The 144179-nt window shown below is 32.1% G+C and overlaps 11 protein-coding genes across 15 annotated transcripts; 3 read left to right on the forward strand and 8 right to left on the reverse strand.

Annotated features, from left to right (window-relative positions):
- Positions 1-8072: 8072 nt before the first annotated feature.
- Positions 8073-9567, reverse strand: LOC105764500 (transcription factor MYB106). Its single transcript, XM_012583092.2, has 3 exons — positions 9192-9567; positions 8927-9056; positions 8073-8835 (listed from the first exon to the last, which is right to left on the reverse strand). The coding sequence occupies exons 1-3, from the start codon at positions 9340-9342 to the stop codon at positions 8175-8177; spliced, it is 942 nt and encodes a 313-aa protein (XP_012438546.1). The 5' UTR covers positions 9343-9567; the 3' UTR covers positions 8073-8174.
- Positions 9568-47962: 38395 nt separating this feature from the next.
- LOC105764501 (NAC transcription factor 29) lies at positions 47963-49288 on the forward strand. Its single transcript, XM_012583094.2, has 3 exons — positions 47963-48283; positions 48385-48665; positions 48776-49288. The coding sequence occupies exons 1-3, from the start codon at positions 48112-48114 to the stop codon at positions 49166-49168; spliced, it is 846 nt and encodes a 281-aa protein (XP_012438548.1). The 5' UTR covers positions 47963-48111; the 3' UTR covers positions 49169-49288.
- A 2761-nt stretch (positions 49289-52049) lies between these two features.
- Positions 52050-54604, forward strand: LOC105764502 (cytochrome P450 704B1). The gene is made up of 6 exons (XM_012583095.2): positions 52050-52505; positions 52617-52832; positions 52907-53203; positions 53302-53688; positions 53863-54063; positions 54266-54604. Exons 1-6 carry the CDS (start codon positions 52185-52187, stop codon positions 54446-54448), a joined length of 1605 nt encoding a protein of 534 aa, XP_012438549.1. The 5' UTR covers positions 52050-52184; the 3' UTR covers positions 54449-54604.
- Positions 52192-56765, reverse strand: LOC105764503 (2-hydroxy-palmitic acid dioxygenase MPO1). 2 transcript variants are annotated; one of them, XM_052624688.1, is made up of 5 exons: positions 56189-56765; positions 55360-55422; positions 55169-55240; positions 54915-55060; positions 52192-54052 (listed from the first exon to the last, which is right to left on the reverse strand). In XM_052624688.1, exons 1-4 carry the CDS (start codon positions 56546-56548, stop codon positions 54944-54946), a joined length of 612 nt encoding a protein of 203 aa, XP_052480648.1. In that variant the 5' UTR covers positions 56549-56765; the 3' UTR covers positions 52192-54052; positions 54915-54943. The 2 variants fall into 2 exon arrangements, with proteins under 2 accessions (XP_052480648.1, XP_012438551.1); XM_012583097.2 differs by lacking the exon at positions 52192-54052 and having other exon boundaries at positions 54757-55060.
- Positions 56766-72082: 15317 nt separating this feature from the next.
- Positions 72083-72965, reverse strand: LOC105764504 (casparian strip membrane protein 2). Its single transcript, XM_012583098.2, has 3 exons — positions 72716-72965; positions 72512-72635; positions 72083-72413 (listed from the first exon to the last, which is right to left on the reverse strand). The coding sequence occupies exons 1-3, from the start codon at positions 72934-72936 to the stop codon at positions 72198-72200; spliced, it is 561 nt and encodes a 186-aa protein (XP_012438552.1). The 5' UTR covers positions 72937-72965; the 3' UTR covers positions 72083-72197.
- Positions 72966-75737: 2772 nt separating this feature from the next.
- Positions 75738-78172, reverse strand: LOC105764507 (cyclic dof factor 1). Of its 2 annotated transcripts, XM_052625707.1 has the most exons (3): positions 77807-77908; positions 77239-77348; positions 75738-76852 (listed from the first exon to the last, which is right to left on the reverse strand). In XM_052625707.1, the coding sequence occupies exons 2-3, from the start codon at positions 77254-77256 to the stop codon at positions 75950-75952; spliced, it is 921 nt and encodes a 306-aa protein (XP_052481667.1). In that variant the 5' UTR covers positions 77257-77348; positions 77807-77908; the 3' UTR covers positions 75738-75949. The 2 variants fall into 2 exon arrangements, with proteins under 2 accessions (XP_052481667.1, XP_012438553.1); XM_012583099.2 differs by lacking the exon at positions 77239-77348 and having other exon boundaries at positions 77807-78172.
- Positions 78173-79208: 1036 nt separating this feature from the next.
- Positions 79209-79646, reverse strand: LOC105762224 (uncharacterized). Its single transcript, XM_012580116.1, has one exon. It carries the CDS (start codon positions 79644-79646, stop codon positions 79209-79211), a length of 438 nt encoding a protein of 145 aa, XP_012435570.1.
- A 27675-nt stretch (positions 79647-107321) lies between these two features.
- LOC105764509 (uncharacterized) lies at positions 107322-109931 on the forward strand. Of its 2 annotated transcripts, none has more exons than XM_012583105.2 (5): positions 107322-107604; positions 108128-108300; positions 108459-108547; positions 108854-109006; positions 109578-109931. In XM_012583105.2, exons 2-5 carry the CDS (start codon positions 108204-108206, stop codon positions 109731-109733), a joined length of 495 nt encoding a protein of 164 aa, XP_012438559.1. In that variant the 5' UTR covers positions 107322-107604; positions 108128-108203; the 3' UTR covers positions 109734-109931. The 2 variants fall into 2 exon arrangements, with proteins under 2 accessions (XP_012438559.1, XP_012438557.1); XM_012583103.2 differs by lacking the exon at positions 107322-107604 and adding an exon at positions 107645-107839.
- Positions 109932-110157: 226 nt separating this feature from the next.
- LOC105764508 (beta-1,3-galactosyltransferase GALT1) lies at positions 110158-116201 on the reverse strand. Of its 2 annotated transcripts, none has more exons than XM_012583101.2 (9): positions 115995-116201; positions 114548-114657; positions 113609-114369; positions 112909-113138; positions 112541-112822; positions 111838-111966; positions 111586-111765; positions 110997-111104; positions 110158-110822 (listed from the first exon to the last, which is right to left on the reverse strand). In XM_012583101.2, exons 2-9 carry the CDS (start codon positions 114574-114576, stop codon positions 110610-110612), a joined length of 1932 nt encoding a protein of 643 aa, XP_012438555.1. In that variant the 5' UTR covers positions 114577-114657; positions 115995-116201; the 3' UTR covers positions 110158-110609. The 2 variants fall into 2 exon arrangements, with proteins under 2 accessions (XP_012438555.1, XP_012438556.1); XM_012583102.2 differs by having other exon boundaries at positions 114548-114720.
- Positions 116202-124212: 8011 nt separating this feature from the next.
- LOC105764511 (ribonuclease 3) lies at positions 124213-126426 on the reverse strand. Its single transcript, XM_012583106.2, has 4 exons — positions 126257-126426; positions 125983-126138; positions 124655-124853; positions 124213-124574 (listed from the first exon to the last, which is right to left on the reverse strand). Exons 1-4 carry the CDS (start codon positions 126362-126364, stop codon positions 124351-124353), a joined length of 687 nt encoding a protein of 228 aa, XP_012438560.1. The 5' UTR covers positions 126365-126426; the 3' UTR covers positions 124213-124350.
- Positions 126427-128949: 2523 nt separating this feature from the next.
- LOC105764512 (ribonuclease 1) lies at positions 128950-130542 on the reverse strand. The gene is made up of 4 exons (XM_012583107.2): positions 130334-130542; positions 130081-130239; positions 129402-129600; positions 128950-129310 (listed from the first exon to the last, which is right to left on the reverse strand). Exons 1-4 carry the CDS (start codon positions 130433-130435, stop codon positions 129084-129086), a joined length of 687 nt encoding a protein of 228 aa, XP_012438561.1. The 5' UTR covers positions 130436-130542; the 3' UTR covers positions 128950-129083.
- Between the last annotated feature and the right edge of the window lie 13637 nt (positions 130543-144179).

Genomic DNA, 144179 nt, shown 5'->3' on the forward strand with positions numbered 1-144179 from the left:
TTTTCTTTGCGATATATTGTCATTACCGACATTATATTTTTCTCAGCCTCCATTGATGCGTAGTTGATACAACATAAGAGGCCCACTGTACACACATGTGAAGCTCATGCCACATGATAGGACTTTTGCCTCTACATGTAAAGTTAAGAATTAAGGTGAAGATAAAGTAGATTCCACATCCGTTAAATGGCGGATGGCACCTCCCTACTGAAATTGCACAAGTAGTTAAAAGACAATAGGAACAAGGAGCTAAGATGATTAATAGAGTCCATCAGAAAACAAGGTTGAAAACAAATAGGAACCATTAACCATAATCAAATAAGAAACTTAGGCAAACTAGTAACTAAATTGGCAATATAATAAAATAGGTATGGAGTTACTGCTGGGAGATTGTGACATACCGCAGCGACAACATCATAAAGCGGAGTGATAACTTGATCGAGGAATGATACCGCACCATCTTTAGAACAACAAAACCCTAATTAAATCTAAGGGAATCAGACCAACTTCTTACCTTGGGGGAACCATAAAACCCTAATTAAATATAAAGGAATCAGACCAACTTCTTACTTTAAAAAACCCTTGGAATCGATGTGAGAGGATGTATTTAACAGAAAATAACAAAGTTTTGAGATCAAAGGACAAAACCCAGAAAGGAAAAAACAACAACAAAAGAAATTTTTATATGCCAAAAAATTGAATATAATATTTCATCAAGTAAAAAGAATAAAACAACATAGAGTAGAGAATATAGAGAAAATTTAAATTAAAAAGAAAAAAGAAAAAGGAAAGAAACCCCACGAGCAAGAAGAAAAGACAGACAAAGGAGAAAGAGAATCGCAGGAAATTTATAATTGGGAAACGAAAAAATTAATAAGAAATAAATAAGAAAAAGGGATTTAACTAAGGCTGTCAAAACGACGCCATTTTAATAAAAGTAAAAAAAATATTTGCGGCGTTTATGGGAAAAATGCCGCTATTGCTTTACCTTTAGCGCCGTTTATGAAAAAACGCAGCTATTGCTTTACCTTTTGCGGCGTTTATGAGAAAAACGCCGCTACTGCTTTACCTTTTACGGTGTTTATGAGAAAAAACGCCACTATTGCTTTACCTTTATGAGAAAAACGCCACTATTGCTTTACCTTTTGCAGCATTTATGAGAAAAACGCCACTATTACTTTACCTTTTGCGGCGTTTATGCAAAAACGGCGCTAATGCTTTACCTATTGCGGCATTTTCGATCCAAACGCCACTAAAAACGCCGCTAAAAACCTATTTTGCTGTAGTGTATCGAGGTTGAAATAAAAAAGATATCAAATTATGAATTCATGAGGTTAAAATGTTTTTTTATTGTTTTTAAATATATAAATAGCAAAATATTTAAACGTTCTCAAAGAGAATACAAAGAAAAAGGAGTCCCTCCTCTTTACATTTCTATTTAAGAAATTTTAAGTAGAATTATTTAAAGGTTAGGTTATTGTTCAAAATTAAAGATCCACCTAAAATTTGAAAGGCCGTGAATAAAACTATTAAGCCCGAGAAATAAGCCTAAGTATAAAAAAAATTAATCTTATTTAAAATATAATATGGACTCAATTTCAATATTTAACACCCAAGTCTAACGGTCACCTAGCCTTGTTTTAAATTTATAATATGTATTTTATTTATTCTAAACATAACGTAAATTATATCATAAGAAAAATTAAATATACTAAAATGTAAATATAAAAAATATAGTAATTTATTTATGTTTAAAAATTTAATGAAAGAAAAATATATAATGATAGTAAAAATATATAATTTTAAAAATTAAAGTAGGTAAGGTAAGCCTAAACAAGTTTAAGTTAACCATTTACAAATATAAGTAAATTTAGAAAAATAAATAAATTCATATAATAAAAAATTTAAATCAATTTATTCAAAAATCATAAATATTTAACAAAAAAAATTACACAAATTTCAACGTGAATCGAGGTGATTCCCGCTAAGGCTAAGAAGCGGAACAGAAATTGGCGGAGTGAGGATGACACCATCCCCTTCAACTATCGTATCCCTTCCCGTTATTGTTTGAAACGTTGAATGATCCACTCCTACCCAAAAAGCTTCATTTTCTTTTCATCATAAAATTTACAACAGTGCAGCTATAATTTTGTTTCCAAAATGATTTGATTTTTATTTAACAGTGTTCTCTTTATCTAGCATATACCAAAAGTAGGAAAATATTATAATTAGTAAATAAAATAAATACAGCAATGCAGCCTTAATGATGGAGACGTGGACGGTCCAAGTTAAACGTCTGGTATTTATTTGATCGGAAGCTTTTGTGAGATGTTACGATAGAAAATATGAGTACAGCGTGGGGACAGTGTCAATCAATGATCCCAACCTTTGCTTTGCAACAAACTTCCCAAGCCATGCACGACCCTAGAATGTTAGATTCATTGCGGTTTGGTCCATATGGATTCTTCTCACTATAAAACATCTCTGATTAAGCTTGTAAGCCTCGGAAATACCAAAAATTATTATTAAAATTGCTAATAAATGTTAAATTATATGGATTAAGATTATATAATAACAAAACTTTTTTCATTTAATTTTTGACGAATTATTTTAATTGCATATAAATAATTGAATTGTTCATTTTCATGTATGCAATTTAATGATAAGGTTTAACAATATTATTTAATGGTATAAAGATAAATTTAGCTTTTAACGTTCACTCGTTTTTATCATTTTAGCTCTTGCTCTTTTTTGAGTCATTTTGACATTCCATATTTAAAATTTAGTCAAAATACTTGCTTTTGGATAGAAAATTTAATTGAATTGTTAAAATTTTAATGGCATTAACATGATATCTCGTGTGACATTTTTGCATATACTTCATTGCTAACATGGATAAATTTCCTAAAAGTTTCTATGAACTTTTTGAAATTTTTTGAATTATACGTGGAATGTCATTCGAGTGACCATATCAATGTCGTTAAAATTTTAACATTCTAGACAGTTGTTCATCCGAAAGCAAGTAATTTGATTAAAATTTAAAAAGTAACCGTCAAAATTACCCAAAAAAAGAACAATGATGAAAATGAGTAAATATTAGGAACTAAATTTATCTTTATGCCATTATTTAAGAGATTAACTTGTTAATTTTCATGAGTATAAAGACCAAATAATAACAAATTAAAGTAAATAACTTAAAAAGTTGGTTAGTTTTTATAAAATAAAAGGATAAAAATTATATATATTCAAAGTGGATGGTTTGCATAAATGAGTTGATTCTGCTACCACCTCCAATTATCAAACGTGCAAAAAAAGAAAAATAGATCTCATGATTTGATCATCACAATCTCATTTTTGTAATGATTTCTAATTTTGTACTTTCATTAATTCAATTTGGAAGACAGTTGATAATGATGTTCCACTCTTTTTTACCCACCACCCATCAAGTACACAAAAAGTGAAAAACTTCTGCCTTATGATTAAAGACACTAAAACTATTTCCCTCATTAGAATTAAAACATAATTAATTATATTCAATTAAAATAAGATATAGGCTATTTCTAGATTCACATGTTTCAACATAGTAAAAAAATAAAATAGAGAGTTAATCCATTTCCGACATGTTGGAGAACCATGAAACTATCATGTCATAAATAACATTAACCACATTAATGTTGTTACCTAATTGCTCCAAAAATGGTTGTTAAATTCATTAAAACTCCTATGAGTTTGGATCGGATCTAAGCATGATATTAACATATTTTATATTTGTCCAAGTCCAGCATGAAATATGAGCCTAAAATTTTGTTCAAACCCGCTCATATTTGCAAAAGACTAATCCAAGCCCATTTTAGGCCACCTATATTACTTTTAATTTTTTTTAAAAATATTTATTTTATTTCATTTTTATATTTAATAATTTTATAGATTTTTTATTTATTGAAATTTTTTATATAGTCGTCTTAATATTATTTTAGTATTTACATTAGAGTAGTATTATATATTTAGTATAAGTTTAAATTTTTTAATTTGTTCTAAATTAGATAATATATAAAAAAATAATATAATATAATGTATTATAAACTTCAAATGGGTCGGGTTGAGCCGAGCTTGGGCCTTGAATGTTCAAACCCAAGCCTAACTTATATTTTAAAATGGACCTAATTTTTTTGCTTAGACCCATTTTTGGATTTAATATTTTTGTCTAAACCCTCTCAAATTTTAAATAGGTTTTCGAGTCTGAACAGATAATCTAGCACATGAACAGGTTTAGTTATAATGAAAAATACTAAAACTGTTTCCCTAATTAGAATTAAAACATAATTAATTATATTTAATTAAAATAAGATATAGGCCGTTTCTACGTTCACATGCTTCAAATAGTAAAAAAGAGAGAGAGAGAGAGTTAATCCACTACCGACATGTTGGAGATCCATTAAACTTTCATGTCATAAATGAAATGAAGGACATTAATGTTGTTACCTAATTTCTCAAAAAATGAGTATTACCTAAATCCGTTTTAATAAAATGTAGAATAGTTAATTTCATTAAAATTAGAGTAATCATTAATTAAAACAACATAAATGAGAAAGTAAAAAAACACACACACACACATACACAACAAAATCAGACTTTAACCTACCAATTCATTTAATATTTTTGGAGGATTTTTTTTTAATTTTATATAGTTAAGATGATGATAAGGCAATCTCTCTCATAGATATAAAATATATATATTTTATTTATTTCTTTTTGTACGAGTGTAACATTACGATTTTTAATTTTGTTTTTATACAATCTCTAGAATCATCTAACGTCCCTCATTAACCATTAAATAGGAGGATAATGTGTTTCAGCGCACTTTAACTTATATTCTCCTACACTAACAACAATATCAATGCCAACTAACCGACTGTTGTAGACATGTTTGATTTTAATCTACCATTGCTTACATTTTAACTCGTGAATACTTCTAGCCAAAGAGACAATAACTGACATCTTTGCTCCGTTCAGTATATGAACCACTGAGCACACGATTTTCTTGCAACCCTTTTCCAACAACATAACAAGCCCACAACTTAGCTTGATGATTGTACAGATTCCTAAATTCCTATTGAACCAACAATCCAACCACCATTTGAGTCTCAAAGAACACCTTTTAAAGACTTAATTTCCCTTTGATTGCTCCAACGGTGTTGAACTTTGTTGGAATTTTGACTGGTTCTTTTGTTCCACTTCATGTTGATAGAACAATAGTTTTGATGTTATCGAAGTTTTTCAGTTGACATGTTTAACTTTTTAATGACATGGTTTATGATTTAAACTTATTGAGCAACAAATGATGAAGTAATTTCGTGCTAATACAGGTTATGATCATCATCTTTCAATCGACTAACTTAGAGAAGAAGGGAGAAGTTTAAAATGTTGAAAATTCTTATCCTTATCCCTTGAGAGAATTTTGAAGCTGTTGAAAGACTTATTTATGAAGGCTTTTATGCAATAAATACTCAAGAAAATTAAGAGCATAATTCCAGTAAAAATTGACAGTTTAAAGCTTATTAAAACACTGTTAGATGATCACTTGAAGTGCAATACTCAAGAAAATTAAGAGAATAATTTTAGTAAAAACCGATAGTTTAAAGCAATTTTGGGGTGTCTTTTTATGTATTTCTTGTAGAGTTTTATTGATTGTATTGTGAGGTAATTTGGGGAAAATGATTGTATCATAAAAGTAGTTTAAGCTTTAGCCAATAGTTGATTCAAACAAATTATGGAATAATTCTGAGTAAAGTTCCGTAAAGTAAGATTGGTAAATCTAAACTGCGTTATCAAATATTGTGTGTTCATTTATCTCCTTACGTTGCTACTTGTTTTTACCTTATTACAAAGTTTCTTGTCACATTCTCTAGTCTAACAGAAGTTAGAACAAAATTGCCTTATAAAACTTTTATATGGTTCTAATTAGAGGTGCTCATGGGCCGGGCGGCCCGGCCCAGCCCGACGGCCCACCTAAAATATGGGAGGGTTTGGGTAAAAGTATAGGCCCGAAATATGGGCTTGGGTAAAAAAATAAGGCCCGTTTAGAAAACGGGTCGGGCCTCGGGCACCACTTTTTGGCCCAGGTCTGGCCCGGCCCGATATAATAAATATATTTATTTTTAAAATTTTTTAATTTTAAAATATTTTTAAAATACTTTTTTATTATTTTTTAATTTTAAAATACTTTTTAAAATACTTTTAAAAAAAATTAATTTTAAAATATTTTTAAAATAAATTTTTGGTATTTATTAAAAAAATTGGCCGGGCCGGGCCCGGGCTTACGATTTTTTTCTTAGGCCAGGCCTGGGCAAAATTTCAGGCTCATATTTCGGGTCAGGCCGAAAATTTTTTATGGGCCCGGCCCGGCCCATGAGCACCTCTAGTTCTAATTCTTTGTTCTAATAAAAGTTAAAACGAAATTGTTTTGAACAGTCTGCAAATCAAAGCTTTTTCAATTTTTTCCCATTCAGGATTAAATAGTGTCATACTTGAATACTCTGCTATTTCCCACCTTGATACAAGCTGGTATCGATAGAAATGTATTGGAATAGTTAAAATACATGAAAATCTTAACCATATCGAAACTTAGATTACTTGGTATTGATTGAGGAATATGGTATCGACTACCATGATCTTTATTAAATATGTAATTTATGTTTTTATAAGGCAAATTTTGAATTGTGTTACCAAATATAAAATTAAAATGAATTATTACATTCAAAATTAAATTATTTATAACTCAGAAAATTCAAAATTTTTTGAATCAGTCCGAGTCTGTTCAACTCGAACTGATTTGAATCCGAAACCGATAAATCTTAGAGACCAAGAAAACTCAAATTCGAAAATATCAAAGTCCAAAGAAAATCTTAACCCAAGATGATCCAAACCCAAAAAAATCTAAATCCAAAAAAAAACCAATCCGAGCTGGTACTTTTACCACCTCTAGTTAAATGGATACCCGTTTACTTGCGTAATAACAGATGGGGTTCTAATCGCATAGAGAAACAGTTGGATAAAGGCCTGATAAATGATGCCTGGTTACAATTCTTCCCTCGGTTATTGAGAATGGTTCGAATGATCCTATTGCACATTGCAGGAACTAGACCACCAATTTTGTACAAAAGACACGATCGGGGCATTTGGAGATGGTCCAAAGATATGGTCTATTTTGTTCTGATGCCTGCAAGTATTTTTTTTTCTCTTTTTTGGTAACAATGCCTGCAACTATTTGAAACAAGGAAGATAGGGGCAAGTAGAGAAGCAATGAACTCTAATTCGGAAGCATAAAGGGCCACAACGAGTAAGACATTTTCTCTACCTAGTGTTGCATGATAAGCTTTTAGTGAATGCTCAAAGGTGTACACAAGGCATCGGGAAGGATCCTTTATATCACATTTGCGATGGTGGCACAGAAACAAGCTTGTACGTTTTAAGAGGTTGCCAATCGGCCACCTCAATTTGGAGCAAAATAGTGCATCAACATGATCATGACAGATACTTCAATCTTCCACTCAAGGATTGGTTATCAAATTGGAGCACAGAACTCAATTCGATGGAGCGATTTGGAGCTCACTGTTTGCTTTGATTTGTTAGAGGATATGGGAAGCAAAGAAATCTTGTTTTCTTTAATAACGAAAACTTTAGGACTGAGGATATAATTAATCAATGTATTGCATGGTCAAGGTGTAATTTGGTTGCCTTTATGAATGGAGTTCATACACACAGTAGGGTACTGAAGCAGATTGTTAGATTCCTCTAGAAGATTGGGTTAAATTAAACACGGAAGAAAGCTGCAGTAGAGGAATTATTGGAAATAGCTATGGTTATGTCAGGTAGGCTATGCCTATAATCAAATGCAGGGACGTATACAATCACATAGGCAGAACTCTGAGCTATTTTTTATGACTTGCGGATAGCACGGTTACTGCAAAGTTTTAGTGGAACGTGATAATAATTCAGTTGCTGGGTTGTTAAATGTAGAGGACACTCAAGGAAGCAACTTCCAACTTTGTACTAGGCAATGGGAGATAAGGTGAGGTCGAACTCTGATCAACATAGAAACCGGGTTGATTGATACTAATAATATTTAAGAATCAAACCTTAACATAATTTACGACCCTTTTGTCTCTCGGATATTATCCCAACACAGGCGAACCACATGGTGAAGAATTCAAGAAGTTGAGTACGCTATCCCAGCAATTACCATTCTCCATTACAGTGTTTTCATCTGTTGATTTGTCGACACCCATCCATGAATTCAAAATAAAAGCATCCGACAAACCTTCCATTATATTTGCAATAGGTAGACTGTGTAGTATGACTGAGTCCTCCTCAAACCATGCATCATCAGCATCGCTGGAACCCTTCTTTCCCTGGCCCCGCCATTCCTCAGCTTCTACCCATCCAGGGAAACGAAGAGTTGAGGTTGTTAGGGACCTGGGATCCTGGGTGGAGAAAACAAACATGCCGGCAACTATACCTTGCCAGGCTTTGAGTACGTCAAGGCACCTGGGACTGCTTCTGGTGAGTTGACTCCTCCTAGTGGGGCGGGTGGTAAGATTTGGGACAACCTGTTTTGACTCACGGACCAACCTGGCTTCAGCCTGGAGACGTGCACTCTCCCACTGGGTCATGTGGCTTAGATTTGAACCATTTTTCGGTGATGGGGAGGTTGAGGGCTTGTGAGTCATGGGATCAATACCCATTTTGATTAACCTTTTCTTTAGATGTGTGTTCCAGTGATTCTTGATCTCATTGTCTGTTCTCTTAGGCAAGTGTGCCGCTATTGCCGACCACCTAAAATAAAATATGATCCATTCATCAACTAAATTTCACCTTTGCTAATGTAAGCAGTAGAACAATTAATGAAGTGTGAGTGTGTAGCTACCTGTTTCCAAGAAAGGCATGGAGTTGAATGATGGTCTGTTCTTCCTCTAAACTAAACTTTCCTCTTTTGATATCAGGTCTTAAGTAGTTAATCCATCTCAGTCGGCAGCTCTTCCCACATCGTTCAAGTCCTATACTTACATTTATATAAAACCAAAAAAACCAATGCAAAATTTTCAAATTTGTTAACTAAATATATAAAAATATACAAAAGGAAGATATTTGATTATGATATATGAATAATATGGGAAATAATAAGCGCAGACCAGCTTTGTGAGGCAAGGAACCCCAGCTACCATAGCCATGTTTTTGAATGTAAGCCGTCAGTAATTTGTCTTCTTCAGCTGTCCATGGCCCTCTCTTCAATCTCACCTCTTTCTTTCTGTTCGGAGACGGTGGCCGCATTTTACTTAGCATGAATTCAGGGTAAAATCAACTGATTTTTTTGTTTTAAACTTACTTATTTTCAGAAAAGGGGTTGATTGAGAAAAACAAAACGCCAATGTGATTTATAGTGAAAGAGTATAGTGATGAGTAAAATTGAAAGCTTTGATTGTAAATATATAGAGACGAATATTAACTAAAAAGTGAAAACTTATCAAAGCACAAATAAATTACTCCAACTACTTGATGTATGATAACACCACGTGAAATATGCTTCTCATTACTATCATTCCAATGCTTTTAAAAAAAACCTTTATTAAAAATGTATTTATAGTTTCAATAATTTTATATTTTTTAATTAAATAGCACAAACTACCTCCCTTTTTTTATCTTAAAATGAATGAATATTTAAGTTTGGAGATAATTTAAGTTGGAATTTAATCCTTCGGGGTGATTTTATATATTTTTCTAAATATGATAGAGGGTTGCACTCGGACCAAGATCGTGTTGTCAAGTCACGGGAAACTCCTACGAAAACTCTAAACGTTTGGATCTGAAATGAAACAGCAAAACTTAATTAGAATCAATTAGATCTGGAAACTAAAAATCCCCAAATCAATAAAGAACAGCCAAGAATCAAAACACTTATGAATAGATGTTCTTGGAAGCCAAGAACACGAAATTAAGCCCCAAGATTAACTTCCAATCAGCCAAAACTATTAAAGAACACAAAACAACAACTAAATTAAAAATAGATTGCGAAATCAATGGACATTAGTTCTAGGGATTGGACGGCAAGAAAAGGGGGATTCTTGTGAATCAAAAACGTTTCTTTATGTCCAAGGAAGCGCCGAATCAGATCTTGAAGTTTGGAATGGCTGAAACGAAACAAGAACAATTAATCCCAAATTATTCAACAAAACGGCACAAGCAGAATTTAATAAAGAAGAATGAACAGCAAAAGAATAAAGAAAAGTCCTAAGAAGCCTTGAAATCGATAAAGATTTTACAACTCCCTTCAAATGGCTCTAACCTCCCCTCCAATGAAGAACAATGTCAAGAAGAAGGCTGAATATGGCTCCCACAATTAAAGAAAACTCAAGAGAAAATTCTTGAAGAACTCAAAGAGAATTTTCACTCAAAGCAAATCTGAAATTTTCAATGTAATTGTAATGTGTTCAATAAGGTGGCCGGCCATGCCTATTAATAGGCCTTCTATCTATTTCCTAATCTCATTAGGAAAACTTTTAAAAAAAAACCTAATTAATAAATTAAAAGGGAAATTCGGCCAAGGCATTTTAATGGGCTACTTTAACAATTTGGCCTGATTTTGACATATAATAATCCTAAAGTCTAAAAATTAAACTAGATATTTAAACAATTAATATCTTTTACAAATTGGGCTACTTTAACAATTTGGCCTGATTTTCAACTAAGTATGGTTTGTCTTCTTGGTTGGGCTTAAAATCATCTTATTGGGCCTTGCCTTCAAGAACTTGTGCTTGTAGTCCATCTCCTACCTAAATTGGCTCGTTGATGCTCGTAACGGAGATTCAATGCGTTTTGGCTGCAAGATTCGGTTTCTTGGACCAAGATTTCCAAGATTTGAAATCTTGATTTTCTTGATTCTTGAAATCGCTCCAAACAGCAAAATTGGGCCAAGATTCGGTTTCTTGATTTTCTTGAAAACAAGAAAGTGAATCTTGATTTTCTCTTTCTTTCGTGTACGCATCTATGGTCTTGCTAACAAATTCCTGAATGGTCCCATTTAGTTTGGAACGCATTTGTCTGGCCTTTGACCTCGTTATTGGGCCTTGTGGTAATTTGAGCCCATCACGTTCTTGAGCTTGGGTTGGGCCTTTGTGACTCGTATCAAAATATTTTTTTAATCACACGGGAGTCATATAATTTAGTGTACGCATATACTATTATTTAATTATATGATTAAATTGATATCACGAGTCAATTCGATAACAATTCAACCAATAAAATTATTAAAATAACTTTATATATTTTAAATAATTTATACTATTATTGTAACACCCTAAATTTTGGGCCTAGGAGAAATGGGCTTCGAGAATCGAAGCAATTGGATTTTAGTTGTGCGAGGAAATTTCACTAATTGCATGTTTAGTCTAGTGGCTAAGTGATTTGGGAAGAGTTAGGAGTGTTGGAGAAGTCTTGGGTTCAAACCAGAACTTTAGCAAAAATTTTAGTTTTTTCCTTAAAGGGGAGTAGGCATTAGCTGGAAAGCCTTATAAATTTGTTTGGTTAGTAGCAAGACGTCATTAAGGTTACAAGAGAGCATAGGTTCAAGTTTTGGCACTTGCAATTCATTTTGATTTTCTTTTAAATGAACTTAGACTTTAGCCTATAGGCTTATATTTAGTTGTGCTTGTTTTGTTACACAAGGAGCTAGTTGGTAAGGTGGTTAGTGGTGTGGATTAAGTTTCAGGGGAGCTTGAGTTCAAAACCCCTTACATGTGGAATGTGACTATTTTGCTAATTTAGGACGGTTTTGGAGGATTGATGGAGGGATCCCACATTGGGAAGCTAGCATGAGAGTAGGCGAGAAGCTGGCTTTAAATAGAGGGTTTGCAAAATTACTGAAATACCCTCAGTTTGAAAATTTACTGAAATACCCTTATAGGGTAAAATAACTGTTTTGCCCTTGTGGGTAGACGACTGGCTTGGTCTTCGAATTTGACTGACTTGACTGTGGTTGAATGACTGGTATGTTTTTAATATGTGTGTAAATGACTGTTACTTTGCATGACCATATTGCATACACGTGTGATGGTTGAGCATGACATTCACGACATATTGCATGGGGTTGGGATTCTGTTATGGAGGAAGTGTTGTTACTGGTGGCTTTGCCACATATACTATTCCGGTAGCTTTGTTGCGTTATTATTACTGGCAGCTTTGCTGCAATATTGGTGTATAGGGCTGGGTGGGTCGACTTTGTCCCCACATGGTGTGTAGGGTTGGTTCGGGTGGTGTGTTGGGCTGGATTGGGGTGGGTTGCATACTTGCATCACATTGATACTATTTTGGGCTTAGGCCCACATTGATTTTATATAAGGCTAAGACTGCACTGTACCAATATGGTATTGGGCTAAGGCCCACCTTGTTCTGTATTGGGCTAAAGCCTACATTGTTCTGTTCTGTTACTGATCTGGGTTAGGCCTAGCTATTAATGATGTTGAGAATGGGCTAGGCCCAATTGATTCTGTTATGGGCTGTGACCCAAATGATATTGTAGTGAGTTTTGGCCCACGTATGCTCTGAATTGGACAGTACCCTTATTGATAAAAGGACATTGGCCCTGGTTGTTTCTATTTCTTTTTATGTTTCTGTATACTGATTGTTTTTTTTTAGTAAGGGGATTACACACTGAGTTTTCATAAACTTGCCCCCTTTATTAACTGTGTAGGTAATCTCCAGCCTTAGACGGATCGGAGCTGCGAGGGACTCGGAGGTGGCCACACGACCACAGCTGTTATGTTTTGGGACTTTATATATGTTTTAAACTCCGTTTTGAGTTTTAATTTCTGTAATAAGGCCTCTCTGGATTTTGTTTTAGTATGGGATTTTATTACGTCTTATATCTGTTAGACGTAGACGAGCTTTTGAACCAACTTCTGTTTTCAAAAACATACGTTTAGACTTCTTTACTTTAAACTAGCTTCCGCAAGTACAAGAGATTTTCAACGAGATTAATAAAGTTTTTTTAAAAGGTGATCAACATTTCAATGTACCTTGTTTTGAAATTCAACGAACACAAGCTAAGTTTTACTCAAGTTTCAAATAAGAAGGGTTTTCAATGGAAACATGATTTTCGAAAAACACTTCAATGTGACACGCCAGATTCGGGCCAAACTTCCAGACCGAGTTTGGGGTGTTACAATTATAATGGTACTTTTGTCCTTCCCTTATTCAAAAAGACTAATAAAGAAGTTCTAAATGTTAAGATTTGAACCTATGCTACCAATATATATATACCACTCCAACCAAAGTTTATTTAAATATTTCTTTACATTTCAATTTTATTACACAAATTGTTTTGCCCACATTGTTTGTATATCTATACTATTATTTAAGTGTGTGATTAAGTCGGTGTCACGAGTACTCAATTAATGAAATTGCTAAAATAGTCTTACATATTTTAAATAAGTTATATTATTATGAGGGTACTTTTACCTTTTTATACTTTGGTCTTTTGTATCATTATCGGTATATCTTTATAATTTTAAAAGATTAAATTAATTTTTATTATTTTGAGGAGTCAAAATGTAATTTTAATATTACTATTTTAAAATTTTATAAATTATAAAAGATAAAAAAATTAGAAGGACTGAGGCGACTACTAACCCTTCTAGTTCTGCCCCATGTTTCCATTATGTGATAGAATTATTATGTTATTATTATAAAATGGGTAGATGAGTTTAGTGACCAAATTGACTAAAAATATTGGTACGGTATAAATTATGTAGATTGTCAAGTTGTGTAGTCTTCAAGTTCCAAAATTAATTAAAGGTTTAGCTTATTATAATGTTCAGAATTTATTAAAAAGTGTGAGATTTATTTGAATAAAGAAATAAAAATTTAAGAATTTTTTATTAATCTAATCAATAAATTTATGTAATAAATGATATACATATTAATTTTCTTGCTTATTTGTTTTATCAACAATTTTGTGGCAATGTCTTAAGAACGAAAAGATAACAAATTTGGCAAAAAGAGCAGGTGAAAATGGTGGCACGAAGTTGTAATTATGACCCGTACAAGATCTATTTTTTTTTTGTCTAAGCCTATTTTTGGAGTTTATATTTTTGTCCAAACCTTTCACTTTTTGAGCGGGCCTTCTCAGCTCGACCCATGGACAAGTCTATTTTTTGCCCACTTTGGATTCAAGAATGATAAACTGAAATATGTTTCTTTCACCCCCGATGTTATCGACAAATAACGTGTCCCATTCAATACGAAATTTATGCATTCCACTAGGTTCATTGCCATATGTCCTTATCATAGACCTCCATCTATGATTGAGTGACCAGTGGCGAACCCAAAAATACGACTTAGGGAGGCAAGGGCAAAGTTTAAAAAAAAATTGGGGGGCGGAACTAAATTATATATTTTTATGATAGTAAAAATGCAATTTCATCATTTTAATAGCCTATATTTTTATAATTTTGAGAGGATTAAATCAAATTTTTTATCATTTTGGGGGCAGAGGGGCAAAGTGCAATTTGACCATTACTAATTTAAAATTTTATAAAATGCCTAAATGGAAAATTTTCCATTTTAGGGGGATCGGGAACCCTACCAACCCCCTAGATCCACCCCTAATTGTATCCACTATTCCATACGTGTGTTGAGAAGTGTGCTCATATTGTAGTAAACATGCAACTGTTTTATATTTACTTGAACGATGAATAAATAAATACAGTTAATTTCACATTTCACTGTTACATCTTTTGTGTTTCTCTCTTTCATATTTTGCATATATAACAAACTTGTGACAAGCAAATATTAGCTAATTGATTGTCTAAGTTAAAAATGATGATAAATGAACGTTTACATTGCGAAGAAGACAACTTACTTTAATAGATAATCTAAACGAGTCCGTAATCCCACAAAAAAAATCAAAGTGAACATTTGATTCAAATACTTAGAAGGATTATTCTGTTATCCACAATTCCAATTAAGGAGATAGCTAGTCTTGGCTATAGGAGCACTTGACTCCACGGGTAGAGATATAGATGTACTCATTGGAAGAATAATACATTGGGCTGGACCCAAGTTTAAGTAATTCTAAATCAGATTATGAATTAATTCACTTGTGACGTTCATGGTGTGATTTACCTAAACCCTGAGTTAGTCACTCACCATTCGTATGTAACTCATGTGCTTTGATATAAGTCTAGCCCATAGTCGGTATGTTGGGTACATGAATTGTGTATGGCATAGCTTTACTAGTAACAATGAAACTCATAGCTCGATTAAAAAGTTAACGGTATCCTCTCATTGCATTCTAAGGATTAATAAATATGGAATGTAGCCACGGGTTGCTTGTTTTCAAACAAACAATTTATCACAGTCATTTGTTGATAGTGGTCATATTAATCATTAAGAAGACACAATGGTAACAATGAGATAAAATAGGATTGTATTGAGTGAACGGATTTAATTCAAAAGAATCAAGGATATCGTATACGGGTAACACTATAACACCCCGATTTTTGGGGTTAAAAGTTTGAGATTCAAAGTAGAGGTCAGTGAGTAGGCCGCGCACTTAGGATAGTTTTTGTGTCCTGATGTCAGAATGGGTCTGTTGGTCTGGTGGTTGGTTGTGTGCTAATGTATCTTTGGGTCGTGGGTTCAAATCCTTGTGTGTGCATTTTGGTGAAATATTTTTATTTTTGTTAAATATTAGGTTTGTTTTAAGTTTAAAATTGATTATTTATTTTCTTTTAGTTTTTCTCTTATTATTTTTAGTTTTATTTTAAGTTTTTTTCCTTTTTCACGTTCTCCTCTCTCACTATCGTTTTTCTTTTCTCTCTCTTTCTTTTTGCTTTCTTACGACCTTTGAAAAGAAAAAAAAAGAGAAGAACAGTTCTATTTATGATTTTCGAAAAGATTTGATTTCCTAGAACAGTTCTATTTATGATTTTCGAAAAGATTTGATTTCATTGTCATCAAGTTGGTATTTAGTCGTTTTGATCTCGAATCAGGTGTGGGTTTTGAAACCTTACATTTTCTTTAGCGGATTGTTGATCCAATTTAGTGAAATTTGGTAATTTATGTGTGTGTTCAAAAATCGGTTATTTACGATATTGTACTGTTGTTCTTATGCATAGAAACTTGTTTGATTTGGTATGATTTTGAGTTATTGACGACTGGGAGGCGCTTCAGGAGCAAAAGCACATAATCCTGGGTCTTTTCTTGGTGGTTTCGTAACCACACGGGTGTATGTCCCCACACGGGTAGTCCACACGGCCATATGCAATTGGAAACTAGGGTTTTCGGGTGAATTTTGGTGCCACACGGCCATGTAGCTAATTTGGATATTTTAGTTGACATCCACATGGTCGTGTCCCGTGGGCACGCAAGCGTGTGCACTTAGGGAATAGGGTTTAGGGATTTAGAGATTTGTTCTTAGCTCACACGGCGTGTGTTTTGGACACACGGCGTGTGTTTTGGACACACGGTCATGTCTGGTGGGCATACGGGTGTGTGAGACCCTCACACGGTCATGTTTGCCCCGTACCTTAATTTTAGCTATTTTGGACAGAAAGTTACACTGTCGGATCACACGGCTATGTCATTAGGTCACACGGGCATGTGCCTTAATCACACGGCCGTGTGCCTCCTTTCGCTCAAACATGTGCCTCATTCACATAGGCATGAGGGCTTCCACACGGCCTAGGCTCTTTCACTTAGTCGTATGGTTCTGATTTATAGATTTTAGTTCTGTGACAGATTTTGACTTGTTGGTGTTTCTGAGTGTTCCAACTCTTAGTTATGTCTTAGTAAAGTTGACAAAGACTTTGATGAGCTCGGATTCGTATGCATGTGTGCAATTAGAGTGTGAATTTATCAATTCGATCATGTGTTATGCGATGTTACTAGTAAATAGCTACCAACATACTTGATTCTGAATCTGATCGAATGAATATGTGCACCTCTGATTCTATTTGACTGATGTGTGTCTGTCTGTGAGTTATTTACATTATTGCTGTGAGTCTATTAGTGATTTATTTGCATACGTACATTTGCATAAAACTGTAGATTTGGTTGCGAAGAGAAGAAAGTTTGTTCTGTTTTGGCAATTTTAACTGCAACACGTTTGTATAGCGGTTTACCACATAGTACGATACTTCTGACAACTCAACTGCGTATTGCTATTTACGTGGCTTAGTTCTACATACATGGTGTGTAGGGTTGGATGGGCTTTGTGAGGTCATATATGGTGTGCATAGTTGGTTAAGCTTCTTATAGCTTATTCGTGATGTGAATGAGGGACGGACAGGTGTTTGGCTGGATGGGTGGGATTGTTCTTCTGTTTGTGCATACATATCGTATTTGATATGTCTATAGGATTGCGTGATTAATTCTCCAACATTTCATGGAATCAATGTTGGATTAAATTGTACCATGTCAAAGAAAATAAAGAATATATACATAAATGCATACAATGTTTATGTTAAAGAATAATATAGAAAATAATATTTACTATGTAACCATGTTAATATCATATTTTCGTTTCTCATCTTTTTGGAATTGACACATTTATGTTGTCCCGATATGACGTATACAATACCTATGGTGTGCTAAATCACAAAGGCTTCCACGTCGATCAATCTCAATATGTATTCTGAGTGCCCTATCAAAAATGATGCATATATCAGGTTGCGACACAACATACCTCCTCAAGTTAGTCAAAAAGCCTTAGGCATCCGTTGTTTCTTGTTAAACAATTGCAAAAACTATTGGCAAGATTTTCCGATTACTGTCCTATGCAATGACCAACAACGAGCGATGCTCAAATCTCTCATATATGAATTTACCGTCAATTTGGACATGTGGCTTATAGTACCTAAATTCTTCAAAGCATGGCTTGAATGTCCAAAAAAGACGATGGCAAATTCTTTTTCCTTGAAGCATTCGATTTTCATAATACACAGATTTTGTTTGCAAATCGATGACAGTACCTTGGACATACTGATTCAGTACCTTCAACCACTGCCACAAATCATTATATGATTAATCCCACCCATTATGCATTTTTTTCATTGACCTCTGTTTTACAACATGTCTTGTAGTACAAAATGGTGTAATCGTACTCACTACAAATATTAACAATCAAAATCAGCATGAGAATCCTAGGATTCACTTTCACCATGAGATAAGGTCAAAATCTAGCTTTGGATTATCATGTGGCATACCCATAACGACACAAGTACATGGAGCATAATATTTCTTTATTGTCTAGAATCTCATTTTTTTCTCATCGATGCCATGATTTTCCAAGGATATCTATTGCCACGCATTGCACACTTTGCCTTATATTTTTCCGCTCGCGATTTCAAAACATAGAAATTGACCTCATGTTTTATGTTATACCACTTCACTACAGCAGCAACAACATTTTTGGAGGAAAACTCCATTCCAACTTGTAAATTATCAAAATTTGTAAAAAAAACTCGCATGGCCCAGTCTTCTATGTGGAAGTTTTGGAAATTTTAACCCATCTTGAGCATAAATGTCAGTATTAAGCATGTGAGGTGGAGGTTCATACACTGTAAAATCTGGTTGGGTTCCTCCAACATTGTCCGAACTTTCACTGTCAGAATCACTCCCCTCTGGTTCAGCAGGAACAACCTTTGGTTTAGAAAATAATGCAATTTCTAAACTATCGGGCTTGGACTCCTGAATTGGATCATCATCAATTTCAACTTCCTCTTCGTTATCAACCCCAGTTATGATTCCATGTACAGGATAAGATGTCCCTTCTTTGGTGCAGGTTGTAGGGAGAACATCATTCGTTCTTATTAGCTTTACATTAAAACCAATATTACTTATGGATTGCCCACACATGTAACTTGATGACATACCCGCAAAGTATTTCCAACATAGGTCAAAATTCTCCAACTCAATCAACATAGATTATATCTATACTATTAAGCTATACTATTATTTAAGCTTTTGATTGAGTTGATGTCACCCTCAACCATGTCACCTACTCGATTAGAGAAATTACAGAAATACTCTTCCGTAATTAAAATAAATTATATTATCCGAGGATACTTTTATCTTTTATTTAAAAAACAAATAAAATATACATATGGTGATGCTTGAACCCAAAAGCAGTTGCATTAGTAAATCTTTAATTTACCACCCAATTAAAGCTTTATTTTGATATTTTTATACATTTTAATTTTATTATATTATGCACGCTTTATTACTTTCATTAATTGTGGTATATATAAACTTATTTACTAATGACGTATTTGATTGAGTTTGTATCACAAGTTAACTTGGCATTGATTCGATATTAATGACAATATAAAGATAAACAATTTAATTTAATTTTTAAAATTTTAGTATCGTATATATTTCATGTGTTATTATTAATTAATTTTAAGTCATACATTCTATTATTTATTATATATTATTTTTAAACATATATTTATATTTTATATTTGTAACTTCTATATATAAACGCATGTAATAAATTTTCTAATAATATTTAAATATTAATTTAAGAAAACTGTAGCCACCTAATTCATGGCCATCAAAATTAAAATTGAATCCTAACATTAATTTCCTTTTTCAAAAATCAAACCAAATTTCTTTGATGAGTAGCGAAAGGAAAATATTTGGTACATTATTAATAAAATTTTAAATTTTATAAGTTAGAGGATTGATAAATATTTTATAGAGTATAGTAAAAGTTTTAAAAATATTTTTTTAAAACACTTCACTAAATGTATGTATATATAGATTCTATAAGTAAAATAAATAAAAATTCATTGTCATTACACTATCTCTATATATAAATGTATGTATATATATTCAATCTGTATACTATTTGAAAACCAAGATATTTCGAATATGGATCGGAATTTTAAATTATGTAGTAATTAATTCTACGAGATCTAATCAATTAATGAGTAATTTTAAAAATAAATATGATTATATATTTACTAAACTACGTTAAAGGTTACTAAATTATTATTAAGTTTACATTTTAGTCATTTAATTTCAAAAAGTTACAAAATTAGTCATTGAATTATTCGAAAGTCTTTTTTTTATTTAAGTCTCTAGGTTGTGAAGGTTTTTTTTAAAGTCCGACCAACGAACTCCAATCAATGATTTGACAATCGGTACAATGGATCACTACCTATCAATAGGTAGAATAATATATCTTAGATCCAAGTCAATCTGTAGATCACTTCCAAAGATCGGAGAAGAAAGTTGTTTGAACTTTAGGGTCTATTTGATTGACGGAATTGATTTTCCGGAAAATATTTCCAACTTTTTCAGCGTTTGATTGGCGGAAAACATTTTCCATTTGGAAAATGAACTACAAAACAAGGGAAAATGGGTTACATTTTAGGGAAAATGTCTTACCCTTTCAATTTCCGTAAGACATTTTCCGTGCTCTCCTCTCTATCGCCTCCTTCATTCCTTCCTTCATTTCCGGTAGAAAACTGCTTTTGTTTATTGATTTTCCAGTAACTTATTTTTTTAATTATTCAATACTTGTTTTTTTAACAATTACAAATAATTTATTTGATATTAGTTTTTTCAATTTATAACGATTAATATTGTAGCTTAATAATTGAGTATTATTATAAATAAATCATTGCAATATATGTAAAAATAATTTAAAATATAAAAATTTATTAATATATATTAATATATGTAAAAACAACTTTTCCGGAAAATATTTTCAGGAAATCTGCCAAACAACAGAAAACATTTTCTAGTAAATCATTTTACAGAAAAGTAAAACATTTTTCATAAATCATTTTACTGCCAATCAAACAGACTCTTAGTTCACAAATTCGTGACATTTAAAGTTGTTTCGTGAAAAAAAAAACTAAATTGCAGAAGAGAATGGGAAGAAGAGCTTTTGGTTGGTCATGCAGAATGAACAGAGAAGGCCATAAAATAGCAATTTTAACAGTTTAGTAACTTAAATGAAAATTTTCGTATAATTCAATGACCATTTTGTTAACTTTTTAAAGTTGAGTGACCAAAATATAACTTATTAATAGTTTAATGACTTTGAGTATAGTTTAATCTTATATTTTCTAACAAGCGACACTAGGGTTCATTGATATTAGTGCATCAAATATAAATACAAATATATAGAGAGAGTTTGATATAAAATAAATCATTCTTTTGTATATATAGAGAGTTTGATATAAAATAAATCATTCTTTTTGTTGGGAGGGGAGTTGAAGGATCAATGTTATCTTCTTCTTTTTTATTTAAAAAGCAATTTTTAACATACAAGATTAAAAAGTAAAATTAGGAATGGCAAAATTTAATATGCTTGATAGATTTCGTATCGATCCCCTTCGAATGGAAAGGATTTTTTCTTTTGAAAGATGGATGCAAGGCGGGGTGGATTTTTTCTCTTGGATAGTGAGTATAGAGTGATTATGGTAATTGCTTGCCCCACCCTAACCCACTCAACTATATAAAATTACCATTTTATCGTTATATATGTAAACTATTAAAAGGGTAAAAATGTAAAAATGTAATATAGAAAAAAATTCATATATTTTATGTTTAAACATTTTTTGAATAATTATATTTAAATTTTTACTTGGGGTTAATTAGGAAAAAATGCCATTTTTAAAAGTTAATTAGTAAATTAGGTTGATTTTCCCAAAATTTAGGGAAGTTGGCCCATTTTGGAGAGAGAAATCGAAAACGTTTTCTACAAAAACACATTTTCTTTTAACACATCAGCTCATCTGGTTAAATGGTTAAATAACAATGATTTTATTATTGTATCCCAAGTTTGGTTCTTATTCACATTTGTATTTTTCATTTCGTGTTGTTTTAAGCTTCTTCTTTTTTAATTAATAACTATTTTATTTATATAAATAAAAGGGTTGGGTTTTTTACAAAAATATTATAAAAAAAATAAAAATTTATCAAAATATTACAACTTTTTTTTATTTACCAAAATATTACAACTTTTTTTTTATTTATCAAAATATATCAAAAAAAACCAAAAAACAAAAAAAAATCTGACACCAGCCAATTAAATTGGCGGCACCAAAGGTGCCAAATAAATTGGTGGCACCATTGGTGCCAAAGTCATTGGCGGCACCATGGTGCCAAAGGAAAAAAAATGTGTAATTGCTTGCTAAGTCCTCCTTATTTATTATTTTCTTTTTATTCCCCTTCAACTCATTTTTTTATTTAATAACTCTATTTTAATTTAATAAACTATTCTCATTTAATAACTCTATTTTAATTTAATAAACTATTAAGTAATACTTAATTTTTTAAAATTAAAATAGAGTTATTAAATGAGAGAATTCTAATTAAGTGACCATCTGCAGTTTCAAGGACCTGACATGGAAATTTACCATTTTGAATTTTGAAAGTGAATTGCTGCTGCTTGCGCACTAAAATTGAAATATGGCTAATTGCCTTCTAAGCCCTCCTTATTTATTATTTTCTTTTTATTCTCCTTCAACTCAATTTTTTATTTAATAATTCTATTTTAATTTAATAAACTATTAAGTAATTAGAGTTATTATATAAAAAAATGAGTTGAAGGGGAATAAAAAGAAAATAATAAATAAGGAGGACTTAACAAGCAATTACACATTTTTTTTCTTTGGCACCATGGTGCCGCCAATGACTTTGGCACCAATGGGCCACCAATTTATTTGGCACCTTTGGTGCCGCCAATTTAATTAGCTGGTGTCAGGTTTTTTTTTTAGTTTTTTTTATATATTTTGGTAAATAAAAAAAGTTTATATATTTTGTAAATAAAAAAAGTTGTAATATTTTGGTAAATAAAAAAAGTTGTAATATTTTGGTAAATTTTTATTTTTTTATAATATTTTTGTAAAAAACCCTAAAAGGGTTATAAATTAAAATATGAATTAAAATTTTAAAAACTTGAAAATAATATATTTATTAATTAAAAATAAAAAGCTTGAAACAATAAAAAATACAAATATGCTTAAAAGAGAATTGAACCTGTGTCTTAAGGATGAAATTACTATTATTAAAACGTCTAATATATCAAAAGAAAAATGTTTTGTAGAAATCAGTTTTCCCAAAATGCATTTTCTGTTTACCTCTCTAAAATCGGCCCATTTTTTAAATTTGGAAAAATGAGTTTAATTTGTTAATTAACTCATTTATTTAATTTTAAAAAGATTGAAAATATTAAGGAGAAGTAATAAAAATTAAAATAAAGCGGAGTAGAGTAAAGTAAGGAGGGATAGATATATTGAATAATATTGACGTAATTTTAGTAAAAGTCAAAGAAGCCAACTTCACGGATCAATAGTTAAAAGGAGAAAGTGGGGTTGTGAATGTATTTACTTTTGGATATAAGAATGGGCCCTAAACACATTAATATTACAGTCACAGAGATGCTGGCAGACAAATTAATTCCTATTATTAATTTCTGTAGTTATAGTCTACCTGAAATTTTGTCCTCTCTTTGTGTTTTGTAACTAATAAATAAATCACTAAAAACAATCTATTTAAATCTTTTCAATTGTTTGTATTATTTTTATATTATTTCTTTTCTATATATCACAAGCTCATCATAATCTAATCATATATATAATAGCTTTTAAATTTGCCTTTCCTATATTTTCTTTTTCTTTTTTACAAAACAGCAATCCTCGTATTTTATAGAAAGAATTTCCACTCTCTTAACCTCTACAACAATAATATAAGGAGATATTATTTAATAAATTGAAAAATTAAGTGTTAAAATTTAAAATTTAAATTATTCTTTTGCATATTATGAAATATAATTAAAAAATATAAAAGTAAAATATTTAAAGGATAATGTTAAACAAATAAAAATGAAATAAAATTCCACATCGTCATAAGTAGATGAAAAATCTATCATTTTTTTATTAAAATCATTAAATATGTTTGAAAATATTAATTTTAGTTGATTTAACTTTTTCATGAATTAACAAACAAGCCCTCAATTTTTAAGAATGTTGATATAATATATATTTTTTAATTTTAAACTTGTACAAAATAAATTTAAGATAAAAATACTATGGAGGTCCTTATAGTAGTAATCAATTTGTATTTTATCCCTTTTTATTAAAAAATGAGTAAATTATCTCTTATATATTAGATCAAAGAGCAAAAATCCTTTTTATTAAAAATTTTATCCATTTCTACAATTGAAATTAGTGCGTCTAAAAGAATAATTAGAAAGTTACTTATGGTGTATCGCGTGCACCTCATTTTCATAGACATAGACCAACTTTTAACAGTAGAAGCAGATGAAATTTTTAACAAAATTGTGTAGAGTTTAACTCCCTTAGGACTCTCATCTTGTAGATAGGCTTTAATCTCGACTATCGATATAATTTAAATTGTACCGTTGGATTTGGGGAGCTCAACTATAAATAGAGAATTTCTCCATCATTTGTAATCACTCGATTGTATTCTTTCAAAGTAATAGAAACACTTTGTAACAGCCCAATTTTCAGTAGTGTCAGAACAATGATTTGAGATCACTAAATTCGATGAAAAAGTTAGAAATATTTTTGAATCAGTGAATTTTGTGATTTAAAAGAAATTATTAGGTAAATTGGGTCAAAAATGAGGTATCGAGACCTCGATATCATAAACTGAGCCGTAAATATTTTTATAAATATTTACAGAGTGTCAATAGGATAATATTAAAGTTTAGTTAAGAAATTTTAACGTTTCGATAGTTAATTATGAAAAGGATTAAATTGCAATAGGGATAAAAGTTTAATTATAGATTAAAGAAAAGTTAAAAGGACCAAATAGGTAATTATGCCTTTTTCCATAGTTGAGGCGGCATAAGTATAAAAATCTGAGATTTTATGTGTTAAAAAATATTATTATATTATAGTAATGATTATGTTTTTATATTATATTATTATTAATATATTATATTATATTATATATATACATAAAACAAAAGAAAGAATAGAAAAGAAAGAAAAGAAACAGAATAGAAGAGACGAAACAGAGAAAGAAACAGAGAGCAAAACGGGCAGAGAAGGAAGGAAAGAAAGAAAGAAAGAAAGAAAAGAAAAGGAAATTTAAGGTTTTAAGGTTCCAAGCTCAATTGGTAAGTCAAATTAAGTCTTTTCTTATAATTTTGAGTTTTGGAATCCTAGAGATAAATACTACTTGATTTATGTTGATATTTTGAAAGTTAGTAGATTGTTAGACATGAGTTATGTTGAATTAATTGATGAACTAGAGGTTAAAATGATTGAATTTTAAGTTAGAAGTTAGTAAAAGATTGATTTGTAAAATAAAATATAAGTTTTGAACTGATAGGGATTAAATTGAAAGAATCCCGAAATTAGGGATTTATGGGGAAATTGAAGAATTAAACTGAGTTTATAGTAAGAATTAAGAGAGAATATAGAGTTAGAATGGAAAAATAAAATTAGTATTGATAAGGGATTAAATTAGAATTTGGGTAAAGTTTAGGTATACGGAAATGTTTTAATGAAATTGTGTATTAATGATTTTAATTGTTTAATTACGTAGCTAATGTCGTACGAGTCATTGTCCGAGAAAGGAAAGGGAATGTGGACAAGAAGTGACTCGAGAGAAATTCGGTTAGTATTACCATAATTCAATTTAATTATTAATCGTTAAAATTTAAATTAATATACATGATAAGAAAATTGAGGTGAGTATCATGATTGAATCGAATGAAATATATATATATATATATACGTATTGATATTGAATTTATTGATAGTAATTGTTGAATTTTGAATAATATGTTTAGTAAATAAAAATAAGGAGAATATCGATATTTAATTGAATGAATTAAAATATGAATTGAATAAAAGTGAATTAAATTATGAATAAGTGTGAATACGTGAATTGAGTATTGACTGAAAAGTGGTTTGATTCGAATCGAAGTATGATTTGTGAAATATGTATTGGTACTGAACTGTACATTGATTTGAAAGTGGGAAGTGAATTTGAAATAGAAAAATGTATTGAATCAAATGGTGATTAAATTGGAATGATTTGAATTGAAAGTATGAGAAAGTGATTGAATTGAAATGTGATTCGGAAACCCTATTAACTAGTCGGGCTGAGTCGGATATAGTTGGCATGCCATAGGATTGGAAGTGTTCAGGGATACTTCGACCTTGAGTCGATGAGACACTGGGTGTCATACTGTTACTTCGGATAGATTCGATGAGGTACTGGGTACCAACTTACTTCGGCTTTGCCAATGAGACACTGGGTGCCAACTATTGCTTGAACTATCCGATGAGGCATTGGGTGCCATTCGGTGTGTTTGGTTGGATCCGTATCCGCCAAGGTCCGAGTCTTGTTAATAGGGTAAATAATTGAAATGAGAAAATTTGAATAAGTGTGACTGATTGGGATATGGAAAGAAATGAGAAAGTGAAATTGTGAATTGATATGTGAATTGGAAATCGAGATATGAGATTTAAATATATGAACCCAAAGTTCATAATATGATAAAGAGTAAATTTTGTTATATGATATTAGTGAGTAAAATTGCAATAAAATTGATATTGAATATAAATTAAATTAAATGAATTGTATATGAATTGAAATGAACTATAAGAAAAAATCCCACGGAATTGAGATAGTGAAATAAGGTATGAATACAATTAAATATAAGATTTGAATTATTGCTTATTGTTATTAATTATCAAGTTGATTTAATGTATGAGATAATTAATGAATAATTGTAGACATAAATAAAATATATATAATTTATCGATTAATGTTATTAATTTGAATTATGGTAATACCATTGAGTATACCCATACTCAATGTGACGGTTGTTTCGTATGCAGTTAGTAAAAAACCGGTGTTCGATCTAGCATCCAAAGTAATCCCGACCTCAGAGACATTTTAGTGATGTACCTTTCTATTGATAATGTGGCATGTACCTAGGTAATGTATAAACCTAAGTGATGTATAGGGATTAGTCATTTTGAATGTTGTATCTGTGAGATTGCTAAAGAAAGATGTGTGAGTATGTGATAATGTTTGGCTTTTAAAATGGTTAAGTATGAAAATCAAGAAAGGGTAAACTTTGCAAAGAAACAGAATTCAGGCAGCAACAGTGACGTAACTCTGAAAAATCACCTAGGATAATATAAAATGAATTAGAGGGTGAATGATATATTAAATTAAAGCTTGTTAAGTCTATTTTCATAAAAAAAATAACGGTTTAGCAAAAAGAATTTTATATTTTAAGATATGTGAATTTTAGTGAGACAGGGTCAGAACTGTTTTTGGAGTCCCCTGTTCTAAGTTTAGAAAATCACTAAAATGGTACAAAATAATTATGAGTTGTAGTTTATATGTATAGAATCCTTATTGAGTATATTTTCTGTAGAAACAAGTAATAACTTCATATGACAATCCTACAATGAGAAATTTTATTTTTAGTGACAAGAGGTCAGGGCAGTCAATTGGTGAAACAGGGCTTACTTTAACTAATAAACTGTACTAATTGGCTGGACCAAAAATTATGAAATTTTTATGGTAGGAAGATATACGAGTCTAGTTTCAGGGAAAATTTATGGAATTAAATTTTGAGTTCCGTAGCTAAAATTATAAGTAATTTAGTAACTGCTGGGCGATTGGGCAGATTTGTTGTAAACTGTTTGATACTTTCGGTAATGCCTCGTAACCCTATTCCGACGACGGTTCGGGGTTAAGGGGTGTTACACACTTTGAGAGCATTTACTCAAACACTTGGTCTGTGTAGTTTTCTTGTGATTTTTTGTTCACTTTTTGCTTCTTCATTTTGAGTTTACTTCCACTTTATCTTGGTACCTTAGAGAATTTCCTTTGTGAATTCTTATATTTTAAGAGTTAGGCTGACTTAGGCGGATTTAAAACAAATGTATCGCCTAAGGTTACACATTTTGCAAAACTAAAGTTCTGCCCTTGTAACACTTCAACGCACTCGAACCCACGTCCTTTTGCACTAAAAACAATGTCGTTGCTAATCAAACTAAAACTCAGTCAACCACATAATCAATTTAAATCAAAATGGAAGAAAACTAACATATGATCTACCCTTAAAATGCGATAACTTAAAACTTCATTGACAATTATAGTCCAGTGTTAAAATTCCAAAAAACTTCATTGACAATTATAGTTAAGGGAGGGATCCACTTACACCAATGTAAAACTTAAGTTATTTTACACAATTTCGTAGCTTTTTATACAATCAATTTTAATGATCCAACCATTGAATTTATTATGATAATTTTACTTGTCATTCATGTAAACTTTTGAATCGATCCTATATTTCTATCATATTGATAAAAAAATATTGTCTATATTAATATATATTTAATGATTTTTTTACATAGAACGAATAGTTATAATTTTTTTAATTTATGCCAAACTTGACATGCATGATCTATATGAATAGAGCATAAAATATGATGGTTGGATAGTTAAAATATTAATTATATAAAAAAATTACAAAATGTGTAAGTGGATCCTTTCCCTCATAGTCAAGTGTTAAATTCCAAATGTATTTTTAGTAGTTCCCTTTTCCTAGGATTCCACCACAATTTTAATGTTTACGAGTATGGTATCAACCCACGTTCCGCATTGGGTTAATTAGTCTTGGATTAAATAGTTAAAATTAAATGTTATAATTTGCTTCAAGTTTTTGTACTCTTTATATATTTAGAATTTAATCCCCATTTTTTGAATTTCAAAATCTAGTTCGGTTGTTATCATTGTTAAAATTATTCATTAAATTTGTTGGCATGGCATTTTAAAATTTTTAAAAGATACTCACTATATAATCATGAGAAAATTGACATTGTAATGAACTCAAATTAAACAAATATTTTGACGATGTTAATAATCCTTTAATTATACATCAAATTTTAACTAGAATCAAATTTGAGCATAGCATAGGGATTGAAATTGAAATATGATAAGTTTTATACAATCCAAAAGTAGAGACACCATAATTTTGATTTAACCATTATTGTTAATAATGTAAAAGAAAAAGAAAGAATATGTGTAAAAAATAGAGGGACTGAAATTTAACCATTATTGTTGATAACGTAAAAAAAAGGGGGGGGGGGGGGATAGGTGTCTAAGAAAGGAGGGCATTAGGGCCTTCCTTTTAATAATATAGATTATACCAAAATCATGGTCCAACAAAATGAAAAAGTAAAAATAAAGAGATATGATAATTAGGTGATAACAGTTTTGTCAATCATAATCATATTTAAAATATTATTTATTAATAATTGCATTTTTATTATATTTTATATGACACTTGTTAATTACTGATTTTTCTTAAGAAAATGTTTTTCCTTTCCTTTTATTTTATGTTAGCATTTTATAATCGTTTATACAATTATGACATCTAAAAATAATTGTCTGGAAAGGTAAAGTGAAGCGATAAATTATTTATTACTGACAAACAAACACAATTTTAATAAGTGGGGAAGGTAGCTAACCTAATTAAGATGGTTGGATTTGATTCCTTCAAAGTTAGATCTGTGAAGTCCCACATTGTTTCCAGAGTTTTCAGTTGGCGTATGACAATAAAAGCCATTTGGTAAATTTTAATGGCGGGATTTAATAAAAATGTGATTTAAAAGGAATAAGTGGATTTTAAAAAGATAACATGACGCTCAATAAAAATATGTCCTATTAGCTCTTTTGGTTAAATTGTCAAATATTAATGGTTTTATTTTTTGTTTTAAGCTTTACTTTTATTTTTAATTACCGCCTTTAACACATTAGCTTCTCGGTTAAATGATTAATTAATAGTGATTTTAGTTCAATTTCTCTTCTAAGCATTTTTGTATTTTTATTTCATGTTGTCTGAAGTTTTTATTTTTAATTAATAAATATATTATTTTCAAGTTTTTATTTATTTTTAATTCATCTTTTAATTAATAACTCTTTTATTCATAAAACCAAATAATTGTTGTCAATTATATAAAATATATATTTTATAAAATTGATATTTATTATTATGTTAAATATATTTTATTTTTCAAAACATCAACTAAATTTTTTGATATATTTTTTATGTATAATATTTATATATCAAATATTTATTTTCTTCACCTATATTGTGGGTATGGTGATTTTAATATTATAAAATCCAATAATTATTTCAAATATCATTGTTTTTCATTTTACATTGTGGGTATGATATTTCAAATATTTTATATGTGAAATATTTCAATTAATTATTTCAAATATCATTATGTTTATATGTGAAATATTTCAAATAATTATTTCAAATATCATAATGTTTATATGTGAAATATAATTTTGTTTATATGTGAAATATTTCAAATACACTATAAAAATATATAATACTAAAATTTACTACACTCATCATGATATGGATTGAAAATAAATATTACACATATAAAAATTATATTTGCTAAAAATAATTATATTTGCAATAATTATTTGATTTTTTAAATAAAATAGTTATTAATTTAAAAGATGAATTAAAAATAAAAAACTTGAAAACAATGTATTCATTAATTAAAAAAGCTTGAAACAACATGAATATATATATATATATATATATATATATATGTGTGTGCTTAGTTGAGGAATCAAACCTAAGATTTATGAATAAAATCACCATTATTTAACCATTTAACCAAAAGAACTAATGTGTTAAATTAAAATTAAAATAAAGCTTAAAACAACATGAAATAAAAATAGAAATGTGAATTGTAGAGAAATCAAACTCTATACTCAAAGACAAACTATTAACATTTAACCATCGACTCAAATAGTTAATATATTAAAAAGTCAAAAACACTCCCTATAAAAATTCAAATTATTTTTAAAAATCGATCTATTTCTCGAAATCAATTCAAAAACCTAAATGTTTTTTTTAAATCTTCTTCTTTTTCAAATTTCAACCAACTTTTAAATGTAAATATATACATATGATGATTGATGTGATAAAATATAGAGAAAATATATATAGACATAGACAGGGTTTTTACAAAATTATTATAAAAAATAAAATAAAATAACCAAAATATTATAATTTTTTTTATTTACCAAAATATTATAATTTTTTTATTTACCAAAATATATCAAAAAAACCTGCAAAAAGTCTGCACCGATTTGACAGCACCTTGGTCAAGCCAAAGCCATTGGGGGCACCAAAGGTGCCAAAGCCATTGGCGTCACCAAAGGTGCCAAAGCCATTGGCGTCACCAAAGGTGCCAAAGCCATTGGCGGCACCAATGGTGTCATACTGATTGGCGGCACTACTCTTGTTATAAACACGAGCTCTGTCCAGCTGAAGGGAGAAAAATCAGAAGAAAAAGAAGAAGAAGAGGTGCTGCAGAAAAGGAGAGAAAAAGAGAGAAAGAGAAGAGAAAAAGAAGATATTTTTTTAAAAATAATTGATTATATTGTTGTTTTTGTTTTGTATATTTTGTAATATTTTTGTTTTAGTTTAGTTATTAAGATTAATAAAACTCAAATTGATAGTTTTAGTTAGTATTATTATTGTTGTTGTTGTTGTTGTTGTTGTTGTTGTTAGTATTAAGATGTTATTAATATATTAAGATGTAACTTAGTAGTATTATTGTTAGTAAAAAACTAGTATTATTATTATGGTTGGTTATTATTTTATTTACCAAAATAAACTAGTTAGTAAAAAACTAGTATTATTATTATAGTTAGTTAGTTATTATTTTAGTAAAACCCTAATTAATAATTTTAGTGTGTATTATTTTGAGTATAAAAGTATTAATATTATTATTGTGTTAGTTATTAGGATTAGTGGTTAAACGGTTTTCAAGTACAAAATTGCATATTGAAATATTAAATTTTTTTTAAGTAATTTATTTACCGTTCGAGAATTTTTATGAGATTTTTTTTTGACAGATTAAATATTGAAGATGGATGTTAAGTTTCTTGTATGCGTTTATTTCGATGGAGTCATCTTGACAACAAGTGTTGGATGTGTATTTGAATGTCGACAACAAATAGCAATGAGATTTAATAGAAATGTATCGTTCGATGAAATGAAAGCAAGGATTAATGCAAAAATTCTTAGACATTGTGGGAGAAGGATATCAAAAATTTTCTACAAGTTTCCAGTTTCGACAAATCCGGTCAAATTCGTCGAAATGGAACTTGTAGACGACGAAGACGTGGAGACAATGGTCGATCTCTACTGTGGGAATGGGAGTGAGAAGAATGCACCGATTCACTTATTTGCTAAGTTAGTAAGTATGGAGCGAAATGAAGATGTTAATGCATCTGATGAAGAAGACGGGGCTGAAGAACCATGGATGATGGCTCCAATATCATACGTTGATAGTGAATCAACTATGGGTGGGATCGGTATCGACCTGAATATTACACCCGATGTTGATATGGTTGGTGGTGAAGAAGAAGGTGCTGGCGAAGAAGAAGGTGGTGGCGATCATTAGGATGAAGAGGTCGATAGTGACGGTGATCCCGATGTGGACGATGTACCTGATGATATTGACGATGAAGATGTCAACAACGATGAAGGCATTAACGCTTCTTCGGTCGGGGAACAGATGTAGCGTATTTTGATACACAATAATCCTAGGCCACATATGTCACTCATAGACCCCGACGTAGTGTATGTAGCTGAGTTTTCGAAGTACCCTGAAATAGTTCATTCTCACGGGTTGGCCGTAACATCTGATGATAAAGAGTTATTCATAGGCCAGAGATTCAGGTGTAAAGAAGAGTGCATATATGCCATTAAACGGTACATCATGAAGATATTCGGTGGATTATAAAGTCTCCATGTCTACTCCGACAATATATGTTGGGGAGTGTTGGAAGGCGTGGAAGGTCGCAATTTGGTACGTTGCATTCATTAGAAGTTCTCAGATGTGGGAGATACGAAAATTTGTTGGTCCTCATACATGCACATCAACACGTATGATGAAGATCATGGAAAACTTGATTCGAAAACTATTTGTACGTGTATCATGCCAATGGTGAATGACGTGCCGACCATTAAAGTTTCAAGATCTTGATTCTTTGAAATGCAAGCACGATTCTAGTATCGAGTCTCATATCGAAGGCATGGATGCCTAAGCAGATGGCGATGGAGCAAAGTATGGGGATTACAATTCGTCGATAACGAGCTTCAAGGTTGGATAGTTGCTATGCGGAGATGCGTCTGAGGGGCGTGATTGAGTTGCAGACAAGGCCATTTACAGCCCGGATGACTAGTTACAGCCGGCAAAAAAGATTTTCCATCAGATGTTCTGGACGTTCGATCCATGTGTCGGGCATTTCCCCACTGCAAGCCACTTGTGCAGGTGGATGGAACCTGGCTGTATGAAAAATATACACAGATCCTACTTCTTGCAGTTGCTCAAGACGGTAATAGAAACGTGCTCCCGATAGCATTTGCTATCGTAGATAAAGAGAACATGGAGTCTTGGGAATTCTTCTTCACAAATCTGCGGAGGTATGTTATTAGGAGCAATAACATTTGCATCATCTCCGATAGAGGGAAGGGTTTAATTGCAGCTATTAGGCGTTCCGGTGTGCCGTGGAGATCCGTTTACTGCATTCGTCACATTGCGTCTAACTTCCATAAATATTATAAGAATGCAGATTGGAAGAGATAAGTTGTGGCAATGAGTAAATGATAACCTTATCTTTTCAATATAAGTTGTAATGTTTGATGTTATCGACTTACTAAAACTTATTTTTCCTTAATACGTATGCAGCGTACGAGTTAGAGCCACATATTTTCCGGCAAAGAATGATCCGACTTGAGAGTGACATGGAGGGGCAGACAAATACATCTTTCCGACAATGGTTGGGCACAATGGAGCCGTAGCAGTGGGCTCAAAGTTTTGACGAGGGCTTTTATTATGGCCAAATGACCACAAACTTAGTCGAGGGGATCAACGCTGTCTTGTTGAAAACACGTCATCTTCCGATTGCATCGGTATTTTCTGCTAATTTCTACAGGCTGGCTACTTTGATGCCAAGAATGGGTCAGCAGCAAGTCGACCAGATTCAGGTGGGACATGTGTTTGTCGAACATGTCAGGGATGCAATGGTCGTAAACCGTCGGTTGGCGAGGTCAATAAACGTGGAAATATATTCACGACAACTGGAAACGTTCCGAGTTACTGAGACCATCAGTCGTCGACCTGTTATACCAACTAGGTCCTACGGAGTTGATCTCCAGAACAAACGGTGAGAGTGCAGGAGGTTCGAAACACTTCATTATCCCTGTGCGCATGTCGTGCCAGCGTGTGCTAAAGTCAACCTTGATGCTAAACAATATGTCGATGATGTGTACACGCTGGAGCGCACATTGCGTGTCTAGGAGAATGAGTTCCTCGTCCTGCCTGACCTATCTACGTAGGAGGTGCCGCCGATGACTTTCGAGATTCTCCCAGACAGAGGGCTACGGAGGAATCCAATGGGTCGTCCGCAGTCAAGCAGAATCCGTAATGAGATGGACATTAGGGAGAAATCTGACGGAAAGCGTTGTGGAATATGCAGGTTAAGTGGTCATAGTCAGAATAAATGCCCTAATCGAAACTTTCATGTTGGACAGTCGTCCGGATCGGGTCAGAATTGACCTAATGTTGTAAAATTTTTATGTATATTGTTATAAAAAGTATAATTCATTTGAAATAATTTTTATTATTCGGCTTATGCTTACGCTTAAATTGTATCCAAATTGTATCCAAATTAAGTTATAAAATACCATGTGCGCATTTGGAATTTTTAAAATTATATCGAAAATAGAGGCATTCATAATTGGATTCGGCTTTAATATAATGAAAAAATAGAATAATTTCTATTTATACAAAAAAATTCAGAAGTAAGCAAAAATTAAATTAGAAATATTAAATTTATACAAAAAGTGCATTAAACCCCTAAAATTGATGGTTCGATGGTGTTTTCCTGGGGGTATACCTATGCGGAGGTCGACGATCATGTCCTGGGCGACGACCAACATCATCATTCGGCGCAGGTGGTGGTGTGGCAAACATAGAGGAAAAGTCCTGTGGCTCGTTCGCCGCCAACGAACTTGAACCTGAATGAGTCACATGATGCTGCGGATACGGGTCGGACGGGCTGGGCATGTCATACTGCGATGGTTAGGATCTAAACAGTTCAAACTCGTAGGCGTATTCGCTCTCTGTGAAGCTCAGAAATGGTCACTGCCCGCCAAATCTAGACGATAGCCATGTGAATCCACATTTGACTGTGATTGTTCGGGATCTGGCTGGGGCTCCTGGTCGGGATCTGCTGGTTGCGGAGGATAATATGCCATCGGATCCGAATCCATCGGGCTCGCTACGTCCAATCCCCCAAGTTGCTGCACGTGCGGGGGGATTACAATCGATTGGCCTCTAAGTATATATGGCTTCCCGCAACCATAATACCATTGTATATACTCTAATGATGGTTGCGGGTCGGTAACCATAACCATCTGAGGTATTCGATGCAATCGATCGTTTCACAATGCCACAAATTTTCGGTGCTTAATTCCCCAATCTAATTGAAATCTTCCTCTCTTAGTCATGCCGTGAACTTCCCCCACCTGGCACGGCGAATCCTGGATAGGTTGGATGCAGCCAAACTGCCGTAGCACCCGGTCTCCGTGATACCACTCGACTATGTTGAAATTGATAATTGGTGCATTAGTGCACCATATGTGGGAATCAACGTATGCAGACGAGAGTACAACATTTGTAATTTTCGGCCTCCGGTATGGCATCCATATAAACTGCATGATTAATAACATTGTAACAAGTTAGAGCCATAACATGTAAGTAAGATATAGAAATAGAATAGATGCCATGAATATTAGAATAGCAGCTTACCCCTTCTCGGGCATGCTGTTCAATCATGAGGCGGTATATCGAGACATCATACGACTTCTCGATGCCTGAACGAACAGTCCACCTACAAAAAATAATATAGGGTTTAAGGTTGGTAACATTAGTCAATATATTATGACTACAAATAATGACAATTTATATTTTATCACCTGAGTGGCAGTGGATACAGATACGGTTGGTGACTAACGGATGCTAAAAATGGCAGCAAATAAAGCGCCCAGGACTGCAGCAGTATGAGGCATCCGCCGATGTCGGAAACATTCGGGTTTGTCGCCCGACAAAGCTCCCGGTACAACATTGTTAGAACGGCGGCACCTCAACTATACGACCTAGCATTGGACAAATCAGCTAACAGGGGCAAGTACATCAAATGCACATTGTCGCCGTTTGCATCAGGCATGAGTACTGCCCCTACCATATGCATGATGTACGCTCGAGCAACGCACATCAACTCACCTTCAGTGGCATTCGCTGATAATTGTCCAATTTTGGCTTTCAACCATGTAAATTTTATGCTGGAAAAATATGACTCACCGTCATCTGGCGAGTCTCCTAGGAGCTGATAAAAAAGTGCAGCCGAATCGATAAATGAAGATACTCCCGTTACGGGACTCCCGTCAATTGGGAGCCCAAGCTGCAATGCAACATCCTCCAAGGTCACCGTGCACTCCCCGCATGGAAAATGAAAAGTGTGGATCTCCAGGCGCCACCGCTCCACTAGTGTAGATAATAAATCAAAGCGCAAGTGAGAGGATCGGATCAATGCAACTGTCCCAAATCCGGCTAGCTCTAAGTACGGCATCAATCGTGCATCCGAATCTTTCTTTAAAACACTCACACGGCCCCTTAATACTCGGAACGAGTCCTGATAGTATTAAATTACAGAAAAAATATTACAATAACATAATTTATTTGTATATACTGCGTATATCCTTTTTAAATAAATAGAACTCGTGATTAACAAATAATAAATCATACTACGTTATTAGCCGCATCAGATATGTGTTCACCGTTTCCAATTAATGGAGCCATTGCAATGCCTACAAGTTGAAAAAAAGTTAGTAAAAAAATCTTACTTCGGCCATTTATTCGTATTTTTTTCTCCGCATTTTATTCCTTTAAAAAATATCATAATTTCTAATTTTATAATTTTACATTATTTCAGTGCATAATGTTTGAAATTTATTAATTTAGTGTGTTATTTAAATTAATTTGGTGTAAGAAAATAACCCTTACCCCCGCCCTTTCCTCGTATTATTTTCTCGATTTTATTACTTTCAATAAAAATATATTATTTTCGTATTTTATTATTTTATATTATTTCAGTACATTTTCTTTGAAATATTTTGTATTAATTATTTCTGAATTTTAAAAAAAGTTAGTAATGCACTCTTACTTCCGCCATTTGTTCGTATTTTTTCTCTGCATTTTATTATTTTAAAAAGTATTATAAACTTAGTCTTTTATAATTTTACAATATTTCAGTGCATAATGTTTGAAATTTATTAATTTAGTGTGTTGAAGGGGAATAAAAGAAAATAATAAATAAGGAGGGCTTAAAAGGCAATTAGCCACATATTGGTGCCGCCTTTTTATTCCTCTCCATTGGTGCCGCCTTTTTATTCCCCTCCACCACCTTCTTTTTTTTTTCCTCTATTGTTTTGGTAAATAAAAAAAAAGTTTATAATATTTTGGTATTTTTTATTTTTTTGTAATATTTTCGTAAAAAACCCGAAAAAAACCCTTTTCCCTGCCCTTTGCTCGTATTATTATTTTCCCGATTTTTATTACTTTCAATCAAAATATATTATTTTCGTATTTTATTATTTTATATTATTTCAGTACATTTTGTTTCAATTATTTGTATTAATTATTTCGATTTTTAAAAAATTTACTAATACACTCTTACTTGACCATTTGTTCGTATTTTTATCCGCATTTTATTATTTTAAAAATATCATAATTTTAATTTTATAATTTTACATTATTTCAATGCATTATGTTTGAAATTTATTACATATACAATTTTTTCGCATTTTATTATTTTCAGTGAATATACAATTTCCGTTTTTCTTTTCAGTATTTTATGTTTTCTTAAACATATTTCTTTATCATTTTACTTTTAATGTTATTTTCCTAAAATAACTAATTTCAACTTCCTAAGTAAATTTCATAAAAAATCCTTAATCACAAATAATGACAATGTACATACCATAAATTTTTTCATTCTAAATATATTTCATAAAATATATATGCTAAATAAAATAATAAAATACGATAATGTACATAACATAAATTTTAGCACACAAATACTACAAAAATTAAATTTATAAAAAATTACCTTTTTCTCTTTTTTCCCTCTTCTCCTTTCCTTTTCTTTCCTTCTTTTTTCTTCTCCTTTCCTCTTCTTCTCCTTTCTTTTTTTTTTTCTTCTCTTCTCCTTTCCTTTTCTTTCCTTCTTTTTCTTTCTTTCCTCTCCTTTCTTTCTTTCTTTCTTTCTTTCTTTCTTTCCCTCTCCTTCTCCCCCCCACCACCGGCTGGTCCACTATTATACCATTGGTGCCGCCAATGGCTTTGGCCTGACCAGGGTATTGTCATTTTCGGTGCAGGCTTTTTGCAGGTGTTTTTTTGTATATTTTGATAAATAAAAAAATATTTTGGTAAATAAAAAAAGTTATAATATTTTAGTTATTTTTTATTTTTTATAATAATTTTGTAAAAAACCCGACATAAACAGTTTTCTTTTTTCGTTTGGAGCAGGGGTGAGTTGGGTTTTATTCGTTCAGATTTTTTTTCTTATTTTGGGTTTTAGATTTTAAATTTATTTCCACAAAAATATTTTATTTATGAATTTTGAATATTATTTGGTAAATAATAAAAATTATAATTATTTCTAAAAGGAATAAATTTTATTTAAATAGAAATCAATAAGTTGCATTTAAAATATATATTCTATTTAAATTATTATAAAATATTTATTTATATATTATAAAAATTAAACTCAATTATAAATTAATAAAAAAAAGAAAATATAGGAAAGCCAAATAGAATGTGGTGTTTAGGGTTAAAAATACTTATTCCTTTCATTTCCAGAGAAACTCCTCGAGCAAAACACTAAAAAAACCATTTTTTTTAAAAATTTCGAAATAGGCCGGTTTTTTAATTATTTACCGGAATGGGTCATTTTTCCCGAAATCGCGGCCACATAAGCGCGATGTCGAGTGCGTGATAGTCGGTAGCGTCCACGTCCGTAGCGACACCGATGTGGAAGGAAATCGCGTCATGTTGACGTGACGCTACTGACTGACAGCAGTAAACAAGTGCCCCAACTACGATTTTTTTTACTATAAAAACCCCCCACCCCTTATTTTTTCACAAACAAATCCCATCTCAATTTCATTCAAAAATTCTCTCAAATTCCTTCAAAATTCTCTTAATTTCCTTCCAAAATTCTCTTAAACTCTCAAATTCCTTTCAAAATCCTCACAATTTCCTTCAAAAATCTCTCAACTCCAAATTAAATTTCTTTTCCATTCAATTTCATTTTTTAAGAAAATTTTAAATATTTTTATTTTTTAAATAATTTTAAAATTTTTATATTTTCAACAATGACCGAATTATTGATTCGTCTTGATAGGAATCACATATCGGTGGAGCAAATTAAAATGGTAAGTATTAAATTTAAATTTTAAATTTTATTTAAGATATTTTTATTTATGTATTTTTAGATAAATATTAATTTATTTTTGTTATAAAAGTCGAAGATCGGGTATTGGAATGCAATATTCGAATATGCATGGTCCTCCATCACCGTTAGTAGAGAACTACTGCGGAAGCGGGATTTTGCACGTGGCGACGGTGAGGTGGGATGCAAGTTGGAGCCAAACCGATCGGTGCACTCATCGAGAGGTGGAGACCCGAGACGCACACATTTCATCTTCCATGTGGAGAGTGCACTATCACTCTAGAAGATGTCTATCTGCATTTGGGGTTGCTTGGTGGGCGGGCACCCATCACGGGTCCGCCCAATCTAGCAATTGGGAGGCGGTGTGCTACTGAGCTTTTGGTGTATTAGGATAAAATGGATGGAGGTAAGGTGGAGATGGGCTGGTTACGTGCCACCTTCCCCAATCTGAATGAAAATTCAACCGAAATTGAAAGAATTCGATATGCCCGATCATACATTCTTCAAATAATTGGAGGCTATCTGATGGCCGACACGTCACGGAGCCGTGTACATCTAAAGTGGCTGCTAAAACTCGTTGATTTTAGAGCAGCCGGTGAATTTAGTTGGGGGTCTTGGCAACATTATATCGGGAGATGTGCGAGGTGACCAAACCGAGGAGGGCAAAAATCGGAGGTTGCCTGTCACTACTGCAATCATGGGCACGGTTTCGCTTTCCATTTCTACGTCCTCGAGTAAACCACCCATATACATTCCCACTCGTAACTAGGTAAATTTTATATTACATTGTGAAATTGTTATGTAGATTTTGTAAGAATAAAAGTATGCCAAAAATTTATTTAATTAGGTGGAACCATCCGGCAAGTTATCGTGGATTACCGTCTGAACTTGAAGATATACGACTTCTATTGGAGCAACGGTCGGAAGCAGAAGTAAGTATTATTGCAAATAGATATTTCCATACATTCGCTAGTGGATTGATATTTAGTATTTAGTATTATGTATATATGTAATATTTCTATCATGTTCATGTAGTTTCAATGGACACCATATGAGGATCCGACAGTCTGGGGAGTAATCCCGGAAGAGTTTTTACAAAATTCGAACGCTTGGCACGTGAAAGTGGTGTTGATCAACTATGCAACCGTGGAGCCCCACCAGACAGACAGAGTCCTACGACAGTTTGGATGTAGACAACCGATCCCTGCGGACCCTGAGGTGTTTGAATAGCACCACAAAATCGACCTTCGGCTATTAGGTACGGATTGGACTAGATACTGGTCAGAGTACATAGAAATATGGAAAAATCAGAATGAATATCTACCTACTCGGGAACAAATCATCGTTCCCGAGTTAGCGTGCGTTCCAGAATACATGTCATGGTTTAGGGTCCATGGGAAGCCGTATTTACTTACACCGGAGGAGAGGCAGCGGCAAATACGTGTCGGAAAGGAAAGGCGCAAGGTCGACTCTTCGGCTTGCGACGCAATTCTAGTGGAGCAAGGTCGACCCTTCGGCTTGCGACGTAATTCTCTATCCGGTAACAGCTTAAAAGGAGCAAGAGATATGGGCGGCCACTTACGTTCATCTGGGACCGGTGGGAAAACGTGTCTCCATACGTGATACATGTTTTTTAATTTGTACACTTCGTCCACATAACTCAGCGGATCCAGACAGAGTTTCTGACAGGCTGCAATAACATGAGCGCATGGATAACGAAGTGCGTCAAACTTCCCACAGTCACAAGTCTTGTTTCGTAAGTGTACACGATATTGCCCGCCAACAACACCTTGGTGCGGTCTGTCAAACTCCGTCACGCGAAACCATAAATTGTCTCGATCGTGACACACTGTGTGCATGGTGTTTGCCCTCGCGTTCGCTTTGTTAATTTCTTGAACTACCTTACTGCACCATACATGCCCACCCTGCATCTGGCCTGCATAAGTTACCGCTCACTTTGGAAATAGTGCCGCCAAACAGAAATATGTCTCTCGCACAACCGATGTTATCGGTAGATGGCGCGTTCCTTTAAGAACAGAATTTATGCATTCTGCCAGGTTCGACGTCATATGGCCATATCGTAGGCCTCCGTCGTATGCTTGTGCCCACTGTTCGAAACGTATGTTGCAAAGGTAGTCCGCCCCTTCTTCGTTTTGGGATCGTAAGATTGCCAACATCTCGTGAAAACGATCTTTATTCATTTCATACCCTACCAATATAAGAACATAGCGAATATTTTATACCACTTCTACCAATAAAACTAATTCAAAATGACAAACGAAATAATACAGTTATATAGTAAATACCTATGTTGGTCACTTGTCGTCGTTCGATCTTAGATGGATATTGTCTGTAGTAGTTCAAAGCAACGTGTCTCAGGCAATATCTATGGTGTGTACGCTGCCACAGGCTTCCCTCTCGATCAAATGCAGCTAGTATATCGGCGCCCCGATCTGAAATAACGCATATATTAGGTTGGGGGCACACATGCCTCCTTAACTTAGAGAGAAAGAAATCACAGTCATCAGACGACTCCCCCGGTGTTATTGCAAATGCAATTGGAAGAATTCTTCCATCGTCGTCTTGTGCCACTGCAAGCAATAGCCGATGAGTGTACCTACCGAACATGAAGGTACCGTCAATTTGTACCAACGGCTTGCAGTATAGAAATGCGTCTTGACATTGCTTAAAGGTTCAAAATAGGCGTTTGAACACTTGGCATCCACGTAGCAATCGGCCGTTGTAGTACGCATGTTCCGTTTCAAGGTCTGTGATGGCACCTAGGACGTATCTCTCTAGCACCTGACGCCATTGCCATATTTCATTATATGAGGCGTCCCACCCACTATGCATCTTCTCCAATGCCTTTTGCTTAGCTATCCAAGCCTTACGGTAAGAGGGCGTGTACCCCATTTGGCTACGGATATTGGCAATTATCACTGGCACTGAAGTCCTAGGATCTGCTTTTATCGTGGGCAATATCAAGCTAGCCAATATAGCTGAATCCATTTTCGGATGATCTTCTGAAACACCTACAGAGGGAGGGAGTACATTAAATAATGTAACATTGGAAAATAAAAATATTATTCAGACACATTCAATACTGTACCTGCAGTACATGTATGTGGACCTTTGTACTTTTTGATCTCCCACAACCCTGTCCTCTTCCTTAACGAGGCGACGATTTTCCATGAACATGTGCGGTCTTGCACCGCACACTTATCTCAAACTTATCGATTTTGATTTAATGACGGTAATTAACGCCGTTTTTGATGCTATGCTGTTTCAAAGCACCAATAAAACTATCCTTATTGGTAAACTGATTACCAACTTTAAGTTCACCGAGATCTACCCCCGGACTTGTACGATCGCGCAACCGGTGTGGTAGATCTGGAAACTCTAACGCATCATCTGCTGATAGATCGACATTATGCATGTGGGCTGGAGGTGAGTATTCTCTAAATCGTAGATTTTCTTCATCATCTGCACTCCTATCACCATCTTCACCTTCTGTTGGAATAGGCTCCGGTTCAGAAAATAATCCCACCTCTGCACCATCCGGCCCGAGCTCTCGAGGTGGATCCACATCGGATTCATCTTCTAACCCACAATCATCTGTAGCGTACGGCGTGCCCTCACCGGTTGATGTCGTAGGTAGTACGTCATCCCTTCTTCTGGGCATTTGATAACGTCCCCAATTGGATGTAGATTGCCATACACTAGAACTTGATACAGTTCCCCATCTCGTATTTCCAGCGTCAAACGTCGAGCCACCGATGTACATGTCCCATCCACCGATAGAGTGTCTTGGTGGGGATGTGCATTCGACACCGCTACCGAACATGGGCTGTTCCGTATTTTGTAACCCGCTAACCGAGTGTCGGCCAGGGGTCGTGTATACATCTCGAACACTGGACGGAAGTACATCAGTTGGTGACGTAAATTGTACATATAACTCAATATAAGTTGCTCCGCTAGCAAGATGAGTCTGCACCATTGCCTCCAAGCTACGAGGACCTTTTATGTCGAACGACTCATATGTCACCGGATCAACAGAAGAACAAAATCGATACGTGATTGACAGAACTTTCATTGGCGTCGTTCCTAAGATTTTACGCCTAATTCTTTTATGAAGTTCTGTCAAATCTATGTTTTGGCTAAATGACAGTCGCACCGTATTCTCCGACAAAAAAACAACACTATTCTCGGTGTGGCAAACCTCACCATCGTAGTAAATAACAGCACTAATACGTTCACTCATTTTGAAACTCTAACTTTCTTAGCCTCTCTAAAATGTTTCTGCTATGACTTATGCATTCTAAGAACATTTTCTACCTAATTTATGCCTCAGCCCAAACTTGCAACTGTAGCAAAATCGCGTCCACGAGGGCACGATTTGACACTATTTGCTCAAAAACGTCAAAAAATAATTATTTCCTACATGACCAACTGTAGCGAAATCGCGTCCACGAGGGCGCGATTTCACAATTTCTTCTCATATAGCATCCTGGTATCAGCAATTTTATACTATTTGCTCAGAAAACGTCAAAAAAAATTATTTCTGACATGACAAACTGTGCCGAAATGGCGTCCACGAGGGCACGATTTCACAATTTCTTCTCTGATAGCATCCTGGTAGAAGCGATTTTATACTATTTGACCAGAAACGTCAACTCGAAATAATTTTTTTGGGACTCTTAAACCCTAAAAAACATGCACCCTAAAACCCAAAAAACCCAACGTAAAATCAACGTCAAAATCGCGTCCTCGGAAATGCGCTACGTGACAGGTCAGCGCGACCTGCTGACGTGGAAGGAAATCGCGTCCTTGAGATCGCGCTTATGTGGCCGCGATTTCGAGGAAAATGGCCCATTCCGGTAAATAATTAAAAAACCGGCCTATTTCGAAAAATTTTAGAAAAAAAAGGTTTTTTTTAGTGTTTTGCCCAAACTCCTCCACCAGTCTCTGAGTTAATTTTTGGTGGCTTAAAATTCTTTTTCAAATCATCATTGCTTCCCCATTAAAGACATCTTCTCAGCATTCTGCAAAGTCTGATCACCTCTTCTTAAATGATGACGATCTTTAATTCAAAATTTGAAATTTGGTTTGTAGGGTTGCAGGCGCTGGCAATTACTTTTTCTTCTCAGACACTGATTTGCAGGTGAAAGGGACAATGTCCAATAGTTTAACACTAATGGAGCTTAAGTCTATAATTAACATTTCAACATTGCACGGTATATTATTTTCCAAACAGCTTCCTACGGTAGATATGGTGAGATTGGATAGGGTAATTTTCATTTTACCCCTATCATTATCTAAATATAATTAAATTATTGTTTCACATGAAATAATTTTAATATGTCAATATAATTATTATTTCAATAAATAATTTATTTTTAATACAAATGTAAATTAAATATTTTTAACTATCAGTCAACATTAATTTTATTATTTAATATGAATATGAATGTGATTTTAATATTTTTATTTTATAATTATTATCATACATAACTAAGGGTGAGTATGGCCATGTTTTTTTGGGGTCTTCTTTTATTGCTCGTCATAATTTGGTTTTAATTGATTCAAGTATAAATTTTTCATATTAATTTTTAATTTTATTTTATGCTTTTTGGGTATTATTTGGTAAAGTCTAAAGCTTTTTTAATAAATATTTCTAACAAAATAATTTTTCAAAGTAAATAAAAATAATCTAATAACTTTTATATGATATTTAAAAAATATATTTTGTATAAAATTTATAAATTAATTTCGTTAATCTAAATATAAAATATTTACTTTTACATCATAAAAATTAAAATTAATTATATATTAAATAAAATAGCATTCTATTTGGTTTTGAGTAATTATGGTTTTAAACTGTATTTTATAAATTATTTAAATATCTCAACTTGGGCCACTTTATGATTTTTCTTGCTCAGCCATTACAAAATAATCAATTTTTTAATCTAATTTTCTTGATGATTATTTTTATTCTCACTCATTACTATACTTATGTTTGAATCATTATATGTACCTTATTGGTAAAAGATTTGGGTTTGAGGCGGGAGGACAGTTCTACTTTGGAGAAGTTATGAGAACCTCCATGGAACTTGATTGGAGGAGATGGAAGAAGGGCCTCTTTTCCATGGAACTTAAGAGTAGATAAAGGAGTGTAGGGTTGTTACAAAGTTATGTGGATGTGAAAGGACTCGATATTTATGTATAACTATTACCTCTTAATTGAAGGGAATGCTAAAAGGACATTTCTCGATATGAGAAATATCAAAAGTATGTGTCATAGGTGAGGTTAATTTAGTTTAAGGAAATGTGATTTATTTATGAAAATGGTCCATTTTGAAAATCATGTACATAAATGATTCGTTTTGAATAGTAAATTATGGTGTTATTATTGCTATTAGCGGCACTACCCATCACAATTAGTTAATGATTGATCTGTGGAAATAAAAAGTAAATTCTTTAGGTGTTGCTGTTGGCATTGGCGCACCAGTATAAATATATGTATATCAATCCATTTAAAATATTCATATTCTGTGAAAAAAAAAGAAAAAAGAATATTTTTTAAATAGGTGCCGCCAATGACAAAGGCGACACCAATATATTTTTTTTAAATAGTATTTTTGTGGCACCAATGACAACAGTGGCATCGGTGTCAAAAAAAATTTAAATTTTTTTGTGGTGCGTTGGCATTGGTGACAACTATTAAAAAATATTTTTTTGGGCGAATACAAGTATTTTAAACAGGGGGTATACTTGTACGTGTCGTCAATGTCAACGGTAGCATCTAAATAAATTATTTTTTATTCAAAAGGGCTAATTATTGGGTGATTATGATGGATGGTGCCACCAAAGACAACAATGACATCGAAATTTAATGTTTAAAACGGATAATTTTCAGGGTAAACATTATCATAAATAATAAAAACTTTTGGGTATTTTTATGAAAAAACCAAATGTGATGATATTTCTTCTAAAAAGAATAGTGGAAATTTTTGTGGATATAATAAGTTTAATATTCTTGTATCTCATGTTATAATTTTCTTATAAAGTGTAGAGCAGTAGTTATTCATATCAAATAAAGCAATATTAACCGAAGAGTGAAACAACTTTTCTTTATTATTAATAGAGAAAATATTTGATAAGTAATTTTAGACTTAACAAATAAAATTAAGTGACTGATAAATATCTTATAATGATATAATAAAATATTAAAAAAATTAAGATTAGTTATAAAATAAAAAAAATTTAAATACTAATCGAAAAGAAAAAACAGCATGATACCTATTTTTAATATTAAAAATATGATCATTGGCCATCAATCAATCCAAGTAAAGTTGAAAAAGGACAAGCCGAGTACTACGCATGCTAGTGTAGTATAATGGGCAAGCGACGGCCCAGATTCACAGAATATTCCTCAAAATTCTTGCCGACTGGCTCTGCAGTTTAGTTTAGGCCCAGTAATGAGTTTTGATGTTTATTTTAATTTATGAATTACATTCTTATCGTATAAGATGAACATTTCTATTTTTTAAACAAATTGTATGAAGGTTTGAAAATGTCCAATTAACTCATCCTCATCCTTTTACTTTTCCCACCGTTTGAATCCTTGGGCCTCGCGCGACTAGATAAACAACCATACTTGCTTTCTTTTGCCTTTTTCATCCTGTTTTTATTATTATTTAAAATCATAGAATGAATGGATTCAAATTTATTTATAAAAAAAGGAACAATGTTTCCAAGTTGTTTTAGATGACCAATTCACACCAAAATTAAAATACAAACAAAATTGTTTATTGGAGGAGACCTTTCTCTTTTTCAACAGCTTAGAGTGTGAACCATTGTTGAATCACACAGGGTTTTTAGAATTTGACAGCTAAAGTTTTTAAGTTTTATTATAATTATAATTATAATTATAATTATAGATTTTGATTTTATGTTATATTTTATTTTATAGTTGTTCAAATATAGATTTATAATTGTGTTAATTTATAGTATATATGTTGAAATTATCTCTAATACGAGATTTTATGTTTTACTTGATATATAATTTGGAATCATACATATGAGCATAACCAAATTCATATCCGGTGGCTAAAATGAGAGAGAGAAGCTATACAAGTCTTTTAGTAATTCGCAACAGAGGTACAATGAACCAAGCAGAAGAAGTCAAAATAGAAAGAGAAAGGCACGTGTTGTCCACGCTCCAGCTGATCATGATACGAGGTTCACGTCTTAAAAAGCAGAGTCAAGTCATCAGCCAATCACACATTTCAGTCTAATAACGACAAATATCCTTCAAAGATAAAAGCCTTGGCCTTCTCTTTGTAAACATTTCAAACACCCTTCCCTCCCCCCTACTATCCTTATCCATTTGTTTTAGCTTTAATTAACTTAATTCATTCCTCCTCCTCTTCTCTCCCATTAACTTGATTTCTTGTTTGGATTAGAAGGAACTAAATGGAAAGAAACACCAGTTCCAAGTCTGACCTTCCTCCTGGTTTCAGATTCCACCCTACAGATGAAGAATTAATCATGTTTTACCTCAAAAACCAGGCCAAATCAAAGCCATGCCCTGTTTCGATAATCCCAGAAGTTGATATTTACAAATTTGATCCATGGCAACTGCCTGGTTAGTTTTTCTCTTTATTCATATGATCACCCAAATTAATATAATTTATGTTCCACGCACTTAGATGCTAAGCTGAATTTATACGGTTGGCTTTTGTGTAGACAAAGCAGAGTTCGGTGAAAATGAATGGTATTTTTTCAGCCCTCGAGATCGAAAGTACCCGAATGGGGTTCGTCCGAACAGAGCCACTGTTTCAGGGTACTGGAAGGCTACTGGCACGGATAAAGCTATACACAGTGGTTCTAAATACGTTGGGGTGAAGAAAGCTCTTGTTTTCTACAATGGCAGACCACCAAAGGGTGTCAAAACTAATTGGATTATGCATGAATATAGATTAAGCGATTCGCATAAACAAATCAAGAAACATAATGGATCCATGAGAGTAAGATTTGTTGTTTTCGGTATTTTGGTTTATGATCATCAACTGTTTGATCATATTGTTGTGCGAATTGTCCAACTAATGACTTCTGTGTGTGTTTTTTCCCTTTTCAGTTGGATGATTGGGTACTGTGTAGAATTTACAAGAAGAAGAATTCAGCTGAGAAAATTATGGATCACAAAGTTGAAGAATCAAATACCCAAATTGATAGGGTAGGGTATTCAAATGATGATAGTGAAAGTCAAGAACTGTTGAAATTCCCAAAAACAGGCTCCTATTCTCGTTTGTTGGAGTTGGATTACATGGGTCCAGTTTCCCATCTTTTAAATGAAAATACATACATTTCGAGCTTTGATTTCCCTAACACCATAGCTAATACAGGGATTGAAGATGTTGAGAAGCTACAGCTTGGAAACATACCTTACAATTACAGTACCGAGTCAGGGAATTTTCAAGTGAATCAGAATGGGATCTTAATGAATCCCATGGTGTATCAATTTCAGTAATATTTGTTCATTACATTAGTTTTTCACCTTCACCAAATATTGGATTGTCTAGAAATGTAAAAAATTGGATCACCTTTATCCGTTCAAAAAAATTGTGAAAAAAACTACTGTTTCATGATACATTATACATTTAGATGGTTTAACTTATTATTATTATTATTATATATTTTGCATATTCCATCTCTTTCAAGAACCATAAATAATTACTGATTCCTGTAAATATTATGAAGGCTTTAATTTCGCAAAAGAAAAGAAAAAAGAAAAAAAGAAGACAACCTAAAGACTTTTTGTCTTAAATTCAGCCTAAAGACTTTAAGAAATATTCCTAGCATATGCTAATGAAAATACAACAATCCGTTAGTTATTTATCCTAAATAAGCTCTCCTACCCCCCCCCCCAAAAAAAAGGTTAGGGTGGCATATAGATGCTTGAGGAAAAAATTAAAACACAAGTTTAATTTAATTGATTCATACAATTTTTTAAAACCCGTTTATAATCCATTTAGTTCTACCTAAACTGATTCAACATAAAACTTTATTACCAAAAATAAATTTCAACATAAAACATGGATATTTATATCATTGGTGGGAAGTGTGAAGACGACAAACATAAAAGAACAAATGGAACCAAGATTGGTACAAGGAAAATGGATAGCTACGCCATCACTTATCCAAAAGAGAAACTAAATAATTGGGGGGAATCAAGATGGTCAAAAGGACCTTTGTGGGAAAGCAGCGATAGTAGTGGATGATTGCGTCTAGAATTGCTGCAACGCGTGGGGCTAGTTTTGTCGTTCTTCATATTTCTTTCTTCAGATTCTGCCGTCATCCAACATTAGCACCTGGATACCAATTGATTCTGTTTGAACAAGCTTTAAAGTAGCTGCTGCCTTCTTTGAACCAGTCTTACTTGTAGGACTACCGTTTTGTGTTTTTTGCCTTTTTTTCCCCCCATTTTAGAAAGTTGGGTTAGGTGGAACTCTTTCTTAGGGCCGAAGAAGCATGCATGTATGTGTATCTATCGATGAGTCAAAGTGCTCTTGTAGAAATTTATTTAGAGATGCTCATAAATGGATCGAATTTATACAATATATTTATTTTAACTTTTAAGTTCGTAGATTAATCTTTTGCAATATTATTATTCGTTTTGATTTTAAACTTTCAGAAATTTTTTTGTTCCTTTTGAATAATTTACCAAAACTCATCATCTCATTTGAGTTTTTTTTCAAAACTAATATTTATTGGATTATCATAACATTTCAAAACAAACTAATACCTAAAAAATTATGTACAAATATTTAATAAATTTATGTTTTATATAATTATTCAATTAACTTATCAAAGTAGGCATTATTTAGTAGAATTCAATTTAAAAATGTTAGTTAAGTGTTATATTTATTTTTAAGTTAAGAGTCCAAATCAAGTAAGAAAATAAAAGTTAGTTAAATAATTAAAATGGTTTTGTTACAAGTATTTAAGTAATTTGGTAAACTAAGAACAACGAGGCTAAGAAACTATCACATGTCATTAATTGAATTTTAAAATTGCGTTTGTAAAATTAAAAATTTCATCATCGTATCAAATAATAACCATTTAATTAATTTATAATATTTATATTATATGCTTTTAAGGAATATTTTATATATTTTTAAAACTTGTAAATAAAATAATTATTGAAAAGAATGATTTTTTTCTTTGGAATTTTTGATTTACCATTTTTTTAAACTATGAATGAATTTTACTGAGTATGAGCTTAAGTATATAACTCAATAGATTAAACTTGACAATACTTCAGTATGGGTCTCATAATAATTTTCTTCCAATTTTGGCCTCATGTGATTTGGTATAATTGAAAAGTGCATCATTCTTCGTTGCTATTTATGTGGTTTCTCTTCAATTTTATTAAAAAGTTATTTTAATATTTTATTTAATTTTATCTTTTTAATCATTAAATTTATTTCTTTCGTCAAATTACCTCAAAATAGATAAAGAAGTTAATATTTATCACCTTTACCGACGTGACATGCACGTGGATGACATGCCAGCATTTAATTAATTATTTAAAATTTAAAAATTATTAAAATATATATACTTTATACTTTTTAATAATTTTAATTTTTAAAAATATTTTTTGAATTTTAAAAATTTTAAAAAATTAATTAAATATTGACGTGTCATCTATATGACAATCCACATGTGTGTCACATCAGTAAAGTTAAAAACCATTAACTTTTCAATCAATTTTGGAGTAATTTGACAAGAAATGAAAGTTAAAGTATTAAAAGAAGCGAAAAATTAAATGAAGGGTTAAAATAATTTTTCTTGTAAAATTGGAAGGCCAAAAAAATCATTATGCCTTTTCTAAGTCAACTTAAATAGTAGGCTGATTGGTTGAAGTGAATTTTTCTGTACTCCAAATTAAAATTTGATTTGCAAATTTTGCCATGTGCATATGTGTAAAAAAAAAAAAAGAGATTTTCTTTATATAATATTGAGGTAGAAATGAGGTGACACGGTTTAACTCATTGCATAAAGATGTTTAACAAAAAACTTTAACCACCATTTCATACAAATCAAGATATCTACTTATAAATAGGAAGAGGAGATTACATCAATCGTGTTAAATCACAAGTAAGTTGAAAAAATCCTTAACCACTGCTTTTTTTTTTTTATGCTATTTGCTGAAAACCAAACCCAATTATAAATGAAATAACACAAAGGGCAACATAATATTTGAGGCTAAAGTGGGTCATCAATCAACCCAAAAACTTAAACTAAATGAATGGGATTATTTTTGAAGACGAAAGAAATAATTTGGTTAGACTGAGGTTAAGGAAGCAAAAAGAGGTGAAACATTTTTTAAAGCTATAGCATGCAAAGAACGTTGACAAAGTTGTAGTTAATTCATGACCTTCACAACCTATCTACATTATAGCAAACCTGGTTCTTACTTGAACTCCTTATAAAAACAGTATTTCCCCAACTCATTCTATCAACAAATTAGATTTTAAACAAAAATGGAAGTTCATGACAAACTTTTTTTAGTTTTTTCACAAGGATGCAACATGGGAATGGTGATGCTAGCTTGCATGTTTATTTCATGGATCTTTGTTTACAGATGGAACCAGAGGAACAGAAAAGGCCCCAAAACATGGCCACTCATCGGAGCAGTGTTCGAACAATTAATTAACTATGATCGAATGCACGATTGGCTCGTCGAATACCTGTCCGCATCGAAAACGGTTGTAGTTCCAATGCCTTGCACAACTTATACTTACATTGCTGATCCTGCTAATGTTGAACATGTACTTAAGACCAAATTTGCCAATTACCCCAAGGTAAAGCTTTCATTATTTCATTTTTTTTCTGTGGTTGTTGGACTGCAACATGCTCGTTATATTGGTTAACAGAGATATAAAGGTTGATGCCTGGTTTTGTTATATTGAAAGGGTGAAACGTACCATTCATATATGGAAGTGCTGCTTGGAGATGGGATTTTCAACGTAGATGGTGAGCTATGGAAGAAGCAAAGGAAAACAGCTAGTTTTGAGTTTGCATCAAAGAATTTGAGGGATTTCAGCACTGTAGTATTCAGGGAATATAGTCTACAACTCCATTCTATTCTAACTCAAGCTTGCTTCCATAACCAAGAAGTAGACATGCAGGTAAGTAATCCTACCATTTCAGTCAAATGCCGTTGCTTTTGTCAGAAAGATTGAGCTGTGAATCCAATTTTCAGGATTTATTGATGAGGATGACTTTAGACTCCATTTGCAAGGTGGGGTTTGGTGTTGAAATTGGAACTCTGGCTCCCACTTTACCAGATAACAACTTCGCTCGGGCGTTTGATACTGCAAACATCATTGTTACACTGAGGTTCGTTGATCCACTCTGGAAATTGAAAAGATTTCTCAATGTGGGCTCCGAAGCTCTACTTGGAAAGAGCATCAAAGTCATTGATGACTTCACTTACAATGTCATAAGGAGAAGAAAATCTGAGATTAAAGAAATTCGAGAATCTTGCAAAACCAGCAAGGTAAAGTGAAAAGGGTTGCTTCCTTCTTTACATTCTTTCCCTTTCTTTTCCCCATAAAATTTATCCTAGAAACTTTCTTTCTTGGTGGAAAATTTCAGATAAAGCATGACATATTGTCAAGATTTATTGAACTAAGTGAAGATCCAGAAGGAAATTTAACTGACAAAAGTCTTAGAGATATTGTCCTGAATTTTGTGATTGCTGGCCGTGACACAACAGCTACGACTCTCACATGGGCCATATACATGATAATGACCAATGCCCGTGTAGCTGAAAAGCTTTACTCAGAACTTAAAGCTTTCGAAGAAGTACAAGCAAAGGAGGAGAGGATTTCATTACTACCATGTGACTTGGAAGACCCTGAATCCTTCAATCAAAGAGCAGTGCAATTTGCAGGTTTGTTGAATTATGATTCACTGGGGAGATTGTATTATCTGCATGCAGTGATCACAGAGACACTACGTTTATATCCAGCAGTTCCCCAGGTATGTAGCTTCTTCCATTTCAGTCGGTAAATAAAAAGAAATATTGTAAGGACTTGAAGATTTAGTTCCTTCGATCTCAGTTCCCAAAAAGGCTTGAAAAATTGTGTCCAAAAGAAGCATCTCATATGTTCGTTTCTGGTTTTATAACCAAGTAAATGTTGCTGGTGATTACAGGACCCCAAGGGCATCCTGGAGGATGATATCTTGCCCGATGGAACCAAAGTAAAAGCAGGAGGCATGGTTACTTATGTTCCCTACTCGATGGGTCGGATGGAGTATAATTGGGGCCCTGATGCAGCAGTATTCAGGCCTGAGAGATGGCTAAAAGAGGGTTGCTTCCAAAATGCATCTCCATTCAAGTTCACTGCATTTCAGGTATAATATGCAAAAGATCTTCATCCTTTGATAAATACAAATTCAACAAACTGGTAGAAAGCAGATTGAACTAAGTGTTGTGTAGTTCCTTTACATTGAATTCATATATAATCCATGAAAGTTCTCAACTCTATCAAAGAACACTACAAGCTTATGCTACAACATGGTGGCTAACTGGTTCTTGTTTTCTAATGTCATGCAGGCAGGACCAAGAATATGCCTTGGAAAGGACTCTGCCTATCTCCAGATGAAGATGGCATTGGCCATTCTGTGCAGGTTTTTCAAATTTAATTTGGTGCCAAACCATCCAGTAAAGTATAGGATGATGACTATTCTATCAATGGAGAAAGGTTTAAAGCTCAAAATAGCCAGACAATCTTGTTGAGGTGGCCAATGGTCTACTTCTGGTCCAAAGTTAAACTATACCAGATGTTGTCCAAACGATAATATATACTTTAGAATTTTGCAAGCAATCAATTCGGATTCTTAACTAGAGAACTCCTCTAAGCTCTGCGATAATCGCAATAAGGAATACCCTTTTTGATAGAAAAGGCATTATAAATTTAACTGCTGAATAACTAATAAATAGATAGATAACATATGTTGCAGTAATGATCGATTTCAAACAAGCTCCAAAACAGCATGTAAATCTGTTTCAACATGCAAATCCTTCCAACTCTGGCAAATCAGGGATAAAAAAGAGTGGCTATTATAACCATTTCATGTGAACATATTCATTGTAGCTACAAGCTGATGAACTGTCACTTCATGTGCTTTGAGTCACGATTTGTAGAATGAAACATTAAATGTATATTATGAGTTTGTTCTAATTTTCTACTCAAAGAAATCACCTGCAAGCTAATGTCAATGGATGCAGTATCTAATTAAGTAAATTCTGCTTCTTTTCTTTCCATTCATTGATTTCAGTTTCGATCTTTGCTTGAACAATTGCATGAAACCCAGGGTACGGTTCATAACCAAAGAAGGTTTGAAGAGCCTGAGGAGCAAAGGATAAGAACTTATGAATATGTATAAAGATCAATCACTTTTTTTTTCCTGTCTCTTTTCCTTTATTTTGAAAGAGAAAAAAAGAAGATGAAATTACCTCAAACAGCACAAAGAAGGGAGCCATTATAAAGGCTTGAACAAGGTTATCCAATAAAGCTGGTGCTCGTTTCTGTAGCATATTAATCGAAATTTAGGAGAATGAATGTATGATCGAAAGGCATTAACTTTTTGTGTGTATGTGCTTACATGCATGAATATACACATGTATGTATTATTAGAACTCATTACCTCAAAGACCCCATGGCCAATGAACTGTCCAATCCAGCAGAAAAGTTGAACCGCAAGAACGACCTAAAATTGGTTTCAATCCAATCCAATCCAATCCAATCAGAGTAAAGCAAGATAAAGTGAACTTGCAAAATGCAAATTCAAAAACTACAGCGATCAGTTGGAAGAACCAGTGTAACTTGTAAGCAACAAATGGATTGAAACTAGAAGCGTCTGAGATGTAAGTTTAAATGCACTCTATAAAGCAACAAGAACATGTACATGTTGCAGCCATAGAATTTTACGAGAAGAACAGCCATAAAACATTTAGGCAAAATGATCAACTGTTTTTATTTTGTCTGGAAATGCTATGGATTGAGATTATCTAAAAAAAATTGCAGCTGAGACGCTAATAAACAATTAAAGATCAATTTCAATGATTTTCAAAGTCCAAGACCATGCTTGGGAATGAAATGGAACCAAAGACTCCATTAGCATGTGAGAATGATAAACTTTCCATGGTTTGGAATAAATTCCAGACGCCACTTATGTCGTAGGCTACCATACAACACTAAAGTGAAGCCATCATTCAAAACATTGAAACTTGAAAGGATGCTCCAGAAATAGATCTCTTTGAAGGTCTGGTTCTTTTAGAATAGAAATGCACCCATATATTTTCAGATTCTTATAAGCAAAACAATGTGTGTGTCAATTTTCTAACACTTTGGAGTTGGGGGTATGCAGACCATCCTCCGTGAAAATAAAAAGTGAAAAGAATGCTTAATATGACTGAGTCAACCAGAAACCAAAACCATTAAAAAAACCCGTAACAAAAGGAACAAATTTGTACCTTCCAAGCAAGAGAAAAGCCAAGTCGAGTTGCAAGAACGCTGCTAACAATCCAACAAACCCCGCAAAGTAAGGCAGCCAAGGTTCCAGCTTTGACATCCAAACACATGTAAAACACAGCGTAGACGAAAGCAAACCAGAACCCAAAGTTGAAAATCAACGAAACATGGACTCCAAACAGAGAGAAATCAATATGAGGGAGATTAAACAGAGAAGGAGTGAAGTCAAGAAGGAGAACTGCAGTGAAGAAGATTGGCCAAACAAATAACATGTGAATTACTATGTTTGTTGGGTTGCTATGATATGCACCATAAAAAGCAAAGTGCTTTTCCAGATTAAATAATTCAATCCTATTTCCCATATTCAATTTTCTCGCAAATTTTCTCAAGAAAATTTCTGGGTATGCTGTGAAAGGAGAATACTTGAAAAGCTAAAAATTTTGCTTCGTAAAACAGCGGAAACAAAGTCCTTCTTCTTTACCGTTCAAAAGAAAAAAGTCGTTCTTCTTGGTTCATCAAAGGCCAAATCAGAGAACTAGGACGCTTGCCATTTGACATCCTCATTCAAATATTTTTAGTAAAAGTTCTATTTTTTGTTTAATTTAGTCAACGAATCTTTCTAATCGTGTCTAAAAATTCCTGGTTAAACTCTGAAATTAGTCACCCAACTATTACCATGTTTCTGTTTTCCTCACTTAACTATGAAAATTTTTAATTTAGTCACTAACGTTATAGATCATTTCTATTTTCGCCACTCATGTTTTAAATAGTTCTATTTTGGTGACTCTATGTTAAATGGTTAATGGTAGTGATGATTTTTATAATCAGTATAATAACACATTTAGTCCTTAATACTAACGCATTCTATCAATTCGATCTTAATTTTAAATAATTCAATAAATTTAACACTCCATATTTTCAAATACTTTCAATTTAATCCTCAAACACGTATAATTAAATATAATTATAATTATACTGAAACACATATAATTAAATCTTGATAAACTTATATCTAAACTTTTGGTTTTTATAAACTTCATTTATAAAAAATGTTTAGGTACCAAATTAGGGAAAAAAGAGTTTAGATACCACTTGTAACAAAAAAATGTTTAGATACCAAAATGAGAAAAATGACATAATTTAGGTATGCTTAATTCGTATTTATTGTGTTTTGCAAGCAACCCACGACACATTAGCGAATGAGGGAATATTGCCATACCCCCATCCGTATCAAGACATGAGGCAAGCCAAAAAAACACTTAAATAGTAAGTCTACCACCAATAAACCAAAGGGCCACTCGTGAGCTCTCATTTCCTAGATGACCATCCGAACAAGTACATACCATTCGCCATTCGAATCCCTGAGCGTCATTGGGAAAATGAAATTGTTGGTCACCAAACATTTTGTGGGATCAATTGCTTTCTCCCATCAAGTCAGAATGAATGACAAGATCTATTGTGTCATAACATTCTCATCCTATTGAAGATATCCCCTTACGCGCTTCATAATAATAGGTAACGAGCAAGTTCAATACGTTAATGCCATTTTACACAGGACCTCTGCCTATAAATACCTCCTGGAACAATGAATAGAGGATCGATTCTCCAAGGATATTAAGCCTACACTTTATCAACACTCCTTCAACTTTCAACCTTTATACTTCTTTCAACTTTATTTTACTTAACCTCTGACTTTTCACCCTCACTAAGTGAATTGACCTCTGTAACAACCACCACTATCTCTTTTATACTCCATCCTTATTCTTCATTGTATCAACACCCTTTAATGTAAATAATCATTTATATTATTTTTTAGTCTTTTAATTTAGAGATTAATATACATATAGCTTTTGTTCCTTACAAGTTTTGTCATCTTCGTGAGTTCTAATACTCTATCATTTTTACCACTTTATTATTTCAACATTACATTTGCATATCGAAAATATAAAATCTTAGCAAAAAAAAAATTGAAATCCATAAAAAAATCTAGTTTTTAAGTATAAAGAAAGGTAACAAGATAAGAATATGACATTGAGAACTCAGTGTTGAAGGAGTTGTTGAGTGGCACTCGATTGTGTCAACTGTAAACTGCTACTGAAGGGGCTAAAAACTTGTCTTATTTGATTTGACAATTTAATGAAGAAAAATTTTGAATCTGTTAATGAGCTATGTTATTAAGGATACTTTGGTTCATCTATGGAAACTAGTCTTTGGCATTTGAAGATTGGATGCCAGTGAATCAATTAAGTCTTTAGAATGTGGAGTTGTGACAGAGATAATGCGACTGATTTTGGAGAGCATATCTTCTAGTGATTTTATTTTTATTGTTATTGATGTAATAGCTATTTTCAAGGTGTTACTTTTTATTTACTTAGATTCTATTTTAACAAGTTGAAATTGAATTTATGCTTTGAGGCTTGTAAATGTTTTGTATAAGAGCTTACTGAGTGCATTCTAATATGTTCATTGTGGAATCTTGTAAGAGAGTGCAAACTGATATTGTAAACATTGTCGAGTGTTTAATGCCCAAGTTCTCAAGGGAAGAATTTGGAGGTAAGTGTTCTAGTCTTTAGGTACAAAGGCGAGATCTTTATACTTTGTGAGTGATAGAGTGTGATTCACTTGTTGTGTTGTAGATTAAAGATAGTAGAATTATTCACTGACACTACACCAAAACAAGCTTTTAGCGGCACTTTTAGCGACGCTTGGACAAAAAACACCGGTAAAAATCGAGCATTAGTGGCGCTTTATGGAGATCGCCACTAAAGATCGAGCATTAGCAAAAATGAGCATTAACAGCGTTTTTCGTAAAAACACCGCAAAAAACCAAAGCCCAACGGCGTTGTTTTCTTACCTTTCGGGTCTTTAGCGGCGTTTTCAAAAAAGCGCCGCTAATGCTGGGGTCTTTAGCTGCGTTTTTAAAAAGGCGCCACTAATGCTGGGTGCTTTAACGGCGTTTTTGAAAAGGCGCCGCTAATGCTTGGTGTTTTAGCGGCGTTTTTGAGAAAACGCCATTAATGCTTGGTGTTTTAGCGGCGTTTTTGAGAAAGTGCCGCTAATGCTAGGGGCTTTAGCGGTGTTTTTGAAAAAGTACCGCTAATGCTCGGTGTTTTAGCGGCGTTTTTAAAAAAGCGCCGCTAAAAACAATTTATCTTTATTTATATTAATTAAATAAAATTCAATTTATTTCTAATTGAATTTTTAAAATCTTCAGAAAAAAATAATGACATGTAGAAATAATTTGAATAAAAGCACACGGAAAAATTAAAATACTATTATTTAAAATAATTTTAAAGTTTTTTGGGTACATGATTACTGATTATTTTTTAATTTATATATTAAAAAATTTCTTATATAATCGTAAAAGAGATAGTATTAATTTTAAAATATTGAATTAATTATCACTATAGTCTAGGGTTTTTGATTTAGGGTATATGATTTATTTAAGATTTAAGGCCGGTTTAGGAGTTATTATTTTAAGGTTTAGGGAGTATGGATTAGGGATTATGGTTTAAGGGTTGGGATTTAAGGTTTAGGGGTTAGAGGTTAAGGGTTTAGGGGTTAGACGTTAGACGTTAGGGGTTAAGATACTATTTTAAGGTTTAGGGATTATGGGTTTAGGGTTTATGATTTATGGTTTATGGTTTACGGCTTAAGGGTTGGGTTTAAGGTTTAGGGGTTAGGGGTTTAGGGTTCAAGGTTTAGGGGTTAGGAGTTTAGGGTTTAGATTAATTAGTGTTTTAATTTATATATTAAATAATTTCTTATATAATGTAAAAGAGAAAATATAAATTTTAATATATTAAAATTATGATTAAAGTTTAAATTATTTAAGAGATAATAGATAAACTTTATATATATTAAATGGTTTAGAATTTAAGATTTACTTGAGATTTGTTAAATGATGAAATTTAAACCATTTGATATATTTAAATATTAGATTTTAAAAAACATTGATAAAAAAAAATAATGATTGATATGGATAGGTAACTATCTATTTTGGATAGGACCAAATTATAACAAATATATGATATTTATAAAAGTCCAATTTGTTTTCTTATTAAAATATCGATATTTATTTTGAAAGTACTTAGTTTTTTTATAAATAATAATAATAATAAATGTTTTATAAAATCACTTAACTAATAATTTTTAATAGATAAAATACAAGATTTTTAGCAAAACAAAACGACATCATTTTGTTCAAAATGAAATGATTTTTGTGGCGTTTTTATGAAAAACGATTCTTGTTTTCGTTCACAATTGATTTTAGTAAAAACATCATAGCTTGCTTCTGTTTCTATACATCTTTAACTTCTATTTCTTTAAAGCTATAAACTTGCTTGCCGTAAACCCTAAAATGATGTACTCCTTTAATCGGATTGCCAAATCAATCACAAAGCCAGTGATGTACACAATTCACTCGAAATTTGGTAAACCCCACTTGAATCTGACTACCCTTTTCAAAACTCTCTCCACTAAACCTCCTCAAAATGGCAAAGATGACTCTTGGAACGATGCCTGGGAAACAGTTTGGCTCCCTGATAACATTTTTTCTTCCCAAAAAATCTTAGGTTTTATTTGTGATTTTATGTGATTTGCTTTCCATTTGTGTGGCATGGACATCAACTTTTTGCTATTGTGTTTGTGTATCGTGCTCTTAGGTGGTTATGCATTTTAAATACTTCGCCATTTTAAAGCTTAAGGATTTTAAGGAGTTAAGTACCAAAAATATCTGCCATGTCAGAGCTATATTGGAATCGTTGACTATTTGCTCAATTGAATTTCATTTATGGAGATTTTGTTTTTGCTTTATGACAATGATTTCATAGAGAAAAAAGCAGCATGTGTTGATTTTTGGGTATTCATCAATTTTCTGAGCATGGAAACTATTATTAACTTTCTAAATCTAGAGATGAACTTTAAGTTGTTTCTTGTTCTTGAAAGCTGATAAACTGTAAATGCTAATGAGGGCTAATTTACCAAAAAAAGCCTTTTTTTTCAAAATTTACCGAAATGGGCTGATTTTTTGATTATTTACCGGAATGGTCCATTTTTCGGGAAATCGCGTCCACGTCAACGCAATGTCAGGGTACGTGTCAGGATATCGTGTCCACGTCAGCACGTCAGCATGCGATGTCCTGCCACGTAGCGCGTTCCCGGGGACGCGATTTTGACGTTGATTTCACGTTTGGGTTTTCTGGCTTTTAGGGTTTAGGGTGCGGGCTTTTTAGGGTTTAGGGGTCCCGAAATAAATTATTTCGAGTTGACGTTTCTGGTCAAATAGTATAAAATCGCTTCTACCAGGATGCTATTTGAGAAGAAATTGTGAAATCGTGCCCTCGTGGACGCGATTTCGCTACAGTTGGTCATGTAAGAAACAAATTTTTTTTGACGTTTCTGAGCAAATAGTATAAAATCGCTTCTACCAGGATGCTATTTGAGAAGAAATTGTGAAATCGTGCCCTCGTAGATGCGATTTCGCTACAGTTGGTCATGTAAGAAATAATTTTTTTGACGTTTCTGAGTAAATAGTATAAAATCGCGCCCTCGTGGACGCGATTTTGCTCTGATAACAAGTTTAATGAGGCTATAAATTAGGCGAAAATGTTCTTAGAATGCATAAGTCATAGCAGAAATATTTTAGAGAGGCTAAGAAAGTTAGAGTTTCAAAATGAGTGAACGCATTAGTGCTGTTATTTACTACGATGGTGAGGTTTGCCACACCGAGAATGGTGTTGTTTGTTTGTCGGAGAATACGGTACGACTGTCATTTAACCAGAACATAGATTTGACAGAACTTCGTAAAAGAATTAGGCGTAAAATATTTAGAACGACGCCAATGAAAGTTCTGTCAATCACGTATCGATTTTGTTCTTGTGTTGATCCGGTGACATATGACTCGTTCGACATAAAAGGTGCTCGTAGCTTGGAGGCAATGGTGCAGACTCATCTTGCTAGCGGAGTAACTTATATTGAGTTATATGTACAATTTACGTTGCCAGCTGATGTACTTCCGTCCGATGTTTGAGATGTATACACGACCCCTGGCCGACACTCGGTTAATGAGTTACAAAATACGGAACAGCCCATGTTTAGTAGCGGTGTCGAATGCACATCCCCCGCAAGACACTCTGTCGGTGGATGGGACATGTACGTCGGTGGCTCGACGTTTGACTCTGGAAATACGTACTAGGGAACTGCATCAAGTTCTAGTGGATGACAATCTACATCCAATTGGAGACGTTATCAAATGCCGAGAAGAAGGGATGACGTACTACCTACGACATCAACCGGTGATGGGACGTCGTACGCTGCAAATGATTGTGAGTTAGAAGATGACTTCGATGTGGATCCACCTCGAAAGCCCGGGCCGGATGGTGTAGAGGTGGGATTATTTTCTGAACCGGAGCCTATTCCAACAGAAGGTGAAGATGGTGAAAGGAGTTCAGATGATGAAGAAAATCCACGATTCAGAGCAGACTCACCTCCAGCCCACATGCATAATGTCGATCTGTCAGCGGATGATGTTAGAGTTTCCAGATCTACCACACCGGTTGCGAGACCGTACAAGTTCGGGGATAGATTTCGGTGAACTTGAAGTTGGTAATCAGTTTACCAATAAGGATAGTTTTATTGGTGATTTGAAACAACATAGCATCAAAAACGGAGTTAATTACCACGTCGTTAAATCAAAATCTGATAAGTTTGAGGCGAAGTGTGCGGTGCAAGACGACACATGTTCATGGAAAATCGTCGCCTCGTTAAGGAAAAGGACAGGGTTGTGGGAGATAAAAAAGTACAAAGGTCCACATACATGTGCTGCAGGTACAATATTGAATGTATCTGAATAATAATTTTATTTTGCAATGTTGCATTATTTAATGTACTCCCTCCCTCTGTAGGTGTCTCACAAGATCATCCCAAAATGTATTCAGCTATGTTGGCTAGCTTGATATTGCCCACGATAAAAGCAGATCCTAGGACTTCAGTACTGGTGATAATTACCGATATCCGTAGCCAAATGGGGTACACGCCCTCTTACCGCATGGCTTGGATAGCTAAGCAAAAGGCGTTATAGAAGCTGTATAGTGGGTGGGACACCTCATATAATGAAATATGGCAGTGGTGTCAGGTGCTAGAGAGATACGTCCTAGGTGCCATCATAGACCTTGAAATGGAACATGCGTACTACAACAGCCGATTGCTACGTGGATGCCAAGTGTTCAAACGCCTATTTTAGACATTTAAGCAATACCGAGTCGCATTTCCATACTGCAAACCTTTGGTACAAATTGACGATACCTTCATGTTCGGTAGGTATACTCATCGGCTATTGGTTGCAGTAGCACAGGACGACAGTAGGAGAATTCTTCCAATTGCATTTGCAATAACACCGGGGGAGTTGTCTGATGACTGGGATTTCTTTCTCTCTAGGTTAAGGTGGCATGTGTGCCCCCAACTTGATATCTGTGTTATTTCAGATCAGGACGCCGGTATACTAGCTGTATTTGATCGAGAGGGAAGCTTGTGGCAGCGCACACACCATAGATATTGCCTAAGATACGTTGCTTCGAACTACTACAGGCAATATCTATCTAAGAGCGAACGACGACAAGTGACCAACATGAGTTCTATAACTGTATTATTTCGTTTGTCAATTTGAATTAGTTTTATTGGTAGAAGTGGTATAAAATATTCACTATGAACTTATATTGGCAGGGTATGAAATAAATAAAGATCGTTTTCACGAGATGTTGGCAATTTTACGATCCCAAAATGAAGAAGGGGCAGACTACCTTTGTAACATACGTTTTGAACAATGGGCACAAGCATACGACGGAGGCCTACGATATGGCCATATGACGTCGAACCTGGCAGAATGCATAAATTCTGTTCTTAAAGGAATTCGCCATCTACCGATAACATCAGTTGTGCGAGAGTCATATTTTCGTTTGGCGGTGCTATTTCCAAAGCGGCAAAGAACTTATGCGAGCGGATGCGGGGTGACCATGTATGGTGCGATAAGGTAGTTCAAGAAATTAACAAAAGCGGCGAGGCAAACATCATGCACACAGTGTGTCACGATCGAGACAATTTATGGTTTCGCGTGACGGAGTTTGACAGACTGCACCAAGGTGTTGTTGGCGGGCAATATCGTGTACACTTGCGAAACAGGACTTGTGACTGTGGGAAGTTTGATTCACTTCGTTATCCATGCGCTCATGTTATTGTAGCTTGTCAGAAACTCCGTCTGGACCCGCTAAGTTATGTGGACGAAGTGTACAAATTAGAAAACATGTACAACGTATGGAGACACGTTTTCCCACCGGTCCCAGATGAACGTAAGTGGCCGCCCGTATCTCTTGCTCCTTTTAAGCTGTTACCGAATAGAGAATTGCGTCGCAAAACAAAAGGTCGACCTTACTCCACTAGAATACGGAACAATATGGATATCTGAGAAATAGCCAGTCAACAGAAGTTGTGTGGATGGTGTAGGAACCCAGGCCATACAAGTCGATCATGCCCTAATCGCAATAGTTGAATGTAATTTTAGAAAAAAATATCAAATTAATTTAATTTCTTAATTGTTAGTACCAGTCAAAATATTTTACCAAATCTAACATTATGTAAAACTATGTAAAATTATTAAGCCCAAAAACTTTTGTTAATGGTTAGTAAAATTATCAAACTATGTAAAATTATTAAGCCCAAAAACTTTTGTTAATGGTTAGGGTTTTTAATTAAATTAAGTTAGGGTTTAGGGTTTTAATTAAATTAGGTTGTTAGGGTTTTAATTAAATTAGGTTAGGGTTAGGGTTTACAGCTTTTAATTAAATTAGGTTAAGGTTAGGGTTTTTAATTAAATTAGGATAGGATTAGGGTTTAAGGTTTTAATTAAATTAGATTAGGTTAGGGTTTTTAATTAAATTAGGTTAGGGTTAGGGTTTTTAATTAAATTAGATTAGGGTTAGGGTTTAGGGTTTTTAATTAAATTAGATTAGGGTTAGGGTTTAGGGTTTTAATTAAATTAGGTTAGGGTTAGGGTTTATGGTTTTAATTAAATTAGGTTAGGGTTAGGGTTTACAGCTTTTAATTAAATTAGGTTAGGGTTAGGGTTTTTAATTAAATTAGGTTAGGGTTAGAGTTTAGGGTTTTAATTAAATTAGGTTTAGGGTTAGAGTTTAGGGTTTAAATTAGGTTAGGGTTAGGGTTTAGAGTTTTAATTAAATTAAGTTAGGGTTGGGGTTTTAATTAAATTAAGTTAGGGTTTAGGGTTTTAATTAAATTAGGTTAGAGTTTAGGGTTTTAATTAAATTAGGTTAGGGTTAGGGTTTAGGGTTTTAATTAAATTAAGTTAGGGTTAGGGTTTTAATTAAATTAGGTTAGGGTTTATGATTTTTAATTAAATTAGGTTAGGGTTAGGATTTTAATTAAATTAGGTTAGGGTTTAGGGTTTTAATTAAATTAGGTTAGGGTTAGGGTTTAAGGTTTTAATTAAATTAGGTTAGGGTTAGGGTTTTAAATTAAATTGGGATTTTATTACATCAAATAGAACTTCTATTTTATTATATCAAATAATATCAAAATAACTCGGAAAATTTTTTATGCGTATTACATAAAATAAACTTCTATTTAATTACATAAAATAATAAATTTTAATACGGTAATCGATGTCTATGCCCGGGGGATTCGATTCCACATGGCGGCCGTTGACGGTTACGCGCTGGATTCCTCCTTCCTCTAGCTTCCGGTGGCGGTTGTTCTTCTTTCGGTGCTGATTGTTGTTCTTCCGGTTCGGCATGTGGTTGTCGGACTTGGGACGATGATCCACCTTCAAAGAATAGTGTATGTGGAGGTGTTTGCATCATGAACGGCGACGGTGTTTGAAAGCCATGCGTTACTGGCGATTGGTAAAAAAGAGAGCTCCACGACGGCCCCCCTTGCGACCCCTCCTGCGCCGCTGGCCTAGTTATCGGTGGTCCGCTCGACATAACAGGAAATGGAGCTGATCCGGGCATTTGGCTCCAACCTGCCACAGGAATCGGAAAAGGATACATATACGGGTTAAGGTACATATAAGGTCTACGAAACATACCTGGCATCATAGGAAAAGGCGATTGCGTGGGTATCATCTGTTGAATTGCTGTGTCAGGTGACTGCGTCGGTGCTCTCATTGGGGACGGTGATTGCATGACCACTGATGATGAGCCGGGTGAATGTTTGGGCCTCGTTGAGGGGCTGCTTTCGTAGTCTTGTCGGCTTGGATTTAGAGGCCCGCGCCTTTCCCTTCCGCCACATATTTGCCGCTGCCTCTCTTCTGGCGTAAGTAAATACGGCTTGCCATGGATCCTAAACCATGGCATGTATTCTGGAACGCACGCTAACTCCGGAACGATGATTTCTTCCCGAGTAGGTAGATATTCATGCCGATTTTCCCACATTTCCGTATACTCTGACCAGTATCTAGGCCAATCCGTACCTAATAGCCGAAGGTCGATTTTGTGGTGATCGTCAAACACCTCAGGGTCCTCAGGAATTGGTTGTCTACATCCAAACTGTCGTAGGACTCTGTCTGTCTGGTGGGGCTCCACGGTTGCATAGTTGATCAACACCACTTTCGCGTGCCAAGCGTTCGGATTTTGTAAAAAATCTTCCGGGATTACTGCCCAGATTACCGGATCCTCGTATGGTGTCTATTGAAACTACATGAACATGATAGAAATATTAGTTATATACATAATACAAAATACAAAATACTAAATACTAAATATTAATCCACTAGCGAATGTATGGAAATATCTATTTGCAATAATACTTACTTCTGCTTCCGACCGTTGCTCCAATAGAAGCCGTATATCTTCAAGTTCAGACGGTAATCCACGATAACTTGCCGGATGGTTCCACCTAATTAAATAAATTTTTAGCATACTTTTATTCTTACAAAATCTACATAACAATTCCAAAATGTAATATAAAATTTACCTCGTTACGAGTGGGAATGTATATGGGTGGTTCACTCGAGGACATAGAAATGGAAAGCAAAACCGTGCCCATGATTGCAGTAGTGACAGACAACCTCCGATGTTTTCTCTCCTCGGTCGTGTCGCCCCGCACATCTCCTGATATAATGTTGCCAAGACGGCAGACCCCAACTAAATTCACCGGCTCCTCTAAAATCAACGAGTTTTAGCAGCCACCTTAGATGTACACGGCTCCGTGACGTGTTGGGCATCAGATAACCTCCAATTATTTGAAGAATGTATGATCGAGCATATCGAATTCTTTCAATTTCGGTTGAATTTGCATTCGGATCGGGGAAGGTGCCACGTAACCAGCCCTCCTCCACCTTACCTCTATCCATTTTATCCGAAACAGCGCCCAAAAGCTCGTAGCACACCGCCTCCCAATTGCTAGATTGGGCAGACCCGATGACTGGATGCCCGTCTACCAGCAATCCCAATTGCAGATGGACATCTTCTAGAGTGATAGTGCACTCTCCACATGGAAGATGAAATGTGTGCGTCTCGGGTCTCCACCTCTCGATCAACGCACTGATCAGTTTCGGCTCCAACTTGCATCCCCGGCCTACCGTCGCCACGTGCCAAAAACCCGCTTCCCGCAGGTAGTTCTCTACTAACGGTGATGGAGGAGTATGCATATTCCGGATATTGCATTCCAATACCCGATCTTCAGACTTTTATAACAAATAATAAATTAATAATTATCTAAAAATACATAAATAAAAATATCTTAAATAATATTTAAAATTTAAATTTAATACTTACCATTTTCATTTGCTCCACCGATATGTGATTGCTATCAAGACGAATCAATGATCCGGCCATTGATGAAAATATAAAAAAATTTAAAATTATTTTAAAAAAATATAAAAAATTTAAAATTATTTTTAAAAAAAATGAAATTGAGGGGAAATTGAAATTTAATATGGATTTGAGAGATTTTTAGAAGGAAATTGAGAGGATTTTGGAAGGAAATTGAGAGTTTGAGAGGATTTTGGAAGGAAATTGAGATAGGATTTGTTTGTGGAAAAAAAAAGGGGTGGGGGTTTTTATAGTTTTTTTTTTACCGTTGGGGTGGGGGGCAACGGTCAAATTTTTGACCGTTGGGGTACTGTTCACGCGCGGGGGACATCGCGTCCACGTCAACGCGACCTGCTGACGTGGATGCGATGTCCTGACACGTACCCTGACATCGCGTTGATGTGGACGCGATTTCTCGAAAAATGGACCATTCCGGTAAATAATCAAAAAATCAGCCCATTTCGGTAAATTTTGAAAAAAATGGCTTTTTTTGGTAAATTAGCCGCTAATGAGTTGTTAATATTGATATCCCTAGCATTTCTTATCATATTACAATTAATTATTGTTGGTGATGACTTTTTGTTATGAGGGTTAATGTAAATGACTTGATAGTTAAGTTGCTTTTTCTGCCATGGACTTAGTTTATAATTTCTGGACTTTTGATATTCTCCCATTTCAGGGTGCTGGTTCATTGCTGCAACAGGCATTTTTGGTAGTTTAGAAAATATGGGACTATGCTTTTCTAAGGTAAGCATTTAAGTCCCCATGTGCTAGCTTTTAGGTGGTTAATTTTAAACATGTTCATAGGGTCGGTAATCAACCGGCTCACCACATTTGCTAAGTTTGCTATATTAGGATGTAGTACTAAGTTTGCTATATTAGGATGTAGTACTAAGTTTGCTAAGTTTTCTAAGGTAAGCATTTAAGCCTCCTACTTGTATTTAAAATCCAACTACTGTGGTGAATTTGATAATGCTGGTGCAATGATGAGTGTTGATGAAAGCCTAATGTGTTCTTTCCAAATTCTTAAGCCTGCTGATAAAAGACCCGGGTTCAGTTGAGGGACACTACCGGCGTCTGCCTCTGTTCCTACACTGAATTGCTGATGTAAGTTTCAACCTATACCATGAAGTTAATGATCTATTTTCAAGAATATGAAATGTTACTATTTATGTTGGTAGGTTAGATGCTGAACGCTTATTTTCATTTTGGTGATTTGTGGTTTAGAATCATTTATTTTCTAGTTATGGACATGTTGAGAGCATTTGAGCACTAATAATAAGTACACCTCGTATTTACATACATGTATTGCAACTGTCCATTTTGATTTGTTATCATCAACCATCATTTCTCATGTTCATAATGAAAATTCTCGTAAAACTCTGAACCTATTTTTATGTTGTTTGCCTGTTTATAGCATGTCATTAACTTTAAAGTTTTCCCAAGTTTTTTCTTTGCCTTTGTTGGTTTTAACATATTTTTTGCAAATACAGTTGTGATTGGAGATGAAAGTTTCTATGATTTTCAGACGCCAGTGTTGGCTTGTTAAAGATATGGGATATGCAATATCACCATTTCCTCATTTTAAGGGTACAAATTATTTGTTTTATATTGAAAGATAAGGAATGATTGGTTCACATTAGGTACAACCTGTAATACCCAATTGTTGCCCGGGGCCCAAAATCATTTACACAACCCAAACCTAACCTAAAGCCCAATGACCCAATACACCAGACCTAATCCTAAGCAAGCCCATTAACCTAAACCCAAGCCCAACTACAATATATCCCAAGGGAGAAACCCTAAGCAGTTAGCAGCAGACAACGCCGCATGCCCCACTTTCGGCAGCCTCCACATCGCCCACGTTCAGCCCTCCGCGCGCACGACGCACCTCTTTCACGTTTTCCATGTACCTGAAACGAACCACTAATGGCAAATAATGGCAGAAAATACGACGAGAATGAAAGAAGAGTTTTTTTTGTTATTTTTCGGCTATATAAGGCCAAATAAAATTTGTAAAAGAGGAGAAGAAAAAAAGATTGTATCAAGAATTTCAGAAATAAGGAAAAAACAAAGAATCAAAGATAGTTTTAAAGGTGATCAGTTTATTCCGTTTTTCCTTTTCTTCTCACTGTTTTGTTTCTTTCTTTATTTTCTTCCTTGTTTTTAAAATAAATAAACGATGTAAAGAGAAAGAGGGGAGATGCTTACCAACGGTGGCGCGCCGTTGACATCTTTGCTTCGCTTCGTTCCAATCGAAGTTGAAAGGGGGGAATTTCAGCGTGAGGAGCAAATGAGAGGATGAAGCAACCCCTGCGGCTGTTGTTACTGCAAATGGAAGCATTAATGGGTTATTTACATTTTTAATCCTTATATATCATCCTTATATATATATTTTGTAAATACATATACATGTATAATTTAAATTAAAGTACTTGTTTCATATTGGACGTTAATTTTTTAACATCCCTTTTGAAAATATATATCTTGGTTTCATCAAAACATTAAAATCATTTTCTTTTGATTTAAAGGCTTTTAAAATAATGCAATATTCGATATTCGGGATTTTCGAGGAAATTGAGCCCTAACGTATTGGGTTCCGATTTTCTTTATTAATCCTAAATAACCGAGAATATTCTTTATTCAAAATGCATAAGCATAAAAATCATTTTCGGGAATTTAACTTGTTGTGCCCTAATGTATTGAGCATGACATATTGCTTTCTCGAAATGAAGATTTACTTATAAAATAAAAGCGGTATTCAAAGTTTGGAGATTTTGAGAAATTGTACCCTAACGTATTGGTTCTCAATTTTTTCATCTGACTTAAACAATTGATTATCCTTTTCAGATTTCATAATTTGAGTTTTAAAAAAAATCTTTTTAACCCTCGACACTAAGACATTAAATAATCAATTTGTTACCGATTTTGGGGCGTTACGAGGGTGCTAACCCTTCCTCCTGCGTAACTGATTCCCGAACTCGTTTTTTCAAATCTCATAGACCGAAATCATTTTTAAGGTGAGCCGATCGCACCACAATAAAGGATTGGTGGCGACTCCAGTTTTTTTTGTTTTTAAAGTCGACAACCAAATTTTTGTTTTCAAAAAATGGTTTCGACACAACCAATGTGTGACAAGTGATATCTTCTATTTTTGTTTTCCCCAATTTTGTAGTGATAAGGGTATTTTGATATTTTCATTGATGTTGTTAAATATATTTGGCACCTAGAGTTTCAGTCTTGAATTTTTGGATGGCAACAATTGCTACCGAGTTTTTCTTTTTTTCTTTTAGGTTACAAAAGAGATTGTAATTTAGGGATATAAGCAAAGGACTCACATAAATGTTTATATTTGAATCCAAACTATCTGAGCTAAGCTTTCAATTTTGTTACTTTCTTTCAAAATGTTGTTTATGCTTAAATCTAAGTGGATTATGATATTTTCACAAGGAAGTGATGTTGTTTTAATCAAAGTTCAAATATATTTGTTGAATTTCCATTTTAGTATATAAATTTTCAAGTTTATTATTGTACATTTTGAACTTGTGCATTTTTTTGCAATCAATTAGTTGCACTATTTGAACTTGTAATTTTGCTATTTAAATATTAACATGATTTTTCAATATTTTGACTAAAAAATTAATTTATTATATGATTAAATACTATCTTTTTGACTAAAAGTATATATTTAATACTAATAAATTTTTTATATTAATAATGGTTGATTTTAATATTTAATATTTGTACTTAAAGCGCCTCTAAAGAACATGACCTTTAGCGGTGTTTGTAATGAAAGCGCACATGACCTTTAGCAGCATTTGTGAAAAAGCACTGCTAAAGGTCATGTTCTTTAGCGTCGTTTATGTGAAAAAACGCTGCAAAAGTTAGCGACGTTGTCAATAGCGGCATTTTTTGCGGCGCTAGTGAAAGCGCCGCAAATACTTTTAGCGGCGCTCCTAAAAAAACGCCGCTAAAAGCCTGTTTTGGTGTAGTGTAAGTTAGCTTCGTAGACGTAAGGAAACCGAACTATGTAAACAAACCTTTGTGTTTTTAGAGTTTTTGTTTGCACAGTTTTCACAATATCAAGCCGCAGCAGCCAGCAATCTAGCACTTCCATTAAAATTTCCATTTTAAGCAAATAGATAACTTAAGAATGTCAACCCTCAATACATAGAGATGCAATGAATCATGAGAGAGAGATGGCAATGGCAGATGAAATGATAATGAGCATGAGAAGAAATGCTGAAGCGAAAGAGCTAATTAGTGATCCAGACGTGCGCTCACAGAAGGAATCCAACTGTTGGCATATTGATAACCAATTCGCGTTAACATTCCCTTTGTGTGCTAAATACACAATGGATGTGGCAGCTGATGCGCCAGCCGTCACCAATCCCAGCATTGCCTGGAAAATAAATAAAAAAATTTTGCATGTTTGTTTAAGTTCAACACTGAAAAAACTATGAACTTGGAAGGCCCAAAATTAAAGGTGATAAACTTCACCGTGTCAAACGTGACCAAGACAATTCGACTGTGTTTGGCTGCTCTCCTGATGATATGGTAGAAAGAAAGCGGAAGAGAAAACACAAGATACGCACAGGCAACTGAATTGGCAATCACAAAAAACCTGTTAAAATAAGCATAGCCATGTCAAGAAAGCTCAATATTTTTACCAAAAAACGTTTTTACGACATAATAGCAACTCACGTGAACATGGGAAGATCACTATATTTGGCATTCAAAAGGATGGACTGAGGGAATAATGGAACAGTTTCTTCAGTAGTACCCATGGCCATAGCACTCCCTAGTGTTCCTCCAGCAGCAAGGAATCTGAGTATGAATTCTAGTATAGCAACCCCATTGATGTTGGAGTTTACTGGGGTTGCCTCGTTGGATGTTTCACCAGATTCACCTGCTATTCCCTTCATGCTATTCAACTTTCCAAGGTTTCTATTAATTAATGGGTGAAACTAGATTAAGCAGAGTGGAAGATATATATTAACATTTATACTACTTTGTATGCCTAAGCAAGTCTGGATTTTTCTGACTGTACAAGTAAAAAGCAAATAAATTGCTTCCGTAACATGTCATGCCATTTCTTAAATCCTATTTATTTCTACCTGCCCCTACTTGCCTCAAACTTCAATATACGACTGGGCACCCGCACCAAAATCATATAGAAAAAGTTAATAAATTACAATATAATATATAACACGAATTTCCTAATTTACTGCTGTTGTCTGCAATAAGCTCTCTTTAAGTCCTATATAATATGGTATAAAAATCAATGTCTAGAAGGCTTGAATTGTTCTTATTTAGCATGGGTTTATAATATTGAGGAACTTACATTTTTTTCAAATTATTTACTATTAATGTCTTTGGGTACTATTACAAGTATTCTCTTTACAGTTTGAAAATTTCACGATGGATCATCAAATTTAGAGAATATGTAAATATTTTAGAATAAATTTTAATTTAAAAAATAAAATAAATTAACAAAATTTGTAAATATTGAATGTTAAATCTATTATTATATTGAATCACGTTAATATTTCGTTTAGTGATTAGACACTTTTTATCTGTGAAGGGATTAGAATGTAAAATTAACATTACAGAAATGACTGAATTTACACATGTTAAAATTTAGGTGATTATCTAATTAATAGTTTACCTAATATTAATAGTAGTTAACATAAATGTAAAAAACGATGTTATAATAATACATGATTGGCAACAGAAGAATAAATTATTAATTTTGTACCACATGGTCGTGTGGTAGCCTGTGTGGGTCACACGACCATGTGGAATGGGTCAACCCGTGTGGCTTTTGTAGTTTGCTCCGATTTTTTGATTTTCACTTCTTTTGCTCCAAAGTGCTCTATTAAGCATCAAAACATAAATTTAAAGGATTAGGAGCATAAAATTCACAATCAACAACGAATAATCACCCAAAAATGCATTAAAAATAAGGTTAAAACATGTTACTTTTAGCACTTATCAAGTTCCAAGTATTAAGTCTACCGTTGTTTTGCTATCGCTCTCAACTAACAATCAACGCGCCCCTTTTTCTGAAGTCATTTTTAGCCCATCTACTAATGTTTGAAGCTCTACCTCTAAAACTGATCTAACACCTATGTTGCGACCACATCCAAACACCCAATCTCCCTTTGGACATCTCACTAAACCATCCGTAATTGCACGGCTTGATTTTATGTCAACTCCACTATCCATATTCAGTTTAAACCACCCAATTTGTGGATTTTCCCATTGAGCAGATGCTTGTTGTTGCAAATTGGAGAGCGAGCGTTTCATCACCCTAGCCCAAGATAAACTAGCCATGACCACTTCTTTCGTACTAAGATGTTGATATGTGAAGATAGTCAAATCTCTTCCTTTCTACAATCTCCATAAAGTATTTGCAAAAACAGTCTCCCATTGAATCCCCTTAACCAAAATTTTTGGGAACGAGTATTTTAATTATATTTATAAAAATATTAAATAAATTTAGTATATTATAATTTGATAATACAATTACGAGTCATTAATACTAATAATATATAACAAATTTTAAAAATAAAATGTACTTATCAGTACTATTATTTAAAAGTTTGATTGAGTTAATCTCACCTATCAATTAGGTCTCAATTTGATTGTGAAATTATAAAAATATCTGAACTTTATAAAGCAACAAATACTATTTTATGATTATTTTATTCTTTTAAAATTTTATATAAAATTTTTAAAAATAAACACGGTAAATTTAAACCCAAAATATTACATTATTATTATCTTTCAAACTTTATCATTTCAATCAAAATTACATTTAATTTTAATATATATTTTAAATTTGTTACTCCTCTAAATTTAAAACATATTAATATTATCTATAAAGCAAAACAGGCCATGGAAACGTCAGTATCCATCGATTTCATGTTAGGATATTATTAAATAATCATGGTTGGTCCAGTGGAGTTGTTTGAATAAGGTAAAAATCTTATTTATTATTGATCTTATAACAAAATATAGTACAATAAGAATCCGTATTAGTCTAATAGTCAGGGTATTCACTGTTTCAAGTGTAGCTTGAGTTCGAGTTGCATTAGTCACGTTGTTAGGGATGTTCAAACTTTGGTTAAATCCGAATTAACCAATTGATTAACCGATAAAACTTATTTTAACCAAAAGATAAAAACATATAAATTTCAGTTAATTCAGTGAATTTTTGAAAAAAAAATTTTGTTCGGTAACAGTTAAAGAATTACACAGTTCGATTAATTCGATTAATACTAATTTAGTTTAACTAATAACTAAACCGACCACTTGAACACCTTTAGGATTTTATCCTCCTCTTGCAATTCAACCAAAAAAAAATAGTAGAATAAAAAAAAACCTTTATTCTTGTATTTTCCGCTTGTATATATAAGTGGTTGGCTGTTGGATTCTTTGGGGTTTGAAAGAGAAAGGTGCTTTGCCTTTCCATAACATAAAATTCATGGTTATCTGCTCAGCTGAGGCCCTACATCACTTTCTTTTTCCATCTACCATTTCAGTATGCCCGTAGGATCGGGTAATCGTTGAATTTCGGCATTTATGATCCAACTATATCTATAAATATAAATATAAATTAATTCAACTGGGGGCACCCATTTGCTGATGTTCTCAGAATATATAGTAGAATCTTTCATTTGCAACTTTTAATTCTCAGAATATTTATTGTAGCAGCAAAAGATGAGGAATACATAATTTGGAATTAGATTATGATTTAATTTACAAGTTGTGTCATATCACAGTCTCGCATGAAAACCTATACCGTAATAACACTTATGGTGAAAGTAGAAAAAAAGGAAGAGTCAACTGCAAAGTGTTTTGCATGATTTGGGTTCAATATATCAATGGCTGAGATAGCAGAGTAATGAAATGCTATACATTGTCATTTCTCTTTCATGTGTTTTCGTGGAAGTGGAGTGATCGAGACAAGGCAGCAGGGTTAGCTCGCAGCATTGAGAATGTTGTTAGTCTGTAATTTCTATCATCACTGGTTTTGGATTGGAAGCCATCGAAGATTCCTGAATTGGTGTTCTTGGTTTTAATCCGAAGTGTCGCCAGCATAGAGCTTTTTGCAGTCTCCTCAGTATCATCACCAATCCTCAAAGCTTTTGAATTGGAAGAAGCTCTTCTTTCTGATATATTACTGTCTGCTGAGGGCTTTCCCTTTTCGTCCCTTGAATGTTTTCCTAGAGCTGGCCAAGTTGGAGTTGGACTTGAGCTTTCAGTATTTGGAGCGCATTGGTTGATGGAAGCTGACGATAGGGTGGCCACTGGAACAACCGATGGGCGATATGTTGGTGATGAATAGAAGGATGCTGGAAAGCCAGGACGGTAGAGAGTCGACGGAGGCAAACGAGGAAGACTGAATACTGAAGAATCCGAACCAAATGTGAAAACACAACTATCACCACTTGCTTGATTAACAGCACTTGCTTGAGCTCCAAGGATAGCTTCGGAGATCATAACATGATGGTAATGCAAAGAGGAAGAAGAGCTCTTGGTCTTGCGACGACCGGCACCGACCGGCACGTTTCTCATGGCTCCTCCGTCGGTCCAGTATCTTTGACAGTTTTTGCAGAAATGCCGCGGCTGGTTCACGTTGTAATTGTTATAGTAGCAAAACTTGGTTTCTTTGCTATTACATCGGGGACATGGAAGTATCTTATCAGGCTTCTTCAATGCCTTTTCTTGTGAATTTGTCTCACTTTTTTCTTCGTTCTTAGAGCTTTCAAGCGATGAAGGTTTTCTTTCAGATAAAGGGACTCTACTACCACGGTCATCCTCTTCATTTTTTTCCTAAAATCCAGAACTTCAAACAGTTAGGGGCTAATTTAAGCCAGCGGAAACTCAAATTCAAGCACAAGTTAATTTCATTTGTGTTGACTTGGTTTTCATGCTTAACAACAAGGAGGTCATTCAAAAAGGGACTCTGTAACATAGAACTTCCAGGGAAAACTGAGGTATCAAACAGGGAATCCTACCCAACACTATATATATTTTTTATGATTATATTAACTGCAAAAAAGTCAGTCATGTATGACGGATCATTGAAACTGAACTGAACCCTCAAGTTAGGAAATAAATTATCTGTAGCTCAAAACAGAGCATGTTCATTCAAGGGGGGGGGGGGGTTGCAAGAAAGTATAATAACAGTAGAACTAGAGTACAGCTTGGCAACTTACTTGAAGATTAAGAAACATAAAATAACGTTTTGCTCAGTTGCGTGGAAGCAATCGGCATTAACCTGAAATGATTGTTTGAAACTGCAAGAAATAACATTTCTCGCAGAAAACTCAAAGCAATCAACCCAAGCAAATAAAAAAAATGAAATTATCTTTTTCAATGTTTACAAAATTCAGTGTCTGAACTAAATTTGATTAGATCAAACCCAAAACAGAATTTCTTTTAAACTATCAAATGAATATATATATATATAAGAAAAAAAATTGACTGGAAACTTGAAAAGCTTAATGGAGATGCAAAAGGGTGCTAAAAAGTTGAATCAACCCATTATTAATTATGAACTTGTAAACAATGGGTTGCTCTTGGAATTCCCAAAAGCCTAAACCTAGTAAGAATTGCAGAAAAAGCAAAATACACAACCGAGTCAACAACACGATTTTGTTAAAAACCTTGGAGAAAAAAAAACCAACGCAACCCACCAATGATTTGCAGTTTGTAGTCAAGTACTTGAAAAAATAGCATATATCCCGGCTCAAATGGAAAAATTATGAAAAAAAAATATATTACCTTGTCTTCGATGGGAGCCTGAAGTGGAAGCCCGTGATTAGAATTCACAGCACCTAAAGAATTAGAGGAAGAAAGAAGATGTCCGTTAGAAGAATCAAGGACTAAAGTTTCATCCTGGTTGAATGTCAGTAATGGAATCATCTTGCCAAACAGCTTTATAGAAGAAGAATCATTAAGTTCAGACATGGTTGATAACTTGTAATATTATTTTCCGACTAGAGCAAACCTTTCTCTTTGTCAGAAAATCAATTTCATAGAGGTTTCTGTTAGTGAGTTTAATCGAGGCAGTGGGAGACTAAGGTGGCCAATGGTGTTGGCTTAAACAAAGGTGGGGAATGCCAAATAAGCAAGAGAGGCAAAGACAAATGAGAGCCACAAATTTTGTGGACTTTTAAGATCTTTTCATGCTGTTATATTCCTCCACATTGCTGAAAAAGATAGTGCTTTTTGTTTTGTTATTCTTTTCGGTGCCTCCCCTTTTTCTGCCATTCCAGATGCCCCCCTTCCCTTAGTCTTCTTCATTTACGAAATACTTGGCCCTTCTCTTCTCAAATACTCTCTTTCTTTCATCAAATGATAGCCTTCACTGACCAAAGTAACTTAAAAATCTTACTTTCTTTTAAGCAAAATTCTAACACTATTCACCTCAACTTTACTTAATCTTCCCTCCTATTGTGACTAGAAAATTTTTATCTTTATGATTTCTTTTTCTTGCAAGTCTTTAAGAATTTTAATAATTTTGACTCTTTTTCCTACATATATATATTAAATATTATTAATTGCTCCCACTTCCCACATTAAAAGTGTTTGACAAAATGTTTAGCTAGAGATGATAACACAATTAATAGGTAAATCAACTATGGAAAATAATTAGGTTTATATCCACTCAAATCAAATAGTTACTAAATTTTACATCTTTTACGATTTAGTCTTTTTAATTAATTAACTATCGAAACGTTAATATTTTTTAACAAAACTTTAATACCACCTTAATGACACTCCATAAATATTTATAAAAATATTTATGGCTCAATTTATATAAACAAGATCCCGATACCTCACTTTCTAAAACCACTTGTCCTTAAGGTCTTACCACTTGAACCTAATAAATCATTATAAAACATAAGTTACCAAATCAAAAACCTTTTTAAAACCATATTTGACTCATAAATATTAAATAATAATATTTACGAACTTACTTGCCGAATTTGGTGGCTTCGAAATCACTATTTTCGACACCATTAAAAAATCAGACTGTTACAACTCTCCCCCCTTAGGAAATTTCGTCCTCGAAATTGTTACCTAAAAATAGATTCGGATATTGTAATCTCATTGATTATTCGGTTTCCCAAGTAGCGTCATTTGAACCATGTCGATGCCACAATACTTTTACTAATGGAACTCATTTATTCTGTAATTCTTTAACTTCTCGAGCTAAAATTCTCACTGGTTCCTCCGAATACGTTAAATCTGGCTGAAGCTCAATCTCACTATGAGGAATCACATGTGAAGGATCAGACCTGTACTGTCTCAACATTGAAACATAAAACACATTATGGATTTTCTCGAGTTTAGAGGGCAACGCTAATCTATAAGCTACAGGGCTGATTCTTTCAACAATTTCATAAATAGACCTCGGACTCAGCTTTCCTTTCCTGTCGAACTGTAACACATTCTTCCACGGAGAGACTTTTAAGAATACCCGATCACCAACAACAAATTCTATATCTTTTCTTTTTAGATCCGTATACGACTTCTGACAATCAGATGCAGCTTTCAAGCTATCCCGAATAATTCGAACTTTATCTTCAATTTCTCGGATCAAATCAACTCCCAACATTTTGGATTCACTTAGCTCAGATCAATACAACGGTGTTTTACATTTTCTCCCGTAAAGAGCTTCAAACGGTGTCATTTTTATACTGGATTGATAACTGTTATTATATGCGAATTCAACCAATGCTAAATATTTTTCCTAGTTACCTTCAAATTCGAGTATGCAACATCTCAACGTATCTTCCAGAATCTGAATCACTCGTTCTGATTGCCTGTTAATCTGAGGATGAAATGTTATGCTGAAATTAAGCTTAATGCCTAGAGCCTCATGAAGTTTGCTCCAAAATCTCGATGTAAATCTCGAATCTCAATTTGAAATAATGGATGTCGAAACTCCGTGTAATCTCACAATCTTAGATACATATAGTTTCGCTAATCTCTCAAGTGTAAAGTGTAACGACCCGATAGTCACGGGTATCGGAAAGTGTATTTTTGGGTCTTCATTTTCGGAAAACGGATTCATAAATATTTAACAAAAATATTTATGAAGTTAGTTGTGTGGTTAATTAGATTTTTGATTAGGTGAATTTGCTTAATTTAAGAGTAATTAAGTGTAAGGACTAGATTGCATATAGGGAGAAAGTTAAATTATAGATTAGAGAAAAGTGAAGGGACTAAATAAGAAATTAAACCTTAAATTAACAAGTGTGTGGTATTGGTAATGGCATGTGTAACATTTAAATACATACATTTATAATAATTATTACTTACTTATTATTTAAGTAAATATTATTATTATATTATATTATATTATATTATATTGTTATAATAATTAAAACATAAAATAAATGAAAGAAAAGAATAGAAAAGAAGAACAAAGTAGAACAAACAGAGAAGAAAAAGAGAGAAAGAAAAGAGAAGGAAAAAGAGAAAAAATTAGGGTTTTCAAGGGTTCAAAGCTTAATTGGCAAGTCAATTTAGTCTCTTTTCTTGTAATTTTATGTTTTAGAATCCTAGTATTAAATACTACTTAACCTATGTTGAAATTTTAGAAAATATTGAATTTTTAAATGTTGTTCATGTTGAATAATTTAAGTATTTGGGATTAAATTGATAGAATTTTAAGTTAGAAACAAAAATGGATTGAATTGTAAAATAAATTATAAGTTTTGAGTATTAGGGACTAAATTGTAAAAATTTCGAAATTTAGGGATTTGAGTGAAATTAGAGAGTTGAATTTAGTCTAAAGTGGAAATTGAATGAAAATATGGAATTAGTTTTGAAGAAATAAAGTTAGTCTCGGTTTAGGGACTAAATTGGAATTTAGACAAAAAATTGAATAAAAATTGAAATATTCAATGTGAAATTGTATTGTATTGATGAATTTTACTTGTTTTAATTTTTTGTAGCTGACACTGTACTGGAAACTTCGACTAAGAAAGGAAAAAATAAAGTCAACGAGGAGTAGCTCGAAAATTTTGGTTTGTATTTCTATAATCCGGATTTAATTATTAATTGTTTTATTTTGATTTAAATGTTTGTGGTAAGTAAATAAGGTAAGTGTTAGCATTTTTTATATTGAATTGAATGTTTGTGAAATTGTGATTTATGTGATAATTGAGTATTGGATAATTGTGGCATTAGAAAAGTGAATTGAAACCCTATTAATTGTATCGGGCTAAGTCAGATATAGATGGCATGCCATAGGATTGGAAGAGTTCATGGATACTTCGACTTCGAGTCAATGAGATACTGGGTGTCAAATTATTACTTCGGATAAATTCGATGAGGTACTGGGTACCAATTTACTTCGGCATGGCCGATGAGACACTGGGTGTCAACTTATTGCTTCAAATTATCCAATGAGGCATTGGGCGCCAAACTGGTGTGTTTTGGTTAGATCCGTGTATCAGCCCGAGTCTGTGTCATGTTAATAGGGGTTATTGAATAAAATAGTGTTATGATTGATATTGAGTGGTGATTTGAAATATGGTTAGAGACACATGATTTGTGTATTTATGAATTGAATATGAAAGAACAATATTGTTGTTCAAATGATTTGTGTTCATATTGTGAAAAGCTATCTGGGATAGTAAATGATAAAAGTTGAATATGTTATAAATACCTTATTTATGAATTGAATAATTGTAAAACTATAGTTATTGTATGTTATATTATTTTACTTTTAAACATTCAGATTATAGAAATACCACTGAGTTTATACTCAGCGAACAGTTTGTTTTTCGTGCGTAGGTTAGGTTAAAGTCAGATTGTCGATTCAGCATCCATTAACGATCCCAAACTCAAAATGTGGTGATATATATTTCTTTTTGTGTCGGCATGTACCTAGGATGTCTTATGCTTGTCATTTTGGGAAGTGAATGTAAATGATGTTATAAGATGATATTGGTTACTTATATACATGATCACACGTGTTAAGTCGAGGTTTAATATGGAATGTTTAAGTTGGTGCATAAGTGAGAGTGATATAGGAAAATTTGGGTTGAAATTGGTATGAATTTAGAATTGGCTTAAATGGTGTTTTATTTGATTGTTTTGATAATATATGTGAAGTACCTATGAGGGTACATTGGTTAGGAAACTAGGATGATTGTTTTGACATGTTTTAAAGGTATTAAATCGTGTTTTAAAGTGATTGAACGATTGGTTTTTGAGTTGCTTGGTGTTCAAGGTTTCAAGGAAGGGTAAACTTGATGTTTAAGGTTCATTTTGAGTCCACACTGTCAGACACACGGGCATGTGACTGGACCGTGTGAGACACACGGCTAACACATGGGCATGTGTCCCCTGCACTTAGGAAAATTTTTGAAATTTTGCAAAAATTTCTAGAGTACCCGATTTAGTCTCGATTTGTTTCTAACACATATTTTGTTCCTCGAGGGCTCATAAAAGGGACAATATGATTAAATTATGATGTGTATGCTAGATGATTATATAATATAAGGGACAATATGATTAAATTATGATGTGTATGCTAGATGCTTATATAATGTTCATATTTGATCTGAAAAGTCCGGTAATGCTCCGTAACCCTGTTCCAACGACGGATAATGGTTAAGGGGTGTTACATAAAGTCTGTTCTGACTGGAATAAAATATGTCGATTTAGGCAATCTGTCAACAATCACCCAGATCGAATCTTTCTTTCTTGGAGTTACAAGTAAACTAGATATGAAATCCATCGTGACTCGCTCCCACTTCCATTCAGGAATCATAACAGGTTGTAGTAAACCTGACGGTACCTGATGTTCTGCTTTCACCTGCTGACAAATCAAACATTTAGCTACAAATTCACAAATTTCCAGTTTCATACTCGGCCACCAATACATTTGTTTCAAATCACAATACACCTTCGTGCTACCTAGATGAATAGAGTACGCACTACTGTGAGCTTCAGAAAGAATACCATTTTTCAAATCTAAATTACTCGGAACACAAATTCTATCGCGATAACGCAATATACCACTATCATCAACACTGTACTCTGAACTTAAATTATTCTGAACCATTTGTCGTTTTAACACCAACTTCGGATCTTCATCTTGCAATTCCTGAATTTGTTGTAGAAATAAGGGTTTCGTTCTCAACTCTGCTAATATAGAACCATCTTCATAAGAGCTAAATGAGTGTTCAACATCGAAGTGCAAACAATAATTACTTTCGACTAAGTGCATCCGCAACTACATTAGCCTTTCCCGGATAATGATCAATAACCAGATCGTAATCTTTCAATAATTCTAACCATCGTCTCTGTCTCAAAGTCAATTCTTTCTGATTCATCAAATACTTTAAACTTTTGTGATCTGTAAACACGTGACATTTATCGCCGTATAAATAAGGTCTCTAAATCTTTAAAGCGAATACAATCGCAACCAACTTGAGATCATATGTAGAATAATTCTTCTCATGTGACTTTAATTGTCAAGAAGCATAAGCTACTACCTTTCCTGACTGCATCAATACACAACCCAACCCATTGAGAGATGCATCACTATAAACAACATACACTACTCCCGATTCAGGCTAAGTTAAGACTTGGACTTTCGTCAACATTTTCTCCAGCTGATCAAAACTCTGTTGGCACTTGTCTAACATGAAATGATTTTAATAGTGAAATTTAGATGTTAAAAGTTCCTTCGTCGTGCCGTGATCAAAACAGTAAGTCACATTATGATGAAGAACTCTCTCATGTCACGACGTCGATCTAAAATTTTGTATTTCTTGTAATTAAATCCTATCTCTATCCCAAACTAGCTTTAAAGTTTACATAAGTTCATACAAGACTCAAAATTGATTCCATCCTATATTAATGTATGTTTTAGCTTAATTTTAATTATTAATTGCTAAGAATTGCTCGTATTTGATTGTAGTTACTTCGGTATAGTTTGTGACATCTCATAACTTGAACTCAACGACCGGACTAGGTAACAAAGTGTTACATCTAACTTATGATCTAATAATTTATATATTATTAATTAAGCTAACTACTTATATCACAAATGAATATTGTTATCTGTATTTTTGTTTATCATGTAAATTTTATTTTAATGAAACACATGGTGAATTTTTAAAGTTCATACATAAAAGATTAGTTCTAGTGTATCCTATAATCTTTTAAAATGTTTTAGATGTAAATTTCAAATTAAACTTGTTTGATATTTTTGCTTTAAAAGATGTAGTAATATAATTAATTATTGATTAAAGTGATATTTGTCAATAAAAATATAATTAATATATTATTTTATTAAATTCAATTGTATTTTAGGAATAAAACTTACTTTGTTACAAAGAGTTTAGTTGACAACACACAATTTAGCAAGTAAAACCATCTCCAAGGTTCTACTAAAGATAACCGTCACATCAAATCTAATCTTGTAATACCCCGAAAATTACTACAGTAAGAAAGTAAGATATTATCCTTGATATAGTAAAGTAAGGAAATAAAGTGACAAAAAGGGAAATTTTGAGTTACATCAACATTGGGAAGTATATTACGATATATTAATTCAAGAAAGGACTAAATGATAAAAGTAAAAAAGTTTTGTGGCCCAAGAGTAAATACTCAAAATTTGAAGGGCTAAAGTATAAATATGAAAAAGTTGAAGGACCAATAGTGAAAATATTTTAAGGGTGGAATGATCTAGAAACTAAGGAAAATGGATGAATTAGGACCAAATTGAATAGGTGAAGAATTATGAGAGACTAAATCACAATTTTACCAAATTAAATGATGTCGCAAGGATGGAATTTTAAAAGATCATAAAGTGAAAAATGGTTAGTTAACAAGGAAGATAATTTTGAGGAGTAATGATGATGTTGGTGATATTTTAGATTAATTAAATAAATAAATATTAGTTTATTAATATTTTGATTTGATTTTTGATTTGATTTTTTATTTTTTATTTTTTATTTGACATAAAGGAAAGAAGATGAAGAATTCTCTTCATCTTTCCATGCTACAACGGGAGAAGAAGACAAAGAAAAGAAATTTTCTTTTCTTTACAATTTGGTCCTTTACCAAAAATCACTATTTTCACTTAGAAATTAAAAGAATTTTCATGGTTACCAAGAGAGAAAAATAATAAGGAGACTATGGGGAGCTAGAATATCAAGTTAGATTCAAGAAATAGAAGCTGGAGGAGAGAGAAAATCAAGTTAAAGATTGAAATCAATGGGACAAGGTAAGAACATTAAGATTTCAATATATTTTTAAGTTTGATATTATTAAAAAGCATGAGAATGATGTTAAAGTAGAGTTTTATTATATAAGGTTCTATGTTCTTGATATGTTAGTGAAGAGAAATAAGAGGAAGCGATGGGAAATATTGTAGAGAAAGGAAATGAGAGTGTTATAAACTTAGTTATCAACATTTTACACTAAAACAATTTTGGACAACAGCAGTAGTCTGATTGTGAAAATTCACCAAAATTGTAGAAATTGAATTAGAGGCTATTTAAAGTATTAAATTATATTATATTTAGTCTAGTTTCACATATAAGAAACAGTGTAAGAAAAAGAGTTTCATATTATGAGATATATAAATTTTTGTAAGACAATGTTAAACTGATTTTGGGTTCCCCTGTTCTGACTTTGGAAAATCATCAAAAATTGTAAAAATAATAATTAGAGGTTTAAATTTATATGTTTAAATTTTAATTGAGTCTATTTTCAAGAGAAACAAATGGATACATCATCCAAACCCCGTACTAAGAGATAATTAATTTTTAGTAAAGAAAGGTCGAAGCTGTCAAACAGCAGAACAGGGATAAATTTGAAGATTTTACTGTATTTATTATCTAAATTATAAATTTTGAAATTTTTATGGTAGAAATATATTTGAGTATAGTTTCAAAAACATCAAGCGGATCTTAATTTATAATTCTATATCTCAATATATAAATAATTTAGTAACTATGACTCAAGTGGATGACTTTCATATGAACATATAAGCATGTTATATACTAAAAGCTAAAGATTCTAACAAATATATATATACATTAAGGATGTGGAATGGAGAGGAGGAAAATATATATGAATATTCAACTAGCATGAGTTTACATTAAAATGGCTAATTTGCATGTTTTAGGCTCAATGACTAAATTGAATAAAAGTAAAATTTTAAGGGCAATTTTGTAAAAATTTAAAATATGATCAAATTGCAGGAAATGAATTGTTTTGTTGTCTAAATTAATAAATTGAATGAAATTATTAATTTAGATCAATATCAGTGGAAAATCAAGAAAATAGAAAATTACCAAAAACCTCTCGAATCTTGATATTTTTGCAATTTAGCCAGGTAAGTTCGTGTAACTAAATTGTGTGTATATTCATATGATTGAATTGAACGTTGTACATATAAATTGTATAATTGTTATATGTATGAAATTGACTACATATCCAACAAAGCTTGATAAATGTTAAATCTCGTTTGAATAAAAAAAATTCGATGGATACAAGATTTCCCGTATTGGTTGTGGTTCAGCATATGTTGCGAACACACCATAGCTCTTAAGAGCGTCCCGTTATAAGCCCTCTCGAGCTTCCTGTTACATGGTTTCTACGAGCACCCCGATCGATAGTGATCCAGCATATGTTGCGGACATACCGCAGCTCTTTATGAGCGTCCCGATATATGACTCGCTTGAACTTCCTGATATATGGCTATCCAGAGCTTTTTGATAATAGCTCTTCAGAGTTACCCGTTAAGCTTACATGAGCTTTCTGTTTTAAACTCTTATGAGTTTCCTGTTATAGCCCGGATAAGCTTCTTGTTATATGGATCACATGAGCTTCCTGTTATATGGCTTGAGAGAGTGATTTCTGATTATGTGCTCTAATAAGTACCCTCGAATATGAATTGATGGATTTCAGATTCGTACACTTCATGTGTGCTACCTTCGTATCCATCGATATTTTAAATGATTCAACGGACAAAGTTCTGATATAAGATAACATGAGTTTGAAATGAACTATTACCAGTATATACCTGAAATACATGGAAATGATATTTATTTGATATATTGAAACATGACATGGAAAATATATGTATGTGAAACTTGCCTGATAATTATGTATATTCATGATTATGAACTGTTACTGGAATAAATATACATAAAATTTATGAAAATGATGATACATAAAATATTGATATAATGAAATGAATGATTTATGTTTATGAAGAAACGACAAGAGAATGATATGTATCATGACATGTAAATATGTGACTATTTTTGATATGTTGATACAAGGAAATTATGTATGTTGAGATGAGTAATAAACTCAAGTGTGACATGTCGAGAAAATAAGTTTATCAATGTTGAATTTATATGTAATATATGCAAGTACGCTAACCAGTGTTGTTGCTTGATGCTTAGGCAAGTGTCAAGCTATTGGTTGAATGATAATATGATTAATTATAAGATGTATTGAATTGGTAAGTATTTAAGTGAAAATATGCTAGTGCTTATGAAAAAGTGGTAAGGTTTAAATTATGCAATTTCTTATGAAATGACTTATCATGTGATCAATTCGAAAAAGGCTTTGGTTAAATGCACTAGCTTGTGACCATGGTTGAATGATATGTTTATGACTTGTGTGTCATGCATATGGAATAAGTGTGGAAAGTAAAGAAATGCACATGAAAATAAAGAAATTTGGAAGAGTTAAAGTTATATAAAATCCTACTAAGCTTGGGATAATCTGTGTAAGTGATACTGTGGATTTATTCACCTTGTCAATTGATGAATATAGCTTCATGAGTATTGTGGTATCAATATTGGGTTATTCTTGATACGTATAGATTTCATATTTGAAATGAATTAATATGATTAAAGTTTATACGAGCTTACTAAGAATTTGTTGCTTACGTACTTGTTTTCCTTTACTTTTTAGATTATCAGAAGCTCGATCGGGTTGGAATTTTGTCGGAGTTATATCACACTATCTATCGGTTCTATCAGTACTTTTAAATGTTTTGATTTGGTTATTATGGCATGTATAGGTATTCTGGTTAGTGTTGGTTTATATGAGTTTTGTTAATATTAGCCACTTATTTGGCTTGTGTTTTGGCACATATTGGTTTGGTGCATATTTGTCTTAAATGTTTGATGTGTGATTCGATTTATGGTTGTATGGTGAAAGGTAAAATGTTAGATAAAAGTGCATTTATATATTTGTGTTTTGGGATGCAATGAATTGATCATGAATCAGTACCATGATATGTAAGGTATATATATAACTAAATATGTCAGTATTTGAAATACATTTTGGTATAAAATGGTAAGTTTTGGTGGGTAAATGACTTGGTTAGAAATGATGCAAATTAGCTTGGTAAACTTTAGGTACAAATATACATATAAGTTAGTTATACATATGAATATATTGAAAATATGAGTATACCTGTTATAATCTGATATCTGAGGTGCCTAAAAGCATATTGATTGTAAGTGACAATATTATATGTTTAAAGCTTGATTTTGACTTGTTTTTTTATGTCTAATTATGGCTTGTAGATATGCACAAAGTTTATTGTAGGTTTACACAAAAAAATTGGGTGAGAAATATGGCTTATAAAATGACCTATTTTCATCCACACGAGCAGAGACACGAGCGTGTGTCTCAACCGTATGTGACGCACGACCAGGTGACATGGTCGTGTGTCCCCCGTATCTTTTAATTTGCATAAGTCAGTATTCTTAAATTTTTCATACAGGCGAGTGGCTTGACCGTGTGACCCCTGCACCTTAATATTGCTAGTCAGTATGCTCACACGGCCTAGCACACGGGCGTGTGGCTCGACCGTGTGATCCAAGTCAGTAAACCCATAATTTTGGACACGGTCTGAAACACAGGTGTGTCCCTTGATCGTGTGAGCCACACGGCTTGACTACACGAACGTGTGACCTTGCAGTGTTGAAAATATTAAATGTTTTTAAAAAATTTTCTGAGTTTCTGATTTAGCCCCAATTTATTTCTGATGCGTAATTTGAGCCTCGATAGCTCATATAAGGGACAATATGTATGATTTTGATTGGTTCTTGACATGAATGATATATGATATGAAATGTTTACATTTTTTTGTCTGTTTGATTTATAAATTCCGATAATGCTCCGTAACTCTCTTCCGGCGACGGATTCAGGTTAAGAGTGTTACAAATCTCATTTAATAATCCCAACTAGCTAGACCCATCTACCTATAATAATTTCATCTAATACATTTCACACCCTAAACCAAGCTTAGAACAAAGCTTAGATCAGGACTCTACAAGGAGGTCATCATTAAAGGAGGGGCCATTCTCAACCCTTCTCCATCTATAAAACCTCCTCCTCCAATAAGAGAGAGAGGCAAACAAATTGTGCAAAAACTCTCTCCCCATAACTACATGACATACTTTCACCATCATAAATAGTAGCCATGCGCACTTCCACGATGTGAACCACCTTTTTCCTAGCAATTCTTTGCACCTCCAATAGTATGAACTGCTGTAATGAACTACTCTTATATTTTGTGTTGTGAAAATTTACGTTGTCTATGGGAAGATAGCTCAACCAGCTTAGGACGCCCTAAAGTACAAACAGATGAGATAGACAATGGGCAAGAGGATCAACACTATTAGGATCAATGGGAATATGGAAACGATTAGTATGACAAAAACAACTTTTTTTTTCTCAATTTATCAAGACATAAAAATTGGCAGATACACACCAAATGAAAAGCACACAACATAGCTAATAGCGCAATAAAACTAAGCTGCCAATATTCTTTACCCTGATAAAATCACCAAATAGAAGCAGACAATATAGCTGATAAAACGATAAAACACAAAATTTATGCCACCAACATCCATCAATGCCTGATTTGGCCAAGGCATCTGCCCAACAATTTGCCTTTTTACACTCAATTTTAACTTGAACAATTGTAGATCAATCCTTTTAAACAAAAACGACTATTACCAGCATGACTACAACCAATAATAAAATTATCAACAACTAGGGATAGAACATCTCGAGCATCTAGGTCACGATCAGAATGGTCAACCGAATCACCGAAGGAGCTACCATTCGGGACATCAGCATGAACAGATTGTCGAGACGCTATCAGGAGCACCCGAACCAACCAAGCCCCCTAAAAGGTAATCATCAATCATGACACCAAGGGGTTGAGAATCCAAATACGCAAAATCATACCCCGACGATGCAGCAGTACACAGAGATTTAAGAGCAGTTTAGGCTCTTATTGGAGAAATACAATCAGCAACATGAGACTATACAACAAAATGCTCAGATTATTCATGAACTTAGGGTGGAGCAGTCTCCTCCAAAAATAGTGAATGTGAAACCAATGGCATGAAGAAATCGTGTCATTTGCGGCTGGGTGAAGGGAACACCCCACAAAAGAAGGAAAAAAGGACCTGAGGCGTGGCCCGGAGGAAGTACTTTCAAAAACTATAAACTTATCTGATATGAGCACATGAACTATTCATAAAAATCAACTTCAAACCTAATTTTGTGTAAATTTAGCAAAATGAGATCAACGTTGGGGGTATTTGGTTCGAAAATTTCTATGAAAAAGTATCTTGACAAAGTGTTTTTTTTTAAACAACACAGTTTTTAAGTGTTTAATATTATTGTAAAAAAATAGAGAAAATTTAAAATATTTATTTTAAACGTGAGGTTGGAAATTAAAAGCTAATTAAATTTAAATCATATTCAAATTCATTAATATTGTGATATATGAAATATAAATTTTAAATGTTTTTAAGAAAAGAATATAAAATATTTATAAGATTTAATTTGAATATTTAAACCATATTTTAGATATTAAAATTACATACAAATAAATAAAATTTATAATTGATAAAATAATTAACTCGAATGTGAAGCATTATTATTTGTTCCTTAATACTAAAATTAGGTGTAAGCTAAAAAACTATAAACACATAATTTTCCACCCAAACATGCATTTCTAAAACCCAAAACTAGATTTTCTTATTTGGCTTGGAAAGTAAAAGTTGATTAACATTACGTATAATGTCCAAAGGTCAACAAATACACACAACCGTAATGAGTTATATCTAACACCATTTATTGATTAATAAAAATAAAATCATTTTCTTTAATTTCTCTTCTCATTTTCAAATGTGCAAAGATATCCTTATCAAAATTTAACTTAGAATTTAATTAAATACATTATATTGATAATCTTTTTTATTTTTATTTTAAAATGTTAATGTAAAATTATACTTTTAATCCTAGCAAACATACACATATATTTTAATATTATATAATTTTCATATTTTAGTAATAAATAGTATTTTTAATACTTTATTTAACATATTTTATATTACTATTTTAATAATAAAAATATTATTATTTGATACAATGACTAAAGTAGACATGTTCATGGGTCGTACTATCCATCCAGGCCTGAAAGCCCTCCTGAAATTTGAGAGGGTCTAGGTAAAAATATTAAGTCGAAAAATGGACTTGGATAAAAAGAATTAGGTCCATTTAAAATATGAGTTGGGCTCGGGCTTGAACATTCAAGGCCTAAACCCAGCCTGACCCCTTTTTAAAGTTTATAATATTTTATATTATGTTATTTTTGTATATTATGTAATTTAAAACACATTAAAAAAATAAACCTATACTAAATATCTATAATACTACTCTAATGTAAACATTAAAATGATGTTAAGATGACTATATAAAAGTTTTCGATAAAAAAAATGTATAACATTATTAAATATTAAAATAATGTAATATAAATATATTTTAAAAAATAATACGGGTGAGCTTAAAATAGGCTTGGGTTAGTGTTTTATAAATTTGGGTATAATTTTAAGCTTGTATTTTGGGTCGAGCCGAGCTTGGGCAAGCATAAAGAATGTTAATATCATGTTTAGGCTTGACCCGACCCGACCCATGAACATCTCTAATCTAAACTATCCATAACTCACCAAATCTCTGAAGTGAAAAATACCACGCATTTAAGTCCATTCATACCAACGTCCTTATAATTGTTACAACAACAATAATGTCAACTGAGTTAAGATAAATAAAATATCATTATTAATTTTTAATAAATAATTATTATATTTTATGGGTAAATAAATACTTTAAATATTTTAATAACAACATTTAGTACTAAAACATTATGTTAATATTAAATACATAAAACAATATTATTTTTATTCATTCTTTAGGTTGAACGGAGTTTAGTTTAACTGATTGATGCAATATTCTTTTAAATGACACCCCATTAATTTAGATTCTATTTTATATTATTAATCATGTTGGAAGTTTGTAAATTTTTATCTTTTCATTAGAGTATTTCTTCTTTTTTTTTGGTTTTGGATACTTTGCATGAGCTATATATATTAATGTAGGCATACCTAAATTAGTTTGATATTAACATAATCTTACTCTCTTTAGTTCGTATAAAGTTGTGGTTGTCTAAAAAAATTAAAAGAAAGCTTAAAATAGAAATGTTGGGTTAAGAACTTAGGAATCTGACATTATTAGTGGAATGAAGAAAGTGGTGGGGGAAGATGAGTTGTTAGTCACTTTGCATTCACTTTTGCTTACCATATATCCACCACTTACTTGCATTTATGTAACAGTGAAAGGTGCATTTAAAAAGCTCATCTTGTCTTAACCTAATAAATTTGACAATGGGTAATTTGCTCCCAAATTTTATCTACTTATATGCTCATTCCATTTACTGGAAGATGCTTTAGAAGTTTCTTATCCTCCATCATGTTTCAACTTTGCATCATACACACATTTATACTCGGTTGATAAAAGTTTTAAAAAAATTAAACTATTAAATTAAAATAAAAGGAATTAAGAATATTATGTCATTCGAAATTATTCTTTTATAAAAAAAGTATCCATCATTTCTCAAGATATACTGGAATATGAATCTTTAAACTTAATCTTATTAATCCTCTTAAAATTGTTTGATAATCATTAAAATAAATAAATTTATTAAAAATTAATACAATTTAATTTTTAAACATGTTTGATAATAAATAAAAAAATTCAATAAAAAAACCATTAAAATAGATAAGTAGATAATTGATCACTTAATGAAGAATGCATTTAGTCAATTTTGTTTTTTTGTATTATCTTTTAAATTCCAAATCAATTAAAATGAATTTTTTTTTATTAGTTTGGGTATTGCTAACAGTATTTTGAGAGAGAGCTAACTCCTTTTCTCACTAATCTTTTGTTCATAAACTATATCCATATCAACTACTGACTGAGGCCGAGATTGGTACGAAAACCCAAAACTTTTGAATCCTGTCTTGCCCATGCTGTTTCTTCTTCTAGCATTTGGAAACCCTAAACATTGATTACACTAAAATTATTAACCTTTAGTTATTGTAAGAGTCGAGAGCTTCCTTACATGACAATAGAATGTGAAAAGAAGTTGAGGTCCAACCTTTTTTGAGAAAATTCTGAGTGACAGTGATCCAACCAGGTGGATCACTTTATGGCAATCTCTTGCTGCTGGATAAAAGGTTTTATGGTTTCTCATTGATTCAGTAGCACAAGATTTTCTCCAACCATTTTTTAGTGCCACATTTTTTTGTTGTCTAACTTCCCTTTTATAATGGCTGGAATACGATAGAAATTATTAAGTAAACCCCTCATATCATATGGGATATGGTCCCCCCCAACAACCACCTTCTTCTCATTCTCACCCTTGTTTTCGGATGTGTAAAATATAGCTCATGTGAACAATGACCATATCCTACGTGGTAAGGACGTACCTAATAATTTCTATATTTGCTCTTAAATTTGACGAGTGTTTTTTTTAAAGATTAATAATGAAATTGTCAACAAAGAGTCTTAATCATTACTCTTTATTTACATAAAAAAATAATATATTTAATTATATAATGAAATTATATATATTTATATTAAATATATTTTATTTTTTAAAAACATTAACTTTGATCATTCAATTTCAAACAATTCTTCCTTTAATATCTTTCGATTTTGATAAAAGTGTTTGACACAATAACATATAAGATCGAAAGTTAAGAGTGAGAGGGAAGAGAGCAGTGGTGGTGGGGATTGGGATGGTGAGGAGTAAGAGAGAAGGCAGCGACGGTGGGGGTTGGACACAACAACAAGTGCAACTAGAGACAGGAGAAAACAAACAAACTGAAAAAAAAATTGTTAAACAATTGTGTTTTCATCTATGATCTCATGCTTATGTGGCATGCCACATAAGCTGCTTCGTTGACCTTTGGTTTAATTAACGGTTAACTCATGTTTATAGTTAAAATTGAGCTGACTTCTAGAAAAATCGTAACATAAGGGTATCAATTCAAAAAAAAAAAAGTTAAGAGCTCAAACTCAAAAACTCATAAACATTGAAGGTATTTTCAATAATTATGAATAAATTATATTAAAAGCTTTTTATTTTTATATTAAATTATTTAAAATATTTTATTTTAATTATATTAAAATATTTTATATTAAATTATATTAAGAGATTTTTTTATTTTCTCCATCTTTTTTATCTTCATTGGTCCCCTCTCTCTCCTCAAATTCATCTTCATATTCCTCTCCAACATTTTTCCATAATCCAATAGGCCACTATCGTTGCTGCTACCTTCCATCATCGTCAGCCACCAACATGAATTTACCTAAATTTTACCAAGAACTTTTCTTGATCTCCTTTTTCATATTTTCCATTTTGGTTTTCCAAAAGACTAGATCTACAAAGCATTTGTATCAAAATTTCTTCTTCTTTTTTTTTTTTGGTTATTTTGTTTACTAGTATTGTTAAAGAGTGCTACTACTAAAATAAAAATATTGTTAAAAAGTAATAATATAATCCAACCATCATATCAACATCCACATAACATAGCCATCATCTCAACATATACAAAAAATGACAATATTAGTATGACATACTTCCATGTCACTATATCATCCTATAATTACATGCAAAAAGTTATATTACTCCACACCCATTTACACATACACAAAGTGGCAACTTACAAAAAGTTATATTCATCCACCACCACAACCACATCTTTAATGGGTAGAAATAATTTTTCTCACCCATGCTAATTGCATAGAAGGTGGTAGACTTAGGAAAACGAGTATTTGCATTGGATGATAAGGAATTTTGATCAATGCATCAATTTGCTCATCATCTTATAAACCTTTTATTTCACCTAAAGACACATAGAGAGTTTGTACATTTTCTTAAATGATCATTTCTGACTTCTTTTGAATGAGCATTTCAGAGGCAATGCTCCTACTTAATTCAAGGCCAACTATCCTTATATTATCCCCCAATAATGTGACAACATCGATAAGTGAAGTAGAAGAATCTGATTCACTAACCTCAGAACTCTTTCTCTTCTTCTTTAAAAATGTAGAATCAACTTTGTTTGGATTAGACAATTGCGATTGTGTAGCCAAGTCATCATCCATCTCATCTAAGAAAGCATCAATTTCGCATCCATTGTCATTGCTTCCTTCTTCAAGATTCATTTCATTAGCTACATTCTCAGCACGTAATTCTTCAAAAAAGACAGATCTATTCATCCTAACTTGTTCAATACAAGTCTCATCACTAGCATGTAAAAGTCGCTTCACATAATCTCTTTGAGCACAAAAATCTAAAATGTATGATCTAATTCTTGGCCTATAAGTTTGTAGGCTAGAGACGACACCCAACATAACTAAGAACCAAGTTGCAACTGTACACATTTGCAGCCATACTGTCAATGCAAGACCAATTCTTTTTCGCCTCACTTTGTACTATTAAAGGCAAACAAGCTATTATTGCAAGATATTAAAGTGTTACATATATTCAAATCATAATATAAATTAATCTCAAAACAGAATGTAATGCATAAATTTAAATTATGAATAAAGAATGAGAATTAAGCAACAGAAGAATATGATGCATAAATTTAAAATATTCGTTCTAAGATTGATCATGGAGGGAATTTCCTTTTTTTTTTAAATAATATTGCCCATGTTATTTATATAATTTATAACATGATAAATTTCTATAAATAAGTTATATTTGTGCTCTATCTATTGCATGTAAAAAAATCTCTTTAAATAAGTTCAGAATATTGTCCTGCAGTTTATTTTTATTTTAATATGTTCTTAGTTTGCAGTAATTGTACTTAATAACACAGAATACATCCATACTAACAGTCACAATTTCCCAAAACGATCCCAAAAAACGAACTAAAAGTACTTGAACTGTATCTTGTGCTGCTTAATATTTTATGAAATTCTGTGATGTCCTACAACTAAGCTCAAGAACTTCGTTGTCTTGCACGGGCGAGAAGAGCACACATCCTGCCATGGGACAGGAGCGCTAGTGAGGGACTCCCTTACTATCCTGTCCTAAGCCTAAGGTATTCAAAAATGTCACGGTTTCACTAGGAGATCTTTCCTTTATCTTTCTTGATCCAAAAGAAAGACTCCATTAGCCTTAACCTTTGGTTATGATCGTCGCCTTGTAACTAAAACCAATGAAGCTAACTATTTTCCTCAAGATTGCTTTGTTCGTATATTCTCGTAAATAAACTATCTACACGTGCTTGAACCTATAAATTATCTATATTACTTAGACTGGAGTGTGAATGTTTAACACAGATAAATATCCAATACGAAAATGACTGTCAAACATAAGTACTTAAAAAGAAAATGAAGATTTGGAGCAACAGAATCTCATATCACCATCCACAAAAGCACTTACAATAGAAGTAAAGATCTAAAACAATATTGAATGAAGCTGAGTTAAACAACTCAGATTCTACAAAAGATCATTAAAAAGATCAAAAAAAGGGAATTTTCCAATTAATCACCCAAAATGAAAGAACTAAGCAAAACCCAGATCATAAATTGAAAGAAGGCTCAACTAATGTTGATTTCAACATTTTCAAGCTTTTCTTTTCCTTTTAAAAAAAAAAAAAACGGCTATTTTGTCACCAAAGAAACAAACTGAGAAGCCTAAATCAGAAGGGGAAAAAACAAGTAAACTCCCATTTTATTTTACTAAAAATAGATTAAAAGGAAAAAAATCTATACAAACAAGTAGATATAAATTCCTATTTTTATTTTACTAAAACTAAAGTACCAAAAACAAAAAGATATTTTCAAGCTTAAACAGTCCCTCAAAAACTACAACTTTTCCTCAAAACAATTATATATTTTATTAGAAAATTCTAGAAACCCTAGAATTGAAAAACTAAAAATAATTCTTCAGCAAATGAAAATTGGAAAAAAGATATAATCACGTTTTCAAATTTTCAACCCGAAAATATTATACATATATTGAGGTTAGTTTTCAATTTAGAGAATATAACAAATATTCTTTACATACTTTATTAGACACTGGAGCTACAACCAGTAGTTGCAGAAAAAATACTATTCCTATAGAAAAATGGGAACCCATGAATAATCCTATTAGAGCAATTGGAATTGATGGTAACGAAACCATAATCCAATATAAAGCTAAAATATATCAATCTACATAAACAATGTCGATTTGTAATTCCAAAATTGTATGTTTTCCTAGTATGCAAACAGATATATTATTAGGAAATAATTTTATATATAATCACTTGCCTTTTCTATAGATAAAAATTTGGTAGTTTTATCAGAGAAAATTTTTCTGTGAAATACCACTTGTAGAAAATCATAAGTTTGTGTGTGATAAAATTTTACACCACCAAGAAAGGAACAAATTAAACAACTTGAAAGAAATCATTGGTTGTTTAAAATCCTTGAAGATAATTTTAGTGAAGAACCATTAAAATTATGGAAAAACAATCCTCGTTATTGTGAAATAAAGTTGGTAAATCCTAATAAAATAATTAGGGTTAAACCTATGATCTATACTAAACAAGATATAGATGAATTTGATGTTCAAATAAATGAACTATTAGAAAAAGGATTAATAGAAAAAACTAATAGTCCTCATTCTAGTCCAGCTTTTATGGTAAGAAACCATGCTGAAATTAAAAGAGGAAAAGCTAGGTTAGTTATTAATTATAAGAGATTAAATCAAAACACTATTTTTGATGGATATTTTATACCTAGAAAAGAAGTTTTGATTAATCAGGCTAAACATGCTAAATAATTTAGTAAATTTGATTGTAAATCGGGATTCTGGCAAATCATGCTAACCGATGAGTCAAAACCATTGACTGCTTTCAGTGCTCCGAATGGACATTATCAATGGAAAGTAATGCCGTTTGGATTATGTAATGCCCCACAAATATTTCAAAGATGGATGGATTCCATTTTTAATAAATATAAAAAATTTTGTGTGGTATATATAGATGATATCTTAGTCTTTTCAAAAACACTTGAAGAGCACAGAAAACATCTAAATATTATTTCTCAGGAATTCCTAAAACATGGAATTATTTTAAGCCCTAAAAAGATAGAGCTAGAAAAAACTGAGATAGACTTTCTAGGTTTAAAATTATCAGCTAATGGTCTTAAACTCCAAGACCATATTATTGTAAAAATAAAAGAATTTCCTGAAAAAATAGATGATAAAAACATCTTGACAATTTTAGGAATTGTAAATTATGGAAGATATTTATTTAATAAATTATCTGAAAAAATAGGTATATTATACGAAAAATTAAAAAGAATATTTCTTTTGTTGGACTAAACAAGATGAAGAAATTATAAAAATATAAAAGCAGAAATAACTTACAACCCAAAAGTTTATTTACCTAAACAAGGTGATAAATTAATTTTAGAAACTGATGCGTCACAGTATTATTGGGGTTGTATCTTAAAAGCTAAAACAGCCAATAATGATGAACTAATATGTGGTTATAGTTCAGGAAAATTTAAAACAAATGAGGTTAATTATGTTATATATGAAAAAGAACTTTTAGCCATTAAAAAAGGGATAAAAACTTTCCTTATATACTTAGCACCTGAAAAATTTATTATAAAAACTGATAATCAGGCAGTAAAACAATTTCTGACTAACAACAGTTTAGAAATGGTACCACGAAGAATTAGGTGGTATAATGATTTATGTTCTTTTAATTTTGAAGTAGTATACATAAAAAGTGCTGAAAATATTCTTGCTGATTTTTTGAGCAGGCCTTTTTATGGATAGAGGTAAACAACCTCTAAAAGAAACTGTTGGTGAATGGACAACCGTTCACAAAAAACCCAACAAAGGGATGACAGCAACAAACTCCAAAAAAGGATTTGTATCTGCACAAATACCATATTATCCTAACCAAGGATATTATGTGTCTTATCCAATGGTAAACCAACCACTTGGATCAAATGTTTTAAATTACCCAATGGTAAATCAACCAATGGGAAATACTTTTTCATTGACCCCAAACACGGTGAGTCAATTACAATGGTCCCAAAATCCGAATTCAGTATCACAAACAAGTTATGCTGAAGTCATTAAGGGAGCAGAGAATTTGTTGAATCAACAACAAATTCAAGAATTAAAGATCTTTCAAAATCAAAGATTTTTATAATCACAGTTTATCACCGAAATTTATGATTTTATAAATGAAATATGGAAAACCCATGTTTCACAACAAAGAGCCAATTTCCGTAGAGCTTTTACCATATTTTCATTATTTTAGTTGAAAAACAACTAAAGAGAATGAAGTCAAGATTTATTACTTAAATCCATTTTATATAGAGAATGGGATGAATTCAGTTAGAATTCATCGAGATTGAAGAGATAAACAATCTTCTTAATATTTTCTAATATTTTATTCATAAAGGAAAAACAGTCCTATTATGAATAAGGTATTCGAATTTGTTTATATAACAAATCTAGACAAATTACACTTGTAGAAATATTCAACAAAATTAATGGAATTATCTGTAATCAATGATTCAATTCCAAAAAGCTTTTTCGAATATTTTCTACAATCTTATGTTTTACAAATTTTATTGAAAATAATTGTCCAACCATAAAATATAGATTGGATCACGAACCATTTGATATAACCAATATTGAATGGGGTTTTGTTAGAGAAATAATAGTACAAAATTTCTCTTTTCATCTTCTATTAGATTTTCCAGCAATAGTAAAATCTTTTTTACAAACCATCATAAACAATGATGATTTCTTTTACTATTTTTATATTCAAATTAGTACTTTTATAGGTATTTCTGAAAAAGAAAAATATTTTCAGCCATACCAAATATGGTTTATTCATACTATGCTTGATAGTCCTCGATTATCAGCTATAAATGAAGACAAAGAACACCTGGCAAAAACAATTGACAAGTGTCAAAAAGATCCAAGCTATTATCAAATCCAAATCGGAATTGATTTAATGGCTAAAGCCAGATATCTTCTTCAAGAAAGAAACTACTACATCAGAACTGATGGAAGAAGAATAATGGCATATTATTCTAGAATTAGTGATAAAGACGAAGAATCCATTCAACTATTAAAAAAGATAGCAGAAATGGATATTAATGATTTCCCGCCTCATATTCTGCAACAAATCAGAAGCGCATGGGAAAATTGCCATCAAGATATATCTAAAGTTCATTATGATGGTTAAAATATTCAGATGAAGACAAAAAGTCATACATCAGGAAAATTATCAAGAAGGTTGAAGTCAACAAAGATGGCAACCTGATGAACAATCCACATACCAACAAAAAAGATTGGAAACGTTGAAATCATGATGATGTAAGCCATGATGGAAGAAACCATGAAGGCTAATCAATGACATCCAGATGCAGACAACAAAGTCCTGCAACGTGGAGTCTGTCATGAAGCCAATGATGATGTAAGCAATGATGGAAGCAACCATGACACAAGCAAGTGATGGAAGCGGCCATTAATACAAGCATGCAAAGTGGAAACAACCAGAGCCATGCAATCAAAGTTACAAAAAGACAAATGCGACGTGGAAGCAGCCACATCCATTTGAAGCCGAATCCTTATCAGAAACACTGTTCGGATTCAAAATACAATTGTATAGAATTTTTAATCTCCTCTATAAATAGAGAGGAAAGTTCAATTGTATAGGCATCGAAAAATATATAGTTTACTTTTCTTTTTAGTTTTTTCTCTCTTTTGTAAACTTATCTTATGTGAATAAGAGTCTATATTCCCTTCCGCTCATACTCTCTAAAATCCCTTGACTCCCTCCCTCGCTTGGTATCAGAGGTGCCGGTGTAACGAGTTTCTGGAGAAATAATATCGTAATATTATTGTAAGTTTTTATCTTTGATTTACATTTCTGTTTGTTTCAAGATTATTTGTTTCAAAACCTATATCTGTTAATCTGTCTTCTTGTTGCCGTTGAGTCCGGGGTGGACGTTTAGGCGTTTGGTGAAGACATTAGGATTACAGGCTGGTCTTAGGTACCCGAAGCAAATAATATGGAGCAAATCGAGTGTCAGTTTAAAGATAAAACTTGTGATCATATTACGCATATAGACTCTAGAAATGAAAATAACATTTCATCTCTGAGTAAGGGTATTAATAGTCTTGTTGATATGACTTCTTTTTATTTTGGTAAATTATATAGTAAGGTCAGTTCTGTAGAAGAAAAAGTAAATAACATAGGTAATATAAAAGATTTAGACTTAAACCATGAGTCTAAAGAAATATTAACTAATATTAATAATAAATTAGATCAAGTTTTTAATAATAATATAGAGTCCGATGTAGATTTAGGTCATTTATATTATGGTAATGGTCAAGATCATATTTTTGTTTTATCGATGAAAAAACACTTCGTCGATGAGTCATCATCTATGATAAAAATTATAAAAACATAAAAACGTAAAAAGTTGATAAACAAAGAATATGATTTCCAATCCTATAAAACACTTATAGAACATTGGAAAGAAAAATTTACTACTACTAATGATCAACTTGAAAGAGTTGAATATTTAAAACTAATATTTTAGAGTATGAGCGGAAGGGAATATAGACTCTTATTCACATAAGATAAGTTTACAAAAGAGAGAAAAACTAAAAGGAAAAGTAAACTATATATTTTTCGATGCCTATACAATTGAACTTTCCTCTCTATTTATAGAGGAGATTAAAAATTCTATACAATCATATTTTGAATCCCGAACAGTGTTTCTGATAAGGATTCGGCTTCAAATGGATGTGGCTGCTTCCACGTCGCATTTGTCTTTTTGTAACTTTGATTGCATGGCTCTGGTTGTTTCCACTTTGCATGCTTGTATTAATGGCCGCTTCCATCACTTGCTTGTGTCATGGTTGCTTCCATCATTGCTTACATCATCATTGGTTTGATGACAGTCTCCACGTTGCAAGACTTTGTTGTCTGCATCTGGATGTCTTTGATTAGACTTCATGGTTTCTTCCATCATGGCTTACATCATCATGATTTCCACGTTTCCAATCTTTTTGTTGGTATGTGGATTTGTTTATCAGGTTGCCATCTTTGTTGACTTCAACCTTCTTGCATGTTGTTGAGATTCATTTCTTCAATCTCATCTAAATGTAAAGAATCTGATGAGAGTCTTGGTGGTGAGTTCCACATCTCCCATGTATATTTGATTTTTTCTGTAATGTGAGATGGAAATTCTTCTATCTCTATTTCAACAATCTTTTTTAATAGCTTCACAGATTCTTCATTTCTTTCCTCCTGGATGTTTCCATTTGGAAATGCCAAAATTCTTCTACCATCCGTCCAGAGTTTGTGGACTTCATCATAGAGAAGATAATGGGCTTGTGATAATAAATCTAATCCTGTTTGGACTTGATAATCTTCAAACTTATTATAACATTTATCAATTGTTTTTGACAAATGTTCTTTATCTTCATTTACAGCAGATAATTGGGGGGTTCCAATCATCTTTTTAATAATCCAAATTTGATACGGCTGATAGAATTTTTCTTGTTCAGCTATACCAATTAGACTACTAATATCAATATGAAAATAGTAATAAAAATCATCATTGTTTATGATGTTTTGTAAAACAGACTTTGCAATAGCTGGAAAATCTTTTAAAAGATGAAAAGAAAGATTTTGCACAACTATTTCTTTAGTAAAACCCCATTCAATATTGGTTATATTAAATGGTTCATGATCTAGTCTGTATTTTAAAGTAGGAAATTCATTATCTAGATAATCAAGAAAACATAAGCTTGTAGAAAATATTCGAAAAAGTTTTTGAAATTGGTTTTGCTGTCGCAAATTACTTTATTTATTTTTGTGAATATTTCTACATATTCTAAATACTTTATTCATAATAGAATTGTTTTTCCTTTATGAATAAAATATTGAATAATATCAAGAAGATTGTTTATCTCCTTAATATCAATGAATTCTAACCGAATTCATCCCATTCTCTATATAAAATGGATTTAAGTAATAAATCTTCACTTCATTCTCTTTAGTTGTTTTTCAACTAAAATAATGAAAATCTGTAAGAGCTCTACTGAAATTGGCTCTTTGTTGTGAAACATGGGTTTTCCATATTTCATTTATAAAATCATAAATTTCGGTGATAAACCAGGATTATAAAAATCTTTAATTTTTAAAAGATCTTTTAATTCTTGAATTTGTTGTTGATTCAACAAATTCTCTGCTCCCTTAATGACTTCAGCATAACTTGTTTGTGATACTGAATTCAGATTTTGGGACCATTGTAATTGACTCACCGTGTTTGGGGTCAATGAAAAAGTATTTCCCATTGGTTGATTTACCATTGGGTAATTTAAAACATTTGATCCAAGTGGTTGGTTTACCATTGAATAAGACACATAATATCCTTGGTTAGGATAAAATGGTGTTTGTTGTGCAGGTACAAATCCTTTTTTGGATGTTGATTCTGCTTTCCCTTTGATGGGTTTTTTGTGAACGGTTGTCCATTCACCAACTATTTTCTTGATGTAGAGGTTTTTTACCTCTATCCATAAGACCTGCTTAAAAAATCAGCAATTGTTAGGAATAATTATCTAATTTAATAGGTGTAATTTTTTTATTACACACGACTTTATTATTATTTTCAATAGGTATTTTTATAAAATCTTTTTCTTTTGATAACCAAATACTATTTTTGTCAATAGTAAAAGGTAAATGTCTAAGTATAAAATTATTTCCTAATAATATATCTGTTTGCATACTAGGAAAATATACAATTTTAGGAATTACAAATCTCACATTGTTTATGTAGATTGGTATATTTTTGCTTTATAATTAATAATGGTTTTATTACCATCTATACCTTTTATTATTATAGGTTTTCTCATTAATTCCCATTTTTCTGCGAGGATCGCATTCATTCGCAACTTCTGATTGTAGCTCCAAGATTCATCATAGCGTTTAGAGAATATGGTTTATATTTACTAAACTGGAATGTAATTCTTATATTTATTCCAACTTTTGACTTTTTATCAATCGTTGAAACCTGTATTTCTTCCATTCTAGTTTTTCTAGAAATAGTACTGGGTTCAGTAGGAAATATAGGAATTTGTACAGTTTTAATTCCTATTGGTGTACTGTTTGTACTAATATTATCCTCTTCTTCTTCGGGTTGAGAACTAGAGGGTAAAACTAAATTTTCATTTGTATTGGTTATACAATTATTTTTAAAATATAATTTGTTTCCGGATGACATGTATTCTATAGTACTTACTGGTTTAGAAGTACTTGCATTACTAATTTTATCTATCATCCAATCTCTTGGAATTGACAGATCTCTTATATCTAATAATCTAGGCTGGATTTCAGTAGTGAACCGGTTTGGTTCAAAGAGTTCAATAATTTTGTTATTAATCTCTTTTATTTCTACTTCAGCAGTATTTGTATATTCATTAATAGAAGTCCAACTGATTGCTAGATCTTCTGCTAAATCATTAATATCAGAATTTTTTGTCTGAATTCTAAGGCAAAGACACTATTCTATTAGAGGATCTGTAATGGAAATAAAGTAATTGGGTTTAACTTTAAATCCTATTACGCCTGCATGTAAATTAGACTGAATTCCTCCAATAAGTGCTTTTATTGGATTCTCAAATCTTTTATCTAAAAGGACAGCAATTATAGGAATATCATGTCCTCTTCTAAATAAGGCTCTAATAGTAATCATGATTATCCCTAAATGAATATATCTAACCCGAGGATATTTCTTTTAATCTTCTTAATTTTTCTTTAGTAAAGAGTGGAATTTCGTTAATCCCCTCTTGTATCTTTAGCGATCAGTATTCGCTAATTTTTTCTATGTGTCTCGTGTCCGATTTTGAACTTAGAGATCTTATAAATTTCTTCTTTAGAGATATGATTTTTGTTAATCTTCTCTATCATTTCATCGAAAAGTCTTTTTCTTCTCCGATTAGACTTCCTAATTTAATATTCGTTGTTCGTAATTAGGAATTTCTTCTAATTGATTTTAGAATTATTTCCTATATTAAACATAAAAATATATTCTTCATCAGAATCAGTTTCTGATATTAATTCATATAATATTTCATTAGGATTTGTTTCCTGTATGAAACATATTTCTAAATCTTGTTCTTCAAGATTTTTGATCATTTTCCTAGCATTTTTCCCTTTATTAGGACATTTGTTAGCTAGATGACCTTCTTCATCACAAATAAAACATTTACATATTTGTTTCTTTTGGTTGGAAGACTTTTTCCTTACCACTTTTTGACTTTGACCAGAAATTTTTTTATTACCTGGTTTCCATTTTCTAAATTTATATTTTTTTACGTTTTTTATAGGTTTTAGGATATATTTGTTTACACCCAAATTCCCATTCATTTTCTAATATTTTAGAACAATATTTATAACCTAATTTATTTTTGACTTGTTTAGCCGCTTTAGTTTGCAAGCAGTGCAAAGTTATTCTTTCTCTTGCAAAATAAATTCTATTTCCTATAGAATCTAAATTTTCATAGGAAAGCCCAGATGTTTTGTTGTGCTTTTCTAAATAAGATACATATTTGTTTATACATATCTCATCCCAAGGTGGGGGTAATTTATGAAAGTATTGGTTTTTCCAAAACTCTATATTTTCATTTTTTAATTTCTGATATTCGTGAAGAAATTTTTTAGAAAATTCATCCAAATATCTAATATCACATAATTTAATTTTTGAAAGGATATAGCTAGCAACACTATCTTGATCTTTTTTATCAAAATAGCCACAAAATTCTGTTTTTAGAATTGAGGTTAATCCCTTCAAAAGATCTTTAGGGGTTCCTATTTGACTTAATAATAACTCTTTTTGTTCTTTTCCTTTCTCAGACTCTTCCCATCGTCTAAGAAATTGAAGAACATCCCCTTGAAAAGTTCCTACAAAATAATTTAAGAACTTTTCTTTTGACCATGTGTTGTTGTTTACAACAATCGTCATTGACTGTGCCCAATTTTCTATGGTTTTTTCATAGTCTGGAATAGAAATATTAGTCAAATCTAAATATATTCCTCCTTGAGCAACATTTCTTTTATTTAAGTCATCTATTCTTTGTTGAACAGGTTGACTAGATGTTTCTCCTAAATATTCAGGTTTAACATCATTAGTAGCTATATCTTCGGATTTGTTACCAAAGATTCTAAATTTTTCATTATCAAATTCAAAATCTGTGTTAGAAAATCTAAGATAGTCATCTGTTAGACCATCAGATTCTATCTTCCTTTTTCCACGAGGATCTGGTGGTTCAGTATCCATGAGTTCAGGAATGTCTATATTTTCTTCTTCAGATGAAGTGGTTTCTTCATCAGAAGTGTAGGTTGAGACTTTTATGTCTTCATCCTGATCTGTTGAAGTTTTTTCTTTATCAGATAAATTTCTATTTTTTATTTCCTGATCTGTTGAAGTTTTTTCTTCACCAGATTGATTTTTGAATAATTCTGTGTTTTCAGAATTACTCGAACCACTACTTGTATCATCATATTTTAACATATAATGATAATTAAACATGGAAAATAGATCTTTATGTTTTCATAAAGTTCTTCTATTAGTTTTAAATATTCAACTCTTTCAAGTTGATCATTAGTGGTAGTAAATTTTTCTTTCCAATGTTCTATAAGTGTTTTATAGGATTAGAAATCATATTCTTTTGTTTATCAACTTTTTAAGTTTTTATGTTTTTATAATTTTTATCATAGATAATGACTCATCGGATGAACTGCTTTTCTTCTTCGGATAAAACAATAAAAATGGCTAAAAAAACAATACTCAGAAGCAAAAGAAAGTAAAAAGAAAATACCCAAAACTTCGTTTTGAAAGAAAATGGCAAAGATCAAATATCTGATGGAAAAAATAAAGAAGAAAAATGAACGATATAAAAAGGAAAAACAAAGAAAAAAGAAAAAAAAAATATCTAAAATCGAATGGGAACAAGGAGACAGGGCTGGGGGTGTGGTGACTTGAGGTGCTTGGTGAGGGAGAGTGGTAAAGGGAAATATTGGGAGGTTATATTTTTTTCTTTATTGTTGGAGGCTGTAATGTGCTAATCTTTGGGCTTGGTGAGGAACGACCATTAGGAGGTGGAATCAAAACTATTGAATCCTTCTTTATTGTTTTTTTACATAAAATTGTTTTCTATAACCAAACCTTTTCAAACGGTTTGATAAGCACTTTTATTTCAACCTAAAATAATAAAAGCATGCAAAAAAAAGGGTTTGATTTTTGTTGTGGTTGTATAGATTGTTCTTGAATTACCAGATTTTTAGTTAATGGAATGCTAGATTTTAGCCCAAATTTTCATTAAACTTGCTTAAGGTAAGAGTAAGTTCACTTTTAGCCAAAACAAAAACAAAGTCGCATTTGTTTGTGGTAGAGTAGTATTTGGAGCAAATGTTTTCGATTGGATAAAACTTTGTAGATTATATCTAAGAAGCTTTATAAACTAAGAATGATAATATAGCAAAATATCATGGACTCTATATGTTTGTCGAAATGTCTAGCTGAAGTCTAAAATGTAACAGAACCTGCAATATCGTGTTAGTCAACATTTCTCCAACAGGGTTTCTTTTTGGCTTTCTTTTATCCTCTGCTTTATATTTGCAGGAGAGCAGGGTGACATAAATCAATCAGTTTCTTATTTGCTGCTGGGGGAACCGACAGGTTTCAGTAACTACAAGCCATGGCAGTGGCAAATTTCCCTGCACTTCAGTTTAAAACTTGCGATATTTTTCGTTCCACTCCAAAATGTTTCAAATTGCTCCCCTTCCAAAAGACAAGTAAGTTTAAACAATATTCCACTTACTTACTGTTCCTACTTTTTCTTCATCTGGTTCTAATGACTTGGGACATGTCTAGTTATTCAATTCTAAATTCTATTTTTTTTCCATATATTTTTAGCTCTGTGTTGAATGTAAAATCAAGTGATTTTCCACAGATCTTTTTGTTAAGACATTAGTAGTTGAAGCAAAAGCAAATACCAGAACAGAAAGCGCTAAAATTAGGAACAGAAGAATGCTAAAGAAGGTATGCTTTCTTTTCCTGTTAAGAAAATGTGCAATACAATGGCTAGGACACATGTATGTTATTTTTATTATTCTTTTTGGAATATTTATGGTCGAAGTTTGTGTACGAAATTTATTTGGATATAGATATGGAATATGATCTTCCGAAAATCTTCAAATTTTAAAAATTGAGCCTACACATATACACCTGAGTAACATAGCATTCAAGGCCCAACGAAGATTGTTGAATCATTTTCTAGAGTTGGTGAAATAAATTTCATGAGTTTTTACGTGTTTATGAGTCGGATGTTTTCAATGTTATTTCCAGTTTAATGGCACCCCAAGAAGACCAAGACTGTCGGTATTCTGTTCAGAGAAGCAGTTGTATGCTATGTTGGTCGATGACAAAAACAAGAAGTGTTTATTTTATGGAAGTACTTTGCAGAAATCTATTCGTGACGATCCCACTTGCACCACCATTGTAAGTATCATAGGGTCTTTGGAAGCCTTTGAATATTTCTTGCTTGTGGAGAGAAATTTTGGGTTTAGATAACTGTCTAGGGCATATAACAATATAGAATAATGAGTTTAGAGACGAGTTGAAAATATGATACAAACACGACATATTTCGTAGACACAACAGTGTAGTAAGTACAACAGGATATAAATGCCTAAACATGACTAGCATAGTTGACACTACACTATACATTTATCTTTTGGATTTTGTCGCATTTAGTAATTTGTGTTGTAATTTATGCTTACACTGCTGACATGCACAGATTGCTAGGTCAACAAGAAGATATCACCCTATGTTTAAACACAATCAACATAGATAGCACTACACGTATATGTTCATATTTAGGATTTTGACTCGTTTATAATTTGTGTTTGACATGAGAAAAATAAAATAAAATACAAGCACGACATGCATACTCAGATTGCTAGGTTTCCAAGAAGATTTATCCCTATGTTTAAACATGGTTTTGACACATTTAATAATTTGTGTGTGTGTTTTTATGTTTGCATGGTTTCTGTTGCGTTGGTATTTTCAGGATGCTGCTAAACGTGTTGGTGAAGAGCTTGTAAAGGCTTGTATTGATCTTAACATAAACGAAATATCATATTATGATCGCAATGGATTTGCACGCGGTGAGAGAATGCAAGCCTTTGAGATTGCAATATCAAACTATGGTTTCCTGCCTACATAGAACTTAATCCAATGACCTTTTAAACCCTCGGTTTTTAGTATTAAGTAATCAATCATGTAATTTGCCAGTGTAGGATCTGAGATAACAATTTGCAAGATTTATCGAATGTAAAAGCCCTTTATTAGTTTGATGCATTCTTCAATTGTCTACAACTTTTGTCGTGTTTTTATGATTTAATGTAACAATCAGATTCTGCGATGTCTTGTTTCCCAAGCATCTGCTGACATCCAACCTATTTTACTGATTTCTCATTCAAAAGTGTTTCTCTTGGGTCGAACCAATGCTCACATATGATAGATGGCAATACCTTGATCTGGGGACGTCTATGCTGAATTTTTTTTTTTTTTTAAATTCCTTCATTCCTTTCGAAGATTATACTCTTATATCTTAACAGGCGCCAAACAAAGATGTCAGACACAAATACTTCAAAATAATAATAATAATAATAATAATAATAACAACATAGGCGTACATGAGATTGAACTTGAGTAAAACCTGCATATTTATGTTGGCTATGGGCTTCTCTATACAAGGCACCAATCTACCATTTTCTAATCGGTCATGTTGATTACTATGTATCCCCTACAAAAATATTGCTAATTATACACCAATTTAATCACCAACCCCATCTACCTAATATCAAAAAAAACTTTAAAAGAATAAAAGAAACAAAAACCCACCGAGACATCCTTCTCTTACTCCGAATTTTCTTGACCCATATCAATCAAACCGGCAATGACTGATTGGTTCCCTCATCTATTTCTGGTCAAGTTAAAGTTAGCACTGGGAAAGTGCTCGTTATGAAATGTAGTTGCCGTTATTGTTTGCCGAATAACCTAAAAATCCATTGCATACCTTAAATTAGTCTGCCTATGCTTATGGATCACCACAGCATCTAGCTCTTTTGGTCTCCTGGAGTTTCTGCCACAAACACATCATCTCTCTTGGACCTTGATAGTGAGCAATAACATAACCATCCTTACAACCCTCGTTAAAGATCCTCTCTTCCTTCTCATAATGGACTTCTAAACCATCTTTTTGCATATCCGCGATCCAAATGCCCATTGCCACATCTTCGAGTTTAAACATCTGTTATTTACACATGACATTTGTTTAACATTTGAGAATTATTATCCACAAAAGGAGTTAATGATGAAATCCTATTCCAATAAACTTTCATGCTTACATATATAATGAATATATGTTTCCATAATCCAGAACAACAAAAGTAGAATAAAGGAAGAGTTAAAATTTTCATCTTACCTTTAAGCGCACTTCATTGAACCTCTTGTAAACAGCCTTTGCTATGTCATGGGACACCACGTAACCAGGACCATGCGCCCAAGGTGGGTACTTCTCTTCAGACCATTCCTTCATTGAACACATCATGACAAGAAGATAATAAGCACCAGAAAACGATTTTTATCCCATTACAGTTAAATAATGGTGATTTGTCACCAACAAATACAATTAATGAATGCCTATGCAGCCTACAATAATATTAAAAACAAACTAAAGCTTTGAGTTACTTTAGCTTGAGCTAGAGGAATTGTAATGCACGTAAACGTGAGCCATGTGTGAACTACTCTGAAAAAAAGCTGATCTTGTTTTCTCTTTCTTTTCAGTGATCCCAATAGATGTTGCTTTTATGAACATGATCACACAACATAATATGGTGTTCAATTTAAAAAAGCTAAACATGGAGCTAATCAAAATTAACAGAGAATGTAGTTCATCCTTCCAATCTTTGCTTATATCAAGCAAAAATTTAGAGTTTATGATTAACTATCTCCTGACATTGTGCCAAGTCAGAATAGTTGAAACCATTTGAGGGAATTGAGTGAAGAATTACCTCAGGGCTAATAAACCACTTGCTATCTGTACTGCGATGAGGTTGGGAATCTGAGTTAATGAGTCCATAAAGCAATCCATGAGTTACATTTATCCTGCTTAATGAAGCCATGACTTCATCCAAACGAACAAACGCATCATCATCTGTCTTCATGACAAACTTTGCAGAAACAACTTCTGTCTGTAGAAGAGATAAGCTCTATAAGGGAATGAAAACTTTTGCCTATTCAAATGAAGGGGCGTAAGACTTTACCCCAAAGGTGCAAATAGCCAAGGTTTTCCAGGTGATCAGGCTGTAGTAATCAACAAAAGGCATCAGCTGTATGTCTCCATATGTCCGTGCTTCATTCCAGAGTTCATCATTCACTATATGGCTTTTATGCTGCAGAACAACTCAAACTTGGTAAGCGATTATATAAGAGGCTTAGAAAATTGTAAAACTTAAAACCACAAACTCGATGATGGTTTCAAGAGAGATACAACACCAGATTTTGGCACCAAAACTGTCAACTGTCTAACTATTTTATCATATTTAAAAAGATAAGATCATTGCCCATTTCAGCAAAACAAAGAGTACATGAGTGCTTAGGTGACTATATGAGTAGAATAAATATGCTGAACTAGTGGGGTAACAACTTATTACGGTAAAGCATCCTAAGCCACCTATTGGGTACAGCTATTGTCTAAAAACAGAGAAAATACTGAATATTGCCCCCAGCTCGAGACATCTAACAGCATCTAATGCTTCTGGCACAAAATCATAAGTGATCTAGTGGTGCAACAATGGTTGGCAAACACGATCAAGATTCAAGAACCATGTAGCATTTGTGGCAAGAACATCTCAACCATGTATTGCTTCAAGAGAATGGTTCTCCTTTATTATGATAGAACTAGAACTACCCAAACATCCAAATTCTAGCTATTTTTAGTGAGAGAAATTCACAAGGAAACCTTACCAAACCAACAAAAAAGCGCACTACAACTGTCCCAGATCGGACTTCAGGATACTGCATCCATGTTCTTCTCACAGCCATTCTTCTTTTAAAATTATTGGCAGTAGAGAAAACACCAATAAAGAGATCCACTGGTCTTTGAAGAGAAAGAGGAACTGATTTAAGTGCTTCTATATCAACCGTATGGTCTGAATCCTCTGAAGTAGGTAAACCACTAGCCAGCACAGAGATTAATTTCACATCACCAGAAATTCTAACCTCACTAACAAGCCATGGCTCCAATGTCTGAATATAAAAGCAGCCAATAAGTCATTAAGCTTAACGGAACTATTAATTATTAAACAAATTCCACAAGAGGATTTAGAAATTACTTCTCGATAAGCAAAGGATGTTACATGCTTCCCATCAACTGTCATTTGTACTCCCTCCGGTCCTACTCTAAGTGTTGCAACAAAAAGAGAACCTTGCTTGAAAGGAAAATATCTTCTGGGTTTAACCCCTTGCAGCCCCAGTAAAGGCAATCTTAAACCATGGGAGTGCACTCTAATTGTCCGGTTATCATCTTTACCAACCAACTTATTGCACTGTTCCAACTCATCCACTGAAACAATAAACTAAGTAGAGAGTTACCTCAGAAAAAAATACACATTTCTCATGTATGCAAACAAATAAAAGGGAAAAGATGAAAGAAGAGGGAGCAATTAGAATTTGACATGAGGTGGGAATACTCTACCCCAACGCACATACTTAAGGTAAAGCATTTTTGTAGCTCACTGTTAATTGTCTTCATTAAGAATAGTGTTTCATGCTAGACAAAGCCTAATGACACATTCTATGTTGATGGAATTTTCGGACGCCTTTAATGTCTTATCCAAAAGATGAAAAAGAGCATGTTTGGGATTCAATAGAATTAAAAAAGATAAAAATGTATATGAAAAAAGAGCAATCTCAACCTAAGGACTGTAAAATGTACAGGTGGTATATGGACCTATTTAAGGTAAAACAAGAAGAAAATTCTAGTTCTTTTTGCGTATGCATAAAGGACCAAAATGATGTAACAAGTCTTTCTACCTTTTTCATTCTCTTCAGGAGTTGGAGGTGGACAACGCACCTCTTCACCCCAATCATGAGCTATAGTCCAGGTGTTTTGGACAATTACTGGGTCCTCAGTTATCTTATCCCCATGAAGCCTAACATTGTAATGCAAAATTATTGGTGGGTCTGGCTCCCCTGGAAGTGCTTCCCCTGTTAAATCAATGCGAAAATCTCCAAGAAGACCATTTGGAATGCCAATGATTGTAATGGAAGAACCTTGAGTGAGGCCACAAGGAACTCGCAACTTGTAGTGACTCTCAGGTTCTGTAGCATTCATTTTATTAAGAAAATGGGGACACTGCTTCTCTTTTGCTTTCCTAGATGAATTATCATTCACATAACCATGTTTTTCCTCTTCAATTGAATCCATCAAGCTATTCCATGCACTTCCAGCTTCCTTGATAGCCTCTACTCCATTTGGTAAAGCATGAGAATGGTTAATTAAGTTCTTCAATAAATTCCAGGTCAGCAAAGACTGTTGCTCTCCCTTGGAGAGGTTCCTTTGGGCAAAGAGACTGAAGGCTATGGCATCAATAGAAATTACTTGAGAAGCATTTCCTGGATTCTGAAGTGCAGGTGGAGCTGTAAAACGCACCCATTCAAGTGGATTTGTTCCATTAGAAGAGAAGGGATTCATCAAGTAGCTTTCTTCAACAGGATTTTTCATAAAACCATATCTCAGCAGCAACAACATAAACAAAGATGAAACTAGAGCACCACCGTACCATTTCTTCATTCTGCCAATTATACAATCACATCAAAATGTTTTGCCAACAACTAGGAAATAAGCATTCAAGTCGATTTATAAAATTATAATCTGTAGACAGTAAGTAAAGTAGCAAATGAAGAGTTAAAATATGGGAGCACTTTGGACAGACAGTCAACAGTCTATTAAATGCTGAAGGATCATTTCACCTTGTCAAATGGGGTGTTTCGGCCTTCATTTTCAACCTGCTGTCCAGCTGAGCAACTACCAAAAGTTACAAGCATCACCTTCAGGCTTCATGTATAAAAACTCAAGATTTCTGCAACCAGGAAGCAACTTTATGAAATATTCATTGTCACACTTCGAGCATAAGATTGCCACACTGACAGAACATGAAACCAATCAGTCCATTGGAGAAGGTATCAAAACTTGCCACCAAAAATAAGCAACACATCAACAAAAAGAGACATTCCAACAACAAAAGTACACAACTCCAAAAAGATAAAGCAAATCAAACCGAAGACCCAGGCATCTACTCTTTAATGCTTACAACTAACCTAATTGATATTGATAAGCTACACCAAATTCATCCAAGACAAGAGCCATACATTTCATAAACATCAGTATCACCATTATAATTTATAAAATACTAAACTAACACTTTCTCCAAGCAAACAATAATCAATTCGCAACAGTTGCCATAGACAACCAAGATGTACAAGTCAAATGTATAAAGCTGTCTCACTCCAATTGCTCTTATGGAGGGAGTGGTTGAGTTTACTCTTTCAATGGGTATATCATATTCATGTTGACGGAAGCAAACAAGAAACTTTCGCTATTTAAATTATGTAATATGACTAAATGAAACTAGTGACACCTATAGCAAAGAGGAAGCACTTACAGCTTCAAACAATAAATTATTATTTTGTTTACAAAATTATAACTCTGCCCCAGAGAATAAACAAATTATATTTGCTTTTAATTGAAATTATATATTGATTTTTATTCTCATTTTGCATCAAAAGTCATAAATATTTTTCTTTATATTCCACAAAAATAACATTTCCATATAAGAAATTCAGCATTCGCTTCGCTTTGGCTGCGGACTTTTTTTGTAATGAAAATTAACAGTAATTACTCATCACGGCTACGATTGGTAGGCGAGAAAATACAGGAGAAGAAAGAAACGGTTGAATAGAAATAAATTTTCAAATTTTGCGTCAGTTAAATCTAGGATCCGAGGGCATGGTCTTTTCCTACTCTAACTTAGCTCCATTACTACCTTACCTTAATTGATACAAGTTTCAAACTCCAAATTTTCCATAAAGAAAAAAAATCAAGATTTAAGTTTCCATCATCTTCTAATTACGTCAGGTTTTCCCTGAAACCAAGCTAAAACGAGAATTGCACCCAAAGAAAAAAAGGAAAAAAAGTTTCGAGACAGATCCAAACGCGTTGAACTTAACAATGAAAACCCTTCAAAAAATACAATGAAAACACGAAATTTAAAAGCAAAAATTGAGTAACATAACTAAAGAAAAAGCATTTCTGAATTAAAAAATTTTTAAAAAAAATGAACTGAACGAAACTAAAATGAATGCTATAGGCGAAAAAGAAGAAAAATTATTTCCAAGAAAATCAAAGACTGAAGCTTACCGGTGAAGAGAGAAATTGAAGAAAATGGAAACAGCGTTTGGATCTCTGTCGTTTTGGACTTTGTTTTTTGAACTTTCAAGTCGTTTAAAGCTCAACGGTGGGAAATAAAACCGTTTTCCGGTCTTCCAAAATAAAAAAACAGAGATTTGTGTTGTTGACTGACTTGAACAGGTTGTATCTTCTTTTTTTTTTCTAGAGTTTTTATTTTTATTTGTTCTTTTTATCTCCCTACAACACATAAATAACACAAAACCTTTTTCTTTTTTTACTTTTACTTTTTTTATATTTTATTTTGCCTTCGCTTTCACTAGCACCAGCTGATTCGACATTGACTAGAATACCTTATGAAGTATCCACACGTGGCATACTGTCGGCTGATTTTCTTTTCTTCCTTTTTCGAACTTTGTAATTTTTCACATTTTGGTCCGCTCAACTTTTCTTTTCATATTAATTCCTGGATTTGACAACTTCCCTTAGTTTAATCTTTAAGGCATAATGAAGTGATATTTTATTATTTTATTATTTCATCACTTGAATTTTTGAATTAAAATTTTTAATTTTTAAATGATTTTATATAAAATTTTTAAAATTGTTAGATGGTGAAGTGGCGTAATTTTAGAATATTATATCATCGCAACTTAACAACATTCAAATTAAGGGATCAAATTGAGAAACATTGTTAAGTTTCAGGATTAATATAGACCAAAGTTGAAAGATCTAATTGAATAAATTACTACATTTAAGGATTAAATGTTATCTTATCCCTTTTAAATAAACTTAAGGTCCGATTTATAAATTTTAATTAATTTAAATAAATATGTTAAAGTTAATATTTTAAGTAATTGGTAATCATCTATATTATATTTAACTGACTTATTAATTAAAATTATTTTTAATTGAATTCCAACTCAACTCAACAGATATCGAAAATCCTTCCTCTTATAAAATAATATCAACCCATTTAAGCAATTACCCATAATTTTTCCTTTTATAATTTTAAATATTTTTACTATTTCAACTAAAATTTTATTTTATCTTTAAATCAAATTATTATAAAAGGTAAATATAGTATAATTTAATATTAATAATTTATTAATTAAAATGTAACATTGAACACGTGGCTTAACACATTGTGACTTTTCATTGAGGAATAGTCGGAGGGGCAGTTGGAGAAAGAGCTTTTCTTTATGAAGATTTAAAAAAGCAGAAAAAAGAGGGTAAAATCCAAAAATAAGAAAGTAACGGGGGGAGTTCAGAAAAAAAGGGCCGTTAGGGTTTTAATGGGAAGCAGAGACAGACAAGTAGCGTGATATGCCGACAAGCAATGATTAAGGATTTCAATAGCGTAAGAACGTAGCTTAATTAATGTGAAAGCAATAGTACACCTCTCCTATGTTGTATCATACCAAAACTATTGTTGTGGAATTTATTAATTAGCACCTTAAAGGCTTTTCAAAGTTGTTGTATATGGTAAATTTTAGGTGTTAAAAAGAGAGAATACAAATTTAATTGTTCATAAATCTCAAATATAAATTATAAAATATATTAAAATATTAAATTAAATTTTATAAGTATTAAATTTATATTAAAAATTATTTGATAAACTAGTAAATATTAAATAATGAATGGATAAAACTAAAACTAAAACTTAAATTTAAATTTATTTATTTATGTTTATTAATATAATGTTTTGTTTTGTTTTAGAAAAGTATGATAATTTGAATTTTCTTAAAAGAGTTTATTTCAAATATAATTTTAAAAGTATTCATGTGAATCTATGTTTCTACTTAATAATACGATGTATAAAACTATTATTTAGGACATTATTATAAAATTGAGCAAGTAGAAGAATGTTAAAATAGTTGTTTATTAAATAATTATTTTACGGTTTTTGGGTCCTTAATTTTATAATATAATAGTTTTATGTATTTAGGGTAATTATCATTGAGTAAAATTTTTTTACTTGGGTAGTTATTAGAATTTAGTGGAAAATTAAATAGAATGAGAGAGTCTCATAGTAACAACTCTTTCTTATCTCTTTCATTCTCTCTAAAGGTTCTACATGAATTTTCACAGAGTTTTTAGATACCCTCAATGGACACAATCCTTCAACCAATTCCATCTTTATGGTGGTTGTGATTTATTGGAAGTTCTTTAAGCATACAAACTCTGTTAGAAAATCTATAAACAATATCATATATCTCTAAATATTTTATATAAATTGTAAACATGCTCAAAAATATTAAAACATGAAAAATATTTCCAACTCTTACTTCCAAAGGGCATTCCCAAATGCGTATATGGCAAAAACTCGATTTTCAACCTTTTCAAATTTCAAATGGTGTTTTAGGAACTACCTTAGTTGGAACTTGGTTTAATATATACATTGTCGTTTTAAGAGTGTATATCCACAATAAAGAAAGAAGTTTGGAGTTGCTAAGCATACTTTATACCATATCCATCAATGTATGATTTTTTTCTCTCTGCTACACCATTTTGATCTAGTGAGCCAAACAAGGTGTTCTAAGTTATAATACATTGCTCTTAAAGAAAATTAGCAAATGGACCAGGTGTTTGTCCAATTCCATTGTATCTACCATGGTGTTCTCCACCTTATCTAATCTAACGATTTTAATTTATTTTTCACATTGTATTCCACCTCTATTTTAAATATTTTAAAAGTATCCAATGCTTCATCTTTATTGTAAAAGTAAGTAGAGATACATGTATCATGAGTAATCATCTATAAAGATGATAAAATGTTTACGACCATGTAAACTCATATCATGACAACAATTAGTAGTGTGTATGATTTTAATAATTCAATACTCCTCCTAGCACCATTATTGGTTTTATTTATCTGCTTTCTCTTAATGCAATCAATACATGAATCAAAATATGTAAAATCAAGAGTTTCAAGAACCCCAATATTTACTAACTTTTTAATTCTATTAATATAGATGTGTTCCAATCTCTAGTGCCACAAATTAGGAGATTTGTTTGTCATTCATGACACAACATTTAATACTAACATTATCATGAACATGCATTATTTTATAAAGGGTGTTGTTTTGCAAATAAATTCAAAAAAGATCATCAGACATTGTACCATTCCCGACAATATTAGATTTATAAAATAGTTTAAAACTTGTATTTGAAAAAATCAAAGGAATAACTCAATGGCACAAGTATTGAAACTAAGATCAAGTTTATAAAAAAACTTGGAATATAAACTGTCCTTTCCAAGTTCAAAACAAAACCAAAATCTAAAACTAATTTGCATGTTCCAACGACTTCCACATGTGAATGCATCTTATTTCCTGAATAGATACTCGGCTCATTGCCCACAGGCTTCCTTTGGTTTAAAAATCCCTACAAGGTAATTGAAATATGGATTGTAGAACCAAAATCAATCCCCCTAATGTTATGAAAAAAATCAGCCATATTAGATTCATAGCTAACAAAAGCAATCAAATTACCTTTCTTCTCAAGCTAAGCCTTAAATTTGGCACAATCATTCCCTATATGCCTTTTCTTTTTATAGAAAAAGCACTTGGATTCAAGCTTTTTCAACTTTGGTCCCTTGATTGCTAAGGTAACTCAAGCCATATTACATTCATAGCAAACAAGGGCGACCAAATTACCTTTCTTCTCACGTCAAGCCTTAAATTTGGCACAATCTTTTCCTATATGCCTTTTCTTTTTTTTTATATAGAAAATGCACTTGGATTCAAGCTCTTGGTCAAATCTTGAAAGGAAATAAAGGTTTCAAGCTTTTTCAACTTTGGTCCCTTGATTGCTAAGGTAATTCAAGTTCGTTTCTTGTCATTTTTTTGTTTTTGAGATCTCGAGAGCTTGATTTAGCTGACTTGTGTACTATTTTGTAAAACTCTTAAAGTTTTAAAAAGTTGTCATTGTTAAATACGTAATTAAATTGGTGTTATTTTGTTAGATTTTAAACTTAGAAGTGAAAAAAGGACTTTTCTAAGTTTAATTGTTAGTTTTTAAACATGAGGACTAAAGTGTAATTATTTTGAAATTGGTATGAAATTTATGTAATTATGGAAAGTAGAGAACCTTAGAAGGATGTAATTGAGATCATTTTCAAAATCGAGACTCAACTTTTAAATTTATGGCAATTTCGTTATAAGGGCTAAATTGAATAAAATGCAAATCTTTAAGGAGCTTTCGAAAAGAGAAATTAAATTGTCATATGCATTTAATCGGATGATATAAAGTATTTGGAATCAATGAATCGAAATGAATTATCATATAGATCAGGATTTGAATCAATCGAAGGATAATTGAGGAAAATGCAATGTTGTGAATTAGTCCTTGACATCTTATTTGTTGTTGTTTTTGCCAAGTAAGTTAATATGTAACTTACTATGTTAATTTTGTTATGTTTGTATTATTTTTCTTGTTGATTGAATTAATGTGAAAATAATAACTATTGGCATCGAATGGACTAAATCGTAAAATATGAGATATAGAATAATTATGAATAGATACAAGATATCAAATAGATATGAAATGTTTATATGATTGGATGGAACATTTATATAATGATGATACAGAGATTGAAATGATACAAATGTAGTAATAATACTCGTGTGAACTTAGTAAATGTTTAGGATATGAATGGTATACCACTTAGTAAATAGATGGCTTGAGATCCAACATGTGTTGTGGATTCTTTGGAGCTTGTGTGAGCGGCATCAAATCATTCTTTATTGATGGCTTGAGATCCAAACACGTGTTGCGGATTCTTTGAAGCTTGTGTGAACAGCATCGAATCATTCTTTATCGATGGCTTAAGATCCAGCACGTGTTGCGGATTCTCGGAAGCTTGTTTGAATAGCATCAATAAAGCTTACATAGTAACCCTGATTTGAAGCTTGTGTGAACAACCCAAATATGTTAGTTTATGTGAGTAGATCTGTCTCCTGTATTCGAACTCAATTTACTAAGGTTATCTAGGCAAAAATGGTAACTAAACGAAAGTGAAATGGATAGAAAGGTTAATGATTGTTTTGATTTTCATGTTTGCAAAATGAGTGTGGATTAAATGGAAAATGGTATAAATTGGTATGAATGTTTATGTAATTGGCTTAAGAAGTATGATTATATTATGTTAAATTACTAATTTATTTTTTATGTTGATAGATTGAGTATGAATCATAAGGATGTCATGGATTATCTTGTTTGTGCCAATTTATTTCTATTATGTAAACTTTTTGTGAAGTTTAGGTAAGTTGAGTACTTTTATTATGAACTTACTAAGCATTCATTATGCTTACCGTTGTTTCTTTTCCTTGTAGTTGTCGGTTTGCGAAACATGTCGGTCAGATCACCTTAAAGCTCACACTATCCTGTCATCTTTTCAATAGATCTTTTGATTGTTTTAGTTTGGTTATGTGGCCTGTATATAGGTGTTCATACAAGTGTTAAACTTGAATTGATAGTTGGCTTAGCTTGATATAAGTTGAAGTATGGCATTAAGGTTTAAAATTTAAATATGAATGTTTAGTAACTTGTTAGTTTGGTATATGGTATTTTGGTTGCATGAATGAGAATTTAAATGGCATGGTTAAATGTTGAATCAAATGGCTTAAAGGCATGTGAAGTAGATTAAATTGGAGTTGATTGCTTTGGCTTAATTTGGTGCCAAATTGTGGCATATTAGTTGTGATAAAATGTATGGATGAGTTGAAATGAATATATATGAATTGGATTGGTTTGTATGCATGTTTTAGGATGTATTTATGCACCATTTGCTTAGCTAATGGTTTGTCTTGAAATAGGTGTTAAAATGCAAACTTTTTTACCTTATTGCCTTAAGGTATCGATACCTTTGAAATGGTATCAATACTTTACCAATTTTTCTTAAAATTTTCAAACTTCGAATTCCAAATTGGTATTGATACCGGACTTAAGTATTGATACTCTATATCAGGGTGTCGATATTTTACAAGGGTATCGATACATATGATTTTTATTTGATTTTTGTAAAACATCAAGTCGTAAAACTGTATCAATACTTTGTACTAGAGGTATTAGTACCATATGACAAAGTATTGATTTTTTTTATTTGTTAAGATTTTTCTAAACATTGAAGCTAATAATTTTGTTAAGATTTTTATAAACATCGAAGCTAATAATGTTATCGGTACCTATATAGGGGTATCTATACTTGTTGTGGAAATTCTGAAAACATTGCAATTTAGTCATTGCTCAAGCTTGGGTTTGTAAATAAGCTTTTGTAAGCTCGAGTAAGAGCCGAAAATGATAGTATAATGTAATTGTGAAATGTTTTGATTATAAATGCTTGAATTATGATGTAATTTGTTTATTTAAATCCATGTAACTATTTCGGTATCGACTATAGCCTCTTGTAACTCAAACCCGACAATCAGGTCGCACGAGGGGTGTTACAACTGATTTGCAAACAAGCTCCTCTTTAAGTTAGTACATCTCTTTCCTCAAAGCCTCAATAATGGCTTTAAGAACATCATTTTTCTGTGAATGCATATCTATTGTTACATTGTGGGCACACTACATCTCACCATTGATCTCATCTCTTGCAAAGGTCAACTCTTCAATACGCCCCTAAACAATCTTAATGTTTTTCTACATCTCTTATGAATCCTTGATTTTGGCCACTTTACCTTCTATTTCCAACAGGATATCCTTTGAATTATTATCTTTCTTAATTCTCCCACAAGTTTTTGAGACATCTTGTGTCTTACCTTCTGTTTAAAAGGCTAAGATACCATTCCAAAATTTACATCTTGATCAAACCATAGGTGCTTATACCTATTGTCATGGGCCTAGAATTTAACCAAGCAATCTATACAATCTTAGGTATTATATCCACTACCAAATTGCATAAATCAACCTAAGCTCTCAAGTTAGGAGACCCAAAGAATTCTCTAAGGCACTAAAGCTAAAAGATATTAAAGTGATAAAGGAAAGAAAAGTAAAATTTAAGAATATATAGAGGAAATGGTCTTAGTGTATTGATTATCTCAAAAATAATGAAATAAATGAGGCTGAGGTAGGCCTTATTTATAGTTGAGTCCCCTAACATCAATTGTATAGATTAAATCATATCAACAACTAAAGTTTAAACATATCTACATGATACTGTCTAAGGAGTTTAACCACTATTTATCTTTGTCTCTTAGAATTCAAATTAACTTGGTAAATTACAAGTTATTAAAGTGTTTATCAAGTCATCAAGCTTCAAGTCGATGAGCCTTTTAGAATGTTTTAAGAATTGGGCTAGTATTTTTGAATTAAATGAGCCCAATTTACACATATGAATTGCTATGCACAAACCGTGGCACATGATGTATAGGGTGCACTTAATTTCTCTGAACCTAACCCATCTATGTGTTAAAAATGATACCATGGGATTGCTCTGGCTTCCAAAACATAAGATTGTGTTGGTTGTAAAATATGTAAATTTGTTGGACCAACAAATTTATTGAGCATTCAATTTTATTTAAGGAATGAAATAACTAAATTATAGGTCTAACTTATTGATAAGTTTTAGAAAACCGCACTTAAATACATTTATAGTACAAAGTTTTTTGGGTGAAGTATATCTAGTCTTTACAATCAATCATTTTCTTTGAAACTTCTTACAGAACACTTATTTTCCTTTTTCATCATAAAATTTTATGTAAAATGCCATAACTAGAATATGCTTTCCAAATAAATAATATAAATGACTTAAACTAATAAAAATAGAAGCTTAATGATGCAATTTGATGAAAAAGAATGTTTGTGACTTACATAAAAATTGATGTTACCGAAATAAGTTTTGGGTTCATTTTTTTCCTTAAAATGGAGAACTCCTTCAAAGTACTCTTAGATAAACATGTTCATACCTTCATGGGTCTAGTTGACTTGAGTATGAGATAACTTTCATGTCTAGACTCAAATTCCTATTTCACTAAATAATTAAAATTTATTAAAATATGATTAGACAAGAATTTAACAGCTTATTGGGTTTAGGTTTTAAGTGTTAAGTGGTGGGACAAATTAAAATGATGGTAGCCCTTTCGTGCAAGTCATCACATGATCCATTGCTGCATCTAATTAATTTACCCTTTGAGAAGCACTTGCTATAAATTCCTAATATTTCAACCTTCAACTTTTAATCCCGTTTTATTCTTAAACATTGTTGAGAAGCAATTGAAACTTTGGGGGGTGAATCATCAATGGGTAAACTACATTGTAAGAGTTTCAAACCCTCTATTATTGCAAATTACAAATAATTTTTTCCCATAGGATATGCAACAATTTGCTGAATAAATTAAATTAAAACAAATGGATTGGAAAATGGATATTAAAACTTAGGAAACTGGATTCTTGAACCACATTTAGCCCTGGGTAACAAAGGACATTTAATGAAATCTGAACCGAAAGTATCCACACACAAGTAAACTTGATAAAGCTGACTGTTACGAGATGAATCCACATTGCACTCAATGCCGGGAGTAAACCCAACTGCTTGCCTTATAGCATCCTCGATCTCCTCCAATTCATAGAATTCATCATTTGGTTTTATTCCTGCAGCACAAGCAAACTCGGTCAAACAACTATTAACTGTATATTGCTCTGACCCGAATCTTTATGAATTTGGGGGTTACCTGCGCTTGTTAAAGCTTGAAGGAGGTTAGCCTTTTGTTTCAATTGGAGAGCAGCTTCAAAGTATTCACGTTGGTCAAGTTCAGATTCTGAGCAAGTCCCATGTTTGAGCCATTCATGAGTCCAGAACTTAACTCCATCGTTGCTAGGACATGAAAGAGTGGGCCATTCCTTTTCCAGACTCCCAATCAGGCTTGAAATCTATTTACAGGAGAAGCCATTACGTTAATCCCATGGAATCTGTTGGTAAATGATATTTGCGTATTTCTGTGATTAAACAATATCAATAATAATTTGGATTTTAGCAGCAATTAGTATTCTTTTAAGCCACGAAAGACATTTGACTAAATCGAGACATAAACAGGCTGTTGGGTGGTCTGCTTTGGTTTCCTCAACTCTCACTCCCACCAACATGTAAGGTGACAAGTTCGGAAGTTATAGCTGTTATCATGTGAATAAAGTATTTTAATCAAAGAAGAAAGTTAATTGCACCAATATCCTTAAATTATGACCCTCATTTTAAATTAGTCCTAAATTTGAAAATATTCTAATTACATCCCTAAACTATTAAGGTTATACCAATCAGATACTTTTGTTATTAGAACTATTAAATGACACACCAAATCTTCTGTAGCTAAATTTACAACATTCATTTTAAATTATGTCATATAAGATCCAATATATAATTTAACAGTTAATTTAACGATTTTAGTAACAGGATATTTGATTAATAAAATATCGACAATTTGAAGATGTAATTAAAATGATTTGAAGTTTGAGGACTAATTTAAAATGAAGGTTATAGTTTAGTATGTATAGTGCAATTAAAAAAGAAAAGGTTTTATTATTAGCTAACCAAATAATTTTTCTTAATTAGAGCTAACCAAAAAATTTATGTAATTTCAAAACACAAATAGATTTGTCTGGAATAAAAACAATATAAATCTTAAGCATGACCAAATGTGAGCATAAAGTTAATAGCGGGCATATGCACCCAAGATTCTTCTTCCTTTAAAGCAAAGGGCTCAGGGGCTTACGTTTATTGCTACCTGTTTCTTCATTTTATAGGCTAAAATGCTGTTAAAGGTTAAAACGAATATAATTTTGTGTATTATTTTCAACATGGTTTTAGATATGATAGATGTCCGAGAATTGAAGTTGTATCTTATTTTCTTTATTGTCTTAATCATTAATAGCTTTGTTCTAGTTTTCATTGTTCACATTTATCTATTCGAATATTCCAAACCTATAAGCAAAAATAAAAATTGCTGGTCTTCTAAAACCTTAAAAGCCATCACGTTACATATAGTGCCGCAAATATAATATATACCTCAGATTTGTCGAAACGACTGTCGGGATCACAGTTGGAAGGGTAGCCACCATCGTTGTAATTAGGCCAAAGTCCATGGATCCCAAAATCCGCGGAAGGCTTTCCTGTCTTCGGATAACAACATCTTTGTTTCGTGTCGCAGTATGATCCAGGCCACTGTACCAATTTATAGTCCAAACTCCAAAACATGAGCTTAATGATAAACTTCAAACACAAACTAAAAGAACAATATATGTGTATAACATAAATAAGGTAGTCTCATCGTTTTCAGTACCTGTAGAACAAAGTAGAAGAAATCAAAATCTTGTGAGAGACAAAGAACAGGCAAGTATTGTAATGCCAAAAGGTTGATGATAACGATTGAACCTGAGGTGAGTTTCATGTTTTTAGAAGTTTTTTTTCTCTCTTGAACAAATGATGAAGTTGTGTTTGATGGATGGGTATATTTATAAAGGCAAGAAGGGGTAAGTTTTTAGGATCATGGAACCTTTTTGGCAGCATATTCTTGTCAATACATTAATGTTGGCGTGTTTTAAGATCATCTTCAATGGAATTTAGTTTCTAAAACAATGTTTTAATTATTAGGTCTTAATCTTATTGGTTTTAAAGACGTGGTTAATTGGGGTTATAATTAAAAAGTAGTAGCAATGTTGGTGGAGGGGGTGGCCTCTTGCGTGCAAGTCAACAATTTCATCCCTTGTGGCCTAACACGTGAAGTTCCAATCGTTTTGGAAGGGGATTGGTTTGTTTGATAAGGGATCTTTTATTTTTGTTTTTATATATGACAAAATTATCCAAAAAATTAATAATAATAATAATAATCCAAACCATTACTCTTATTTTATTTGGAATGTTATTTAATGCTACATAATCCCTTTTTTATGATTTTTTCATTTGTTTATCAAAATTTTAATTATTACAAAGAGATACTTGTTATACATCTATAATAATACTTGAGATTTAAATCATATTTAAGTATCATAAGTAAAAGTGACTTAATTTTTACCCAGCTTTTTATAAGTAACAGTTTTAAATTATTCTTTCCTAATATTTAAAATAAAACATTTTAAATTAAAATTTCTCATGTTAAATAATTTATGAGTTTTTATGTGTAAAATTCATGGCAGCATAATTGTTCAAAAACAAATTATGATTTTTTATTTAATAAAATGTAATTAATATGCATGCTTTTATGAAATATGTATGGTTTTAAATTTTTAAACATAAATGTATAGTTTTACTTTGATATTTGAGTCGAGAAATTATTATAGAGAACTAATTTAATAATGCATATACTTTGTTATTATAAGTTGAAACTGTTATAAAAATTAAATTAATAAATCATTAAAAATTGAGTGACTATTATAAAGAAGATTGATTGTATATTAAGGGCCTTTTGAATGGGTATTTACTTCTAGTGTGATGTGTTTAATTTTTTTTTTGTTTCACATTACGATACGTCACTATTTTTTTATATTAACCGCAAATAAACGCATTGTCCATTATCTCGTATACCTCGTAATACATGTTGTTGATTACATGCGATTAAAAATGGAAAAGTAAAAATTCAAAGCAGACTAAAAAGGGTGGCAGGCAAATCAAAAGAAGGTATTCAATATGAGGAAGTTTTTTACTCATGGTAGTTGATATCATACACAAGAGTAAAGGCAAAAAAAATTTGTTTTAAGAGTAAAACTAATATTAAATTTGAAGGATTAAATTATTATATTAATTCGTAATTTTATAAAATTTGAAGGAATTATATAACAATTCTCTACTCGGAGGGGGCAAAATTACTTCCTACTTCTATCTTTGCCCTTAACCTTACAAGTATCGAGTGTAACCGTTGGTATGTATTGTTTAAGCACCAAATAATTTAAATTTCATTCCAATTGAAATTTTAGTGTATTTTAATCTATTTCGATTAATATTGTATCGGTATATACCGAATCGTATCGATTGATCCAAAATTTATATATTTTTAAATCAATCTTTAATATTTTCAACTTATTTTTTATAATTACATTAAAAAATAAAATATAATCGTTAAATTTAGTTATTTAGCTTAATTAGTAATTTTAAAATTCATAGTTTTATATTGAGGTATATTTCGTAAAAAGAAAAGAAGAATATTAATATTACGCAAAACAAAACTTAATATTGTATAAATAATAATTATTGAATGCGATAATGCATTGTTTGTTGAGTGTTTACTGGTGGGCTGTACGGTCAAGAGTAACTTAGCTGAGCTATGTTTAATTCACAGCTTCATCAACAGAGATTGGAGGATATGGATTCATCACACTCCAAGGAACCAAAATGCAGTTGTTGATCGAATAGCCAAATATGAGTCTAATAGTCCCTTGAATTTAATTTTATTTCGAGAGCCCCATTATCAGGTCAAAAGATTTTGTTGTCGAATAATGTTCTCTATACATGGACTTAATTGATTTTGATATACTTGCTTAATGCTATTATTTTCTACCAAAAATAAGCATCACAATACATTAATTTGTCTTTTATTATATATGCTTAATAATGGAAGCTGTCATTTTTATTAGTTTATATCCTAAAATTTAGAAGGAAACTCGATTTAGAAGGAAGAAAATGTGTAAAAAAAAATTATTGAATTTTTATAATTCTTAAAATTACATTTAAAAATTAAAATTATTTGTCTAGAAGTAGGAGTAAACTACAGTAGAATTTACGCTTATGTTATACTTTTATCTCGTAGCAAATGCATTGTCTTGTAAAACTTGATGATGAAATTGAACATTTGGGTTCAAGAAAAGCATTGCTTGGAATTAGACCGAGAAAGCAACCCTCCAACAACAATTACCCAGAATTTAAGCTCTAAAAACCTTAAACCTTTGCTTACAGTTTGGTCAACCATTTAAATGATAAATCATGCTTTTCACTTTACTTTTGGCTTATCTGGATTGCGTAATAAACTTTATAACGCATAAATAACAAACACTATTTCTTTTCATTGAACTGGCATTTGGGTGATGAGTCATTCCAATCATAAAATACAAAGACAACAAGCCCTGAACATCACGACATGAGAAATAAAAATGCTGGAAACCCAAATATAACAGAGTCTAAAAGTTAGGAAATTCAATCTCAGACCCACATCTCTTCCCTTTAGGAAAAACGGGGCATTCAATGAGGTTGGACCCTGATTTGTCTAGGCATAGATACACCTGGTAAAGTTGGCTGTTCCCTGATGAATCTTCATTGCACTCTATCCAAGGTGTATACCCACTTCCTTCTTTTATAGCATCTTTAATGTTCTCCAAACTGTAACTACTTCCATCTGGCTCGATTCCTGCAATACCCAGAATTTTTTTTTTTTTGTAACAAATACTACAGCAATTAAAGCTAATATGAATAGGAAGTTTTGAGTTTTTATGGATTACCAGCAGCTTTAAGAGCTTTAAGGAGATTGGCTTGTTGCTTTAAGCCGAGTGTAGTTTCGAAGTAGCTATGTTGATCAAAGACAGACTCGGAACAGGTACCATGTTTCTCCCATTCATGTGACCAAAAACTTTCCCCATCGTTGCTTGGACAAGACAATGATGGCCAGTTCTTTCTCATGCTACTGATGAGGTCTGAAATCTACGTGTCAACGGGAGCCAAGATGAAATTATAAAATTTCAGGGAGCTAAAACTAAAAATATTTAAATTAAATTATTTATTTATTGAAGGGCCAAAATTTGAATATTTTCATGTTTAAATTTAATGTTTTACGTTTTGGAAGGCCTAAAATAAGAATTATACCATTTGGCTAAGGGCAAGAACATGCCTATGAATCAATTTTTCTATATATTTAACACTATACCTCCATTTTTATGACCAAATACGTGTAAGACAAGAATACTTGAAAAGTTGTAGCAACAGAAGTTGCTAAAAATTAAGAATAAGATGGTAATATATAGGAAGATGAGCAAGGGAAAGATTCCCAAGACCAAGAAGGGTTAATATATTATTACTTTAAAAAATTACAATCAATTTATCAGCCTGTTATGTAATTTCATATTGTGACTGCTATTTAAATTTCCACTAGGAAGAACAATAATAATAAGATGAAGATTATACCTTAGATGCGTCAAAGGGGTTGTTAGAATCACAATTTTGAGGGTATGACCCATCATTGTAATTAGGCCAAAGTCCATGAATGCTAAAATCAGCAGCAGGCTTCCCTGTTGTAGGGTAACAACAACTGTTCTTGTCTGAGTCACAGTAAGCCCCTGGCCACTGCAAGTACATAAAAACAAATGAAAAACAATAGAATCCAAAAAAGAAAAAAGAGGAGGAAAAATCCTTGTTTCTTAACAATCAAACAACTCACTTGTTGAACAAAGTAGAAAAAATCAAAATCCTGGGAAGCACAGAGAAGTGCCAGAGACTGCAAAACCAGAAGATAGATAAGAAGTAAAAACTTGGGCTCCATTGTGTTTTACTTGATAATGTTGGAAGAGTTGAGAATGATTAAACGGGTTTTATAAGGTTAAATGGAAGGTTTAAGGTATGGAATCAGGAGGCGGATATCCTGAACAGATCCTTTGTTAGTTACAAAATCTGTATATCATGTAACGTTTGTCCGCTCATTTTCATGTTCATACTAAGCCTTTTCATTTTATGGTATGAATCCGGTTAGACATTTTACTTCCTTTTTTTGTTTTCTGCTATATATATATATATATTGACTCGTTGATTTGGACAGCACAGCAATAAAATTATATGAATAGGATTAATTTTTCTTTTGACAAAATATAAAAGAGTATTAATTACAAAATAATACTAATATCAGTAAGACTTGGCATCAAGAGCCGTCTATTTAATTTTTGTATCTGCTTAATTTTCAACGGGTAGTTCATTTATCAATTTGACCAGAATATGAAGAGCAAAATTTACATATTTTAGTATCTTTTTAATTTCCACATGCCAATCATATTTGCATAATTCTTGAATTCTTAAAATCAAATCTCTATTCTATTGACCTTTGATATCTTCCTGAATCCCCTTAATAACTAGAATTCAATCCGTATCAATAATAACTTTATCCCATCATCCTAAGCTACTCAAATACCATCATAGATAGCCCAAAATTTTACTTACTCTACATCACATCTTCCAATGTTACCTCCTATCCCACGTTTAATAAAACAGAGGAATAAACAAATATCACACTTCTAAAATTAAGTACAAGATGAAAAATTAGAAGCGAAATCAACATTATTAATTTAACAAATCGGAAATCAAAATTTAAGAAAGTGAGATGGTGACACTTGGGAGCAGATGGCAAAGCAGGTAATGGGAATCGACCATATTATTGATTGGTTGAGAGTTGAAAGTATGATGTTTTTTATTTAATGTGCAGCTGCACGTTCATGGATTTAAGAATGCCACTCTAACCCATGTGAAGTAGACAGGTGTCTTTTCAGTTTTCAGAAAAAATACAGAACATCTCTGCACTTTGGTGATTGGAAATTCAATTGATTTTATTATTATTATTTTAAGTTTCTTTTCTCTTTACTATTGCTGTCGAGTTTGTTAGTATTAATCAACTCCTCCAAACAATCTTATCATTATTATTTGGGAGAAATTTTCTCACAAAAGAATGTTTTGTTTCTTGTGCTGTACCAAAGGCCAACGTGTCATGAGTTACTACCCTGGGAACTTGATTAACATAGTCATTTCTCTTTTGAATTCCCTCCAAACTCTTACAATACCAACCCGGTTCCCATTCGAACCCCCCAACACCTCTAAGCTCACTAAGGCATTTATTTATATAACATTTTATTCATTCATTTTAAATCACATATACATGTACATAATGTTTTCAATTTACATATTCACTTTTATATAATATACTTGACATATCACATGTATCACTTAGTATCACATTACTTATTCATTTTGAATTACATAACAACATGCACTATATCTTCACTTCATATATTAATTCACATGAACATTAACATATCACATATTTACAATACTTTACACTTTAAATTTTAATTCACTTTCATAAAACACTTTACTTAAATATTTATTTCACTATTTTAGCACGCTTAGTAATTTTTGAAACTTTACAATTTAATCCCTAAATTCATGAAAAACAAAATTTATTTTTATAACACTTTGATGTCACTTTTCATTTCGTTTAAACCTTTAATCACAATATTTATTTCAAATATCAAGTTTTACACTCTTTATAATTTAGTCCTATCTATAGTAATTTAACTATTCTACATATGTTCATTTATCAATCAATGATAAATAAATAATTTTTCACTCTTTATAATTTGATCCTTAGTTTCATAAGATTCACTATAACACCCTAATCCCGAATACAAAGTACTCGAATACTAAGGTGCTACATTAGGTCACCAGAGCAACCCAACAAAATTTTCAAATAATTTTAAACATTGAAATACATTTTATATAAGAGAAAATACCATACATAGTTATACTAAAAATAGTAATAAAAGTAGTTATACAAAATATGTGAAGCACCAATATCATCGTATAGCAAAATAGTCAAAATAACAAAAATGATAAATGAGTTACAGACCTACAAAAAAATACAAGTAAGGCCTTAGGAATATAATGCCCACTAATAGATAAGGTACTGTACTCTGAATACGTGATACTAGGAGTCTCTCATCGGTGATATTCCTCGGACAAGAACAAAAGTCTACAAATCTGAACATTAAGACAATTTGAAGGCTGAGCTTTACAGGCTCAGTGGTACACAACAAATCTACCATACTTCAAGCAATTCATAAATGTAAGCATGCAAATTAAATGTATACATAGAAACATGACATGAGTATCAAATAATTAAATCACGAGTCACTAAATCTACAAAACCAAATCACTTGCATATCAAACTTGCCAAACTTGTTAGATTGCACATACTACTCAAATAATCGGGTATCCGGATAGTCCCACGCCACTCATGGCCGCTAGTCAAATAATCTCGGGTGTCCGTAGGGTTATCTCGAGCGCCACTCATGGCCGCTAGTTAGGTTAGAGCCCAAAGGTTGAGCACAAACAAAGCATCAAACATATAATCACAAATATACAACCATGACATTTGAGTCTCATACTCGTTTCAACTTGCTTATCATTCCAACTAAAATATTAACTAATGAGATGTGACAGTATGCTACCTTGACATTCTGACCTTTTCTCATTCAAAAATTAATAACTCTTAATATATAATTCTAAATCGAGCATTCGTTTGTTTTAAACAAAACTAGACTTCTGTACGGTTATAGAGATATAAGACTCACTTCCTATTTTATCTTATGAAATTTTTGGTTGGTGATTTTTCAAATTCATTGCTAAATCTGTTTTATAAAAATTCTGCTGCTAGTTTTTTATGACCTTTCAACACTCAAAAATTAATCTCTTTTAAAATAAAAAAAAATTAATCTTTGTTTGTTCTAAACGAACTAGACTGACTCACGGTTACAATGATGTATAGATCACTTCTTAATTATTTTTACAGAATTTATGGAGAATTTTTAAACTTACTGTTCATGTAATAATTTGTTTCTGGCAGATTTCACATCTAAGTTTTTAGCGACATTTTAAATCATCCAAACATGATTTCCACCCAAAGACATATAACATGCATGCATTATCACACAAGCATCATATTTATGACTTATCAAGAAGCACAGGAGAGTTAGAGGGTACCACTTTGATGGAAGAACACCAACAAAGTTTCTTGCCTAGCTCTCCACTTTGGCTTTACCCTTAACTTTAGAAGATTCACCACCCTCTTTAACTAATAACCATGTAACACACAAGATTTCCCACAAAAAAAAAAAGAGTTGATAGGATGCAAAAATACTTGTTTTAAATAAATAAATAAATAAATAATATATAAGAATATGGGTAGAGATTTCCTCAAACTCAAACCCTCTCAAACACCCAAAAACCTTCACCTAATTCATCCTTGATGAACATAGATATTTTATTTTCATGGAACTTTTAAAAAAAGCTAGATCAAGTGTAACAATCCGATTTTCAATGGCATCAGAAACAGTGGTTTGAGACCACCAAATTTGATGAGTAAGCTCATAAATTTTATTATTTAATATTTACGAGTCAAATGTGATTTTAGAAAGACTTTTGAAATAGTGAATTGTGTTTTAGAAGGAATTATTAGGTTAATTGGTTTCGAAAATGAGGTATCGAGACCTCAATTCTATAAACCGAGCCATAAATATTTCTATAAATATTTAAGAAGTGTCATTAAGGTAGTATTAAAGTTTCGTTAGAAAATTTTAACGTTTTGATAGTTAATTAAATAAAAAGGACTAAATTGAAAAATGTGCAAAACTTGCTAACTAAAGAAAAGGTAAATGGATTAAATGATAAATAATGAGAACCTAAAAAGAAAATTAGCCCAAGGAGGATGGCTGAGGCGGCATAAGCACAGGAAAGAAACAAAATAAGATGAGTTAGAGGTAAAATGGTCATTTGGTGAAAATTAGTAAAATAAAACAATGACCAAATTGAATTCTAGACATTTCTTCACCAAATTTTCAGTCCAAAAATGTCATAGGAGAACCTTGAAGCTGGTTTTTATATTTATTTTTATCATGTAAGTTCAATTCTTGTCTTTTCTTGAAGTTTTTGTATTTTTAAGACTTTTACAATTAGGTCCAACTATCTATTTTATTAGTTTTTGATTTTATTGGAAATTTTGAAAGTTACCGTTGATGGGTGCTGGATGTTTTTGATGAAATAAGATGGAATTGAAGCTTTAATTTTGTTATATGATGATTTTATCAAGTGATTTTGATAGGTATTAATTTTAGGACCAAATTGTGAAAAGATTAAATATTAGGATTTGGTATTGAAATTTTGAATATCAAGAGATGTTTAATAGCCTAGAATATTTAGACAAATTATCAATTGAGAAAAATTAGCTCATTCGGTAGACTAATTAGTGAGGGACTAAATTGCAAAAGTAGTGAAAGTTGGGGTAATTGTGTAATTTCAAAAATTGAGGGGTATTAATTTAGAAATGAATTGAAACTAAAATATAAGCTAATTAATGGATAATTTTATATTTTAGATCAAGAGCCCGTAGATAATCGTGAAAAAGGAAAATTAGCAGAATAGTCCATGAACTACTACAAATCCTACAATTCAACCCAGGTAAGTTCGTGTAACAGCCCGATTTAAGCTAAATCGGGATAGTGATTTCGGAACCACAAATTCAAAGTCTCAAAATTATTTTAATATTATTTTTGGTATTTACAACATGTTATTTGATATGTGTGAAAATTTCATGATTTAATTTTACCAAATAGTTAGTTAATTTGATAAAAGGACTAAATCGCGTAAAATGTAAAAGTGGCACACTAATTGTTTAATTCTTTATTTGCTATGATTAATTAAATGTGAGGTCCTTATGATGTGATTAGACCATAAAGGAGATAGTGGATTTTAATGGCTTGGCATTTGTGTAATTATTAATGTTTCAAAAGGTTAAAATAGTAAAAAGGTAATTAAAGTTAAATTAAAATAAAACAAATTAGGTTGTCATCTTTCTTTCATCATTTTGAACCGAAAGTAAAAGCTTGGGAAGCCATTTTTGGAGTTTTTGCATTCAGCAATCTTGTATGCTTGATTAGGGTATGTTTTGAGCTCGGTTTTTTTTTATGATTTTTACGTTTTTGAGATCGTTGCTTCGTATACTAGCTAGTTTGTGTTTTAATTTTTGAAATTTTTTTATGATTTTATGAAATGTCATTGATGAATATTCAAGCTTTTTGATGTTTGATGATGAAAATAAATATTTGATGTTAGATTATTATGTTTTATTAAGTGATTTTTGATAAAAATATTTATTAAGGATTAAATTGTGAAAATTGTAAATTGAGGGGTTAAGATGTGAAATAAATAGAATTTATGGATTGCTATGGACATAGGGAAGATTCAGCCAAGCATGAGAATATTGAAATTTTGTATATTTTCTGTTATTTTGAAATAGGGACTAAATTATAAAAATGTGAAATTTTGGGGGCAAAAGTGTAAACATGCCCAAATGTGTGTTTTGGATTAAATTGAATATAGTAATGATTGAATAAGCTAAATTTGATATTATATGGATCAAGAAAAGCGGAATTCGGACCTAGATCGGGGAAAAACTAAAGTTATCGACTAAACGACTCGATTCGCCGTCTTAGCATTCCAGGTAAGTTCGTACGCGTTAAACATTGTTACAATTATGCTTTTAATGCTTTGTTATTGCATAAATTGTATACACGAGAATACGATTACGTTTAACGATAAATCGACTATGTTTAGCACTTAGTATGAAATTTGAGATAACTTCGGCTATTTATGGCACTTAGTGTGCGATTTGAAATAGCTTCGGCTCTATATGGCACTTAGTGTACGAGAATGAGATAGTTTCGGCTATGTAAGGCACTTAGTGTGCGAGATTATAATAGCTTTGGCTATATGATGGCAATTAGTGTACGAAACATTGAGTGTTCGATAATGTTACGAGAAGGTTTAAGTTCGTTATGAATTTGTATAGGTATATACAAGTAAGTAGGAAGTTCAAGTAGAAAAGGGTAAGATTTTGCACATAAGTATATGAATAAGCTTATGGAAGGTTTGATATTATCATGAGTTATACATTAATTGTTCAAATTACTGATTTGTGTTTTATGAATTGTTGAGTATATTTAGTACAAACTTACTAAGCTTTGTAGCTTATCCTGTTTGTATTTCCTGTGTTATATAGATTTTGAAAGCTAGCTCGAGTTAGGGAATCGTTCAGGAATATCGTCACACTATCAATCACTATTTCGGTATGTAACACCCCTTACCCGTATCCAACACCGGAATAGGGTACGAGGCATTACCAGAACACATACACTTGTAAATGTATTTAACCGAGTTATAAAATTTCATCTAAATTAAAAACTTCAAAATTATTAACATGCTTTTATAACTTTTCACAATTTATCCTCAAAATATTATAATCTTAATAAATATGGCCTATGAGACCCGATACATACTCATGCAAGTCAATGTTTCATTTCCATTTCATTCAATTTGCAATTTCTCATGCTCACAATTTAAATCATATCACTAGCAATTTTCCATTTAATTCACGTACAATTCAATGCCACTAAGTTTAACATTAATACGTAATTACCATTTAATTCAATGTTTATTGACTATACCATTCATTAACACGTTTATGAAATTCTCAATTCAATAACTTATTCTATTAAATTCAAATATTATTTCACTATTTCAAATTATTTCATTTTCACTTCTCATTTTTACATCATTTTATATTATCAAAATCTATTTCATAAAATTTATCATTATCGACATTAAATCACACACATACTTTTCATTACAATTATCACTACTAATAAACAATTCAATCTTTTAATATTATCAACTAATTATATATAACTGTCATTCTTATTTCTTTATTTCAAATTTCACTTTTCACATATGTCTTATCATTCGATTTAGTTTTATCAAGAACTTTATTTCATTTGCCCTATTAACTTGACTCGGACTCGATGGATACAGATTCCAACCAAACACACCGGATACGATGAATCGAAGAATGTAGCGAATAAAGATATTCAACACACAAAGTGCCGAGTCGGTAATAAAGAATAAAGATTCGACACACAAAGTGCCTAGTCGAGAATAAGAATGATTCGACACACAAAGTGCCGAATCAGTAACAGTAACAGTAGTCGGCACATAAGTGCCTAATCAGTAAGCCGGCAAATACCCCGTACTCTTCCATATCCTATGGCATGCCAACTATATCCGACTAGCCCGACTAGTTAATAGGGTATTTAATTCACTTTCCAGTATAAATTTCCATCTTAGTTCAGTATCAATTATAATTTCTTATTTCAATCAGTTTCACAGTATTGCAGTAATTCATTATTTCAGTATTTTCACAGTTCAATGCAGTATACATAACAATATTCAGTATTCCGTAATTCAGTTCAGTATCAGTCTCACATATCAATTTCCACTTTCTCAGTTTCAATTCCAATAAAATCCATATCAATTACCAATTTCAATATTCCAGTTTAATTCAATAATTCAATTCAAACCATTTCAATTTCTATTCAATAATCACATTTCAATGCATAACTTATAAATTTAACGTGACATAATTCAGCCACTACTTGGCCAAAGCCTAAGCATGTATACCAAATATGTTAGCCAAATACACATATAACATAAGCATGATAAGCATGGATGAGCACAATATTTATTAATGTGCCACATTTACCAACAGATGTTAATTCATAAACCATTCATGACATTACTTCATGCCCAATCATATACCAAATATACTATTCACACGTACTATGAAACTTTATTTTCACACATGAGCTTAAACCATATCCAATAATGCACAAATATAAGCATCATTTCTATTTTATCGTTTATCAATTATAATCAAGCATATGACCAATTATACACAAATCATTCATACATTTCCCAATTTTCCTCCTCCTCCTCTCCATTCCACATCCTTAATGTGTATAATACACTTAAACAACATTAACTATAATTTCACTATTCACTCACATGTATATTCAAAACTGTTTATCCGAGTCAAAGTCACTAAATTATTTTTATCTGGAGCTACAGAGCTCCAAATTAAGATCCGTAAATTTTCCCCGAAACTAGATTCACATATCTTCTTATCATAAAATGTTCAGAATTTTTGGTTTAGCAAAATAGTACAGTTTATTCTTTAAAGTTTCCCCTGTTTTGCTATCTGACAGTTCCGACCACTCTTCACTAAAAATTAATTGTCTCACTGTACAGAATTCGGATAATGTTTCCGTTTATTTCTTCTGAAAATAGACTCATTAAGGATTCTAACCATATAAATTATAACTCATAATAATTTTTTTTACAATTTTTAATGATTTTCCAAAGTCAGAACAGGGGAACCCGAATTCATTCTGACCTTGTCTCACAAAATCCATTATATCTCATGATTTACAATTCCATTGCTTACATCTTTTCTTTTATAAAAAACTAGACTCAATAAGCTTTAATTTCATATTTTATTCATCCTCTAATTAAATCTCTAAAATTTTTGGTGATTTTTCAAAGTTAGACTACTGCTGCTGTCCAAAACTGTTTTAGTGCAAAATGTTGATTTCTATTTTGCCCCAAATTTCACAGTTTATACAATTCAGTCCTTTCTCAATTAACCCCTCAATTGATCTAATTCTCTCAATTAATACTTTACCTAGACATTATAAGTTATTTCACAACTATTGAAATTCAGAATTTCCTCATATAGCTCTAACTTCAAACTCTTTTACTATTAGGTCCCAAACATTCACTTTCTATTCAATTCTTTCAATAAAATCAGCATATGAACAATTTAAAGCTCTAATTTCATGCTAAATCATCATATACTTCCAGCACATATTCATATCAACTTTCAAACTCTTTCATAAAATCAAAAACTAATGAATTCAACAAGTGGGCCTAGTTGTAAAAGTCATATAAATACAAAAATTTCAAGAAATGATCAAGAATTGAACTTACTTGCAGTAAAAATATGAAGAACCAGCTTGAAGAAACCCTTCCATGGTGTTTTAGCTGATGAGAATGCAGAAAAAAATGAAGAGAAATCTAGATAATTCCACTTTGGTCCTAACTTTATTAAGTAAAATTTTCAATATTCCAATTTTGCCCTTAATTCTCCTGATTTTCTGCCTTTGCCGTCCAGCCCAAATAGACCTTGGGTCTATTTTCCTTTTAATCCCTCTTCCTTTTATCATTTAAGCTATTTAATCATTTACTATAATTTTGCATTTGTTACAATTTAGTCCTTTTTGTTCAATTAATTATCGGAACTTTAAAATTTCTTGACGAAACTTTAATACTAACTTTTTAACACTCCACAAATATTTATAAAAATATTTATGGCTTGGTTTAAAATCTCTGAGGTCTCAATACCTCGTTTTCGATTTTAATTATTTTAATATTTATTTCTAGTACACTATTCACTATTTCAAAATTTTTCCTAACTTCACATTTAAGTTAGACTCACTAAATTAATAATATTTTCTACTCATTTGTCGAATTTAGTGATCTCGAATCACCATTCCGACACCTTTGAAAATTCAGGCCATTACATTTTTTTTCCTCGTCGGATTTGTGGTCCCGAAACCACTGTTCCGACTAGACCCAAAATCGGGCTGTTACACGGTACCTTATAAATTTCTACTTTCGAATTATGGCATGTATAGGCTAATTTCAATATGGTACATTTTGATTAGTGTATATATAGCCATGCAAAAATGGCTTAATAATACTGTTAATGTTTGTGAATATTATGCCATGTATTGAGCTCATTTTGGAAGTATGTTATATAGTATATAATTGTGTGATAATAAGTATGTCCAAATAAGTTTACCGATTTCACTTCTTAATGTTCAGATATGAATATTAAGTCATGCTACAAATGTGTTTCAAAGACATTAAAATGTGGTTATTTCGCATATTACTATGATATTCAAATGTGGTTGTTTTTTATGTTATAATGCTGTCCATTTTGAGCATATTAATGTTGTCCAATTTGATGTATAAATGCTGTCCAAAACAAGATAGGTTACTTATGTTTGTATTATGTTGCATAGTTAGTAATTTGTTAATGAAATAAATGTATACAAATAAATGTTTTGATATTTGCTCGGTATATGATATGTACAGATAAATGTTTAAAATGTTTTAAGTATTTGAATGATTTAAAATTTTGATTAGTTAAATGGTAATGAAAGGGTTGAAATTCGAAACATGATTTGAAAATGTAATTTAATTAGTAAAGCATGATTGATATTTGGCGTGGACTGTTAATGACCTATGTTTTGACGAATAAATTGTTTTGATCATTAGGTGAGATAAATTAGGGTTTAAATATATATATACATACACATTACGCATATTTATATTACAACTATGGTATTTGGTTCATTTTGTTAAGTATGAGATTTTGATATTTAGTAATGCTTCTTAACCCTAATCTGACGACGGATACGGGTTAGGGGTGTTACAGTTCGTATGGTTAAACTTTAATGTTTATTTATTAAATTAATGAATGGTATTATGTATTTATTCATATCTATTGTTGAAAATAAGATTATTGTTAAAAATAAGAAATTGAATTGAATGTTCAAAATGAGTGGAACGCGGGATTGAGTACAATTGTTCTGTGGCAAAGGATGAATTGACAGTAAAATGCAAAGGATGAATTTACGGCAAATGTACCCAAGTAAATCGAGGTTCAGCATTAGTTGCGAACTTTTGTGTTTACTTTCTGTTTAGCTCTCATGAGCTTCTATTAGCTCAGATGAGTTTTTGTTTAACCCTTATGGGTTTTCGTTCAGCTCTTATGAGCTTCCGTTAAATTCTTTATGCTTTCTGTTAGCACTTATGTGCTTTAGTGCAGCCTTTGGGCTTCTGAATACGATGTACTCATATCTGTAAGACGTTCTCCGATTCAGGAGAATGTATGACTAATTTACTATTAAATTTATTATATCAAGTTCAGTAAGATCTATGTTTAACCTATCGAACTTACTAAGCTTCATTAAGCTTACTCGTGTTGTTTATTGTCCTTGTAGATTAACGTGAGGTCGGGAGATCGGATCAACACATCAAGCCTCACTACTCAACTTTATCCGGTAGTTTTTGCAATGTATATTTTGGTTTATATGACATGTATAAGGTTGTAATGGTTTTAAGTAAAGTTGGTTTGTGTAAATATTAAGAGTTATATTTTGTTTATATTTCAAATCAACTTATATGAGTATGGACTAATCTTCTATGAAGTATCCTTGAAATGTTTAGATGATGGTTAATTAATAGGAATATTGAGACATGGCTTGAACTATTGAATTTAGTAAAATATGCACATAGGTGTAAGAAGTTAACTTGGTAAGTTAAGATATTTTAATATATGTGATGATATGTTAGTTATAAAAACTTGATATTGGCTTGAACTGAAGGTCTTGTTGTGATTTGTGAGTGTGGAAATGGTTGTGCATAGGTTAATATCAAGATTGTGTGAGAAATGTGGCCTTAAAAGAGCCTATTTTTGTCCACACGGGTAGAGACACGAGTGTGTGTCTCAGTCGTGTGTGACACACGGCCTAGCACATGGGCGTGTGGTCTGACCGTGTGTCCCCTGCATCTTAAAATTTCGAAACAAAATGCCTAGGTTTTTGCACACGACCTAGCATACGGGCATGTAGCTTGGCTGTGTGACCCCTGCATCTTACACACGGCCTAGCACACGGGCGTGTGGCTTGACCGTATGACCCAAGTCAGAGAGTTACACGGGTATGGACATGGGCTTGGACACGGCCATGTGCCTCACATCGTATGCCCACACGGCCGGCCACACAGGCGAGTGTTCCTTGTACTTAAGAAAATTTTTGAGATTTTGCAAAAAAATTCCTGAGTATCTGGTTTAGTCCCGATTCACTTCTAAGGCGTATATTGGGCCTCGAGGGTTCATACAAGAGACAATATGCGTATTTTATGATTGGGTTTTGATATGTTTATTAAATGTTATAAAATGTTCGTGTAACAGTCCAATTTTTAGTGGTGTTGGAAACAATGGTTCGAGACCACTAAATTCGACAACTGAGCTCGTAAATTTTATTATATAGTATTTATGAGTCGATTGTGAATTTAGGAAGGCTTATAAATTAGTGAATTATGCTTTAGAAATATTTGATAGATGAATTGGTTTTTAAAACGAGGTATCGAGCCTCGATTTTATAAATCGAGCTGTAAATATTTTTATAAATATTTACGAAGTGTCATTAAGGTAGTATTAAAGTTTGTTAGAAATTTTTAACGTTTCGATAGTTAATTAACTAAAAAGAACTAAATTGAAAAAGGTGCAAAACTTGCTAATTAAAGAAATAGTGATTAAATGACTTAATTAATGAACAAAGGAGGACTTAAGGAGCAATTATGCCTAAAATAAAGGCATGAGGCGGCATAAGCAGAAAAGAAAACAAAAATCATGTGATTAAAGGGTAAAATTATAAATTTTGTGAAATTAACTTAAATAAATTGAATTCTAAACTTTTCTAGGCTATTCTTCTTCTAATTTTCGATCCAAAAATGCCATTGAAGGTCCTCTAAACTGTTTTTTCATATTTTTGCATCATATGAGTTCAATTCTTTCTCTTTTCTTATAATTTTTGTGTTTTTAAGACTTTTACAATTAGGTCCAACTATTTAATTCATTAGTTTTTGATTCTATGGGTAATTTGAAAGTTACCATTGATGAGTGCTGGATTTTATATGAATTAACATGGATTTGAAGTTTTAATTTTTATATAAAGATTTTATCAAGTAATTTCAATAGAAATTAATTTTAGGACCAAATTGTGAAAAAGATTAAATATTAGGGTTTGGTATTAAATTTTGCTTATTAAAGGCTATGTAATAGCTTACAATATTTAGATAGAGTGTTATTTAAGAAAAATTTTCTCATTTGATGAGTTAATTGGTGAATGACTAAATTGTAAAATTGTAAAAGTTTAGGTAATTGTGTAATTTTGAAATTTGAAGGGTATAAATTGTGAAGTGGACTGAAATTGAAATATATGCTAATGAATGAAAAATTTTACATTCTAGATCAAGAGCTCGTAGATCAACGAGAAAAAGAGAAATTAGCCGAGTAGTCTCTGAACTACTACCAATTTTACAATCCAACCCAGGTAAGTTCATATGGTTGAAATTTCATGATTATTTGTTAATTTAGGAATGGTATAATATATTTATTCATATTTTTTTTGTTGAAATTAAGATTATTGTAAAAGTATGAAAATTGAATTGAATGTTTAAAACGAGTAGAACGCAGGATTGAGTACGATCGTTCCGTAGCAATGAATGAATTGATGGATAAGACCATGGTTGGACCATGGCAATGTTTAAATGTAAGACCATAGTTGGGCTATGGCGTTTTAATGAAAAGACCATAACTGGGTTATGGCACATTGAACGTAAGACCATGACAGTATAAATACATGTGTAAGACCATAGCTAGGCTATAGCATTCTGATGATAAGACCATAACTGAGTTATGTCACTACAAATGTAAGACCATGGCAATG

The sequence above is a fragment of the Gossypium raimondii genome, chromosome 12 (genome assembly GCF_025698545.1).
Source record: "Gossypium raimondii isolate GPD5lz chromosome 12, ASM2569854v1, whole genome shotgun sequence".
Taxonomy (NCBI): Eukaryota; Viridiplantae; Streptophyta; class Magnoliopsida; order Malvales; family Malvaceae; genus Gossypium; species Gossypium raimondii.

Coding starts and splice junctions, on each gene's coding strand:
- LOC105762224 (XM_012580116.1), bottom strand. CDS start 79,646: ATGTTGGGAGTTGATTTGATCCGAGAAATTGAAGATAAAGTTCGAATT.
- LOC105764507 (XM_012583099.2), bottom strand. CDS start 77,992: ATGTCTGAACTTAATGATTCTTCTTCTATAAAGCTGTTTGGCAAGATG. Junction 76,853..77,806: donor AGGCTCCCATCGAAGACAAG/GTAATATATTTT, acceptor TCTGGATTTTAG/GAAAAAAATGAAGAGGATGA.
- LOC105764501 (XM_012583094.2), top strand. CDS start 48,112: ATGGAAAGAAACACCAGTTCCAAGTCTGACCTTCCTCCTGGTTTCAGA. Junction 48,284..48,384: donor TGATCCATGGCAACTGCCTG/GTTAGTTTTTCT, acceptor GCTTTTGTGTAG/ACAAAGCAGAGTTCGGTGAA. Junction 48,666..48,775: donor AACATAATGGATCCATGAGA/GTAAGATTTGTT, acceptor TTCCCTTTTCAG/TTGGATGATTGGGTACTGTG.
- LOC105764503 (XM_052624688.1), bottom strand. CDS start 56,548: ATGGGAAATAGGATTGAATTATTTAATCTGGAAAAGCACTTTGCTTTT. Junction 55,423..56,188: donor GCTTTTCTCTTGCTTGGAAG/GTACAAATTTGT, acceptor AACCAATTTTAG/GTCGTTCTTGCGGTTCAACT. Junction 55,241..55,359: donor TTGGCCATGGGGTCTTTGAG/GTAATGAGTTCT, acceptor AATATGCTACAG/AAACGAGCACCAGCTTTATT.
- LOC105764512 (XM_012583107.2), bottom strand. CDS start 130,435: ATGGAGCCCAAGTTTTTACTTCTTATCTATCTTCTGGTTTTGCAGTCT. Junction 129,601..130,080: donor ACCCCTTTGACGCATCTAAG/GTATAATCTTCA, acceptor GTTGACACGTAG/ATTTCAGACCTCATCAGTAG. Junction 129,311..129,401: donor TAAAGCTCTTAAAGCTGCTG/GTAATCCATAAA, acceptor TGGGTATTGCAG/GAATCGAGCCAGATGGAAGT.
- LOC105764502 (XM_012583095.2), top strand. CDS start 52,185: ATGGAAGTTCATGACAAACTTTTTTTAGTTTTTTCACAAGGATGCAAC. Junction 52,506..52,616: donor AATTTGCCAATTACCCCAAG/GTAAAGCTTTCA, acceptor TTATATTGAAAG/GGTGAAACGTACCATTCATA. Junction 52,833..52,906: donor ACCAAGAAGTAGACATGCAG/GTAAGTAATCCT, acceptor TCCAATTTTCAG/GATTTATTGATGAGGATGAC.
- LOC105764511 (XM_012583106.2), bottom strand. CDS start 126,364: ATGAAACTCACCTCAGGTTCAATCGTTATCATCAACCTTTTGGCATTA. Junction 126,139..126,256: donor TCTTCTACTTTGTTCTACAG/GTACTGAAAACG, acceptor AAATTGGTACAG/TGGCCTGGATCATACTGCGA. Junction 124,575..124,654: donor TCAAGCTTTAACAAGCGCAG/GTAACCCCCAAA, acceptor CTTGTGCTGCAG/GAATAAAACCAAATGATGAA.
- LOC105764504 (XM_012583098.2), bottom strand. CDS start 72,936: ATGAAGGGAATAGCAGGTGAATCTGGTGAAACATCCAACGAGGCAACC. Junction 72,636..72,715: donor AGTGATCTTCCCATGTTCAC/GTGAGTTGCTAT, acceptor TTATTTTAACAG/GTTTTTTGTGATTGCCAATT. Junction 72,414..72,511: donor TCTTGGTCACGTTTGACACG/GTGAAGTTTATC, acceptor TTTATTTTCCAG/GCAATGCTGGGATTGGTGAC.
- LOC105764508 (XM_012583101.2), bottom strand. CDS start 114,576: ATGAAGGCCGAAACACCCCATTTGACAAG. Junction 113,139..113,608: donor TCCTGAAGAGAATGAAAAAG/GTAGAAAGACTT, acceptor TTATTGTTTCAG/TGGATGAGTTGGAACAGTGC. Junction 110,823..110,996: donor TCAATGAAGTGCGCTTAAAG/GTAAGATGAAAA, acceptor TGTAAATAACAG/ATGTTTAAACTCGAAGATGT.
- LOC105764500 (XM_012583092.2), bottom strand. CDS start 9,342: ATGCTAAGTAAAATGCGGCCACCGTCTCCGAACAGAAAGAAAGAGGTG. Junction 9,057..9,191: donor TTCCTTGCCTCACAAAGCTG/GTCTGCGCTTAT, acceptor ATGTAAGTATAG/GACTTGAACGATGTGGGAAG. Junction 8,836..8,926: donor CATGCCTTTCTTGGAAACAG/GTAGCTACACAC, acceptor ATTTTATTTTAG/GTGGTCGGCAATAGCGGCAC.
- LOC105764509 (XM_012583105.2), top strand. CDS start 108,204: ATGGCAGTGGCAAATTTCCCTGCACTTCAGTTTAAAACTTGCGATATT. Junction 108,548..108,853: donor ACAGAAGAATGCTAAAGAAG/GTATGCTTTCTT, acceptor TGTTATTTCCAG/TTTAATGGCACCCCAAGAAG. Junction 109,007..109,577: donor ATCCCACTTGCACCACCATT/GTAAGTATCATA, acceptor TGGTATTTTCAG/GATGCTGCTAAACGTGTTGG.